At 39.8% G+C, this 144,179-nt stretch overlaps 3 protein-coding genes across 15 annotated transcripts; 1 reads left to right on the top strand and 2 right to left on the bottom strand.

Moving 5' to 3' along the window:
• Window positions 1–39,584: 39,584 nt before the first annotated feature.
• Window positions 39,585–73,766, bottom strand: LTN1 (listerin E3 ubiquitin protein ligase 1). 3 transcript variants are annotated; one of them, XM_036378631.2, is made up of 30 exons: window positions 73,714–73,766; window positions 71,897–72,100; window positions 71,512–71,610; window positions 70,299–70,529; window positions 69,270–69,322; window positions 68,117–68,297; window positions 67,186–67,359; window positions 65,940–66,130; window positions 64,611–64,749; window positions 63,117–63,902; window positions 62,593–62,634; window positions 61,219–61,411; window positions 58,525–58,764; window positions 57,387–57,534; window positions 56,986–57,136; window positions 56,120–56,321; window positions 55,066–55,225; window positions 54,796–54,900; window positions 54,396–54,538; window positions 51,947–52,082; window positions 50,708–50,852; window positions 49,378–49,591; window positions 48,866–49,103; window positions 47,999–48,073; window positions 46,977–47,163; window positions 46,369–46,540; window positions 44,864–45,084; window positions 44,184–44,378; window positions 43,377–43,544; window positions 39,585–42,535 (listed from the first exon to the last, which is right to left on the bottom strand). In XM_036378631.2, exons 1-30 carry the CDS (start codon window positions 73,753–73,755, stop codon window positions 42,473–42,475), a joined length of 5,298 nt encoding a protein of 1,765 aa, XP_036234524.1. In that variant the 5' UTR covers window positions 73,756–73,766; the 3' UTR covers window positions 39,585–42,472. The 3 variants fall into 3 exon arrangements, with proteins under 3 accessions (XP_036234524.1, XP_036234532.1, XP_054374514.1); XM_036378639.2 differs by having other exon boundaries at window positions 71,942–72,100; XM_054518539.1 differs by lacking the exons at window positions 39,585–42,535; window positions 43,377–43,544; window positions 44,184–44,378; window positions 46,369–46,540 and having other exon boundaries at window positions 44,923–45,084.
• Window positions 73,767–74,060: 294 nt separating this feature from the next.
• RWDD2B (RWD domain containing 2B) lies at window positions 74,061–78,839 on the bottom strand. 2 transcript variants are annotated; one of them, XM_054518399.1, is made up of 6 exons: window positions 78,729–78,839; window position 78,106; window positions 77,585–77,802; window positions 77,426–77,493; window positions 75,939–76,304; window positions 74,061–75,236 (listed from the first exon to the last, which is right to left on the bottom strand). In XM_054518399.1, the coding sequence occupies exons 1-6, from the start codon at window positions 78,837–78,839 to the stop codon at window positions 74,990–74,992; spliced, it is 1,011 nt and encodes a 336-aa protein (XP_054374374.1). In that variant the 3' UTR covers window positions 74,061–74,989. The 2 variants fall into 2 exon arrangements, with proteins under 2 accessions (XP_054374374.1, XP_054374368.1); XM_054518393.1 differs by lacking the exon at window positions 78,729–78,839 and having other exon boundaries at window positions 77,925–78,555.
• Window positions 78,531–97,843, top strand: USP16 (ubiquitin specific peptidase 16). 10 transcript variants are annotated; one of them, XM_036394926.1, is made up of 18 exons: window positions 78,531–78,614; window positions 80,892–80,990; window positions 82,564–82,745; window positions 83,379–83,482; window positions 85,795–85,898; window positions 87,604–87,782; window positions 88,765–88,857; window positions 89,703–89,833; window positions 90,199–90,286; window positions 90,779–90,857; window positions 91,718–91,809; window positions 92,541–92,597; window positions 93,447–93,614; window positions 94,196–94,865; window positions 95,113–95,207; window positions 96,395–96,481; window positions 96,738–96,891; window positions 97,518–97,843. In XM_036394926.1, exons 2-18 carry the CDS (start codon window positions 80,930–80,932, stop codon window positions 97,640–97,642), a joined length of 2,469 nt encoding a protein of 822 aa, XP_036250819.1. In that variant the 5' UTR covers window positions 78,531–78,614; window positions 80,892–80,929; the 3' UTR covers window positions 97,643–97,843. The 10 variants fall into 10 exon arrangements, with proteins under 10 accessions (XP_036250819.1, XP_036251382.1, XP_036250898.1 ...); XM_036395005.1 differs by having other exon boundaries at window positions 78,593–78,686; XM_036395087.1 differs by lacking the exon at window positions 78,531–78,614 and adding an exon at window positions 78,983–79,060.
• Window positions 97,844–144,179: the final 46,336 nt, after the last annotated feature.

Here is a 144,179-nt window from a genome sequence, read left to right as displayed (position 1 = left end):
TGGAGTAAAAGGAAAGCATACTCTCACGACTGTTGCATGCATTAAATTCGATTTCTCTTAAGCAACCAGTTATTTCAGCTGACTGATCCTGTCTAGGGATGATAAATATTGGCATTCTCTGGTGTCCTTTATCATGTCACAGCCTGGGATAAGATGTCTCAGTTAGAGCATGGTGCTAGTGAAGCCAAGGTGGAGGGCTAGATACCAATATGGGCCATTCATTTGAGAGTTGGATTTGATGATCCTTGTGGGGTGCCTTCCCACAACTCAGCATATTTTGTGATTCTGTGATAACTCTGGAATTCACTTAGTCAGTGAATTTCCTTTCTGGATGACTAATTAACCTAGGAGTGAGAAATCTGTGATGATGATAGCAACGACTAGGCTTTGATGAAAACACAAGAGAATACTTTCTTGGACAGCATGGAAGGCATAATGTTTGGAATGAGAGATTAGAAGACTTGGGGTGAGAGAAAGCTGGCTTGTTTCCCTGACAGCTCTGGGTGTCCCAGCATAGAGTAGTTGCACTGGAGAGATGAGAGAGCTGGTGTGTCCTGCTCTGTCTCCAAGTGATGTGCCTGGAGTCAAGTAGCTATTTGTGCTGTTGTCTCTGTGGAAGAAAAGGATTGGAGTTGAGTCAAACAAAGGTGAATGTATTCTGTTTGACCTGAATTGGTAGTAAGATCTCAGATGAATTATTCAGGAATATTTTTACTCAGGTATATATAGGAATATATACTTAGGAATATAGTGCTTCTTGGGTTTGATATTTTAGAATTTTAGAATTTTCAGAGTTTGTCACAATGTTATTTATCATCAATAGGGTAAGAGTGCTGTTGGCCAGGGTTCTTCTGTTGTGAGGAGTTCCCTCTCCCACTGCCCTCAGCACTCCCATCTCTTCCTAATTTGCAGCTGAGAGTTCTATCTTCTATGTAGCAGACTCTGTAGAGCTTGGGAAAGCTCTGTGGACGATTGAGACTTAACAGTAGGAACTGCTGAGTCAGGATGAGACAGCAAAATAAACTCCTGTCTCCGACCCCCCACCCCTTAGCCTTATCTTTGTAACCTCATAGATCATTCTCCGTAACCCTTACTACTGGACAAGTTTGGATCCCTCTATACCCTATAAAAAGGGGCTGTTTTAGCCCATTTGAAAGAAGAAGAGCTGTCACTGGACCCTTCACAGTCTCCCCAATAAACCATCGCTGTGGAACACCAGGACTTCTCCTCTCTCGCGTCTGCTTCAGCTTCAGTCAAGAGTAACCTAGCACGCAAACAAAGAGCTGATATCCTAAGAGAGCTGATGATCTCTAAAGAGCTGACAATCGCCAAGCTTGCTAAAGGGTAGCCTGCAGCGATGGCCACGAGCTAACTGGGCATTCGGGCACTCTGTCTCCCAGAGGGACTGGGCTCCCAGACCATCCTTGCATCGCTCAATAATAAGGCCAAGATCAAGGCTTTATTATACTTCTAGACTGATTTCAGCACCAGAGGAGATAAATTTTATTGCAACTTTTAGTAGTAATCATGAGCTGAGATCCTTTTCCCATTCGCTTCACTGGAAAGAGGATTTGTTGCTCTGCCTGCACTCCCCAGCCATGCTTTGGTTTGGCTGCCCATCAGAACTGCAGTGTTTATACAGTGGCTGTCTGGCCACATGAGCAACTGAAAAATTGGAATTGGATAAGTTTAGTTCCTTGAGTAGGTTGGCTGCTTCTTAGGCAAAAGCTGAGTTTTCCCTGGAAGAGCAGAAATCCCAGTGTCAAGGAAGAGAAAAGACACAAGTTCACAAGGTTTACATAGGAGTTATTTGGTGGTCTACCAAGAATGAGAAGCATTGAGGGGAAATCCTTCCAGTGTGGTCCTAGTCGGGGCTTCTAGCTGGTCAGAGTGACTCTGAAAAAAGTTGGAAAGTCTCTTTTTTCAGCCCAGCACTTGAAGAAAGAGTCAGGGCTCATAATTTCTCGGTCTCAAGGTTGTTTATTGTATCTTATCTATAAAATTCTTTTTCTTGTCCTGCTGAGGTCCACTCAGCAAGACAGACAGAGGCATTTTGCCTGCCTCCAGGGCGGTGTTATGTCTTTATACTAAAAACTATGTATACAATGTTTACAATTACTTTCCAATACTTATCACTTATGTTAGACAGTGAGCTTCTACTCTAAACTAATCTAAAAGTGCCAACATCACAGCAGAAGATGGAGGCTAAGAAGAAGAAGAAAGGCTGGATACACCCAGATCTTTCCATCTTGCTCTTCTGAATTCTTATTCTAAAAACTCCAAAATCTATTTTTTCACCTTGTGATAAATTCACTATCATTCTACTTAATTTGTCGTGGCTTGCAGATCTTCATCTAAGGTTGGTAACTTGCTCCATGGGTCATAATCAAAACTACAGGCATTTTTGGGCTCTGTGCCAGGGTCTCTGAGACCCCTGGCAGGGGGTCTTGGCTGGGGTCTCTGAGACCCCTGGCAGGGGTCTTGGCTGCTCAGGACAGCCAGAGGGATGTCCTGGTTCCTGACAGTCCTGTCCCCTACAAAGCAGTAAGGAAGCAGAGGTGGCGTGAAGCCCTGTGATGGACATACAGCATCAGGCTATAGAGGTTACTCAGCATGGCCTTGTCTAACTATCAAGGCTGAGGTTTTTGCCACAGTCTCCCAATTGGATTCCTCTGAAGTGCTTTTTGGGACTGTTCAGGATCACGTGAGATCTGGACTCTGAGTCTTCTGACGCATTTGTATTTGTGCTGTGCAGAACAAATTTCTGTGAGAAATGTTAATCTAATATTAAATTTTGGAAATACTAAATTCTCTGCTGTGGGATAAATGTTGTGCCTAACAGTCCATATAAAGGGCTTATTATGCCTTTATTTTTTGTCATGTAAGTAGCACTTCCATCTATGGGAATAATCTCATTCCCATTAGGAATTTGGAACTGTGTCTCTGCTGGCAACCCAGATATTTTCCCTCTCCCTTCTACACAGCTTTCCATGTTAATCTAGCCAAGAGAAAGAACCTAGGGGTAAAAATGAACCCTAGTAAACTGTATGGGCACCCTGAAAATTTTTTATGCTAAAACTAGGGAAGGCAGAGCCATTGAGAAAGATCAGATTTGGAAATCACAAGTGGTTTATGTAAGCAGTTGACTGAATCAACTGGAAGAGATTTCTGGTTTCCTGGAAATAATTCTCAGGATGTTTCCCCTTGTGTTTAAAATGAGGTGTCTGCTTCAAGATCTTCCCTGCTCAAACTTTTCTGTATTGGTTGAAAGGTTGGTGCTTTAATATAAGAGGGAAGACCTTCCTGGAAACTGCACAATTGCTTCTTCTGCTTGTTATGACCTTTTCAAAGTCTGAAAATTTGAGGGGTTAATTCTAAAAAATAGGCATAAACTTACTTCCTATCAGCCTAATTTGTATTATGTGGATATTATGACAAATTATTTAACATTAGCTGTAAATCCTCTGCTCTGTGGTTTAACTTCATTCTTGGGGTTGCACAAGAAGGCTCAGTTTAATATCCTTGCTTTGTTTGCTTGCACTGTGTAGAGTGGCTGTTTGGATGGTGTGTGCATAGTCCATGCCATTATGGAGTGGGTTTGGGCAGACACAGCTTTCATATAGTTAGAATTTTGTATTTCTAACTGGTTATATTGGTAGACATTTGTTAGCCTTTTCTGACAAAATATTTGGGAGAGTTTTAGAATTAAAAGCATTTACATCCTTTTGAGAAAGTAATTGTCTTGGAGCTGTTTCTCAGAGTAAATTCCACTGAACATTTGGAGAAGTGGGTCTATTTTTATAACTCTGTCCCAAAACACTGTCTGTTTTAGTTCAGATTTGGTATTATTTAGCTGCTTCAAAAGCATTTTTGTTTGCTGGCATTCATATATATGGTGCATTCTATTTTTGAAATTAAGAGTTTATTCAATATTTATAATTACAGTGTAAATAATGTTGACTCAAGAAAAGAAAGTATTACTTCACCATCTTCACTGCCAGAACTTTTGCTTCTAAAAATAGGGTAAGTATAAATAATTGTGGGATTTTGCTTTTTCCACTGAAATGGTGGAAAGTTCCTTCTGTGGACTAAGCAAATATCTTACAAGAGAAGTATTTCAAGGTTTAATAAATCTTTCAGTTAAACTGTTCCTTAAGTTTGATTTTAACTTTATAAATTGCTGTGAACTGTTTTATGCTGAGGGTTAGATAGCTTGTGAACAACCCTAAATAATGCAAAATTCTACATATTCAGACTCTAAATTGCTGCTCTGGTTAAAGATAAGAGACTACAGTCAAGGGAAAATAGAGAGCAATGATTAGGATGTACAACAAACAGAGTAAGCTTTTCTGAGACACTAGGTAGAGGTTTTAGAATGCCACTTTAGAGACTTTAGGTAGAGGTTTGACAAAGCCACTGGGAAAGGAGATTCATCAAAATATGGAATAAAAAATGGATTTATAAATATATGAAAGAGTCATAAATATTAATGAGGTTCATTAAAATATAAAATAAAAATACAAATTCATAAAAATATTAATCTATTTTCCCAGTAGCATTCTCAAACCAGTAACTATGTGAAAATGGAATTGCTTCTTACCTGACTTGAAGAGGAATTGTCTTAAAGGAAGAGCCAAGAGCAATCTCCACATGACTCCGTGTCCTTGTCTTCAGAGCAACTGACAGACACATGATGGTGGAGCCAAGCCCCCTGGTTAGATGAGAGACTCTGAGCCTGCCCTGTGTGATATGGGGTGCCATCAGCACTGGGCTATAGAGCAGGAGAGGAACTACAGCAGGTAGCAGACATGATTATGGGAATTACAGAGGATTATGGGGAGAGTTTACTCTTGTGAAGAGGAATTGAAGGAGGCCACTTCCTTCACTCATGGGGAACATTTTGATGGGAGTGCAAGTCAGAGATCAGCTGCAATTTGAAGTACAGGAGGAGAGCCCCTCTGGAAAATCTATGCCTGTAGAAACCTGGTACAGGATTTCTGATTTTTGCTGCCTGTGTGAACTCACTGTTTCCAGGTTGTTTTGCTAATGGCTTCTGTGCTAAAACACCCCAAACCAGACCCACACAAATTCTCATGTGTACAGGATAATTTCTGTTTATATGACTTTAGTTCTAGATATGTCATTAGTTCTAGCTAATAGAATCAAATAGAAATATGTGGAAATATAGATGTTTGGGGTTTTTTCTTGCAGAAAAAAGAATACTCCAGATTCCTTCTTGGGGTACATGTAGCCCTCTCTTTTAAGATGAACACACATACATACGTATGTACATGCAACTAGTACTTTACTATGCCGCTTGCCAACTTCTGTGATAAAATCCTGAGATGACTCCAGCTTTGACTTCAGGTAGCCCTATTCCCTAGACAAGAGCTTCCACTGATAAACAGAATGACTTGTATTTAAAAAAAAAATAGTAGGGTTTAGTTAGTATTTAAGCTAGGAGGCTTCACATTCTAGAAAGAGAAAACTGAGGTGACAGAAATAAAGGGCCTGTGTGTATCCTTTTCCCAGCTTGTTGTGTCCCTGTAGGCAGGTCCTTGCTTCTAACAGTGCTCTCTCTAGGTGCATTGAGTCCAGATTGTCCATGATATCTTGTCTTCCAGAAGGAAAATATCTGATTTTGCTATGTATCAGAGATTTTCATCTTTCCTAGTAGGCATTAGAGAAAACCTCAGACCACTGAGTCTTCTGGGAGAAAAACATATGAAAATAGAAAATGCAATACTAAAAGAAAGAGATGTGATGTAACCCAGTTGCATAAATCCGGTGAGTTCAGGCTGGACAAAAAAATCTTTTGGTATTCATGTGGAGACTTAGATTTTTTTTCTCATGTTATTTGTTCTCCATATGATGAAGCAGTGTAATGTAGAAAAGTACTAAGAATGACACTTTTCTGCCCTTACTTAGAAGAAAAAATGTTTTGTCCTGTGGGGGTAGTACTTAAAATTTTTCACTAAATCCTAATTTTGAGGTTGTGTTTTCTTTCTCATTCATAATCTCTGGAGAGTTAGCTTCCAGCAACACCTTGGCTTTTCCACATCTTGAGAAAGTTTTGATTGCTTTCTTCACAGCATTTCTTTTTCCCTTCCCAAGCAGTTGTGAAGGAAAGGGCACAACCACAAGTTTGCCTTCTTCCCTGTGAGCAATGCTCTTGATACAGTGAATCCAGTCAAGAGAGAGAACAGGAAGGGGGGAAATGTCTCAGCCTTGCAGCAAAACTTTTGAAATGGTTATCCTTTGTTTTTCCTAGAGGTTTCTGGTGGCTATCACTAATTTCCTACAAGTAGAGTGCTGAGGAAGGGCAGATGACAGATGTACATGTGGGTGTGGATTGCTTACTGAGCTATTTTCTTATTTTGTAGCCTTCACTACTTCAATCCATGAAAGGTATCTGAAAATTGCCAGGGGGAAGAGAATGTGGATGTGTGAGTTTCAGGTTGCAAGAAGTGATTAGGAGGGAAGGGGGAGTGAGAGCCAGAGCAGGTTATTGATGTGGGTAGGAAAGGAACTCATATGGTGGCTTTAGTGATTCAAATTCACAGACAGGTTTTCTCTGTCCCCATCTTGCATATTCTCTGTTCTTGTGCCTTAACTTTTTTCACTACCCACATTCTCTATTTTTTTTTTTTTTTACTTCATAATTTGTGGCCCTTTTGACTGTTCACTTGCTATTGTTTTTGTTGTTCCCTAGGGCCACACATAGTGCAGTGAAAATAAGCCAGCAATGCATATTTTGGCTGCCAGTGGATTGCGTACGTTTTGGAGGTGTTGCTTGGATGCTTGCAGATCTTTATTAGTGGCTTCAAGCTGGTGTGGTTGTAATGGAAACATTTGTTTTGAGCTGAAGAAGGGTGTGGAGACATGGGTCAAAGGAAGACTTAATGCCCTTTATTTTCAGCCAGGACAAATGTGCTGTGAGTGTTGTGGTCAGTCCAGTGCCACCAACCCTTTAGATGAGGATTTATAAAAAAAATTATAATATTTGTACAATATTAAATATTTAAAATATCAAATGTTTTAATATTGATTTTAACAATAAAAGGCAAAAAAGTGGGAGGGAGCCCCATTTTTTCCAGAACCTGTTACTGTCAACATGCTGAAAAGATAATTATAAAGGAAACTAGTACAGCTTGAATTGCTGCTAGTAAAGTCCAGGGTAAAGAAGCCAAAAAGGCTTTTGCATAATATCCATAGATGTTTAATTCAGCTGCACAGTGAGATGTTCTCCTCTCAGACACACACTCTCCCCCAAGGTCCCACTCTCTCCCCCAGGGGCCTCCCGTCTGACCTTGGTCTCCAGGCAGTATCAAGGTGAGGCTCAATCAGGGAAAAGGGAGGGACAGCCTCAGGAGCACCTATGTTCAGGCATAGGAACAGGGGAAGGAGCCAGTGGGGTGTAACTTAGGAGAAGCCCCTCCAGGGCCTCCACAGTCTGTACACCCTAGAATTCACAAGTGACTTTTATCTGAATGACTCAGTCCACATGAGAGAAAACAACATGGCATTAAAGTGCTTCACTTCCAGAACTGAGAAGCTCTGATTAAATGTCAGAAACTGTAACCTCCCTTGTTATTTTTTCCAGTTTGGTTTTGGTTTGGCTTTGGGGTTTTTTTGGTGGGTTGGTTTTTTTTTTTTGTTGTTTGTTTGGGTTTTTTTTTGGTTGTTGTTTTTTTGTTTTGTTTTGGTTTGGTTTGGTTTGGTTTGGTTTGGTTTGGTTTTTTTTTTTTTCCTGACATGTAGATGTTTTCCCATTTTCTTTTTTAAGTGAGAACAATTGAAAAGCTGTGAAGATTAAAAAGGAAATGTTTTGTGCCAGTACTCATGAGGTTCATTCTGGGAAATAATAATTATAAACCAATTTTTAGGAAGATAGGGGAAATGTTTTCAGACACGTAGTACAGTACCACATTCTGCTTTCACTTACATAAGTACAGCTGTACTGAAATCCTGGAGCATCAAGAATACCATGTGTATTCTGTTATCTCATTTTACCTATGCCTGGGGATGCCTCTGAACAGTGACTATATGTTAGAAACCAGTGGAAAATCCCTCTTTCCAGGGATAATGAATCTGACTAGGTCTAGTCCCTTCTTTCATATGAAGCTCCTGCACAGCGCTGAGCTATTCTCAGACTTTTGGAAAATTTTTTGCAGGATATGCCAGATGGCACCTTGATAGGTCTCTTGAGCGAGGCAGAGATGCAAGAAGGGGGAGTTAGGGTGGTGTGGTAACTGTGTCATAGCAACCCTCAGTTGCCAGTCAAGGCAAAATTATCCTCCACCTCAGGCAGTGGTACCCTCCTCCTGAGTTTTTGACTAGAGGTAGCACTGAACTAAGCACACTGCTCACCTTTACTCATTGATACAAAATAAGAGGTGTTTTATGCATGTACATAAAATGCTTATATGATTCAGGGTCACATTGTGAGGTTTGAATCCTGCCCTGCCGTCCTGTGGGAAGTGATTAAAGCATAAGTCCTTAGGTTTTATGCTCCTGTTCACCAAAACAATTTATTCATCTGAAATGCTTGTACACCAATGCACACAGTATAAGAAACAAATAGGATGATCTTGAAGCACCAGTCTGTTCCCAATCCTGTGACGGCATTGGTGCTATTTAGATGTGGTGGGATGAGTCCCACAGACTGCTCAGGAGGGACAGGCAGGGCAGGTGAGGTGGATGAGTTGCACTGTGTGTGAGGGAGAGGTGTGGCTGTACAGTCCTTACAGTTAGAAATTACATGTTTGGGAGCTTCTGGGTGAGGAATAGTGGGATTGGAAAACAAAGTAAATGTTGTAGTGGGTGTCTGCCTGGGTTGCCCAGGCAGAATGATAGGACTGATTAGTTATTCTATAGTCAAGATAAATATCTGGATCCACGGCCTTTGTCCTTATGGGAGATTTCAACTTCCCAGACATCAGCTAGGAATACCATACTCATGTGACAAGCAAGTCTGGGAAATTCCAGTAGTTCATTGAAGATAACTCTTTCACAAAAGTACTCAGTGAGTCAGCTAGGAGAGATGCCCTCCTTCCTGGACTTACTTGTGACTAAAGAAGGACTCAAGGGGCATGTGGCAGTAGGTGACTGTCTTGATCACAGAATGGTTTAAAATTGTCACAGAAAGTGTTTAAAATTGTCCCTGTAATGAGAGAAAAGGACATTAGAGTTTCTACCCTGGACTTCAGGTGAGCAAACTTTAAGCTGTTCAGGGAGCCATTTAGCAGAGTCCTCTGGGAATCTGCTTTTGTGGGCTTGGGGGTCCACAAGTGCTTGTCAGTTTTCAGCAACTGCCTTTTAGCGGCACAGGAGTGTTTTGAGCAGACAAATCCCCTGTGTTGTAAGTCAAATAAGCAGGGAAGGAGACCAGCTTGGCTGAACATGGAGCTCAGGAGGAAAAAGAAATAGCACAATCTCTGGAAGCAAGGTCAGGCTTCACAGGAAGATTACAGAGCTCTAGTTTGCACATGCAGGGAGAAGACATGTAAGGCCTGTCTCTACAACTGGTAACTATCTTGCTGTTACTGTACACTGTCATCAATTATTTATTTAAACAAAATGTAAACTTATTTCTATTTACATAGCTGTCAAACCAGCAGCCTTCTGTTTCCAGGAATAATATTTAGTAAAAAGAGGGATTGGTCCATGTTTGGAGTACCTTGTGCCCTCTACACACTCTGCTAGAGGGCTGGAGAAACAGGATTTTAATTGGAGAGAGATCTGCCAGTGCAAATGTAAACACTGGTATCTTTGGCTTGCAGCAGGTTAGCAATAGAGTGCCAGGGCCCCCAGACTGACTCCAGATTTTTTACTGTCTCTTCCATCAGCTACAGCAGAGAGGAAGAGGCAGAGGGTGTTGCTTCTCTTGCTGAAAGTCGTTATCCTACTCTCTAGGCCAACCTGTGGATGCATCCATAGCTCCTGTGCTATGTGCACAACATATATCACCAATTAACGTCTTAACTCAAGGGATAAAGGCTTTTGGTGAGTATTCAAGCTTCAGCCTTCTTGATAGCCTATTTCACGTGGAGCCTGTGGTTGCACGGCACAGTCTCCTTTTCTTATTCAGTAATAATTCTGATACCTTTGATGTGGAGTAAATTTTTCTTCTATGAATTATACTCATTAATTACGGGCATGTGAAACAGCTACATTTTGTGGTTTTACATTACCTGGATCTATTGTTCAGCTCATACAAAGATGGGTGGCACGCACTGATGGATGTTACACTGTAGTACTGCAGAATAGGTGTGTGGTGTGTGGTTTGCACCAGGCTTCAAAGGTGCTAAGCTCACCCTAAAAGACTGTATTCATTAATATCCCCAGTATAAATAATTTTAGAAAACTTTGGCTGTTAGCTGCAATCCTAGAGGAACTCCAACTGAAGATTTAATCCCTCATAAGCAAATAAATAGTGCAAAACCTGGAACAGCTTGCAGCAAACGTTGTAATAGCAGTTCTTCCACCTGGAGGCTGACGTTCTAACATACCATGAAGATAAGTGAATTCCATTTTAAATTATGGGATTTGTATATAATCTTGGATTACATATATAGTATATATTTATACACACACACATATGCATTTATGTATAATATATCTATATATAGTGTATATATATGTGTGTATAGTCTTGAATGTAAAATTGAACACCCATCTACTTGGAGGTCCCAAGCAACACGTAACACTTATAGAGCCATTGCACACTCTTTTGGCAAACTCTGGAAATTTTTAGGAATCTTGCATGGAAAAAATGCATATGTGCTAGCTGAGATGGAGCAATAGCTCTTTCTTACTTAAATGAAAAGATGTAAGATAGAACTATGTGAGTCTGCCATCCAGAGGGGCCTGGACAAGCTTGAGAAGTGGCCCATGAGAACCTCATAAGGTTTAACAAGACCAAGTTCAAGGTGCTGCACCTGTGTTGGGGCAACCCCTGGTATCAAAGCAGGGGATAAACAGATAGAGAGTAGCCCTGCCGAGAAGGACGTGGGGATGCCGGTGGATGACAGTCTGGATATGAGCTGGCAAGGTGCACTTGGCTGCCCAGAAAGCCAAACATGTCCTGAGCTGCATCCAAAGCAGCATGGCCATCAGGGCGAGGGAGGGGATTCTGCCCCTCTGCCCCCCTCTGGTGACACCCCACCTGGATCTCTGAATCCCGCTCTGGGGTCCCAGCACAGGGAAAACCTGTGTCTGTTGGAGTGAGTCCAGAGAAGGGACACCAATATGATTAAAGGGATGGAGCACTTCTCCTATGAGGAGGGGCTGAGAGAATTGGGGTTGTTCAGCCTGGAGAAGAGATGGCTCCAGGAGAAGCTTATTGTACCTGAATACCTCAGTACTTGAATATGAGACTGCAAGAAAGATGGAGAGGACCCTTTTACAATGGCAGGTAGTATCCCTAACACAAGGGATATAGGCTCCAAACTGTAAGAGGGTAGGTTTAGATTAGATATTAGGAAGAAATTCTTTACTGTGAGGGCAGTAAATTCTTTAAGTTAATTAAGTAAAATTAATTAAGTAAAATTAATTAAGTAAAATTCTTTACCGTGAGTGCAGTAAGGTTCTGGAACAGGTTGTGGATGCCTCATCCCTGGAAGTGTTTAAGGCCAGTTTGGATATGAACCTGGTCTGGTGGAAGGCATCTGTGCCCATGGCAGAGGGGTTGGAACAAGATTATCTATAGGGTGTCTTCCAACCCAAGGTGTTCTATGATTTCTTTGTCCCTGCTTCTACTCGGCTACCCAGGAGAATTTTCTTGCCTATTAGCTAGAAATATGTTATTAAAATACTGTGTGATGTTCAGATGAGATTGGTGATATGTTCCATCTTGAAGAGCCACAAAAAATATCCTTCTTTTTATGGGAATGCATACTTGGGCTGCCCCATGTGTAACCTGCCATTCTGACATAGTAAGAGGCCATCCAGTCTCACAGATGTCAGTGCAAGTAAAGATAACCAACAAAGTATGTGGAACTGAGATGCAATGCTCTGCGTGAAAGTAGAAAAGCCTCACTAAAACTAAACAAAATTTATGTATCAAAACTTTCTGAAATGTTCTGCAAACATTTATATTCTTTTCTTTGCTGAATAAGTAGAGTCCAGGATAAAGTCTTCATTTCTATTTACTTTAACATATTTAGCAAAATCCCTGCTAGTTCTCCCCAGATCCTAGTTTGCCAGCTGGCATCAATTTAAGGCCAAAAATAATTAATTATATGGGTAGCAGTTCTTGGCTGACCTAGTCTGAAGCTGAGCGAAATTAGCAAAGAGATCCCCTGATCTACACCCTATCTAAAGCAGTCAGTGTTTTAAAGGCAAAACTCCCTTGTATTCCCAAAAATGTATAAGTAGCAAAATTGCCTGGGAAGTGGGGACTTTCCTCAAAATTGTGCTCAAAATATCCAAGCCTGGGTGTTAGGTAGCAAGCAAATGCCTTTACTTTTGTCTGCAACTTACTTAGTTTCCTGGATTTGCTTGGACCAGAATTTGTCCAGTGATGCCGCAAAATACTCTGTGAGGCCCAAAATATATTTTGGGTTATAGCGGAAGAGGAAGACTGCTGCCCTCAGGGTGCTGTTACAAAGTAGTTCATGGAGGGCATCAGAAAAGGCAATGTTTTTTCTAAGTGATTTCTTAAACTATGATTTTATTTACTTTATTGGCAAGCCTAATGGGAGTTGGCAACAAGGATCCTGCTGAGGAATGGGCAGCAAGCAAAACACAGGAAAAGGGTGTAGGAATTCCTCTTCTGCATTGACTGTTTGAAGCATGAAGAATGGAAAAGACATGACCAAAGGAAGCACCATCTGCCCCTGAATTAAAAAGAGGAAAGGAGATCCTAAAAGAAATGTGTTGCCCAGGTAATAGGATGAATAACAGGGAAACCAGCATTGTCCTCTTGTGTAAATGGAAAGTATGAAATTGTAAAATGAAAAGTTTATGCATGTAGTTTGAACTTTGCCTCTTTGGGTGGACTGAATGAGCATAGTCTCAACCTACATTTTTCCATGGGGGTCTCCCACATGTGGTGGCAGGACAGCATTCATCTGTTTTGATGTTCAAGATGTAGTTTTCAGTGACTTTCACTGCTCTGAGTGTTCTATGTCAGTGTTTCACAGACCCATCTCTTCCTGTGTCCTTCTCGTCTCTCCTGAAGAAGAGGAGGTCATGGATATGTAGAGTGCTCTGGAGTTACATGGGACCCAGGGCGCGGTGGGTGTTGGGCCTTGGCAGAGGGTCAGAAAATGAGTAACCTGCAAACAGGTCCTTTGTCTTATCTTTCTTTAAGGAATATGAATCATCATGGAGATAGACAATAGTTTTACAGTGGTGGCAGCATAAACATGGCAGATTTCTGTGCCTGTCAGAAAAGGACTATTTAACTCATCCTGTAATTTCCTAACCAAGACAACCACTTCTAAAGCAACAGCTGATATGGTAACGGGCTAACTAGTAGGTCTCAAAGCAAGCCACATATGAATTAAACCTGCATTTTCAACTGAAGAGAATATACCACCTCTTCAGACATAGAGGAAATGACATTTTACAGTCTTGCAGAAATGTGTTTTATTTTCGTTGGGTATTTTTTTTTCTGAACATTTCTATCAACATTCTAGGGGAACTTAGGAGGAGACAAACTTTGTAAAGCTTTCCTATGGAAAAAAGTAAAGGAATCATTTAAGATGACTGCATTAAACATTACAGGCATTACAGGTACCACTGACCTGAGCTGCAGTGTAAACTATTGAACAGCGCTGTCAAACACCTTTTGTGTTTCTTTAGATAAAATAGCTGTTTTCTGTCACGGTGAGGGAAACTTGGACGCTCAGTATGAGTGTTTAGCAAGCTTCGTTTATTGAAGAGAGCATCAGACTTTTATGCACAACAAGTAATAAGCTCATACATATTCTGCAAGCTAAGCAATCTATTGGCTATACTACAATATCAGCTCTTCCTCATACCCTAGGGGTTACATCTTTCTTTTCTCATGTGTCTCTCACTACTTGTTATTGTACCACAGCTATGCTCAAGGGCACAGTGTTTTGCAGGTGCAGGGACCAGATTAGCTGCATCCTCCCAATTCTTGGTCCAGAACATGGCCCCTGTCATGTAGCCATTCTTCCACAATTCCCCTGTTTTCTTTTTGCAGAAGCAATGTTTTGATTAAATGCAGCAGATATCATCCTTTGCACCATATTTTGTAAGCATATGCAAAAGCAAGGCAAAACTAATACTACCAACAAAGCTATAATGCCTACTATAATGCCAGCCTTAACAATAGAGCGTAGCCATGATCCCAGGCCTAAAGATTTGAGCCATCCATCAATACCAAAGCCCAATTCTACCTGTAGGTTGCCAGTTAACCTCCGCAACTCAGAGAACTGGGAGTGGATGGACTGCGAATGGTCAGAAAGGTTCATGCAACACATGCCTTCAAATTCTTCACAACCATGGCCTTGTGCAAGCAAAAGAAAATCAATTGCAGCTCTATTTTGAAGTGTTGCATGGCGAATAGAATCAACATCAAGCAAAAGGCTAGAAAGTGCCATAGAAGTGGCATTGGTTTGCTTCGCAAGCCAGCATCCCAACTTATTTAGGGTGGCATGGGTGCCTGCTGCTGCCACCCCTGGAGCCAGAAAAGATGCCGCAATTATGGCCCCTGGGGACCAAAATTTTACATCATCTTTGCAGTCAGCAGTAAATGCATGGGCCATTCTTTTACTTCGATGATGGCGGCGGCTCATGTTTAGTATCATGGAAGTGTTGGGTGTAAGTAGAGACAGCCGTCCAATTGTACATGGCCTCCCTTGCAGCATAGATGGGATACCAGGCCAGGCACAGGCTCCACATATTAAAAAGTAACCTGCCAGCAATTGAATAGGGTCATTTGAAGAGATTGATACTTTCTTTGTGGTATAATTGCATTTGGCTGTTGCATTTCGGTAGACAGCCATGCTGGAGGTTAAAACAGTGGAATGGTTCTTGGCTGGTATCCGGCTTATACGGTTAAAATTGAGGCATGCATCTGCCATCACTGAGCCTAACAGTTCCAATTCTTAGGGTTCCTGCGATGCTATGGAAAAATGGGAAACACATTGGTCCCAGTTATCTACACTTGCCCTAGCATCATCGGTCCTGCAGGTGGGTGTACTTGAAGGGCATGGCCAAGGATCCGCTGGTAGCCCAACCAAGCAGGTTGTAGATGGATTACCTGGGGAAGACAAGGACAAACAAATGGCCTCCTGATTTGTCAGGTTTGCAAGAGTGACCCAAATATTGGTCTTAGGTTGAGTTGGGGCCATGCGGGGAATTCCTAGCCCTCCTCCTCCTGTTGCGCCTTCTACGTGTCTTGTTGTCTCTACTAGGAGGAGGGGGAATACTAAGGAGATGACATAACTCCTCCATCTGCCTTGGTTGAACCGTCCAATGTCCTGGCAGGTCAACATGTTTACCACAGATTTCCTGCAGGATGCTTGTCTTTGTTTGGCTCTTAATTCTGCTAACTTGCCACTGTACTTCCCACTTTAACCTAGCAATCTCTCTTTGCTCCCAACTCTCATATAGGGATAACCCCTGGATTCCAGGTAATCTGGTTTCCTCCTGTAATGCAGCAAGTACTGTTTTCCTTCTCCACTCACGACCACACTCAACACACCACACCACAATCCTGTCAGCACACTCTGACGCACTCAGAGATCTCTTTCACAGCCACCACAGAAAATCTTTATCCAAGGGCAGCAACGCTTGTCCCCACAGTTTCTACAAATAGCGTACACAAGGCCACGAGGCGCTATAATAGGCAAGGTAGCTATCAGCTATGCCAGCTGGTCAAGAGTCCTCCAGTTGAGTAATCGAGGGTCAATCAGCTGTCTCGCTGGCCGGAGAAGCGGGTCGATCGCCAGGTGGAGCCGGAGCAACCGCCTCTTCTCCTCATTGGCTGCTGGAACCAGCATGGCTGACGGCAAGTTTGGTCCACCGGCTCAGTAAGCACACAAAGGTAACCCCTGCCCACAAAGACCACTTCTGCAGGCCCATTCCACTGTCCTGTCTTGGGGTCTCTGTAAAACACCCACCTGGATGGCTGTTTGTGCTTTTCTGTAGGGCCAACTTGATGCCTAATTACAGGAGGTTCTTGGTGGTAGCCAAACACACACAAATGATTCATTACAAACAGGCTCTTATTAACCCTTTCACGTGGGTCCACTATGCTCTGGAATTTCTCAAGATACCTCTTCACAGTTCCATTAGCTCGGTCTACTATTGCCTGACCTGTAGGGGAACGAGCTATGCCAGTTACGTGCTTTATGTCCCATGTTTGCATGAATTGCACAACTGTCTTGCTTTTGTAGGCAGGCCCATTGTCAGTTTTGATAAAACGAGGCACCCCCAAAACAGTGAAGCAACTTGTAAGGTGCCGTTTTACGTCCCTTGACTTTTCACCAGGCTGAGGGGTAGCCCAAATCATGTGGCTGTAAGCCACATGGTAACAATGGTAACATGCAGGTATTTTAACCGACCTAATGCAGGCACATGCGTGACATCCATCTGCTACACTTCATTGGCCTTCAACTCCCTTGGATTTACTCCTGCTCCAAGCCCTAAACCTCGATTATGATGGCTGCATATAGGACAGGCCTTTACAATGGCCCTAGCCTCTTCCAGGGAAAGACCATATGCTCGGTGGAGACCCCGAGCATTCTGGTGGAATACTGCATGAGTCTCTCTAGCTCGGCAATGAGGCGACAATGGGGCTTCTTTCATCACAGTCACTAGACGATCTGCCCTCGCATTGCCCTCTCCAAGTCCTTGGTCCCGTTGATGACTGCGAATGTGCAAAATAGCATAGCCAGCAGTCCTTTGCCGTGTGGCCTGCTGGAGCTGCATCAGGAGCTCTCCTAACCGTTTGTTGTTTGCATCCCTAATACTTGCATCCTCAATGCAATTTGCTACCCCTGCCACATATAGTGAATCTGTGACAATATTCAAGGGTTTGTGCAACCAATGTGACAGGGCCCATACTACTGCAAACAGCTCAAGGGTCTGCAGGGAATCGTTTTTCTCTGCCTGCAGGATTTGATGATGCCATCCGTCAACATCTCTCCAAGTGGCAACGGCTGTTCAAGACCGCTTCCCAGCATCTGTAAAAACCGTAACAGCATTCGGCAGTGGTTGATCAGCCCGTTTCAGAATAGTTATCCAGCCCTGATTTGCCATCCATGCTAATACAGGTGATTTTAAAGGCTCAATGCAAATTGCAGCTCCATCTTCTAGCAATGCAGTCTGGAGGGCTGTGGAGTTGAGCAAATACCACTTTAGGTCTTCTTCATGCATAGGAATGTGAATTTCACCCAGTCGCTCTCCTGTAATTTGCAGAATTTGGAGTCTGCCCTTCTTAATCAGCTCCATCAATATCCGTACTTTTTCCTGCACCGTTCTTCAGGGCTGTAGGGGAGGGGCAATCCAATCTAACACGATCTGTTGGGCTGCCTGCTTCTCCCCCGTTTTCTTTTTGTGCTGCGTGATGGCTCCTAATAGGTGCCTGTCTCCTGCCAGGATGGTAAGATTCAATGGAACGCCCTCCTGGCGGCAATGAGTAACGTGATGGCCAGCCATGGAGGTAATGTCCTGCAGTACTCTTCTTTGTCATGAAGTTAAGGATACTTTAGCCGCAGGGTCTGTACCCTTTAGAAGAGGTCACAGCTCCTCAAGATATTCGTTGGGAATGCCAATCACCAGACGAAGCCATTGCAGATCTTCTAATAGTCACTGAGCATCATGGAGTGTTTGAAGATCAATCATAATAGTGAGTTTTTGAGGCTGAATATGTTGGTGAGTGATTTTCCACCCTAGGTATTTCCAAGGGCTCATTTCCTGCACCTTTTCTGTAGCAATCACCAGGCCTTGCTGTTGGAGCTGTTGAGCCAATTGTTGTTTTTGCTCTGGAGAGAACAGTGATGATTGAGCAAAAAGAATGTCATCCATATAATGGTAAATTATAACTTTGGGCCACGCCTTTCGAATTGGCTGCAAGGCTGCATCAACATACAGTTGACAAAGAGTGGGCGAGCAACGCATGCCCTGTGGGAGTACCGTCCATCATATCACTGGGCAGGCCCTTCTCGATTCAACGCAGGCAGGGTAAAAACAAAGCGCTGCTTATCTGCCTCATGCAAGGCGATGGTGAAGAAACAGTCTTTTAGATCAATAATGAGGAGGGACCGTCCTTCAGGAAGCATTGCAGGATTAGGCAGTCCAGGCTGCAGGGCTCCCATACTATGCATCTGATCATGCAGGAGCCGATATTTGCCAGATTTCTTTTTGATCACAAAAATAGGAGTATTCCAAGGACTAACAGATAACTGGAGATGTCCTTGGTCAAACTGCTCCTGTACCAGCTTGTGTGCCTGAATGAGACTTTCCCCTTTTAAAGGCCATTGCTCAACCCACACCGGGTCCTCTGTTTTCTATTGGAGTGGGATTGGGAAAGTCCATGCAATGGCCGTCCCTATAAAGGGAGATCTGTGGTAAGGACCATTCCCAACTGTGCCAACATATTGCGGCCCAGCAAGACGTGGACATCCTCAGGGAGCGGTATTACAGAAACTGTACAGGTGACTGACTTTTCCTCTATAATAATTTTCAGCAGAGGGGATTTTCGTGCAAGCGTGAGTCCTCCTACTCCTGCGACTGTGGCACTTGCTGCATGGGTGGGCCACTGGGGTGGCCATTTCTGCGTCCCTATGATGCTGACATCTGCACCAGTGTCTAGGAGCGCAACCAGGGTGATGGTTTGACCCTGATACTGGACGTCAAAATGTTTTTTAGGACAATGCTTTAAGTCCACTGTTAACAATGCCATTGTTCCTGTGGAACCAAAACTACCTTCACCATGTCACTGCTTGCCAAGTGGTACAGTCCTTCCAGTTAATTGAGGCAAGGGGATTAATTGAGCAATTCATGATCCGGCTGGAATAAACAATGGTGGGAATAGTGTTTGTACCATTATTTGTATTTCACCTGTACAATCAGCATCAATTAGTCCAACAAGAATAGTAAGTCCCGACATGCTGGCAGACGAGCCTCCAATCAACAAAGCTCCCACGGTTTGTCCGCCGGCTGTAACAGGGCCCCTAATCCCCATTGGGATACGCTGCGGTTTGCAGTCTATTAAGGTGCAGTCTATTGAGGTTGCCAGGTCCAAACTGAGGCTTCCGCTGGTTGCGGGGCGGAAGGAGGAGGTGCTTGTGCTGGGAAGGCGCTTGGGCTCTGGGCCGCCACTTGTGTCGGAGCGGGGCGATCCCTCCCGCTGGGCTTCCCATTTCCCAAGACATGCCGGCAGGCTGACTCATTGTGTGCGTCAGACTTGCAGTGCTGGCACCACACAGCTCCCATTGTACAATCCCGTCGCATATGGCCAGCAGTTCCGCAGCAGAAGCATCAGAATTGTGATGGTCCTTTTCTTTGAAGCCGATTTACTGACGCTTGCATGGGGGCAAGGGCAGCCAACACCTGACTCTGCATCGCCTGCGCCTACTCCCTGAAACTACTTCCCAAATCTCTTACTGCTTCCACTAACATAGCCTGCGGCCCCACCAGCACCTGAGCCACTCGTTCTAAAGCCTCCTCAATAGTCCAAGTACCAGGGAGTGTGACAAGTATACCCCTAGTGGTGGGATTGCAATTTTGTACGACACATTGCTTTAGTAGTGGTCCGTGCATATATTCGGGGACCCCTGCTGTCTGAATAGCATTCGCCACTCTGTCAATAAACAACTCAAATGGCTCTTCTCTTCCTTGTTTAATTCCCATGTATGAGGGAATACCCCCTGGGAATTTCACCCTATCGAGCGCCATCCAGGATAATCTCATAGCCTCCCTCAGCTTCTCAGGCCCGATTAGTGCTTGCGCCTCCGTCCTTAGGTATGCCCCTATCCCCATAAGTTCCTCTAAAGTAACTCCATATAGCGGATCTCCTGGCTGTCTCAGGGTAGCCACAGACTCTTGGCACGCAGCCTGCCAGTGAGCATTAAACAACAACTGTTGATGCTGGGTAAGCACTAGCCTCATGAGGCTTTTAATATCCGATGGCAACAGTATGTTCCCTCCCCACAAATAATTGAGCATCTGACAAGTTGGTTCTCCATGGATACCACACTCACTTACAGTGGCACGGAGCTGTGCTAGCCACTTCCAATCTAAGGTAGTGATAGTTGCTTCAAAGCGTCCAGCAGGTTTTGGTGCGTAAACCACCGGACAAGCCACCTCAAGCAAGGCATCAGCAGCCGCTCAGTTGCCTGCAACTACCACCTCTCCTGTAATCTCTCGCCATGCCTTACACCTTTCATTAGCAATTCGCACCACCTCGGGGTCAAGCATTTCCTTTGTTCTTTCCCCGCCCGTCCTCTCCAGCCGGAGAGGGGGGGCAATCCCTCACTGCCAGTGGAGGTGCAGAAGGAGCGGCTCGGGCGGTTGCTGCAGAGGCCGTCCCCCCCGGCTGATACACCGTGGTAGTTGCTGGGGACAGAGGATAAGAGGACATAGATGCTGAGGCCCCGCTATTCTCACTAGGAACAGGCATTCCCATTCGGGCGGAGGCTGCCTGAGCAGCCTTCTGCTCTGCCTGGTACTGTTTTAGTGCATTAACAACTATCTGCCAAGTTTTAAACAACTTTTTTGCAGTTTTACACTCATCTAACACAGCTTCCCACAACTTACCCTCAAACCTAGGCCACTCTAACTCCTCAAAGACCTGATTGGGATCTGCAAAGCGCCTTTTTGCAACTCCATATGCAAGCAATCCCGGGAGTTCTTTTCCCAGGTCAATACCCTGTAATCCCCACTTTTGTAAAAAGCATTTAAAAAGGTCATACACCGCTTGTCCCTCCATTACCTTCTAATTTAGTCATCAGCGCTGTTGCAGCCCTTGCAAGATGTCGGCGGCGCTTAGTCGGCCGAGACCCTTCTCTAAGGTCGCTCGGGGACGCAGAGCCCGCTCTTTCGCCTCCCGTGCTGTGTTGGGACTGACACGGAATACTGCACCGGACCGTGGCTTGCAGGTTCAAGCCCTCTGTAGGGTCCCCGTTCGGGGGCCATTTGTCGTGGTGAGGGAAACTTGGACGCTCAATATGAGTGTTTAGCAAGCTTCATTTATTGAAGAGAGCATCAGACTTTTATGCACAACAAGTAATAAGCTCATACATATTCTGCAAGCTAAGCAATCTATTGGCTATACTACAATATCAGCTCTTCCTCATACCCTAGGGGTTACATCTTTCTTTTCTCATGTGTCTCTCACTACTTGTTATTGTACCACAGCTATGCTCAAGGGCACAGTGTTTTGCAGGTGCAGGGACCAGATTAGCTGCATTCTCCCAATTCTTGGTCCAGAACATGGCCCCTGCCACGTAGCCATTCTTCCACAGTTTTCATACACCTGATATATTTCAAACCTTTTTCCCCCCTCCTAAAGCGGCTGAAGCCAGTTTGGCACATTGGCAGTCTGAACAGTATTCCAGAGGTTGGCATGTGACTGTGGCCTGGCTATGCCAATGTTGACCCCTTCCTGCCTTGCTGGGGCCACTCGCCCTTCTGCAGTTCCCTTTTCTTTCTGTGGCTGCTGACAGAGACTGAGCCTGTGGCCTAGACATAGCAAAGAAATTATGAAGTGACACAGACATCCATGTGTCTATGAAAATTATAGGTTATTGCTCTCTGTGTGTCAAACCCTGATAATAGTCCTTCATCCACTACAAATATAACCTTCTGCCAGGAACAAACAGCATTTGCAATAAATTCAGGGAAAACAAGATGACATGGTAGGAGAATTTTTTTTTTTAAGGAAGGATGTTAAGTCCTCTGTTTGGCATCTGTGCCTGCTCATTATTCCAAAGAATCTTGCAAGCTCTGGACAGTCTCAGAAGGAACTAAGATTGTTTATTTCTCCTTATCATAGACTTTCTGCTCTGGAGAGGGCCACAACACCATCATCATTTTTAAGAAGAAAACCAGAACTTCATCATTTAGATCTGTTTTTTGGTTGGAAGACCTGCCAGGCATCAATTGCTCCCATCTGCTCTAAGAGTGCCCATTGTGTGCTGCCAATGTAGATAGCTTCACTTGTTTCTGTGGGTTTTGTGAACCCTGAATGGGTTTGGAATAAATCAAAACTTGCACCAGAGCTGTGTGCCAGATCAGATAACCTAATGAGAGCTCCCAAGTCTTCCTGTGAGCTTTACCTGTTCTTAACCTCAGGGACACTGCCTGAGGTAGCCCCATAAAACACTGCTGCCTTTGCTTCCTAACAACCAGCAGGCATAAGCTAAGGGGGCCCAAATGCAATGTGTGGATGGGGGATGAGTATTTTCAGCTTGGCTGATTGCAAAGGTCATATCTAAATGAATGTTTCTGACTGTCTGCCACCATTTTTCTTTGGGAATGTGGATATCCCAGTTTCCCTCACCAATGAATGAAGCTCTGTAAGAAAGAAAAATACTCAAAGGTCAAGATAGCCTCTCAGTATGTGCAGTTTTCTCCATGGTAACTATAATGGAATGGTTGGTGTAGTAATGGCATCCAAGTGATGCTGGGAGTACATGTGATAATAGACAATTTTTAAAACAAGTCTATCTGTATTTAAGAAACAGAATAATCTACTAGAGAGTGTATCTACTACTTCATATTGCCAAAACAAAAATTATTAAAACTTAAAGAAAATCTAACCCTGTACAACTAGTAAGCAAAGGTTTTATGGAAAAGGAGAAGCTGGCAAAAAGAAAAAAAATATTTAGAAAAAGAAATGTGAGAATTCTAGGGAGATTAATTTTATATATCTTGCTAAAAACAAATCAGAATTGATTTTGAATAATTACCCTCCCCCAGTTCTGGGCAAATTGCAGTTCTCTGGAGTCCTGTAATAGGTCATGTTTGTTTTCTGTTCTTTGGGACATAAGTGATATTTAAGTGCAATAACTGTTTTTTCTGGCTCTGGAAAGCTGTACTTGCTGGGATAGTCCTTTGGGTGAGGCATTTTATAAGGATTAGAATAGTAAATTTCCACATTGCAGTCATCTTCAGTTCAGATCCCAAGTGCACACTGCCAAACACAGGGTTGGCTGTTGTGGGGGTTTGATACTGGCTAAAAGGCGGGCACCCTCAAGAAACCATTCACTCATTTTCCTCTACTACAGGTTAGCAGAGGAGGGGAAAAGAAAAAATCTGAAAGACTTATAGGGTGAGATAACGATTAGGAGAAAACATTCTAAGGGCAATACAGGCTTAAAACTTAAAAGGCAGAAATAAAAATTTATTAATAGAATTAAAGGAGGAAAATGAGTACTAACATAAACCTTTAGAACACCTTTCCTTTCTGCCCTCCAGCCTTTCTTTCTTTCTTACCAACAGTGCAGGGAGACAAAACATGGGGTGTTCTGTTAGTTTGTCACTCTGGAAACCCTGGGGGGAGGGCACTCCCTGATTTAGGGAGACACAAGAAGCTTCCCTCAAAAAGCTGTTAAGACCCCACTGGTTCCTTCCACTGTTCCTATGTCCCTGAGCCACTCCCTCCCTATTTCCTGATTGACCCTTATCTTTGTACTGCCCCGAGACCAGGTTGATCCCCAGGTCCCTCGGCAGGAAAAAACCTCATGTCCCCCCATGAATGTGCCTGGGACCCTGAACATCTTACCACATGGCTGAATTAAACATCTGTGGATATTATGAAAAGGCTCTTTTTTGCTTCCTTACCCTGGACTTTACTAGCAGCTATTCTGTCTGCAACAGTCACTTCTGAAAGTCTTTCTTCTGTTCACTTAGGGAGGGGAGTCTCTTCTGCTATGTTGTGGTCACAGGCTACAGGTAGACATCTACATCTCCCCATGCACTTCATGAATTACAGTGAAACAGTTTGTTGTACTTTAGTTCTCACCACAGCTTGCAGAAGAATCTCAGCTCTGACACTTGGAGCACCTCCTCCTCCCCCTCCCTCCTTTTCACTGCCCTTAGCATTGCCATGTTGTTCTCCTCACATGTCTTCACCTTTTTCTTTTCTCTGACTTGGGAGAAAATTGGTGTCCATAGGTTCATTTGTTCTCAAGTTCTATCAGTTGAAAAGTTTTTATAGAGTTTTGCAGTGTTGAAATGTTGATCCCGTCTGGGTTCTAAATTGGGGAATTGCTCGCCATGCCCTTCACTGCTGATCATGTGGTCCCTGCTGACATGTCCACACAGGCCACACCAGCTGCCCTTGCCTTTCTGGTTAAAAGCAACTAAATAAATAAAGTTCATTGCAAGTCATGCCAAGATGGCAGTGGCCGCACAATCCTGGCTGAGCTGCCCTGGCTGTGCCACCCTGGCCACATGGCCACTATTGGCGCTGGGATGAGCTGGGATGGGCTCCTCCCGGCCATGCCAGAAGACCTCCTGGAGGCCTCCTCCCTACCCCTTGGAGGAAAAAAGAGGGCTTGCATGCGTTTTTTCATTCTTAAATATGTGCTCACTGAGGCATTGCTAACTTCTCTGATTGGGCTAGCCAATACGTCCGTCATCAGAGCCTTCAGGGATTGGCTCTGCCAGACACAGTAGAAGTTTTGAGGAGCTTCTCTTTCAGAAGCAGCCTCTGTGGCTTTTTCTACACCCCCACTAAAAGCCAGGTTGTGTTAAACTAACACAGCTGCTCTTTCCATGCTTGCGCTGATCTCCTGGGTGGAACTTGTGTAAAATTCCCTTCCTTCCTTGTCTACCTTCCTTCATTTCTGCAATTAATGAAAGAGAGATTATCCTAAATGGCTGACCTGGTATTCTCGTGACTTCACAGACATCTCTCTTTGCTGGTTCTTCCAGCAGCCCTGTCTTTAGCTAGGGAAGAAGGGAAGAAGTAGCAGTTCACGATTTAGTCTTGAGTTTTCCTTTACTCTCTACAGTGATGGATGAGGGTTTCTAATTGTTGTCTTTCAGCAATTTTAACAGACTTGATCTCACAGTAAATCATGCCATGGAATTTAACATTCTTGCCCTCACATATTTTAAGGAAGTTCCATGATGGAAAGAGGTTAATTCTAGATGCAACAGCTTGCATGGTATGTCTGCTACCCTCAAAGGCTCTCTGCTTAGACAAATATGAAACTATGAAAATACTCTTTTCTATTATTATTAATTTTCTTCCTTTTGGTTCATTTACCAAGAACCTCAGAAGGTGCTTATGCCAGAAAATGGTCAGGACAAAGAGAATAATTTTTTTCTGTGCAGCAGAAAACTGGGACTCAACCTCTTTGCCACCTTTATATTCATTTCAATTGGTATGGAAACTAATGTTAGACCACGTAATGACCTATCCTGAAGGGGAAGGCAGCACTTTTCCATGTTTACCTAGAAATCTGGTATCTTGCTTCAGATGCCACAGGGATTAAAGGACACTTATGATCTGGCCTGAAATTTTTTGTGCACACAAATGTTGGATTTCCTTTTGCTGCCACCTTGATGTTAGGGAAGAAGGCAGCAGCTCTGTTCACCTGCACTGCAGAGCAGTGGGTGCCAGCTCTTGCACTGAGACCTTCCTTGTATTACCTGCTCACAGCTTTGAGCTCCTGAGATCAGCCCTGTAGCTTCAGTTGCTTCCAATCCTCTATGTTTGAAGGGCTGACAGGTACTTTCTGCTGTGGTTCATGGTTGCTTTGCTTCCTGCTCAGTTTTTGTCCATAGCTGTAGCAGGACACTCACACAGGTTGAGGATCTCCAGTCCTGGATCTAGACCCAAAGGATGTCAGACCCAGCAGACAGATCAGGCGAGCAGATCTCAGTGTTAGACCTGCCTTAATTGGTCCTTGTGGATGTTTTTTACAGCAGTTGGAAAGGAGGCTTGAAGAAGACAGAAAATAAATGTATGACAGCAGATGAAAGGAATTTGTGTTCTTGGTGAAGCTCATAGCAAGGTCACTGGGTCCGTACTCTGTGGATGGGAAGGCTTCCTTCCCAATCTAGGACCAAATCAGCCAATGATGATGATGTGGTGATTTATCTAATGCCCACGTAACTATGATGTGCACAGATTCTGAGATATGATTCATCTTTCTCCCATGAGTCTCAGTGGAGCCTTTTGGTGCCTGGCTCAGATACAATATGCCACTGTAGTTGTCTGCAATGGGTGGAATGAATCCCACACCAGAGCTGGGCTCCGGGGAGAAGATAACAAGGTCAGGTTTAAGAGGCTTGGTTACATCCCATACGACAAACAATACTTTCTTTAGCATTGAATTAGTTGCTTCCTGAAGGAAGAAGGAACTCTGGGAAAAGACAACATGTTTTGAAATACTGTATCTGTCAGAAACAAACCTGGTTGGGAGTAGAAAATGCAGAGAAATTAAATTTAAAAGAAACATATTATTTTGAGAAAGTCTAAAGAAGTCAATTAGTTTAACAATTTGTTTGGGACAGCCAAGTAGAAGCAAGCCTTGCAGATAAGGCATTGTATTTGCAGGTTGCTAGGAGGAATTGTGACTTGTGGCAATTGGAGAGTCACCAAAACAAAAGATGTTCAGCTCCCTGACTTGGCTTTATGTAGCCAGGCATATCCAGGACTCAAGGCAGGGATGGGGCAGGGGACAGCTTTCATCCTTGTAAGGAATTCTTCTGGGTCCATAAAGACAGGAGGTAACAAAGACATTGATAATAACAATATTGTTCTGTTTGGCATATAACTTTTTGGATCATAAGGGTTTTGACTGACACAGAGTAATGAAAAAGCCTAAGCTTGGAGAAAAGACTTGAAAATGGATAATTACAGTAAAATTATTTTGGTGTTCTTTAGTTTAACAAAGGAGAGTTGTTCTGGATAAAAATGCAACTAAAAAATCATACCTCAGCTGGTAGTGCTGTAAACTGCTCAGAGTAAAGACATTTAACCCTGAAATTTCAACAGTTCTGTGGGATTTTCTCTCTGGACACATAACACTGCAGCAAAAAGAGCAAAAGGTTGAGCAATTAAGGATATAATATACGTTTCTGTGAGGACTTTGGCTTGTTTTTAATCAATGAAAATCATGTTCAGCTGGTGGCACGTCAACCTGTCTTACAGAGAAGCACCTGCTCTTCCCTAAAGTGAACAGGCTTTGTTCACGAATCACCACAGTTCAGTGGCATCTCAAAACAGGTGCCATGACTTCTTCTAGCACAGCAAGACAATTAAGCAATACCAAAAAACACCCAAAATATCACCTAAAAATAAAAAAGAGGAAAGTAATCCGAGGGCCGTTGAGTGTAGAGGGGTTGTGCCTGTGCTCTGATGCACTCAGATGAAGTTAGGAGGAACGTTCTACAAGCTTGACTCCAGCCAGGGGCTGAGGGATCCCTTTTGCAGGGAAGAAAGGCTGGTGCTCAATCCTTGCCGTTTCTTGCCATCTAGTGGCTTGCCAAAGAACCAGTCCTAGGCCACACAGGTCACATCTTTAAAACCCTCATCAGAAGGGAGGGATGCATGCCCAGGGAAAAGAACACGGAGAAGCAGGTTCTGCCCCTGCATAGCCAAGTCACCTTCATCCTCCCCACCTGCTCTCCTCTGCCCATTCTTCTTTCTTCCCTTCAGAGGATGGCCAGGTTGCAGAGGATTTGGTCACTCATTGTGACCTTTTCTGGGATGGAGAGGGCTTTAAAGTTTACCTTTGGTGTTTCCTGAATAACTAAGTTGGGCTTTGGCCAGCACTGAAGTGGAGGATGTTTTTTTTTGGTCCTTGGTGCTCGTGGGCTGGGTGGAATAACACCTCTACACCTTCTTAATGCGGTCAGCCTGACTTATGGGTGTGCTACCCACCATTCACCCGCAGAAACAGACAGATAAAATTCTGGCATATGCTGGGCAAAAATTTCCTGGTGTAGGCAACCTCTCCATGTGGCCTTCTTTGGTATTTGACATCTCTCTCTTCTGTAGCATCCACTCTTTTAGTGAGATTTTTGCCATTGCTTAACTATTTGGGAATAACTGTTAGATTAGGAAGGTGAACTCAGATGTTGACATCTGTTACAAGAGCAAATGCAGATGAGTGCATTGGTCTGACAATTCACTAAATTCCCCATCTGTGGGAACTGTACATGTTGTTTTATCTGTACATTTTTGGTACATTGAAAATATTTCAAGTGTAAATTACAGAGTATTTTTTTTTCTGCAAGCAGATTCAGGTTATCAGGGTATTTTTTTAGTTAAAACATTTCCCAGAGGAAGTTGGGGGCTTTGACACATTCGTCAAAAAAAATCCTGCAAGTAGAAAATGAAAGTATGCTTTGGAAGTCTGGTACTTTCCACCTTAACTTCCACAGTAATCAGATAAAGTAAAAACAGGAGATTACTTGGTCTTTTTTATTTAGATCCTTTCCCATCCCCCACACAGTGAAAATTGAGTGTATCTAACAGGAATGGAGTGGGATTACAGATGATTTCTCTGCCTGTGTCAGAGTGCAGTAGGGCGAGGGTTGGTTCAGAGCAGCAGAGTGAGTCCAGCAGCCAAGATTTGTCCTACCTCCCAGCCAGGAGCAGGGCAGACAGCAGACACTGGGAGCACCTCTCTGGGGATGGGGACAAAGGATCAGCCCTCAAGTGGGGTCTGCTATCAACCTGTTCAAGCCACAAATGATTAACATGCTCTTGGGGATGTCGAGAGGATGTTCATTATTATAGACAGAATGAAGGCTTACTGGCTATGATCCCAACAGCAGGCAGTCTTGATGGGTTAGCTGCTATGCTCCTCACCCATTTTTTGCAAAGAAATGCTCTGTCTACTGACAGTGGTGCTTTTGGACCAAGGGGACAAGAGCCATCTCCCTCTCACCGCCAAGTGGCTGAGGTGGCTGTGGGTGCTGTAGTGCCCAGTCAGGCAGTGTAGACTCCTCAGCATTCATGAGCCTCTCCTATACTTCTGTACCCTGTATATCTAGGAACATGTTTGCAGGTGGCTTTTACAGATTTTAGATAAGTTTTCAAAATTCTAAGCTAAATTTCTCTGAGGTCTGTCTTCAGGATCCATGTCAAAGCATGTGACTCAATCACCTTTGTTGGGATGGGGTTTGCAAAGAATTCTTATGATCCCAAACCACAGAGCTTGTAGCAGATGTATTTGTGAGCCAAGTCACCACTGAAGGAGCTCAGTTATATATTTGTCTTAATCTGTATGCATTTCTCTGAATTTAAGGTAAAAGTATATTTTGTTGGGAAGGGAAGGGAAGGGAAGGGAAGGGAAGGGAAGGGAAGGGAAGGGAAGGGAAGGGAAGGGAAGGGAAGGGAAGGGAAGGGAAGGGAAGGGAAGGGAAGGGAAGGGGAGTTATCTTTCTGGCTCCTTTTTCCACAGTCTTTGAAGTAGGTGTTGGCAGGCCCAGGATTGTCACAACTCCTGGTAAAATAAATGGATACAATTTGAAAAATAATTTTTAGTTGTAGAAAGTATTTTCCCAGTCCATGTTCCCCTTGACATTATGGCCTTAAAAAAGCCTTATGGCTTTTATATTATTAGGGTGAACATCTACCACTTACATAGCACCTGTACATTTTCTGAAACAATCATGGTGTTTCCAGAATTATGACTGCACAATCTTTTGCCTAGCACAGAGCACCACTAGATTTTCTTTTTCCCTATAAAGAAACAAAGGAATTATTTGAGAATTGTATTTGCTGATTCAGAGAAATAGGATCTTAGAAGGTAGTGGATCCAATTTTTCAGGCATTGTGCTTCAAGAAAAGATGTCAACCAATTTGGAAGAGTAGAGGGAACAGCAAATAAGACTGCTAGTCAGAGGAAGGACTGAAAGACTTGAGGTCATGAGGCTACTATGAGATGTGAGGTCTTCAAATATAAATGCAAACCTCATTTGAGAGGTTTGCATTTATATTTGAAGAGGAGGAGGAGAGTAAAAATTCTCCGCCTCTGCTTCAAACAGTAAGAAGTAATGGCTTTAAGTTTGTAAGAAGATTCTCAGGATAAACATATAGGAGAAGTCCCTGTTGGTAGTGATTATAAGATTCTGGCATGTATGGTTTTGAATGACCAAAACCATCACTAAAGATCTTTAGAAATAATTTAGTGAAAGCCGAAGGTGACTTCAGTCTTGTCTCAAATGATCTTGTCCTGGATCATTTTCCTGGACCATTTTGTCCTTCACAGTATTCATTCTCTTGCCTTTTACTCTGCAGTCATAATGTCACTCCATTCATTGTGCAAACAGGAAGGCTGGAATGATAAAAAGTATCCAGCCCTAATCAACCCAGTGTATCTTCAAAGCTGACCCTAGTTAAAGTGCCAGCTAGACAAAGGGGTCACCAGAGTGTTCCATCCCAGTAATAACTCCTGTGATGTTAAACATAACCCTAGTTGAGCTGGTCTTTACCAAGAGCAAATGCATATTTAGTCAAAAATACATGCATAAGGCTTTTGGGAAGGCAGTGCCCTTTCATTGTGGAAACTGTTAGCCAGGAATTGTCTGATTTCCAAGCAGTTAGCATTCACATTTCCTAGTTGTGAAATGCAGACTTTTTCTGCAAAACATGCTGAGAAATGTGTTGCAAAGGCTACTTCTGAAATGTCTTAGGTTTTTTTACATTTTTGCTATAGGGAAAAAAATTTCCAGAGCTTGCTCTGCTGGTAACAGACGCTGCAGTGCTAATTCTGATCCCAGATATCCTTTTGGCAACAGGCAGGTGCTGCAAACCTTCAGAAGATGAGGAAAGGAAGCCTTGAATATCCACCTGGTCTAATTAACATCTCTCTCTGAGTACTGGTCAGCTTGCACTCATCAGTGGAAATCTGAACTTCAGCAAGGGCTATGCCCTTGGAAGACAGTTGCAAAAAAGCATTAAGTTTTTCAGGATCTTGGGGAGAGTTTTTCTCTTGTTTTTTCAATTCTGTTCTGTGCTTGCTTCCTGGCAACATTTCTGTAATTTGAGGTCAGACAGAATACTTTAACTCTTCTGATTTATCTCTGGTTTGCGTTTCATTTCTCTTTTTTAGGCTTAGAGCTCTGTAGCCCCTCTAAAAAAGAAAAAAAAACCACACTGGAGGAGCAGAGCCTTGCATGGATGTTGGAAACCATTTATGCTCAACCATTTGTTTCATCATGACAAGTCAGTGTCCAAAATCAAAGCATGCTTATAACTTCCCATCTCTTGCATATAATGCAGGACCACTGTTTTAGTAAAGTTTCTTCTCAGACTGCAGAGAAGAGGAAGCTGGTAGGTCACAGGGGTCTTCAGCCTCTGACCAAGGTAGTTGGCCATCATGTGCAAATGTTATGTCCTCAGCTGGGGAGCTGGTAGTCATATGTTAACCAAAAATTATATTAATTTGAGTTTTTGTACCTCGCTTTCCCATTGTGAAGTCAGCTTTTTAAATGTGACTTTCTTGAGAAAATGGAGGGTCTATAAGGCTATCACTTCTACAGAAAACTGGGATTGCTGATGAATAAGGTATGGACAAAGGAAGCTGCAAGCTACTCAAATTTCTTTTACATTATTAAATGCATTTGAAATGGCATTTTCCAAAAGTTCTCAGCCTTTGTAGAATTTGTAGAATTTCTAAATTCCTGATGTGAAATTAACTAGTAGACTTCTGTGTATTAACAACTTAAATAGCTTTACAATGCTTCCTGTAACCCAGAAACACTAGAATGTAGGCAAGTTTCTTATTACACATCAAATTTCAAAAATCCTATCTCTTGTACTGAGAGAGGTGTTGTTGTTTTGGAGAAGATTGCATAAGAGAAAATTATTGTAGCCTCTCAGACTTCAACCAGAAATCTATTATATGTTTTACTGTCTAGGGGCACATTCATTTCATCTAATCTTTTAAGAGGCTTGTATACTGTGTGGGTTGCTTTGGTGGTAGTGACCAGTCTCTCCCTTGCAAGAGTTTGCAATGAAGAGCAGTAATGCGCTTTGCTGGCATTAACAGACCTTTAGGTCCACAGATTTCACTATTTTCCTTTTACGTTGGTTAGTGGTTTGAGAGCTGTACAGCTTTGTTTCTGTTCTTTAGGCTTCCTCTGTGGCTATACCTGTACAGAATATCTGATGCAAAAATAGTAGAAGAAAGACAAGTCATAGGAAATACTGTATTATGAATTGGAGGCCCTTGGACCATCTCTTAGGGAGGCTGTGCAAGTGCTGTACATCTCCCACAGAAGAGGTCCTGAGCCTATTTGTTTTCTTTTGGGCACTGTTGTGATTGTGTGGTTTCACTGTGTGATTTAACCTAGTAGTGGCTCTTTTCAGTCATATATTGACTGGACAAGGTGAATCAGGAGGCTTCTCTCCTCCCACTGGTGTTCTGCTCCTTAGTAGGATGCTGCAATGTGAATATAAAAAATCTGGAGACCATCCACTGAGCCTTAACACAACTGTTGTTGGCTGTGATGTCAGATGTGACAGTGTTATCAAGAGGCACATGAGATGGTGGGGATGAATATGTAGCACCTAAAGTGACACAGTACAGTCCTTCCATTCACTGGCCAGTTCTAAAGCTAGTGGACAGTTGTGAAAGACTGCAAAGATTAATGTCTTGAGACATTTTGAGATGCCTGTGCGGGGGAAAGGGCAGCTCAGGCCCTGCCCTGCTGAGGCAGTGACCTGTCCCACACCTCCCACCCCTAGAGCCTGTGTCCCATCCCACAGTGGTGCCAATCACGGGCACAGCACAGGTGATGGTCCCCACCAGCCTCTGGAGCCTCTAACCCAGATGCTGAGTGGCCAGATAACTATAAGTCCTACCTGGGGGAGGGGCCCAGGAAGGCCAAGGGGTATTGAAGGCTGAACATGAGGTAATCACAGTGTCTGGACCCTACCTCTTGGAGTTTCTACCATCGTTGGAACCCAGGAACTGGTAGCTATATGTGTGCTTTTCTATATCTTTTCTGTCTTTCTCTCTCCTTCTTCTAATTCCCTCTACTAGGAATTTTGAGTAACTTGAAATCGAATGCATTTAAAATTTGCTAAGTTGAGTGGGACAAGCTAATGTTTTGAGAAGTGTTTCATGTTGATAGAATGTTGCACTAAATCTTTTGACAAAGTTCCTTGATTTTTCTAAAGTTGCCAGTAAAATCTTTTGTGTTGCTTTGACCTCTTGAGAATATCTTGTCAGTAGTTCTCCTGTGTATACAACTCAGAGTACATGGACAATTGTGAGTCCTTTTAAAATTCTCAAGTGAACTGCTTCGGGCCTGACAGTGGTGAAAATAACGTTTTAATTTCTTCCAAAAAGTTGTGAAAACTGAGAAATGCTGATCTTTGTGGGAAGAGATTATCTGCACATTAAAAGGCACATGCTTTCAGTCACCACCTTTTGTTTCCCTGCTTCAAAAGGCAGTCTTTGTTTTCTTACCAAAACGAAACTACCATAGGCTCCTGTGCTTTGCTTCTCTAGGTTCACATGTTGGTAACGTGCTGAGGTACTTCCTGTTTATCTACAAAAATCTCATCTTGCAAAACAAATTTGGCTCTCTGGGGATCTGATTAAGTCAAGGCTTAGCCTTGCTGTACAACTGAAACAAACTATGTTTAGATTTCACTAACCTTCACACCTCTTGATGATAAGACATTTCTTCCTAGGCCCCAGGTGTTAATTGTGGTTCTGGGGCTGCTCTGAACAGACCTGGCAGTGCTTTTCAGCTGCCTGACAGAGTAAAGGCTCTACAGGCCCAGACAAACACACCCACTGTTGGAAACTCAAACAAGTAACCCGAAACCATTCTCAGCCTCCTGAATGTCTTTGGACTCTTCCCTACATGTATGTATGGCATGGGTGGAGTACTGCAAAGTATCTTCAAGAACAATATTTTTTCACGTGTATGTATCCTCTGTAAGGATGGCCTTTCCCTCTTTCCTGCAAGGCCTGTACCCAGGTCATGCAAAGCCATTAGAGAAAGTTCATGCTTTTTGTTCTAGTACATTTAGGCTCTTCATTAAATGGCTGTTCTTGTTGTTCAGTTTATGATGTACAGTCTGGACCAGAGAAACAAAGTGAAGTGAAAAGAAAGAAAAAGAAATATAATGAAGTGAAATGAAGGGAAATTAAGTGGAACACAATGAAATTAAATGGAATGAAATGCTGTGAAATTAATTGAAACTTAATGAAATTATATTAATTGAAAATGAAAGATTTAATTTCCTTTCATAAAATGAACTTATATTTCATGAAAGGAAATGAAATGAGAAATCAAGGAATGAAATAAAGTTAAAAGAAAGAAAGGAAATATAATTGTTTTATAATGCTGTCTTGACTAATTCTGTGTCTGTTTTGATGCTCTTGTAAGTATAACAGCACTTGGATATCTATAAGCAAGTAGAACTGTTGCATGCAATAATAAATAATGCTTAGCCCTCAGATATATATTTCTCATTTTCATGTTTTAAAAACTATTCTTTTCACAAAGGAATATTAGCTCAATTCTATAGATACAGAAATGAAAGCAAAGAGAGCCTGTTGAGCATTTCTGAGATAATTATAGTGCAGCCTGAGGCAGAACAGGGATGCACCATCACACAGCCTGAACTATTTACTTCACTTTCTGTAACAATTAAGTAGTGCTGTGACTAAAAATCCATTTTCCCATTTCTCAGAGAAATTGCCAAGCCTACACTTGGGTTTGCTGGGTTGAATTCTAAATTTTAGCCACTGACTAGTGGTCTGGTAAGATTAGTGACCTGAGTAGTGGCAGGAACTGTATTTTATTAGAGACTTGTATAAATATATATACAAGATTGTCACGATCCGTCCTTACGAATGGGTTTCGTGATGGTTTGTGGATTGATCTCAGGGTGCAAAAAAACTGACATGGCACAGGGGATTTGCAGTAATAATCAAAACAAATGCACTTTTATTGAATGACTACAGCAAAATGTGATAGAGGGATTAAGGGAGAGAAAACGATAGAGAAAGAGAGAGAAAAAAGGGAGAGAGAGAGAGAAAAAGAAGGGGATATAGCTACCAAACGTAGAGACGAAGTCCTTTGGTCCAGTCCAACCAAGGATCTGCCTGTTACATTGGGGAGATCTCAAAATCTCTAGCTAACTCAAAGGTTTTTATTATGATAACTCTATTGCAAGTTGTGAGGGGGGAGGGGGAAACAGATATGATAAGGAATAGATGTAACAGGTAGTCCATGTTCTCAGCAGTAAAGGAGAGCCATTGTCTTCTTGGTCCAGTGGTCACATCTGCAACATCCATCTTGCTTTGGTCATCTTGCCTCCCCCTGCACACCTCCCCCGGGTTGGGGGTTTCAGTCCCAGTCCTTGGAAAGTATGAGAGGGGGTCTTCTCACATAGGGATTTCATGTCTCGGTTTTTCTCTGGTGAAGAGGCTTCTTACGTCTCAGTTTGTCTGTCATGGCAGTTGTAGACAAGTGAGGAGTCTTCTGTGGGGGGACCACCCAGAATGCAGGAGAAGTCCAGCCAAGCAGATGGGACAGCTTCCAAAGCTATTGTTGCAAAAAGGGCGTGGCGTCCCCTTCTTCTTTCATTGGGCTCAGCATAGTGTACAGCAAACACAACCTGTGAACAATAGCTTAGCACTATGCTCAGGTCTTGGGGCCCTTGGCATGTGTAACTTTCTCCTACAGAACCAGAGATTTAAGACGGGGGGGGGGGGGGGGTGTCTCTTCTTCAGTGGTCCCCAAATGACGATCATGAGGCAGATGAGGGATATTTCAGACAGACTCTCACAAAGATGTACTATGTAGAACTGGCACTGAAGTAGAAATCCTGTACTTCAGCTTTCAGACAACCATTAAAACTTCCAGTCTGTAATTTCTCCTCTCTGTAGCTATGCTGGGTTTAAATGCTCTGAATCAGTAGTGCTCCTTTTGATGTAGTTATCAGGCACTTTTACAGGTCCAAGGCACAATTAGAAAGTTTGTTTCTGTCAGAAGGAAATGGTGTCCTTCTGAATAGAAAGGTGAAGCAAGGGTCTTTCTGTGCCGAGTGATGTGCTTGGGTCCTCACAACCCCGAGCAGAGCTTGAGGCTGGGGCAGAGGGGCTGGAGAGCTGCCAGTCAGGAAAGGCCCAGGGGGTGCTGGTCAAGAGCAGCTGCACATGAGCCAAGTGTGCAAGGTAAGCAAGAAGGTCAAAGGTGTTGCCTTCTTGTGAAGGCCACGATGACCTGGTTTCGGAGTCCAGCACGGCGATCCCCTCCTTGGGATCCCTCGGGGCCAATAACGGACGCTGACACCAATGTGGTGGACGGTTAAAGGCGTTTATTGAGGGGTCTCGAGGGTATTTATGGACTAAGGGGTTTCTCTACGTCAGACAGGGGTTTGGCTATACTTTCTAGGGTTAGTATGGAGTGGAAAGTTACTGGCATGCATAGGTTAGGGGGGCTACACGTTTGGCTACATTCCAAGGGTGATCCTTATCTATGGGGAGGGGGGCAGAAGGATTCCTGTAATTTTCCGTCACAGCCCGAAATCTTCCGAACGTCTGTCCCTATGCCTACCACACTTCCCCCCCCCTCTTTCACAAATGAACAAGGTAGTCTTATACATAGGCACTGAAATGAGGTAGGAGGTTGAGATCTGACTAGGGAAAAGGGTCTTGGGAAACCTGAGTAAGTTTCTGCCAGGCAAGTCTCTCGTGACTGGCAGTGTTCCCTGTTGAATTCACAGTAATTGTTGCTGTCCCACGAACAGGATGCTAGCCCGTTCTAGGCGGGCCTGAACGAATGAGACTAGCTTGTTCAGCAGGCATGGCCCGAAGGTAATAGCTAAAAGCAGCATTGCCAATGGACCTATTAGGGTAGAAATTAGGGTGGTTAGCCATGGTGATCGATTGAACCAGGATTCGAACCAGCCCTGTTGGGCTTCCCTGTCTTTCTGTCTCTGAGCCAGTCTGTTTCGGAGTTCTGCCATGGAGTCTCTAACGACTCCTGTGTGGTCAGCGTAGAAACAACATTCCTCTTTCAAGGCAGCGCACAGGCCTCCTTGTTGCATGAACAGGAGATCCAGTCCTCGCCTGTTCTGCAGGACCACTTCTGAGAGCGAGGAGACTGACTTTTCTAGAAAGGAAATGGACTTCTCGATCCTCTGCAGGTCCTCATCGATGGTCATCTGCAGCTGGGACAGTCCTTGGTGTTGAGTTGCTAGGGCTGAGACACCTGTTGCCGTTCCAGCCGCTCCTAGGCCGAGCAGCATTGCGATAGTTCTACCTGTTAGTATTTCTCTCTTGTGGAGCCGGCTGTTTTCTTCGAAAAGGTGGTACACCTCTTCGTCTGAGTGGTACAGGATCCTAGGGATGATCAGAACTTGAACACGAAAGTCGTTAGAGTTATCGAATTTGGCAAGAAACACGCAGGGACTCACTCCAGATCTCTGGCAAACCCACATCCCAGATGCGGATGGGACTACCCACTTATTATTCTTCCTGTCAGGCTCAACTACTTCGGTGCAGACGTCGCCTTTCCGCTTAGCTAAGGTTGCATTGCCAAAGCATCTGCCCTGACCTGTGACTTGACTCAGGGTAATTCCTTTACGGGATGTGTCCCATCTGCACTGGCGAGGGGCATCGGCTGTGGAATAGCTGAAGGGGGTATCTAAAGCGACTCCTTCGTAAAAGGGGGGTTTAACATCGTAGCAAAGCCAGCAGGAGTCGGTTAGGTTAGGGTTAGATTCATTTAGGGATAGAAAGGTAGCTTCTAACATGCGAAGGATTGGGTCCGAGTCTGACCTGGCTGAGCGGCCTATCTGGAAGGCTTCTTCATTGCCAGTCGGGACGTCGGTGACCCTTGTGGGCAGGGCTTTGGGGTAGGTCATACTTCTCCCTTTCTGTGTGCTTTTATCTGTGGGAGCATAGGGTATGAAGATCCCCTGCCCCACTATGGGTTGGCATAGATGGGCCGTCTCGCATCCATAGCGGGAGGGGGCTGAATCCCACACGTCCCCTCCCTCTCAAAAAGCATACGGCTTATTTGCACTATATCAAAAGGGAGTAAATCATCATTGCTAAAAAGACCGTCCACGAGAGTGGAGACCACCCCTGAGTTAATTCCTCTTTCTGAAATAGCTTTTACTATTGTCTGAATGTCTTTGGAATTAACGGGAGTATATGTTCTTTGCTGGTTCCCCTGGGGTCCTGTAATTCTCACCGGGAAGGCATGCACTGATGCTGCGGGCGCCCATCCCGCGCATTCGATTTTAATTTTACCCCAATCGGTGAGTTCGTATTGGGGCTGGTTCTCGACTGCGTTGAAAGTTTTATTTGGTTTCGTCCGAAACTGCATTGATTCTGTTTTCTCTGCTTCCGAGTCACTGCTGGACTTGGTGGGCTCCTCAGAGCGATTTGGGGAGCTGTGGCTCCCTTCAGAGTCGGAAGTCGGCTGCCAATGAACTTCTGGTCTCTGCTGCCGTTTTGTTTGGCTTCGGCCCTGCTCCTCCCCTCGGGGGCAGTGCCGCTCCCGCCCCCTGGGTTCGCCCTGCCTCCCGCAGGGAGGGATCTCTCCCATATATGGTGGCATCAGTGGGCGCGGCTCCCGAGCGAGTGCCTGCCCTCTGTCGCGCCCCCACGCATGCGCGTCTGCTGGGATCCACGGCTCCCGGCTGGGCATGGGCTCAGCGCTGGTTTCCCACACATGCGCGTCTGCGGCTGGCCATGTTTCCGGGTTCTTCCCGCCGCGGGCCGACGGGCTCCGCCCCTCTTCCCGGCCACCCGCGCCATATTCAAACGGGTAGGGCGGCGGATCCCCTCCGCCACCCGCCCGCGCGCCTGCCCTCTCGATATTTCGGGCTTCTGCCGCCAATCCCTCCCAAAAGGACCGCGCATGTCCCTCCGCTTCTTGCGCTAAGTCGGCTATCGGCGGGGAAGGGATGGGCGAGGGGCCCGCGGGTACCCCGGGGGGCTCCGGAGGTGGTCTGGGTCCCGGCGGGTCCCCCGAAGGGGTCAGGGGGTCCCCCGGGGGCTCCGGGGGCTCCGGAGGCTCCGGGCTCGGGGAGGGATGGGATGCGCCCGGCCCCCGCGTTTCCCCGTTTTCAATCGGGTCGCAACCGGGGGGGGTTCGCGTTATTGCCCCTTCCTCCAGCTGTGGCGTAATTAACATACGGGAACGCGCAGCGTTCCACGTCTCCCGTTCTTCTAATGCTTTGTGTAGGGCTGCTTCTGCCTTCCCCCACGCTTTCAGGCTTTTGCTGCTGCCTGTGGCTTTTGTGTCCTCTGCTAGCGCGACAGTACATTTCTGCCACACCTCAGAGTGCAATATATCTATGGGTCGACTAACGACCCCAAGCTCAAGGAGTCTCGTTAAAGCGAGATTAAAATTCCTGAGCTCACATTTGATTCCCCATTGCATATGTATCGAACTTACGACCTTCGCTATTGCTTCCATACAAATCGCGATTCTTTGGGGCGTCCCCCTGTTTCGCCACAGTCGTTCCCGCGCTGTGGACGCTGTCCCCTGGCCAGGAGTATCCCCGTCGCCCGGACTCGTCGGTCCCGGGTTTCGGCACCACTATGTTGCCTTCTTGTGAAGGCCGCGATGACCTGTTTTCGGAGTCCAGCATGGCGATCCCCTCCTTGGGATCCCTCGGGGCCAATAACGGATGCTGACACCAATGTGGTGGACGGTTAAAGGCGTTTATTGAGGGGTCTCGAGGGTATTTATGGACTAAGGGGTTTCTCTACGTCAGACAGGGGTTTGGCTATACTTTCTAGGGTTAGTATGGAATGGAAAGTTACTGGCATGCATAGGTTAGGGGGGCTACATGTTTGGCTACATTCCAAGGGTGATCCTTATCTATGGGGAGGGGGGCAGAAGGATTCCTGTAATTTTCCGTCACAGCCCGAAATCTTCCGAACGCCTGTCCCTATGCCTACCACACAAAGGCACCTGGCCTGTATCAGCAATGGTGTGTCCAGCAGGACCAGCACAGTGACTGTCCCTCTGTGCTGGGCACTGCTGAAGTGTTATAGATGGATAATGAGATGATTTGCTCTCACAATTAAAAGATAACTATTGTGTTGTGAATATTAATAAAAGCTTTAGTGATGTATAGTTATGTTATTGTAGTTTAGATGTCCTCTGCTGTTCCCACAGTTCCCTTTCCCCCCTGTATTGTGACCATCAGACAGCCAGGGTTGTCTAGGGCAGGTACAAAGAAGGCATGCACATGTGCCCCTCGTATGGGGCAGTTAGGAATGGATAAGCTTGTTGCTTAGGGGGTGGGGCATGGCGACACCTGACCTCCAATCAGGTTACAAGAAAGCAGTCTCCACTGCAGGGCAAAGAAGAGCTGACTGAAAGACTTTGGGAGGGGCCAGGGCTGGCTGATGCAACCCCCAGGGGTATAAAAGACTGAGCATCCATCTTGAAGATGAACTGGCCCTATGGTATGCACGAGGGGCAGTTCCCAGCACTGCAGCTTTTTCCTTATGTAGTCCTTTGTTGTATTTTTGTTAAGGTTTAATAAACCTTTTTAAATTTTCAAAGTGAGCAGTTGTCTCTCACATGAAGCACATCCAATCCTGGGGTCTCTCACTATAAGGACACTGAAGTGCTGGAGCGTATCCAAAGAAGGGAACAGAGCTGGAGAAGGGTCTGGAGCACCAGGAGTAGCTGAGGGAGGTGGGAGAAAAGAAGGCTCAGGGGGGACTTCCTCACTCCCCACAACTCCTTGACAGGAGAGTGGAGCCAGGTGGGGATCAGGCTCTGCTCACAGGGAACAAGGGACAGGACAAAATAGAACAGCCTCAGGTTTTCAGTGGCACTGGGGGAGGTTTAGATTAGATATTAGGAAAAAAGGGTTGTCAAGCTTTGGAACAGGCTTCTCAGGGAAGTGGCCGAGTCACTATACCTGGAAGTGTTCAAAACCCATGTGGATACAGCACCTGAGGACACTGTTTAATAGTGAACATGGAGGCGGTGCTAGGTTCATGATTGGACTTGAGGATCTTAAATGTCTTTTCCAACCTTAACGATTCCATGATTCAAGGCAGGCTATTACTGCCCTGAAATCTCTGGGCAGCACTGTGGTTATGATTGTACTCCCTTTTATCCCATTTTACAAGGAGAATACTACCATGGAGTAATCTAGATGAAGAGTACTCATCCATGAAAAGGTATTAAGGCATCTGCCTTCAGATCAGTAAATGACCTTGCAAAGAAGTAATTTAGAATAACCAAAGTGATGAAACAGAGGCAATGATGGAGTTTTAGCATCAGTAACTATGAAACAATACAGCTTGTTCCCTACTCTGTCTTTTCAGTTAGACCTTCTCAATACCAGCTTTAAATCCTTTCCATTCTCACCTACTCAAAACAAAAGGTCAAGGAATTTCTCCTCTAGCAGCCCAGTTAAAAATACAGATTTCAGTTATCAACAGCTAAAAATCTAAAATAATAGTTGTTGAGGTACAGCCAATTGACCATGCTACAAACTCAGCATCTGAAAATCTATACGATTAATTTCTAAAAGTTTATCACATACAGGAAGAGATAGCAAACCAGAGACTACAGATATTGACAAAATTTATTTATTTATTTATTCCCCACTTTTATTGACTTTTGAAAGAAACCCACCACAAATACCATTCAAGTTGGAATATACTAGTATGCTACCACTGTTAAAAAAAAAAGGCATGAAAAAATGTATAGTTGAAGGCTATTAAATTCTGATACATCTGGATGCTCACTTAAGAGTCCTTATTATTCTAGGACAGTGGAAGTACAGTAGACATTCGGTGATAGCTAATTTGCCAGCTCATGAAGAAGAAGATACACAAGAACTGATCAGTGCATCTGCCTTCTCTTTAAAAGCCAATCAGCAATAAATAGATGGTGTCACTGTGATGCAGGAACGATTATGGTCTCTCTCCTTAGTTGGGTTTCTGGGTTTTCATGATTTTAGGCTACTGGACGGTTGGGGAGTTTTGGCAAAAAGAAACCTTGAAAGGTGAAAGTTCACTTTATTAGAAGAGGCTATGTTTAAATTTTACGCTTTAACAGATTATCACCATAATCAGTTTCATGCCTTAATGTCTAACAGCAACAGCATTCTTTTTTCCCCAAAAAAAGGGACTATTATGAATGCATTATAATCAAAAATCAAATCTTTAGGTGGTAACCTATGTTATATTCAGCTGTTATATTAAGAGGTATCACCTGGGTTAATTACATAACACCATGTTAGAATATGCCTAAAATAAGAGTTTTTAATTAACTACGCTGTGGCTTAAACACCACTTTTCAGACATAACTCCACATTATTTCTGAAATTTTTAATATATCTTAAAAATATACCAATTAAAATAAATTATTGTTATATATTTCTTTGTATCAAAGAAGAATCTTCAAATTTACAAAAAGCCAGTCCAGAGGTAAGTGTGTCATATTCCACTAGTGAAGAATTTAAAGTAACTGACATTATTTCCAAATAGTTAACTTCTACAGTTTATTGCCTGCTCTTTATTTCTTATTTGGCTCACAGAAAGAAGAACATTTTGTTTCACAAGAATGTCTCTCGACAGAGTGGACATGTGGATTTGTTGCTGGATGAGAACCATTTGTACTGAAAAAGAGAAATACGTCTGTTTAATATATGAAGGCAAGCTGAGTACAGAAACACTAGTGCATTTTCAATAACCATTATTGCCAAGGATCTGTGTTAAGCTGCACCAGGGCAGGTTTAGACTGGACAATAGGAAGAAGTTCTTCACAGAAGTAGTGACTGGGCATTGGATTGGGCTGTCCAGGGAGGTGGTGGAGTCACTGTCCCTATGACTAAACTATGACACTAAGTGCCACATCCAGTCTTTTCTTAAACATCTCCAGAGATGTTTAAGAAAACACTGGATGTGGCACTTAGTGTCATAGTCCAGCTGACAAGGTGGTGTTAGGTCATAGGCTGGACTTGATCTCAAATGTCTTTTCTAACATAGTTAATTTTGTGATTCTGTGAAAGTAACTATCAAAACATTACCTATACTTTAAAAAAAACCAAGAAACAGTAAAAAAACCCTTTTCACTCACACATATATGCATGTGTATATGTACATATGTATTTGTATATACACCTATTAGACATACACTGTGTAGCAGCTCTTCTTTCATTACCTGCCCTTACATCTTAGTACAAAATTCACAGAAATAACTTATGAGTGCTGTTAATCCCTGTGTTAATCCCAGATACTCCAATGACAAAGTGGAAAATTGTTGGTAATACAGTAGAAGTTTCTGGTTTAAACTATATGGATAGCCAGGCTGGATGGGGCTTGGACAACCTAGTCTAGCAGAATGTGTCCCTGCCCATGGCAGGAGGATGGAACAGATGAGCTTTAAGCTCCTTCTGACCCTGCTCTATGATTCTAGGGTATTTTGCCTATTTAAAAAGATTTACTCCAGGTACTTACCAAGCAAGCTGAATGAAACTTCTTCTTGCACGTTCTGCAAGCTTTTTTGGGAAGAGAATAGTTTGAACCATGAATGACTGAAAAACAGATCATGCAATCTTCAACGCCTTCAAAACGTTTATCCACATTATTTTTCCACAAAGATAAGCCTTCCATAATACTTCCATTCTAAAAGAGGGAAAAGAGCTATTAATACTGTAGAACTCCTTTGAACTATTCCTGTTGTAGTCATAAAAACATAAAGGAAACAAGGCCTGAAGGATTTATAATCTGAAACTACATGCAATACATACAGTGCATAATTTATAATACTCTGATCTACAGAAAAGTGAGTATTCAACAGTGCAGGAAGAGCGTATTCAGGAGCACTTAAAAACAGATTTTGAAATTTTCAATCACTGCTTTGTTTTGGTCTAACCACAGATTATGCCATTTCAGCAACCATCAGTCTTTCAGAGAATTCCATGGATGGGGTTTTTGGTTTTGATTTTTGTTGTAGTCATTTGGTTGTTTGTGGTTTTTTTCAAATTATAGTTGAGATGGTACTGACACACAGGACAAACACTGGGCCATATCTTAAGAGATCTAAATTTTCATCTTGGGCTCTGGATTTAACAATAGGCTGATCATTTTACCTCTGTTTATGTATCTGGAGAAAAGCAGATGGTAAGAATGACCCAATTCTACAAAGGTTTGCAATCTAATGAGATCTATTACACAGATCTATACAATACTGCATTACTAGGAATGTTTTTCTGCTGTAAGGACTTTTAAATTTTCAAAACTAAGAACTATATTGAAATTCACCTGATGTGTAAGATATGTGCTTAACTGTAGCATCCAATTGCGCCACTGCTGTACAGCTACACCAACCCTCTTTCCACTCTCAACTGTTATGGATCCCAGTGGATAATTTGATGGAAGCTGTATTATTAGTTCAATAAAGATATCATCAACAGAATAGGTTGCAATGACTTCTCGTGCTGCAGACCGAGCTTTTACCTTTGAAAAAAATACACGTATTAAAAAATGCCATTCAGCATCTCTAGTCTTTGTATATATATATATATAAACACATTCCTATGCATATTAAATGATTTTCTTAGATCAGGTAAACACTTTTTTCAAAGAAAACAAAAATCTACTCATATCTCAGTAAACTAAAAAGGAATTACCAGCCAGTTTTCATTCTACTGATTGATTACATCTTTTAATAAATAAAAAGTAGTATATTGATAGCAGTACCTTCCACTTCCTCAAATTCTTCAACATCCTAAAATCCAGTCTTTCATGTTTTTTCCAAGCAGAATATTAATAAACATCAATTTAATTTATTGATACCAAGCAAAATTATGTTTAATCAGTCATTTAGAACAACAAAATTGCAATCATATAAAACAGAACCACAGTCTGGTCTGAGAAGTAAAATTTCCTGAAATGTTTGCAAAAAACTCAAGTAAATAAAAAGAAAGGACAAAAAGTCTTACTGTCATGCCATTAAATAACTGTGTGCTAGTCTGAACAGAAGCTATTTCCTGGGAGGAGAGCACACTGCTGACATATTTGCTTGTGAATTTATCCACAACATTGAAGACACGCTTCTCACAGCTATTCCACCACAGCCTCACCATGGCTGGCAGATCTTTCAGAGTTATAAGGTACACAGAGCAGGCCAAGTGTGGGATCTGGGATGACAGCATCCCTGTCCCTGGGAGGGAAAGAAAAGGTGTTGAAATACTCTTAATACATTAGTCATGGAAGTTGGTGCCTCCACACCACATACAAAGTTCTGATTCAAATATAATTGTGGTACTTGGAATTTCATGTACATGTTCCTATTATTGCTATTCTAAGGGCCTGTTTGACTCAGCCCTTCTTCACCAGGCTGGTTTTTTGTTCCTTAGCCTGATACTCCACACCTCAGAATTCACCTTTTCATTTAGAAACTGAACTCCAAGTGGACACCAGGAATCAAAAATAATTTTATATTGTAGAAATCACAAAACACTCACTTTGGAGCGAACAAACAATAAGGTGTTTGGAGGACAGCTGAGCTTTGCAAGCATGGCAAGTTCCACCAACAGAGGTTCAGGTTGGATATTAGGAAATAATTCTTTGCTGAAGGAGTGGATAAACATTGGAACAGGCTGCCCAAGGAAGTGGTGGAGTCACCATCCCTGGAGGTGTTCAAAAAACACACAGACAGAGCACTTTGTGATATGGTTTAGGGGACATGGTGGTGTTCAAAGGGTGAACTTGGATGATCCCAGAGGTCTTAATGATTCTATGATGAGTTAAGGGAAGACTTTCCCTTGGGATGTCATGTTAGTAGTTCTTTCTTACTGTCATCCAGATAAATTGTTCTGCAGCATACAGTGATGTCCAAGAGAAAAATTAGAAATGGAAACTCCATTTCCTTGCTTATATCTATGTAGGTACATTAAAAAAATTAAATTAAGGGACTTAAAAATCTAATTCCCTTTTTCATGTTTCTCAGCTCAAAAAGCAGCACATCTTCTCTCATCATCACTGATTAACTGGGTCTTTTGAACAACATGATTAAAACAACACACAATTTAACATCTCAAACATTAAAAAATATATATTAAAATGGTTTTTAATATTTTGAATTTATATATTAAAATACAAGAAAATATGGAAATTTTATTTAATATTAAAAATTTTCTCTAGAAGCAATGGTTCCAGAATAGATCACACATTTCTAGTGTTTTGGAATTGTTACGTTCATGATTCAAAAGTAGCAATGTATTATTCCTGACTTATGTTTTTCTTGGTTTCTCTGATAAACATGTCAACTTTGTTTAAGTTTCAAATGGGGAAGAGTTAACAAAAGATTATTAAACATATGTATGTATTTGTCTCTCTGTGTATTTGTTTTATAGGTAAGACTTTCTAAATAAGTATTTTTGAGAAAAAAAGCTTATTCAAATATAACAACTCTCTCGAATGCACAAATACAGTTTTTACTAACCTTTGACATCTAAACGAAGCTCTTCAGTAAAGAAGGTTTTTGTGTCCTTATTTGGAACTTCTGAAGTTGGCCCAGAAAAGACAGGGTTTTCAGGCATAAGCCTGAACAAGTGATAAAGCAGTTTATTCAAGCTTTTAGTTCTTCTAAGGTATTGTGAGTAGAGAACACGTAGCTGGTAGCATTAAAAAAATTCACAAAAAAACCAAAACATGGTAAATACAGCTTACACTGTAAATAATACAAATACGTCCTTGCAGGGAGGAACAGCAACATTGTGATTCAGAAGTAGTGTTTAGAAGACAAGTTTAGTTCTCTGCACCATTGCGAATGATTAGAAGATTATATATGTAATATGTACCAAGCTTGTTTGAAAATGCAAGAAAGAGTCATCTTTTCATGAATCTTAGTTCTTCATTGCTCTAATTTTGCCATCCTCAAATACAGCGGTGCAGAAATCTAAGTCTGTTGCTGCTTTCAGAATTTTCACTAATTTCACAGAAACAAGGGATAAGAAGTTACATAATTAAAAGAAAATGGCTGGATGAAATCGAGACTGAAACTAAAAAAGTAGGTTAAGAAATTCAGTTAAAAAGACTCTGAAAATATACCTGAGAAGAAGCTGCTTTAAAGAAAGCTAATGTCAACTTCCAAGTGAGAAGATATCCTAGAACAAGGCAGAACTCATCACTCAGGGGTTGAATAACTGCAAATTCTCCAACCGGAATGCATTCCAGGATGTTTTCTAGCAAGAGTTCTTGAGTGGCCAGGATGGACATAAGAGCTGCTGGAGGTGATCTGTGGAAAAATATTATCTGGAATAGTAAACTCAAATCTTGAGCACAGCATGAACTGAATTTAAGTTCATAGCCTTCCTAGAAAGTCATGAAAGTAAAGCCATGCACGCACAACATAAAATAAGCCTTTTATTACAGGAAAATTTACTCTTTTAAAATTTTCTTCTTTTTCCCTGAATGGGAGAGTTGGTGCTTTTACCTTCTTAGAAGACAAATTTAAACTGAATGCTGATCACTTCATCTGGGAGTGGTCTATGGCTGATCTGATTTAACCTACATCATGGATAGCCACTTTGCTTGCTTTCTCTGGAGTCACATCAACAAATGAGCAACTGAACAATGATCTCCTAATCACTGCTGGCTCTGGGTTGAAAAGCCTTTTGCATCTCTGCAGTTAGGAAAGGTATTAATCATTGGGCTGAGGTTAAAAAGGAGTTTTAACCAGTTACCGCATTCCCTCTTCAAACCAGAGAATTCATGGGATTCAAGCTGTATAAAACACAGAGTTAATTTTGTTCTGTTTCAGGTAACTGAAATTATCTGTGCAGATACATCCTGAATACAAGTAAAAATTTGCCAAGATTTCTTAATATAAAGCATATATACAGCATTTAGTCCAGTAACTGCACCTAAAAACAACTGCAAATACTGTCTCCAGTTTTAGTGCAAAGGACCAAAATATTTAATATTCTAAATATTTATAACCTTATTGTCATAGCTATGCATTTTTTTAACATCTCCTAGCTGACAGCTACTCTGCTGCAAATTTCAATCTTTTAGCACATTTTAAAAATATGGAAGACAGTCCTATAAAAAGTGAGGGAAATAATACACACAATGCCAATTCCTCCTCTTCATCACCATAGGACTTGAGATCTTCATCATCAAATTTAGGCAATTCAGGCATTAATCTATATAAATATGGAAAGGAAATCAGGTTTAATTTTAAAATAATTTTAATAAACTATTTTAATATATGTGATGCATAGTTCTTTGCTTATCAACATCAACATTCTGACAGACAATAAAATAATGGCAGTTATTCCTTAACAACAACACAGAATCTTTCAGAAACATGCCACCATCTTTGGTCAAGAGCAACAGCCAACAAGCATGTATCCTTGCTCACTTCTCTTTCCAGACCTGTTACTTTTCCTGAGCCATGCTAAAATAAAATTCTCTATCAGAATAAAGCTATTGCCTCAGTATAAGTGAAAGATAATGGTGGCTGGCTTAAGCCATCTGCCTTGCAATCTGCATTTTGGGGAGCCAAATGCACATATTTTACAAATTCTGTATTGTCTCTCTGAGAATTAGAAATATCCAAGGAGTTCACAGCAGTACTACCTATCTGTATTTACTTTCTTACCTAAATTAATGAAAATAAAAATGTCATACTATTTAATGGTAGTGTCAGGCCCAGATAAAACCTGGAATATTTCAGTTTGCATTTTAGGATTCCATGAGTGCTAAAATAAGGGCTAAAAATAAATACCTTTCTTAAGTCTGCTAATACAATTAACTTTAGCATTCACAGTTTTATATAGTATCCTTCAAAAAAGAACATGAATTGCCCAGTTGAGGATTTTCTCCCATAATGGAATATGATTTTGCTACAAGTGCATATCCTATAGCACATTTATTTTAAAAAAGGGGCAGGAGGGTTGAGAGGCAATGAGAGTGAAAAATTTGTTGCTTCTTACTTATGCAGCATATGGTAGACAGAAACCTGTACAGGTCGAGCCCGGAAAAGCAATAACGGACAGAGTGTGTTCAGTAGAGTCTGGAGTTTATCTGGAAGATTTGTCTTCTGGCCTGCAACAAACTTCGGTGGCAGCTTATGGTTTAAGAACCGGTCCTTTGAGATGTAAGTTAGAGCTTCACCCAAAGATGATAATACAGAGTTCTGAAAAGAGCCTTCTGATGCATTTTTGGTTTCTCCTGTTTAAAAGAAGACAAGCTGTGATGCAGAATGTATGGATGATACCATAAATAAGTTCTGCTGGAAACAACTCAAGATTGCACTTGACAGGTTCCATCTAATCTTAACAATCTCTATGTTATATGCAATCACTTTACTAATTAACATGTCAGTGTTAAAAAAACTGAGTTGTTATAAACTCTATTTACATTATATTCCTGTAAATTCAAAAATGTGGCCTGTTCAGTTCTATTTCAAAACAGCCTGGCTGTTATCCCCTTGTCATATACTTGCCTGTGATTTTCACCAACAAGGGTAACAGCAAATTGTGAATTCCCTCAGAAAAGAATTCCTTCCATTCACTGACCAAGTTCTTAGGAAGATTTGCAGTGCTGTAAGGAGCTGCAGCCTCAAAGTAAGTGCTAAGGGCAGATGCCAAGTCACAACTGACACAAGCAAAAATCTGCACAAGCGGGATATGGTAAAGCAAACGGCTTTCACTTGTTGTCTAGGAGGAAATAAACACAGAGGAAGATTCCTTAACCATAAATTTGCTTTAAAATTTGTTTCACATTTCCTGTCTACAACAAAAAGTGTAATTTCAAAGACAATTAAATTGCAAGAACCATTGGAAAATTCTGTGGGTCGGGGAGGTTGGTTTAAAAATAGAAATTGTACTTCAATAGGACTACCTGAAATTAATTCCCAAGTCTCACCAACATTAGAAACATGGATTGTTTCCATTATATAACCTTCCTTATAATGACAAAAAGAAATTTCAATGGACAACATACTACTAAAAACTGGAAATTATTGAAGTGGCTATCAGGTGAATATTTCCTCTCCCCTAACACAGATGCTTTCTTTTTATCTTTGTTCTTACTCGTTCTGTCAGAAAGGAGTATCATTATCAATTAAAAATATTCCCTACTTAGTCTACACAACAAGATTTTCTTTTAAGTTTGTTGTTTGTTTTTAAACAAAATACATAGTTTTGAGGCACATACCATTAGGTAAGATTAATCCTGAGACCAAGAAAGGTCACATGAAATTTCCAGCCTGCCCTTCTGAATGTACAGGTGACAGAGAGTGACAGGTTCTGTATATTTATTTGATTTATCAGTAAGTAGTCATCTGACTACTAACATTACTGTCCTCTTTCCTAATAGCATTAGAATATAACTTTGATACTTCATGAGATCAGTAGATATTGAAATGCAGACATTGCTTTTCATTCAGCTGATTTTGATGTATCATGTTAAACTATGTTTTAAAGAAATGTAATTTTTCAATTAATCAATAATTAATTTTCAATTAATCAATAATTTTTCAATAGAGACCTACAGCAGATATATTTCAAAATTATTCTCCAATTACCAATGCCATTATTAAAGATCGTATTACTTGAAGAGTGAGCTGATTTTATCTCCATACACAAAAAGAAAAAGGACAGTATAACTGCTTGTGCTTTTAAATCTTTGTCCAAAGTCCAACATAAAGTGGATTTTGTGCAATTCTTCTTGTCATTGTGTCAAGAATTCGGCTGAGATTACAGTGTCATTGCCATATTCAGGGAATAATCAAAAAGGTAAGTACATTAAAAGTGAAGATGGTTCCATATTACCTCTAACCAAGCCAGCATGGAGCACATCAAGAAGTCCCACTCATTATCAGCCAAAGGAGCTGCAGAATATTTCAGCAACAAGGGAAGGTAACGCATCAACTCAATGTTGAAACCAAGCAATTGAGCACTTGCTTCTTTCAGACTGCTGTAATAAAAATACAACCAAAGCTTATATAGATTCATGTTGTAGACCTGAGTATTTATATTCTTGCCTTCACTCCTCCTCACAGGACAAATTTGTCTGGCACTACCATGCTGTGTCCTGTGTGCTTTTGATATTCTGTATTTCAAAGGTAGAGTGCTACATTAGCTGCCAAGTCTAAAGAAGATTCCTAAATTACAGATTCATACATTTCTACAATTTAAACATTTGCTCAATCGTAGTTTATGTAAGTATATTTACTTACATAAACTACGAATGTCAGCAATTTTAATTAAATCAATGCAAGAAAAATAATCATTTTAAGTTACCAATTTAGGAAAAGTTATTAACCCTTTAAGTGTCCAAATACTATATATTATATATTATAGGTTTCGATTAGTAGGAAGAAATTCTTCCCTGTGAGGGAGACCTTGGCAGAGGTTGCCAGAGGAGCTGTGGCTGCCCCATTCCTGGAAGTTCAAGCCCAAGTTGGACAGATCTTGGAGCAACTTGGTCTTATGGAAGGTGTCCCTGCCCATGGCAGGGGTTGGAACTGGATGAGCTTTAAGGTCTCTTCCAACCCAGAAAACTCAATGGTTTTATAATTATTTTGGAACTTTGTTGCCTGGATTTTTCTCACTATAGTCAAAAAAGATAATCTCAGTATATTTCCACTCCTCGCTGGAAGCTTTTCAAGTTACATTTTTGTGTCCAGAACTTTAAAAGATAGCTAAGTCTGGTATGCAAGATTTTTCCTGCTACCAAAATAAGCAAACAGAACTTGAAACTGAACATCCAGCAACACCTGCAAAAGCTGGTCAGTTCTGAATGCATTTGAAAACAGTTGACATCTTTCAAAAGCATTTACAAAGCTCCTCAGTCTCCCAGCCTTCCAGGTACTTTTGTGCACTATGAGTTAGTGATACACTAAGCCAAAGTTTCTACAAAAGCTTAAATATGTAATATTAGAGCAGTAGATGGCAGTTGTACAGATTGATTTTATTTGAATTAATTAATTTATTTGAATTAGTCTGTACTTTTAAACTCTTGCCTTAGAAATAAGAAAAAAAGTCAAATTATCTCAAAGTTGCACCTACCAGCTAAAGAGAAAGCTGTCCTCATTATCATTTTTCCAAGATATTATGATTTTCAGTACTGCAGGTAATAGATGATCACAATCAATACTTCTATCCTTCAAGCAGGAGTTCAAAATGGAAAGACACCCAAATGCTCCTATGACATAATAAAATGTAAACTCAATAGTCTTAACTATCAAGACAAAACAAACATTAGAATGTGTGTCAATAGAACTTCATTTTAATATTGTAAGACAGTTTGGATAATACCTAAGCTTTCTTCTTTGAACACTTAATCCACAAATAATAAAGCCTCTTATTTGGCCTTATCATAATGCAGAGCACTAGGGCTCAGGAGCTCAGTCCCTGGGTAGGGACCGGGTGCCCGAAGCTCGCTCGCTCATGCCAAGACCGCAGGGCTACCATCTAGCAAGCATGGTGATTATCAGCTCTATAGTGATTGCAAGCTCTCAGGATTTCAGCTCTGCTTGCTAGGTAGTGGTGCCCTGGGCTTGAGGCTGCAGCAGACGGAGAGAGAGGAGAAGGAGAAGGCGCAGGCTGTTCCACGAAGATGGCTTTATTTGGGGAGGTCCGTGAAGGGTCTCTGCTCTTCTTCTTTCTCTACTAATGGGGTACAGTATGCTTCTTTTATAGGGTTGGAAAGGATCCAAGCTTGACCAATGGGTAAGGGGTTAACATGACATTGCCTTATAGGGTTACAGAGGTAGGTTAAGGGGTGGAGGACAAGAAAACAGGAATTTTCTTTTGCTGTTTCAGCATTCCTATTGTTCATATCCTCCATGGTGCTTTTCCTAAATCTATGGGGTTTACTACACACAAATGTCATTGTTAAATCAAAATACAATATCTTATCCAAACTTTTAAAAATAAACAGCTCCTATAAGATAAGGTGATAGATTATAAAATCTAAAAAAGGAAAATACCTCCTAAGATTGAAATTTCTTTGTGCTACTAAAAATACAGTAAGCTAAGCAATACTTTGGGCAGATAATGAAGACAATGCAACTGAAAGTTTGGAATTTTAGTATTATTGGAATGTTAATTGGAGTTCTAGTCAGAATGTTAATTTTTACTTTTAGAGTGAAGTACAACTGTTGCATTAGTACTGTTTTCCATTTTTAAGAAGAACTGTATTTATCTAGATTTCCTGGACAAAATGAACATTTCCAACAAGCACAATGACAAAAAAATAAGGTAAAGTATCACATATGCATAGCAAAACCAACCAAACAAACCCCTGCTTCACTTAAACAAGTTCAGCAGCAATTTTTTTCAGCTGCTGAAAAGAAAAGACACCACTGGAATGGTAAGCCTACAACCTACATCCCACTTAATGTGAATTTGGACATATACGTTCTGCTCAGGAATCCCTAGAAAACTGAGAAGTAGTAGAAGGGAAGCACCAATTACAAATAAAAGGCCTCCACAACAGAGGAGAAGTGAGGATTCTTCCATTTTCTTCTGTTCAAAGTTTCACAGACACATTCGTTTGCCTCACTGGTTCACTTAGAAAGCCAGAAAGCCTCACCTAAGTTGAAAGAGTAGAAAACTACCATGGTAAAGATATTTAATATTTCTCTCAATTTCTGCATGTCACTAACACTGATCATTTTCACACCTGAAGAACATCCATTTGAAGAACTCATCTGAAATCCTAAGAACACTGCCAAGGGACAGATGTCCACAGTTTAAAGTAACCAAAGATAAGTTTTTCCAATTTAAGTAAGCACAGTTCTGTTACAAAATAAAAACCATGCATTTCAGTTTTCATATAGACTGATCAATAAGAGTACACACAAGTACACACAAAAGCAGTAAGGGCCAAAACACAAAGGACTTTCCTCTTAAATTACATGTAATCCATACAGATAGAAGGACTGTATGTGATCATTTCCAGTTTTCTTGAAAAGCAGCAAGTTTGTGAAAGCTTACACCCAAATAGAGTGGCTGTAGACCCAAAATAAGTGGCTATATTCAAAGCAGTATCATAATACATCTCAACCATATCTTAGGTAATTTTCCACAGCTGCAGACATTTAATGTAGTGCAGTTTCAGTTGGAGGAGCTACTAAAAAATTACTAAATATGTGTGTAAACTGTGAAAGAGTTCTTGGCAAACTATCTAAAGACTATCATGACCAGCTGACAATAGTAGTATTTTTGCATGCTGTGTAAAGCCTGAATGGTTCACTGAAGTACAGCAACATTTTAATAATAACAGCCTAAGTCTTTTCATTCTAATTTTGTATCTGGCAGTAAGGCTTGTACTTCCTGAATGAGGCAGAAAATTATTATGCCAAACAGTCTAGAAGAAATAGGCAAACTGAGAAAGCATTTCTTTATAGGAAAAACGATATTATAGTAAATATGTTTTATCTAAAAGCAAACTTTATTACAAAATAATGTTCTTAAATTCTGATGAACTACACTGAGGTAAGAACATACTCACCGTCAGTGCTGGAAAGCTCTGTCTGTGTACATGTCATAAGTTTGGCCACACAATGGAAGACAAGTTCCCTCTTTTCTTCCTCAGTTAAGAAAGATGATAAACACTGAAGTGTATGCAATCTGCCCTCTGTTAATGGAAGGAACCTATTCATACAAGCAAAACACCAAGAATGAAAGGAATGCAAAAGCTGAACTAGGAAACAAAGTATCAGTAAGTTCATAATGAGGCAATATCCTCTGACATAACTAATCCCACATACTAAACCAAGTCTGACTTTCACAAGCCATACACAGGTATCTTCATTTTCAGCCTTCAGCTGTCAATGGTCAGAATCAGGATCATTTCACACTATCAACATTCGCAACAAACTGCAAGTTTATAGGCAGCAGTATTAAGATACCCTTCTGTTGTCTTGAAAAGTTCTTTCCTCTCCCAGGATACAGCATTCTCAGCGCGGATCACTTTGGCCATGGTTAAGGACCAGAGTCTTCCATGTTCCTCTGATCTTCAAAGAAGAAATACCCTGGTTAATATATACAGATGCTCAGGACTCACCACAAAAGCATTTGGATGCATTCTGAATCAACACACATGTGGAAATATAAAGGCACTCTATACAATACAAACTGTGAAAACAGAGCTAAGAGTTGTTTCACTTGTTCTCACATACCTGACAAATATAGTTTGCTGCAGGTTAGCTGTACTACTCAGAGTACTAAACTCCTCATATGTGATGTCCATCTCTTCTAACATATGAAGATATTCCAGAAGCAGATAAGGAGGATTCTCCAATTCTTCAATCCATTGTAGCGAATATAACAGTTCCGCAACTAATTAAATAACAGGTGTTGTTTATAAATGACTACTGACTTGCATAAGCAAGAAGTTTCAGGTCAAGATTTTGTTGGTTTTTTAAAATATGTTTTTAATGCAATAAAGATATTATTTTTACATGCAATCTTAGGTGGTTCAGAGCATGCACTGGATATTTGCCATTTTATCATAACATACAAGAGAAAAAAAGCTACAGTAATCTGTTCTAGATAGTCAAGAAATTTTAAAGCAAATTAAGCATGACATGACTCCTCTCTGTTCTCCCCCTTTTCTTTAACATATATTTCTTGCAGACAAGGCAGTCGATACCTAAGTCCAGAAGAAAACCAAGTAAATGTCATAAGAGCTAGCATGTGGTTCCTTCATCAGCTTACAAGACCCACACTACACAATTACACTTCTCATCATGGCGAGAATTCTGGAGATAGAATTGTTAATTTGATAATGCTGCATTTAATTTGAGCATTCTTGAAAATAAAAGGAAACTAGATTCCACCTCATGGAATTAAGATAAGTTGTTGTCTCAAACTATCTTTACATTATGGTTAAATTCTCAAGGGAGGGATACAGTTCTTGTTTCCCACTCATGCCAATGCACAGTGTGTTTTGGCAATGAACATATCTGAAGTTTTAAAAAATTCATACTTCTCCCAGTTCAAAGTTCTATTGAGACAGGATGTATATAACCAAAAGAGGTCCCAGGAATATAAAAACTACTTTTAAAGAAGACCTGAACATTAAAAAAAAAAGAAAGGAAAAAAGGAAACAAAAGATGAAAGGATAATTTCTCATACCTGTATGCCAAACTTTAACTATGCATTTCTAATTTTCAATACAGGTTACAACTACTACAAAATAAAATTCCTTTAAGTTTTACCATTGTAACTTACTTATATTATCAATTTTCTTTCTTTCAGAATCATGATCTCCATGGACTACATGATTTTTCAGCTGAAGTAGTACTATTTTACTTAATAAGGCTGAAGTACACAGATGGCCTGGAAGTTTAGTTGTGCCACACAGCTTGACACTTGATCCCAGAGGTTCACAATTCATACTAAGCCTTCCTTCCAAAAGAGGCTTGTGCATCCACTGTAATATGTGCATAAAAAGAGTATGAAAAAATATTTTGATCTGTTTAACCTTGAAAATTCAGAATTATTAAGAAACAAACATGAAACATACACATTCATATCAAAAGCACAATGGTGAGGATGACCCACTCCAGTATATTAAAAACCTAATTGCAGTAATTTGGTACTGTACTGCTGCTCAGAAACAAATACATTTCTTTAGAACTCTATGTATTTTACAAGAAATTATAGGGTTACTGGTGGCTGCACGGGAAATTTATGTCCTTCCCCACTCTCTACTCTATGTATGTCAGCATTTTGTTAAAAGATAGCAAACCACATTCTTCTGCAGATATTGGTGTCTTTCACAAAATTAATCTTTATGAAGAATTAACTTAGAGATAAAAACATCTTCACAATGTATACTCTGTCAGATAAAATTCCTGAACTGTAAAGCAAGTTGCTGGTGTTCTGCGCAGAAAAGTGTTATTTCATGGATTTTGATTTTTCTCCAGTAGTACTGGATGGGTCCATAAACAGAGATGGCTGACAAGAACCTCTGCACAAACATATGGTACTCACAAGTGCAGTGCCATGTCATAGGAAATAAAGCTTACCACCCTAGGGGACAGAGGCTTGAGGAAAGACTGACCACCCTGTACAATCCATTAACATTTCCATACCTCAGAGCACAGAGATTCGTGCAATTTCCCCCACTCAATTTTGTTTGGTGTCACATGCTCAACATAAGCTCTCACAAGACATCCAGACTGTCCATCAGCTTCCATGAGCTTCAACAGCAAATCACTGACTGCAGAGATCAAAACCTGAAGCCTGAGAAAAGGAGAAGACACTGCAAACAAGTTTGGCACTATTCATTAAGAGCCACCTGCATATTTTCCATTGATACAATGCTCCATACATGCTGTACCAGGAGTGGTATAAGTTTTGCTCTACCCACTGCCTCCAATAGGCTGAAAAATCTCAGTAATACAGATGTCAATTAAATAATGGCTATTATAGCACTGATCCTGGTTTGTTTTGGAGAACAACACATTATGGAACAGATGTGAATCCCAATTACCTTTTAACATCCAAAGAGGAAGACTGAACTTGGTTCTTGACCCACAGTGCAGCTTTAAACAAAAAGTTGCTCTGAGTGCCCTGAAGCTGATGCACAAGTGAATTTACACCAGACATCCAAGTGTGTTTTAACTTGCATACAAGTACATCTATTATAGGGAAAAGGAAAAAAGAAAACAAAACAACAAGTAGACAAGCAAAACTATCACAAACAGGTAAACTCTAATTACAAACTACAGCATATAGCAACAATCACATGTCTAAAGGTCCTACAGTAGGAAAATAATTCTCTTTTCTGTGGTTACATGCAAAAACTATCAAAGGCACATACATAGCTTTCTTGTTGAAGAGCAATTTTAAATTAACTGTGACTCACAGGTAAGATTTAATTCACTTGAGAATTAAAGTGATGTTCTTGTTGTCTGCTACCATATGTCCATACAGTCTTCAAAACTACAGATCGTTCTACCAAAATATTGAACATTCACAGCATCAACAGGCATTTATAAAGCAGCAGTGTTTTTCAAGCTAGTACTGTCCTACTTCACTTCTATGACAACACTGAAACATTGTATTTACTTGTATTAACTTCAGTAAATGCATGTATCAATTTACACCCTCAAATTCTGCATTCAGAGAATATTAATCAGCATCTCAGATAAACATGAACAGGAGACTGGTAGAGAGAGGCATGGATCACAATTTGTCTGGGCAACTTGGCCAATATAAATGGTTTCAGAATGTTGTCTGTAAAGAAGCGATTGTACACATTTTTTCATAGACCGCCCAGATTGCAAAATGAACAAAAAAAGTTCATTTGTTATATTTCGTAGACTTTAAACAACTTCTGTAACAGTCCAAAAAGTGTGCAGTATCATAGCTTCCAAGTTAGCTGATACTAACATTAAAAAAATCTTAAAAATCCTTGTAAACATGTTCAGGACTTGATGCTTAGTAGTAACTATGGGCACTGTAAATTAAAGCACAGATTTTCATGTCAGTTACAGCTGCAGTTGCTCAATGTATGTGAACCCAGTATTCTATCACATACTTTCATGATTCTATTTCACAAAAAGGAAGAATTTATATGTAATCATCACATATGAAAAAGCTCGGCTGAAGTTCTTTTTCCAGATTACCTGACAAGTGTGTTGCATCCTGCCTCTGAGCACACAGCTGGAAGATGGTAAGGAGCAAGTCTTCTGAGGATGGCATCAGCAAACAGCCTTTCACAGAGCTGAAAAAGCTTGAGGCCACATCGCAGATCAAAGATACTGATGGTTCAGTATCTCCAGCTTCAGAAAGATCCTTCGCTTTAGACAGAGCTGCTTGAAGTTTATCAATAATCCTTTCAACAAAGGTTTCACCAATCAATGATTCTGTTGGGCAGAGGAAAAAGACAATATGCTTTGATTGCTTGATAAACATGACCATGCAAAGATGTCTTATTAATATAGACTAATTTGATTTTTATTAACTAATTTTGAATGCAAAATAAAGTGCAAAACAGTTTCAGTCTAATGGATACCTAAACTCTTCTATTTCACAGACACCAGCCAACATTTCACACTACTAAGTATCTGTTCTCTAAACCAGCTGAAGCAGCTTTGAAAAAGGTAATAAAGATAGAGCAAGTGCAAAGTGAACCTTCCCCCTTTTATGCCCTCCTAGCTTCTGGCAACCAACTGTGAGACAAAGATTTCACTGTACTATTGCATATAGCCACAAACATGCTTAGATCCTTTTTCATGGGATACAAGCAAGCCAATCCCATTTATCCTCAAACTCCACAGTATCCTGTGGCAATGAGTTCCATTATTTAATTATAAACTGTATGAAGAAGTATACTTTTCTTGGCCCTCAAGACTGCTATCTAAGCATGTGTTAGAAATTCAAGTTCTTCCACTGAAAGAAACAACGATACATTTCTCACTATTTGCATTTTCTATACAAATTGTGATTTTACAACTTTTAAGCACAACCCCATCCTTAATCACTTCCACTAGAAGCTGACAAATTCTAGTCTGTTTTCTTGCCTCTACAAGCAGAAGCCACTGCTTGTCTAACCGTCCCTGCCAGATTTCTTTGGGCATATTCTATTACATGTTTTTCAAAAGCATATAGAATATTGCAAGTGACCAAACTTGAACAAGAATATTGCAGTGACCAAAACTACGTGTAGTATTCCAGATATTAACTACATATTCAGTATATTGACTACATGCTATAATAATTTTCATTTGTCCTCTGTTCTTTTCAGAGCAGCTCCTAATAAACTGTGTTCCTCTTTTACTACTTTTTTACAACCTGTCCCTTACAGGGAAACACCACAATGACTGAAGATCTCTTTTTGAGTTTTAACAGGTCAGAGTCTGTCATTGAATTGATACAGTTACAATTGTGTTCTTCCCATGTATACTTGTAGTGTTTACTACTTTGGATTTCTTTTGTAATCTTCTGTATCAGTATTCAGTATTCAGTATCACAACACACTGCTATGGATCTGTGAAGTTTCAGCAACAATTATCTTCCTTTCACTGTTTATTCTTTTTCCCCTTTAATTCCTTTCATCCTAGGCTACTGATCCATGAAAGGCTCTCCTATTCTCTCCAAGACAATTTGCTTAAGAAACTTAGGTAGGAGATCTCATTAAAAAAATCCTTTTGAAAGTCGACATACTCTACTTTGGTTTTAATGACTAAGTCAAGAACCATCATAGCTCATCAAAATCTCTCAGGCTTCAATCAATATGATTTAAAAACAGGTCACCCACCACCCAGCAGAAAATGAGCTCAGGAGTGCCTCTGGCTCTAGAGTCAAAAAGCAAAGTGACTGGACAATTAGCCCTAGAACATCACACACTCACAAGCACATTTGTTGAACTCTCTCTGGAGAAAGAGGTTTTCCGGATGGTCCTTTACATCAGAAGTTCCAGTAACAGAAAAAACAAGGTCCTTTACATCAGAAGTTCCAGTAACAGAAAAAACAATCTTAGGACACCTTCAGGATGCCTTGTCTAAGAACATGCACCACAGTGAGCTGCCTGTGTGTATCTTTGAAACTTGGAAGCACTATGAATGTGCACAGCATCCACTGACACTGAACTATGTCACCACAGGGATCAAAGCAAATGTTGAGTTTACATGGAAAACATGAAGAAAAATGAACTCCCCTGGAAGTCTATATAAGATACTAAAATTGCAAACAAATTAAACAGGATGATATTAACAAATTAAATAGGATGCTATGAATAATAGCTATTAATAAAAAAAGCAGAATACATATACAGCATAAGAGCACATACAGAGTTTTTAAGACATAAAAATAAATGGAAATGGCTGAAAAAAATTCAAAGATCCTGTAACAAAGCATTACTAAAACACACATAGGTCCATAACAATTGATTTGGTATTCCAGTTTTGAAGGTAAATTTCACATGGTATGATTTAAAAAATCATATTATTTTACAGCACACCAGCTGATAGATCAAGCTTACTTAAATTTTCCTCAAGTTTTCAAAACTTGCAAATCTGAATCTTCTCTTTGAACATTGCCCTTGTTTAGCAATGTGGACCAAAAAAATGGCAGCTACTGCTGCAAGTTAGTGTTTACAAAATTAAATAGTATGTAGTAAACTGGCTTAAGTATAAAAAAAGCCCAAAACTAAGAAACAAAAACCCCAACGAAAACCAACCAATCAACAATAAACTACCAGGAGAAAGCCTACATGTTCTAGATGAAGTATTCTGGAAGATCCAAAATTCTTTCAATCTTATGCAAAGGGTAAGTGCAGCATTTACACTTCATGAACTCCAAGGATTATATATGCTCACCACTTTTAACGTGCTGTGACAACACCAAGCTCAGAAGGGTCCACCTTTCTGAAGAGGCTGATCCTGATGAGGCTGCTCTAGGTTTTAAGCCCAGGTGACACAGATCATCCGCCAGCATTACCAGTCTTTCTCCAAGCGTGTCTCCTTTCAGCCAGTCAGAGACTAAGGAAAGTTTCGTTGTGCCTGAGCATGCCTGGATCACAAGAAAAACATTCCAGGAATCTTTTGAGGGTATAGAATAATAGAATGGTTTGGGTTGGAAGGGACCATAAAGATCATCTTCCAAGTTCCAATTTAAGTACCAACCCCCTGCCATGGGCAGGGATACCTCCCAGCAAACCAGGCTGCTCCAAAACCCATCCAACCTGGCCTTGAATACTTCCAGGACTGGGGCAGCCACAGCTTCTCTGTGTAACCCGTTATTAACTATTAACTTTTATTACTAAGCATAAGATTAGTATGTCAAACTTGCACATACAGTGAGAATTACATCATCTGCCATAAAAAGCCTTCAGATTTTACATCTGCAACAACACCCCCCAACTTTCTTTTTGTCAGAGACCGCAACTTATAGCTGGGTCAGATCTCTATTGCAGAGTGAAACAAGTCACCTTCTGAAAATGCTTCCTTATGTTTCTCCTCCAACTATAGAGCCCTGGAAATTCCTACACTGGAGTTAGAAAAATAACTTCTGGATGACCAAGTTGGCTGAAATAAAATCTATTTACAACATAAAAACCGTTTACAGCACCTGAATTTCTTTAAGAAGAAAGAGAAGGTCACAAAAACTTTATTTTGCTGATGAGCCACTGTAAGTTAAAAAAATCACAAAAACTCAGTATTCCTAATATACACAGCATATGTGAGGGAAGATCCTGTGGTCTATGTACCAGACCGTAAGTCAAGTGTTATGAGTTCTTGTCCAAAAATTCATCATACACTTCCTATTTCATCCCATGCAATTACTTAAATGTCAGTTTGTCGATATTCAGTGGAAAAAATTGAATACTACCTTTCCCTTATAAGCACCTTGTAAGGATGATGATATAAATAATAATTTTAATTATTGGTCTAATCCCCAGCTCCATTCTGTCTAGCTTAGAATAGATGATCCACAAATCAGGAATCCCTCTGGCTCACAAAGCAAACTGACCGAAAACAGACAGGACAAAGATTTTTTTGTTTTGGCATCATAATTTCATTTTTAAGACTGTCCCCAGATTTAAGTGCATTTAAATCAAACACAACTCTAAGACTGTAAGATTTTCAAACTATGGAAATTACCACTACAAACACATATGAGTCTCAAAGCTAACATCAGAGAATTATTAAAAATTACGCATAACAAGAACAAAAAAAAATCTTAATCTTTACCTTTTGAATTATCTGGAGAAAAATAACCCACTTAAGATCCATCTGAAAAGAAAAACAGAATTCCCCAATATTTAATAAAAAATCTTTGCTGAATAGGAAGAATTAATGCCATTTTATCTGTTCTGTAGGCATAAGTAGAAGCTGATAAAATTCAGTAACAAAGTTATTGATTGTATCATTTTTGTCTTGCAAATCTTTCTTTCCCACAAAATTCAGTAAGGGACTGTATTTATACAAAAGGCTACCAATGACTACTATTAAAGTACACTGTATAAAGAACCAAGAGGAGAGAAATTCTGATGATACTTTTTTAAAATGATTTAGACCATACAGAAAAAGACAGAACTTTTCACCCCAACACTATCATGTCCAGCTTTCCAAAAACTATCTTCCTTATGCTGAACTTAACCCAAATTCATGTAGAATTATCATCCATGCAACAGTGCCAAAATAAGATTATTAGTGAACCACAGCCCACAATAAAGACTCTGATAAAAATTAACAATATCATGTACAAGTCATACCTTTACTAAATCATCCAGAATGACTTTCCTTTCATCATTATTGTTGCAACAATGAAGTACACTGTATAAAATATCAACCAGGAAATGGGTGTCTTTTCTCCAGTCTTCTTTCAGCCAGGTTATTAAATTCAGATACAGAAATTGTACAGATGGACTTCGGTTATGAGCTTTTACTTCATTTTGGGATTCAGCTTGAGCAGGACTTACATTATTTCCCTGCTCTAAAAGTACTTGGAAAACTCTGTTTGAGGAAAAAGTGTTGAGAAGGGCAGAGAGAAAGTTCAAATGCTGTTCTGACTTCTGTTCATTGACATACACAATGCTCAGCTCAGCCAGGTTGCAGACTAAGTTCTCTAGAGGTTCTTTCCTTAGATGTGACGTTTGCTGCAAGTCAGCCTGAATTTCAGAGTCACCATTTCTAATTTCCATGAACTTTCGACTCTCAGTGTTCCTTTCAAATTCATCCTCATCTGTAAATCTGATTTTTAGAGATTTTCTATTGCTTGGTTTCATAGCACTCTTCGGATTATGAAGAATTTCTAGCATACCAGATATGGCAAACAGTAATTTCCTGTCAGCATCCAACCTATCAACATGAAGTATACACATTTTTAAAAGATGGCCCCAAAAATCTGACAACAGTTTCTGGAAAACTTCATCTGTGCCATCATCATTGGAGAGTTCTGCTTTAGCTTCCCAGGAACTCAGCATTTCAGCTGTTTGATAAAACAATGGTCCACTTTGTAACTTGGGGTCTTTAAGTACAGCACTGACAAAAGGAATCAACTATAAAGACAAAAAAGATGTATTAAAGAACAGTGATCCAATTTACAAAATAATTTTATTCTTTATAATGCCAAGAAATTATATAATCCTGAAAAACATTCTGGAAACAACTCTGCAAATATCAGAATTATTTATGTTTGAACATTTTATAAAAACATACAGGATGGGAGGCACTTTTTCCCCCCTTAAATATAACTTTAATTGCACAGTAAGAAGGATGATTTCATAGGAAGAAAAAAAAACCTAAATTCAGTACCTTTACTTTTGTTACACCTTGCTCTCTACAACTCCCTGAAAGGAGGTGGAGGTGGGTCTCTTCTGCCGTGTCTCAAGTGAAAGGAATGGCCTTAAATTGCAGCAGGGAAAATTCAGACCAGGTATTGAAAAAAAAAATCAATGGAAATGTGGTCAGATATTGGAATAAGTTGCCCAGGGAGTTGGTGGAGTCACCAGCTCTGGAAGTGCTTAAGAGACATCTCAATGAGGGTCTTGGGGACATGGTCTGGACGTGAATTTAGTGGTGGCTGCGCTACAGCAAGACTGGATGATCTTGTCTTTTCCAGCCTTGACAATTCTGTGTGGTTTTTTTCCATAAAATCTAGGGAAACTCTCAACAGAGAAGTAAATCCTCACCTAAAATTCCCATTCCTCTTTAATTTTGACTTATTAAATGTACACACAACAATATTCAGTATTTCTGATTAATACCTGGTCACATATAAGCATTTGATGAATTTGGCTTTGGTCTTCTCCTTTCTGTAGTACAGCAAAGCACAGACACTCCATAAATGCAGTTATAATTGCTGAACTTTCTGAAGGACTGGCTATTGTCCTCTCATTTGACAACCTGTGAGAAGACACAGAAGAAACCAAGTAACCCAGTTTTCAAGAAACCCAGTATGAATGTTATCAATGTACCCTGAATTAGCTTGTTCTGATCCAGACACCAGTATGAGAATACAGGATCACAGATTCATTTACAAGAATCAGATCAAAATAAAGTCAATTTAGAAAGTTGATAAACCCAAGAATTTAACAGAATCTATATCAATGAAATTCTTCATTCAGTCTTAGCTTCAGAAAAAACAGATCTATATAAACAGAGAAACCATATACAGCCTAGCACACTGTCTCCTGTTCCAGTTGGCTGTCAAAACTCTTTTGCAATTTTCCACACATACCACAGAAGTTCAGAGAGTGTGACTTTTTGTCATTACAGGAAAAAAAAATAAGAGGAAGAAAAAAAAAAAGAGGAAAAAAAAGAAAGCCACTTAAAGACAGTCTCCCCAGTTCTGAGCCAGAAAACCTGCAATTTCTTTGCTTTTTAATGAATATTATATCACACGAATGATCACAGAAATATTACAATCATTCCTACGTGTAATAAAATTCTATACACTTTTCAAACAAACCCCTACATAACTCTCTTCTCCAAGAGCTCTGCTAATTTTCACACCAGCATCAGTAGAGAACTGGTTTTTTTATTTATTTTTTAAATAAATTAAATTTCAGTATTTCATAAAATAATTTCTATATGCTTTTGAGTATGCAATGCACAGGTGCACATTTAAATTACATTTCATAGAAAGGTAGTTTTGAGGTATTTTAAAGGCACAAAGTACAAGCAGTTTCTTTAAAAATGAGTATAACAATAATTACAGTTTGTGCATAAAGGAAATATCACTCTCACAAGGCTAATCCCCCTATGTAAGAATTACACACTGGTGAGAAGAGCGTGATTCCTAAGAGTCACTCTTAATTATAATAATTTTCCATATTCAAATTTGTCATGGAATAAATACAAAGCTTTGACAAGGAAAGATAAGAATGCTTCATGTAAGGAAGATATAGTAAAATAAAAAGGAAAGCTGAAGGTTTAAAATGACAGAACAGCCACAAAGAACTGATTCCAGTTTTGGATTTTGAAAATAATTTTAAAAATATAATCTCATTTATCTTCAAATGCTTAAAGATTAGTTTCTTTGTTTCCAAACGTGAAAAAGACTGATTCCAAATAAATAAATTTGTGGTCCATACCCTTGAATTATAGAGCTGAAAAAAACTCTGAAGTATTCCAGCTTTGGTTCCACAACGTCAGGAGGCACCTTGCTAATGAAGGGCAGGAGGTTTGGGTAGATAACAGTAGCTAATCCTCGCCCACCTTCTCGAAGCACTGTCCAGAGCTTTGGCAGAACTCCTTTTCTGGCATTTACATGACTCCAACAGTCCTACAGAAAGAAATTCACTTACTATAAATTAAACAATATGTTGCCTCAGAAGAATCCCCAAGGTAGCCATTTAACCCACATCCCCATATTATAGCTGAAACATGTCATGGTGAAATTTAAATTCTGTTAAGTTACCCACTTGCCAGTATCTTTAAAATCACTTTCTCCCTATTTTGGCTTGTGAAGTTAACATGATAAAACTATTTCTGCACTGTTTAAAATCAATTGACCTTTCTTAACAGCAACTGCAATTAAAGGTTTCTCTTTAATCATACATTCATGATGCTTCATAGGAATCACTACTGTAATTAATACTGTATTTAATTTTAAGTTCTCATTATCAAGGCAAGCCAATGAGTTTGGAAGTATCACTAACTTCAAAACTCTCTTCAAAAATTTTCTGATGGTTAGAAACTGCTTTGGCACTTCCCCTTCCCTAATTTTTTTTGTCATCTGATCTATTTTATTTATTATCATATCTATTATAGTTCAAGATACCTATATTTATAACAAGCTGAACAAAGACCGTTTAGGGGTTTTTCTTCAAGAAAACTTGTTCCAGTTCATTCCAGCAGTTGCAAATGGGAGCTGCAGCGTTAAACCCTCAAAGCATCCCAGTCTATGGCAACAACTCATCCTGCTAATAAATTCAAAGCCAGTGTTTCACTTAAAATTAAGGGGAAAAAAAAAAAAAAGCAAAAAAAAAAAGCAAAAAAAAAAAGCTACAGAACCCTTACATTTGAAGGGGAAACAAACTAACCAAAAATGCACTGCAGGTCTTTTTTGTAACTGTCTTTAACAAAGAAAAAGGTTTTAAGCATTATTTGACTAACTACTAACTACATTGGATGAAAGGGTTTCAGATTAATTAAATTAAATCTATAAAACAACTCTAATTTTCAGATTTGAAAGTTACACTGAAAGAAGGAGGATGTACCCTTATGGAGTTCCTGTTATTAACCATAAAGAAAACCCAGTCAAGCCTGTCTTCCTAATTCTACACAGAGAACAACACTTGGTGAAAAGTTAAATTTGATGAAAATATCTCACATTACCTCAATAGTGGTGATAGTATAAAGCACTGCTTCCCAAAGAGCAGGACACACCACTGCATCACTGTCATCAATGCTGAGAAGAACAGCAGGACAAACTCTTGGTGCTTCAGCTTTCACCACCTCAGGCAAGTGCTGGCAAAAAGCAGAAATCAGCTCAAAGAAAGCTGAGCGAACCTGACAGAGGCCACAGAAGGAAAAGCAGAATTTGTCACTACATGTAGTTAATAAGATTCCTTTTAAAGTCAACAAAAGTTTACAAGACACCATGCCTGTATTTTATCACATTAACAAAGGCTAAAATATTATTAAAAACCAAGAAAAACAAAGTAGTTATTAAACAGTCTTATCAAATATTTTAATGCAATTTGTTTACTAATGAAATGCCTGTCAAAAGTTGTATTTTTATATACTTCTCAAAAGGCATTTTTTCCCAAAAGCAACTTAAAGCTTTTAAACAAAATACTATTGCATTAATTCATTACTCTATGTACAGATTAAAGACCAGTAAAACTGTTTAAAAAATGAAAACCCCAAAGCACCAAGAATACATGCTCTAAGTTGACAGAGTTTGTATCTTCTACATGAATTTTAATGATGGCAGATTGCCAAAAAGTAGATCATGATGATATGGAAATAAAAATTTAGCCTACTTAATAAATTTTCAAGTAATATTGTCTATATTGAGTTTGGCGGGTTTTTTAACATTAAGTCCAGTCAGATATTAGTCCCAGATCAAAAAGATTTATAATTATGTTAACTGAACAGTTTCTTTAGCCTTTCTGGAATCTACCTAGAAACCTGAAGGCTGTTTCAAACCTAAGCGAAGTACCAAGTGCATCCTTGTAGAATACAAGTAATTAATACTTCCTTAGGTTAAGGGTATTACCTGTAACGAAAACCAAGCAAAATAAAGAAGAAATTTAAAAGTCACCTGTGATACATTGTTTTTGCTATATTTCCAAAATTTGTTTTGGGACAGAAGTGACATTAACTTTTCCTCCAATGAATGCATCTCTTTCTTTGGCAACGTGCTGAGCAACTTTTTTAAAGCTAACAAGGAACACGTCAGAATCCGGAAAAATTTGGCTTCCCTTTCTTCTTCTGGTACAGTTCTCAGAAAGCAAAACAAACAAAAAAGTTAAAAGTGGACCACAAATAAACCAGCAGTCATCCCAAATTTGTCTAAACTAAACTGCCTTCATTTTTTTTGTGTTCGTTTTTTAATTTCAGGTGCCAGGAATGTAAATACATAAACTTTCCAGAGGTTTTAAATTACACTATGAAGTGTTAGAAAAAAAGTTAAAAGTCATCTCATCTTCCAGCTACTCACAAATGATATTCTTAAAAGAGCTGAAACAAAATTAGATAACTGATAACACTTTCAAAAACATTTATTTAAGTGTTGTAGTAATAAGCAGCTGGGACTCAATTTTATCATGCAGAAAAAGCCAATTCTTTATTCACAAAGCTCATATTAATAGGAAATATTAGAAGGTACTGTGTTAGACCAAATTGGCTAACAATACACTGACACTCAGTTTAATTGTCAGTAAATGGCTAGGGTGTCCATCTGTCAAATATCTTCATTTTGGTTAGTTTACATATTTTGTTCACTGATCCTTAGAGACAGATTTTTTGTTTATTGTAGGTGCAAACAGTTCTCTTAACATAACAGTCTGTTGCATTAACTGCCTTCATTTTTTATGATTTTTCACATGGGAATTTAGCTACCTGCACTTAGAATAAGTAACGGGCTAGCTGGTAATTTAGCAGAACAAGGCCTGATTTTATATAATAAATTATATAATAAATAATATAATATTAATATTTTATATAATTATATATATATATATATATATATATATATATATATATATATATATATATATATAAATTTGGCCTTTCTTTTATAGTATCTCTACTTGTATGCAACACTTAAGTCCCAATCAAAGTTGCTGGGATCTGGATTCAAATAATTATTCTGTCTCCTGAAACAAAACTAAATTCACTACTTCCAGGTACAGAGAACCCAATAAAGACCAAGATTTAAAGAATTAAATATCCATTTAAGCAGGCAAACATACTGAGGGTCACTAAGTGTATCAGCTGTTTCCTTCAGAAGGTGATCTTGAAGTACCTATGGGGGAAAAAGCCATGCATATAAACACAAAGAAATCTAATACTTATATGTGAACAATATAGTCCACACATTATTCAGAGAAGCCCTACAATAAAGTTTCACAACCTCTGAGCTGTCTTTCTAACATTTTTAGACATGCTAGTAAACATGCTGGAAGAGAATTTGACTCATGGGTGAACACAGCACCTGTGGTACTGTCTGAATTGAGTCTCCCTAACACTTAGTAAATTGCAGCCCCATGCCAATGTGCTCCTGCTAAAAAGAAGCCAAAATGAGGCAAATCAAATCAGTTAGGTTTGCACATGATGGACTGGCAATGCAATCTTTGAACTTTTTTTAATTCGGTCCATTGAGTATCATATCTGACAGAAAAGCATAATGGCCAGAATTAAACTTGTAGATGCTGAAACACTGCTCAGCATTCTGCATTCTTCTTCACTATAGCTAAACTACTCCAGCATCATTATTCCATCTGTCAGCAACATTATGTGTTGACTGAACATCATTACATAGGAATGCACACAAGGAAATTCACAATTCATTCCTTCCAATGGTTCCAGTCATTCTCATCTCAAGTCCAAAAAAAATATGTATTTTTTTCTCTGCATTCCTTATTGTTTTTCTTTTTTATATTTCCTTACAGAAGAAATTCTTCCCTGTGAGGGTGATGAGGCACTGGCATAAGTTGCCCACAGAAGCTGGGACTGTCCCATCCCTGGAAGTGCTCAAGGCCGGGTTGGACAGGGCTTGGAGAAACCAGGTCTAGTGGAACGTGTCCCAGCCTATGGCAGGGGGTGGAACACAAAGACCTTTTAAAAGTCCCTTCCAACCCAAACAATTCTCTTCACAGGGGCAAAGTTTCAGGCAAGAAAGAAATTTAACCATGAAGCACAGATGGGGTAAGGATGATTTTTAAACTTGTAACAGAAGTTGACATATACAAAGCCTTAAAGAAATACAAAAGTAAACTCACATTAAGAATTTCATCCTTACAGAATACTAAGGCTTCAGGTTGTTTGCTCAAAGGAAAAGCTTTTTCAAAAGCTACTTTTGCAGCAGAAGCAGCAGGGGAGTAAGTGTCACACTGAGCAATCAGCCAGTAACCCATGATACTTTTTAAGTAAGGAGCTAAGTGTTTTTTGACTTTAAGAATCAGTTGCTCAAAAGATTGCTGAGTTGCTTCTCGAACACGGCGATCATGATCCTGTTAAAGAAAAGAAGGAAAAAAAGAGAAAGGTTTATTGGTTTTAGAAATGTACCTTTGATTTCAGGTACTTCAAAGCAAAAGTGGTGATTAAAAAGCCATGTTTGCAATTAATTGGATTTGAAACATAGATTTGAAAATACACACCAATGACAAAAAAGTTTTGGTATCCCAAGGTATGGGGAGCGTCCTAATTTAGTAGCATCATATTCCCAACTGTTGTACACTCAGATTGTAACTTTCTCCTGATATCCCAAACAGCAGGTTTTTTTTCCAATTTATACAAACATTTTACAGACAGACAAGAGGCATGAGAAACAGGAAGCCTTGAAGACATCTTCTGAGTTAGAACTGCCATAAGCTGTGCATTGCAATCCTTTATTTGCAAATGAGTTTACAACATCATGATTTTTTACACTCTTGACTCAAGAAAGAAACAGTAGGAATTCCTCTAATAGTTAAGAATAGTGATTCATTTTGTTCCATACCATGTTTTCAACAGTAGCCATTCTAGACAGCTTGGAAATACAATAAATAGATGAAGAAACTTATTGCTAATCTAGCTACACGTGGTCTTTTCATATTTGGGTTTGGGGTATTTTTTTAATGTTAAGTCTGGTCAGCCCTAGATCAAGAAAGTTTATAATTATGTTAACTGAACAGACTCTCTAGCCTTTTTGGAATCCACATAAAAGAACTTTTCCTAAGAAATATAGTACCATCTTTTAAACATAAAGGTCTAATAGACCTATCAAGGAAGTACATCCCAGACATCAACAGTTCAAGATTCCACCCACTGCCAATACTGAAATTTGTCCACAAAACGAACAGTATTTTCCTTCAACTTGATGTTTCTCCTAAAACAAGTCAGTAATTTCAACAAAGGTAGATAGGTCAAACAAACAAACAAACAAAGACCACCTTAGAAGTAGTCACAGGAAGTAGATAGGTAAGTTTCTAATTTAAATACTTCAATACTTACCAGTGAAATTTTACAATAAATTCTTGGCCAATAAGGAAGAACACCTTTAACAACTTCCGCTTCTCTTTCCTTGCACATTGTCCCAAACTCTTGCATAGCCTAAAATTAAAATATCAAGGGCATGACTTAAGAAGTCAGGCAGATATATTCTGTAATTTACCAGTTTGTATCTGAAACTGCAACTTCCTTTTCCAAAAATCAAATAATTTCTTGCAAATGAGCATCTATAGAGATAATTGCATGATGGACCTTGCTATGTGTTATCCAGGATGTAATCTGTATTGCAGTTCTAGCAAATCCACCAAAGTGAAATTAGTTATTTCCTCTTCCTCCCTTAAGAAAATGGTATCATTCTCAAATTACAGGGGGCAAAGGATACACCTACTTTTAACTTGGTTGTGACATCCCTTTTAGAAAGTTTTCGCAATACCATTCGGAAATCAGCATCCACAAGGCTGTCTACTTCTTCTGCTCCTTGAATTGCAGGAACATATCCTAGATCACTCTGAGATGTCCCAAAGCCGATAAACCCAGGCACTGTTCCACGTTCTTTGGCAAGGAGCTCTGCAGCTCGGCCACTGCTAGAAGGCTAAAGAAAAGGGACAGGAGTCAATTATCCATTTAATTTTATTTTGCACACATTACGCATTTAAAAATATGATCCTAATTTTATTTTATAATGGACCTTCTAATTAACATAAAGTCTCTCAAAGAAGAGTCCACCTGTGCTTTAAACATAGAAACCTAGAAAATTATTCTTCACTTTAGGATCAGGCTGAGAGACTTGGGGCTGTTCAACCTGGAAAAGAAAAGGCTCAAGGGAGCCCTCAGAACATCCTTCCAGTATCAGCAGAGAGCCTACAAGGAAGCTGGAGAGAAGTCTTCATCAGGAACTGTAGTGATACAACGAGGAATGACTTCAAACTGAAACAAAATAGGTTTAGATTACACATGAAATTCTTGCCTATAAGGGTGGTGAAACCCTAGCACAGGTTGCCCAGAAAAGCAGGGGCTGCCCCATCCCTGGAAGTGTTCAAGGCCAGGTTGGACAGGGCTTGGAATAACCTGGTCCAGTAGAAGGTGTCCCTTCCCCTGGCAGGAGGTGGGACTGGATGAGCTTTAAGGTCCCTTCCAACCTAAATCACTCTGTGGGTCTATTAGATGATTCTGTGAATCAAAATTCTCTTTTCACATAATGCATGAATACTTATGGAAAATGATTGCTTTTATTGCATTTTTGCTAGCAGAAAATTCCTTCTGCAAGCAAACAATTTACTAAGAATCTATAAACAATTTATTAAGAAACTATTTATCCTCCTTCACTATTTCTGGCTTTCCTAGTTTTTATACAGCTTCCTAGCTCTTATACAGGCCAATACAGCTCTCAGGGAATTCTCCTTAATTCTCTGAACATCAAAAACACTCAGCCAAAATAAAGGATTCTCCCAGCAACCAAGCGGCCAAAAATGATTTAGAGAATTGTAGCAAAAGCATGCATATGTAACAAATATAATAAATACCATCAGACAGTGTGTGTTTTGGAGCTCAGCACCACTTCTAGTTTACCCCATTTGCCCACTGTATTATTGGCTCAGGTTTGTTTACACACTCTTTTCGAAAGACTACCCCAAAACTAACTGAGGCTTAAATGTCCTCTGGGACACCTCATCATGCAAATACCTTTTACTTCCTTATGGAAGCAGCAGTTTTGTGAGCTTGTGGGGTTTAAATAATCTTTTCTGCATGTGAGCTGTTAAAGATATGCTGCTTTGCATTCCCTAGTCTTCCCTAAATCCACAGAGGAATTAGGGAACCTGAACACCAGACTTCTCCCACAATTCTGAGTGATAGGGCAGATGTCACGTCATCTCTGGCCTTTTGGCAAGAGTGTATTCTAAAACTCTGCACAGAAAACCACACCGAATGTACCACCGACACCTTGCTAAATCTACACCCGCGGTGATTTTGCTCTCCGTCTCCGTACAAATACCACAGCAGCAGCAGTCACGCTCCCCTAAAGCACGACTCAGGCCAAGAGGCGGCTTCAGGCCCAGCCCCAGCTACCACAACCGGCCCCGAAGATCGCGCTGCCCCGCCGAGGGAGCCGGGCTCCGGCGGTCCGCGACCCTCCGCCCAGGGCACCCGGAGTGCCGGAACCGCGAGCCCCCGAGCCCTGGGCCCGGCCCCGCGGGCCGCGCTCACCCGCAGGTTGCCCTTGGTTCGCTGCTTGTTCTTGCCCCCCATGGCGGCGACGGCACCGGAACCGGGGCCCGACCGGAGCCACCGCGGGTACCCCGACACTTCCGGGGCGGGGCCGCGCGGCGCGGGAGGGTACCTGCGTCAGTGGCCTTAAACTCAGCAATATCCTTTAAAGAAATAAAAATGAAATCAATCGATCTTAAACTTCGAGCGTCCCGTGAGGCCTTTACGGAGCCGCAGCGTTCTTGTACACAAAGACTTTGGATTTGGGAAAGTTTCACCCACCCTTGTGGAATGACATCGCTGTAAAGTATCCCTACAAGAGGTGTTCCAAGTCCACACGAGAGAGCTGAATGTTAGCGATTTTACTGGATGTGTACAGAAACATTTAGTCAATATTTAATAAAAATATTTAATCAAAAGAAACGAATGTCTGCTTTTTTCTACAGGGATTTAGATGCAGTATCTGCAAAATTAGCATTCAGTGATACAACTTTGTTGAAATCCCACTCAAAAATATATGCAACATAATGCACTTCATATTACAGCATTGGAAACCTGGGAACTCAGAAGGCTGAGGATTGTTTCAGAGTTTTTGAGCATGCTATAAGGGAACCTGATCCTTGGTACCCTTATGCTTTTACACAAACCAAAATAACAGATGTAGTGGAGACACCATGGTATCTATCTTACTTGCACACACACTTTGACCTACAGAAAATTCTTATGCCTTAGAGTAGGAATCCTAGCTCATCTTGGTAGCATGAGTAAGACTCTTGTAAACTTGCTCCCTCCCTTTGTTCTTTTTTAAAATAAAATAATGATCTCAGGGCTTACTAAACTTTCAGGTTGAAAGTAGAAGATTGTTTAGAAAAGTTTTCATGAAGTGTATGTAAACAGTAACGATTAATGTAAACATCATGTTCTCACTCCTGAGATACCCACACTGCAATTTTGTCTTTTCTTATTTGTAGATTCATTCACCACATTCATCCATCTACAATTCTGTAACTGTCCAGTAGGTTATCAAACACATTTTCTTTCATTTTAAATAGGTATGTACCCTAAATCTCTTCAACACCAGAAAGTGCACAAAGCAGTCATAGAGTCATTTCCATTATTCAGGATTTCACTGGATATTTTTTTTATATTGAAAACTGAATTCATCACATGAATCATGAATTATTAATTCCCTCTCTGATCAACTGTTGCAGAAAAGCTAAGGAATCTGTTAAGAGGATTAAATTAAAAATGTAGCTGCTGGGGCCTCTGCTGATCTTCAACCCCTTGAATGCCCTTCAACCCCAAAGTACATTTGAAATATATCAGCACATCCTTTTTCTTCTAAAAAATTATATAGTTGCCCCAAGTCCATATGATTTCCCCGGGCACCATGTGCATCAAAACATTTTTCTTCCAAAGTGGAGAACTTTCGTTGCTTCTGGATCTCAGCATGTCCTCCACCTTCCAAAGAAACATCTTCTCTGTGCCGAATAAGGATTCTTTTCCATGTTAATCTTCTTATCCTGAAAGCAATTGAGGAAATATTAATCTACTTATAAAATAAAGACTGTTTTGGGAAATACTATGGAATAACTACTATCACAAAAGTCAATAAATTCTATTTGTGTATATATATTGACAGAGATAATGGTTCACGAGCTGGTCACAGAAATACTACTCACATGCAAACACTCTCATAAGCAGAAGCTTGGGGCTTTTTTAACTCCTCAGGACTGGAAACCTTTAATGCTATTGCTCACAAAATAATTAATGAGGATGTGGTTTCCATTTCAGGACTCCTGTCTTCCCTGTGCTAAGAATTCTCAGAGACTCTTAGCTGATACAATCAAATTACAATGCTTATTTAGTCTGCACCACCCAGAAAGATAAATGATGGGAGCAAAATTAAACACAAATGTGAAGTGATATAAAAGCACACAAATCTAACACAACTGGGGTACTGCAATCCATCTCTATAAAAGTGAAACACAGAGAATTATAAAACAGAAATAAATGTGCATCCTGCAGTACCAGTTTCTTTGAGTGTTGCAACCAACAGTACAGTGGATATTCAGAGTTGTAAATACATTATTATAAACACAAATACTTTACAGATCTTCACAGCTTGGCAGGTGGTTGAATTTCCACCTTCTGGCCACATGTAGAGCATGACAAAATGCAATATTCTAACTACTAATGGCATTTAAGCATAAAGAAGAACTAACCTTGACCAGAACTCTTCACAACTACTTTGTAAACCTTCTACACAAACAACACCTGGCTTCCCTGGCATGCAAAACCCTGACAGAGAGAGCTCCTTGGCCCATTCAATAATATTCTTTCTTTTTTGCTTGTTGTAAATGTGATGACTGTAGATCCACAATCGAGTGAACATGGTGACTTCTGACTTTGTGGCATCTGCGGCTGTCATTGAGAAGGATGAAAGATCTTTGTCAATGTAAGCAGCTGCATGGTCTTTAACCCATTCCCTTGCACTCAGTATGCAGGGCTCGCCATTGAAGTTTTGCATCAAGTATGTTTTTAGATCAGAGTTCAGGAGAATCTGCTGAGAGCGGCTTAATAATGATGACCTAAAAAAAATGCATATAGATATATATATATATGTGTTTACAATTTAGCATGTTTTTTAAAAACACAGAATAATGGAATCCTTACGTTTGGAAAAGACATCCCAGATCAAGCCCAAACTTTGACTGATGATCACCTTGTCAACCAAACCAGCGCACTGAGTGCCACATCCAATCATGTACTGACCACCTCCAGGGAAGTGACACCAGCACCTCCCTGGGCAGCTCCTTTCAATGACTGACCAACTTTTCCATGAAGAAATTCTTCCTTATGTCCAAACCTGAACCTCCCTTGGTACAGCTTGAGGCCATTTCCTCTTGACCTGTCACTGGTTCCCTGGGAGAAGAGGCCAATCTCCACCTGCCTACAGTCTCCTTTCAAGTAACTCTAGAAAGTGATAAGGTCCCCCGAGTCTCCTTTTCTCCAAGCTAAACCACCCTAGCTCCCTCAGCTGCTTCTGATTAGGACTTTTGTTCCAGACCCTTCATAACTTTTCAAAGGTTTTGCTTCAAGTTGCCAAGAAAATCAGGCATAGCTAGATAATATGCACTTGCTATTGATATTTAACTCATATTAGCTATGAAAACATCTTAATTATTATTTAATTGGTGTGCTAGCTCTTGAATTCACAAACAGCACTACCAATCTGTAAAATAAAATCAAGAAAAAGGTACTTGAAAAGTAAGTATGGTGGCTGAACTAATTTCCTGTAATACACAAGTCTACGTCTTTAAACAGAAATAAAAAGATCAGAAGGCTGGAAGAAACAGCATTGTGACAAGGGAAGAGTAATACCTTTGATTATCTTTTCACCCCTTTACTAAGTCTTAAGCTTTATCAAAATAGACACATCTTTCTTCCTGAGCATCAGACCTATGAACAGTATCTACATGTAACCCTTCTGTACAGGTGATGGCTCCTTCTCACTTTTTCCCTTTCCCTCACTTATTTGCTGAGCACAACAGAGAAATCATAAGCTTGTATATTTGTTTTTTCTTCAGCACTGTTGTCAATCTGGCTTAATTCAGCAGTAAACCATCAAAAAAAAAGGACTGCTTTCTCTGATCATAACCGTATTTGTGCAGTACACTGTAACTTATAAATGTTTTATTAGCAGTTGTACCTCACAGTAATTTCTGGGAGAACAGATGGATATTTAAATGGTAAAGCACAGGACATAGAGAATTCCACCTAAAAATAAATGAGGAAATGTTTACTTCACATAAGCCATAAAATCCCACAAAGTAATACGATAATTTTTTTAAAAAAGGGTTTACAATACCGTAGAGGCATTAGGCACCTCTGTCTTTACATTCAGTATAAACTGAACTTTTGAAGATGGCACCTCGGCAGACTCATTTTCAACACAGTGTTTCAGTTCAGCTAGAGCCAGTTGGTCTGTGACAGCAAACTCTTCCTCATAAGGAAACATGCTAGACAGTAAATCTAACTCTGAAATTTGTATCTCTGCTGCTTCTTGGTTGGCCATTTTTGTTGTTCCTTGAGCAAAGAAAAATACAGGGAAGAAAGACACAGCTTGAATATGGGACAAAATTCATTAACTACTCATATGAAAATCATGTTAAAGAATCACAGAATATGCTGAGTTAGAAGGAACTCACAAGGATCATCGAGTCTGACTTCTGGCCCTCCACACGACAATCATAAGTCACACCCTGTGCCTGAAAAGCATTGTCAAACACTTCTTGAGCTCGGTCAGGCCGGTGCAGTGACCACTTTCCCGGGAAGACTGTTCCAGTTCCCAACCACTCTCTGAGGGAAAAAACTTTTTAAGTATCCAACCCTAAACCTCCCCTGACACAGCTTCATGTCCTGCCACTGGTCGCCAGAGAGTGCCTCCCTCTCCACTTCCCCTCCCGATGAAGCCGTAGACTTAATGGATATTAATAGTTATGAACAAGCCCATCATAACCGGCTCGTGTCTCCCGGGCAGTCTGGGTAACACACACAGACAGCCCACGCAGTTTCCACTGCCCTGAGGTGGGACAGGACGCGCTGGTGTCTCACCAAACCAACGCCTTCCACACAGGGCTGCTACTCGGGTGTCCTGAGCACTGGGGAGCCTCCCGTGCCCCTCGAACACACCACCACCGCCCCGCTCCACACCGCCCACCGCACACCGCAGCCCCCAGAGAACAGAGGAGGGGAAAGTGAGCCGGCGTCGCACCCGCGCATGCGCGTACGCGTCCCGCACCACCTCACGACACCCCCCGCCATCACGGCCCCACAATGCAGCGCGCCAGAAGCACGCATGGCAGCCGGTGACCGCCGCCCCTCCACTGGTGATTGAGGTAAGAGGTTGCCGTCTGCCTCGTCTGGCGGAGTCATGCTCCACCAAGTTGTTCGTCCCGCCGCACCGGCAGGTGAGGGACGGGAATCCCCCGAGGCTGCCGCCGCGCTCCTACCGCCGCAGCTACTCTCCTCCCAAGTCCGGACTCGCTCCGCCGGCACGCTGCGGCCGTCTCCTCTGCCGGAATGCGCGGGGCTCCTGATTGGCTACGACAGCTGTCGCTCATTGCGCGGGCCAATCGGAAGCAGGCGGGGCCGGGTCATGGGGGCAGCCCGGCCTCGGGCCGGGCCGGGGGGCTGCGGGCTCGGGGATTACGGCTCACCTGCTACTCGCCGGACGGGAAGTCCGGCCTGACGACAGGGTCCGGCCTGCTGCCCGCCGCAACCTGAGGGTTCCCCAAGTAAAAAAGCTCTCAGGGCTTTTTTCCAGGGTGTTAGTCAAAGGCAGGTGCGCGTTTGGTCGTTTACAGACCGTTCGATCTTATTTAAAAAATATATAAAATGCTTCAGTCGTTTAGGCTGTGCATTCATCGTGAGGGCTTTGCCGTGGTGCAAAGCCTGTCGGACAAGTCTTCCCAGGCATAGCTGGGGTTAAATTAACAGCCCCACCTGTTGATGCTGTCCTGCATTCCCGGCAGGAGCAAGGACAACTTGGAAAGGATTTTATTAATTAAAATTGTTTATACAAGACCAAGTGTTGTAGCTTTTTGCAGAAAAATATGCTGTAGAGGAAGGTTGTTGGGTGAACAGTTACTTCTTTTTCTGAACAAGGTGAATGCTAAGTTGCAAAAGTTGGCAATTCTGCTCTCGATGAAGTGGCTGCCGAGCAGCCATCAATAATTGGGTCATCTGCCCTAAGAGTATGCTCATGCAAACATGCTCATGTTTGTAAATGGCTTTTCATACAAAACGTCCTCTGTGAGTATCATGCCTAAACTCTCCCCAGCTTAATTTTTCTCTTTGATTCTCTTGATCTGACTTAATTATTTTGCCTCCAAGCAGACAGTTGTGCTCTGGGGCTGGTGTACTGCCATGTACCAGCATAGAAATTAACTTGGAAAGGTGGACTGATACAGATTTAGTGCTGGTTGTGTTTACGTGAAGGGTGAACAGCAGGGTTAAGCTAGCCTGCAAAGATTGCAGATTCTTGATTTTGAGCCCTTTTAGCTTTTTTGTTTTCATTGTACAACGTGAGTTTTAAGTTTTCCTGAGATTTTTGGATGATCTTTTGTCAGGTAAGGTACAGGGGCTACAGACTTTTGGAGACCCTGGGGGGCATTCCCTGGTTTAGGGAGACACAAGAAACTTACCTCAAAAAGCTATTAAGACCCCATTGGCTCGTTCCCCTGTTCCTATGTCCCTGAGCTACTCCCTCCCTATTCCCTGATTTGCCCTTATCTTTGTACTGCCTCGAGACCAGGTTCACCCCCAGGCCCTTCAGAGACTGGTACGCTTGGACCCTCCATGTGTGTGTGCCTGTGACCTGAACATCTTACTGGGCCGCTGAATAATATATATCTGTGGATATTATGCAAAGGCCCTCTTTGCTTCTTTACCTGGGACTCTACTAGCAGCAATGTAGGCTGCCACACAGACTAGAAACTAAACATGGTCTATCACATGTGCAGTAGCCGCCTATCTGAAGCCAAGCACTTGGGTTAGGACTCTGAAGTGGTAGATCACTCTTGTGTAGATCACTCTTGTCGAGAAGGGTCCACAGGTATAGTAGATAACAGACCTGTCTGAATTATTTGCTTGATATGTGGGGAAGGTAATGATAGATCTTCCCCTGCAAAGAAATTGAAAAATCAGTATTCCCGTGGTCTGTGTATCTTCAAATATGTCAAGAGTATTTTACTTCTGTCAGATTTCATCAAAGAAACAGGAAATTTGCAGTAAACAAAATAAAAAGGTTGCAAAGTCTTCAAGATAGAATTGGGACAAAACCAATTCTTTTTCATAAAATTCCTGTGGTATTATTTCAAGTCCTTAAGGTTTATAGGATTTTTGATAACAAAGTTTCCAGTCTTGTTATTTTGTGCAATGCTTTTGATTTAACATTTTAAATCATTTGGGTTTTGTAATTCACACTATGATCTTGCCTATACAACAGTTACAATTGTTTCATGTTAAGCTATAATTAATATTTTTTGTTTTGAAAATGTCAAATTAAAACAAGTTAATTCACCTCAAGGGAGCTTGGCCATAGAAATAACTTGTGTAGCAATGAACAAGGACAACTAAAACTACTTTCTAATCTTACTGTTTTTTCTTTTTAGGTCACTCTTCCTTTTAAGAACAATTACAGATAACAAATATGGGCAAGAAACGCATCAAAGGCAGAACTGCACAGTCTGATGAGTCTCCAGATATACTGAGTATGTTTCCTTGGAGAAGTTTGTGGACCTAATGTTTATCTTAACCTCAGAGAAGGCTTGAAAGCTCATTAACATTAGAAGGCCTTCACACTAGTCACTGGCTTTGAAGTCACATATACAAAATCTGGATTTTTAATTGAAACTCAAGTCTAGCAAGAAATATTGTTGTTGTGACTTTTCTAAGCATGCTAGAAAATAATAATCCTGTCTTGAAAACTGAGATTAGTTTCTGGTTTTTTTAGGAAACTCAAACACACAGTTCTTTACTGATACAGATTGTGTAAAATTACTCAGAATATAAAGGGTTTGTGGAGTCAGCTGCCAAGCTTAAGTTGCATTTTCCTAGTGAAAAGTTTGTTGCAGAAGATTCTTGCTTTAACAGTAAAAGCTGTGACTAAAATACTTTTTATGAAGCAGTTTTCCTTTATTCTAGCAGCTAATTTGATACTGACTCTGGACACTTCAGCTCTCATAGTGTATTTTGGTTAAAACTTCTTCTTTCTGTTCTTCTGTTCCAAATAGTTCCTAGTCACAGATACTAAATTTTATTCTCCTAGCTCCACTCGATCTCACCTGTGAATTTTTTTGGACTTGTTTACCTTGGTTGTTGTAGTTTTTTTTTTACTTATGTTGTGTAGCATTCTCTTCTACTACCTTATCTTCCAGGTTACAGATTGTGTCTTTCTCATCTTTTTTGGGGAAGTGATTTGAACCAGATTAATTTAGTTGGGGGAGAGAGCATTTAAGAGTTTGAGGAGACTTGGTGGGATGGCCTGTTTAAGTCCACTGTGCTTTGATTTCCTGGTTGTCCTGGTCTTCTTGTGTTAGCTTCTGTCTCTAATGGATGCCTTTTTTATCTACTTTTGTCTGGTTTGGTTGTTGGGGGCTTGTTTCCTGGAGTCAGGGTCAATGTCTGCTGTAACTGTTCCTCTTTTTTCTCCTGCAAAAGAGACCAGTTATGTTCTAGCTGCTGCTGGCATCTGAATTTTTTGCCTATGAATAGGTTACCTTAAGACGACAAAGACCTTTAAAGCTACAAATGAAACTAAGACTAATCATGGTGAATAATTCCACTATAACAGTAGTTGCCAATATACAAAAATTTTTTTGTTTGTTTTTTAAATGACAATTTTGTAGATGAAGCTTATGTTTTTCAGAAAGGCTAAAAGAATGCTGAATATCTATGTTTGTCTCTTGTTGGCTAGCATTTGCACTTTGATAAAATCCTGTAATCTTTGACAGAAACAAAACTGGAGGTACAAAAGTTTGCACCAATTTCAGTTTAAGCCAATAGAAGATTGCAATCTTGAGGCTGTAGTCTTGCCTCAACAATGATAGTTTATGAGCTGTCACACTATCTGAGCAATAAAAACAGCTCTAAGTTTAGGATGCAGCAACAGTATACCCATATTGTCAATGGTGGTAACAAAAAGTTTCTTTCTGATACTCTGATAAATTGTTCGTGTTTCCTTGGCTCTAGAAAGACTATCCTAGCTTCTGTATTACTGCCAGTATATTAAAAGCTTGCATTTTTTATGCTACCTACATCCTTCTTGTGCTTTTTAATTTGTAGAACCTGTGTGCAAGCATATTCGTAAAGGACTGGACCAAGGCCATGTGAGAAGGGCACTGCAGAATGTGGAATGGCATGTTTGTCAGGACTGCAAGGCAGGCAGTAAGACACAAGAGAAGGCTGAGGAGGAGGAGACTGATGAAGGCACTTCGATATGGTTATGCCTAAAATGTGGCCATAGGGTATCTCTTTTGTTGTTAATTTGTCTTTAATACCTTTCAGTATCTCATAATGCAGCGGAACAAGAGAGTTTCTATATAAATTCTTATATTCTCTTTTTTTATTGTAAAGATGGTGCTACCTAGATGACTTTATATACTGTAGAGTGTGATTTAAAAATGTCTGCTCTGAATGTCAAATGAAGTACTTGGAAGATGGCTCAAAGACATTTAGTAGGCTTAAGGCTAAAACACCATCTTGAGGACTGGTTTTCCTAGAAAGTGAATTATTTTGCAGAGAAAATAAAAATACTTCTAATCTGTGGGGTTTTTTTGCAAGATCTTAATGCTCATGATAGTTCATGAAAATTAGAACTCTGCATGCTGAAGAGGTTTTGGTTCTGTCTCGTTCTTTCAGGTGTTTAGACTGGAATTTGTTCATTAAATGTTCAGTCCCATAGCAGCTTTATTCTGCACCCAGTAATTTATCCATCTGCAGAAATAAATATTTTGAAATAGATATCCATCTGTTGATTCCAATTAGTTGAACGTAATTGAACAGTTTTGATTGTAATACTTTGTTTTTACTCTGAATTTATGTATGTTTCATTGGCAGTCAAATGGATTTTGTGACACTTGTGGTTATCAATATTGTAGGGCTGTGGCAGAAATTCTCCTGGCCAGCATGCTTTAAAACATTATGAAACACCAAGATCAGATCCCCACTGTTTGGTTCTCAATTTGGACAACTGGAGTGTGTGGTGAGTTTGTCAGGCAGCACAAGACAGAGCTGGAGGGCAGCAGAGGCTGGAATATAATTTGTCCTTTCTTTGTGAATTCTGAGATTTCTCTCTAGGCATATATTAAAATATTTCCAAACATGTAATTTCTAGCAGTCTTTGCTGAGATTTGCAGAATAAATGTTATTTTAATGTAAAATTTATGATTTGGAAATCTTCATAATTAAGGTTGAACTTGACCAACTAGTAAATGTGTTTGACTTAATATTTAACTGTTTTTACTTGGTCAGAATACTGACACATGGACACAAATGTTGATCAGTAGATCTAAATCTTAAGTTTCGACCTTGGGAAGAAAGTTCTTTCTGATGTGCACTTAGTGACAACATTACTTTTATCTCTTCTGTAAATATGATTTTTAATACTACATATAGACAGGAAGCATAGCCAGAATTACAAGATGCTACTGGATCAAGCAATACAAAATCAACGTCCCTGGTAGTTTTTGCTTCTCTCAAAAGTACTTATACACTTGTGTATATGAGGGGAACCCCAATTTTCTAAACTGTGCTATATAGAAATACTGTACTTGACATAAAGAGTTTTTGTTTTGCTTAGTAATGTGGTTTTGCAACTTAGTATCTGTCATTTTGTTCATTTTATATAACATTATCTATTTACTTGATCATACTTAGTACTTACATGTAACGATCACTACTTTTAATGAATTCTAATGGAAATGGACATTGTCAGTAACATTATAACTAATGAACTAGTGAGCTTGTCTTTGTGAATTTTAATTAGTGTTAAAATTGTAGGTTTGAAGTGCCCTATTTTCCCTGTTTTTTAATCAAAATACTTGCAAGTAAGGGGAAGTTGTGGAAGTAAGATGTTTTGGCTTCCTTCTAGAATTTCTTGGTTGTACAAACTTGCCCAAGAAATGATTCAAAGATTGATATATTGGCTATAACCTAGTTGTAGATCAAACCCACTGTCAAGAACTGTATTTCAGAGTGGGCCTAGTACAGAAATTCTGATCAAAATTTTAACCAAAATCATAATTCTAATAAAAATTCTTTTATTCATTATATGAATGTGTGACCAAACCTCTCTGTGGTGTGCATGCACATGTGGTTCAAATTGGATATAAATAATAACTGTAAAGAGTTTAAAGACATGCGGAGAAGAAAGGGAGAGTTCTAGGTATTCACTAAGTTCTGTGCTTTTGGGTTTACAACTGCTGTTGTACTTATTTTCAGTGCTGGTCAAACAGCCATCACTAACAAGACCTTTTCCAATACCTTGATTCTTTCAAGATTGTCTACAATTTTTTTTGACAGGTAGAAGGTTATGGTGTTAAAACACACCATGGAAGTAACTGTCCTTTGTTATTCCAGGAGTGAGAATGTCTATTTTTATTATTAACCAGATAGACAATAGACAAGCAATCAGGGATCCAAAAGCTGAGTCAAATTTTTAAATGAAATATGAGAAAATGTGATGACTATAGCTAATGCCAGGGAGGCTGGAGATTTGGGGAAACACTTTGCTGCAGACTTCTGCTTTTAATATCAGAAAATTGAGTCTGACTTATGGTAATCTGAAATCTCCCTAAGAACTGTAATTGGTGTTTTCCAAAATGCAGAAGTATCAGTACTTCTTTAAAGAGTTGATTGGGTGGAACTACAAAATTGGTATGTGTAAAACTTCTTCAGATGTTTGTGTCCTGTCATGGTTTTAGCCTTCTTGAGCCTTTATGACTGCAGCTTCTCCTACAATTTTCTCTAAAGCACATTACTGGCATAACCTGAGCTTCTTTGTTTATAAAGAGACAAATGGAGTTTGTATCAGCAGTAGAAGACCAAATACAAGTCTGCAGGTTTAAGGGTGGACACTTGAATTATTTCTTAACTGATTTAAGTACAATTAAATATTTACTTGACTAGAATATTCAAAATATTTTTCCATACCATAATATTCATAAGTAATTTCCTTTAGGGCTTGATAGCTTACCTTCTTGATTTTGGCAAAGTTATCCAAGCTTTTCTTTTTCTTGCTGCAGGGTTTCTAAGCACATCTTTTAAAAGTCTAATTTATATTTGTAAATTGCAACTGCCAGTCACCAAAATAATTTACTAAAGATAATTTTTAAGTCTTTTATTTTTGTGACAAGTAGATTGAATTCTTCTCTAAGACTTATAACTTTTACACTAAAACTTGTGATTTTATAACTTTGTGTAATAAATTGCATCAAAAAAGTAAATAGCTTAGGATTTTTAAATAATAGAAAAAAAATAGGATTAATTGTTTTCTTTTGGGGGCGGCGGAGACAGGTGCTACCCATGTGATAATGAAGTTCCATATAAAACTTCAACCCTTTTGGGCCAGACTGTGGATTTTGTTAGAAAACAAGTTGGTATTGACTCATCACATGCAGGTAAGTAATTATAGTATAGGTACAGTAAATCAGGTCTCCTAAGTTTTGGAGACAGTATTATAAATCCAGAATTTACACTCCTTATGGTAAAGGGAAAAACTAATTTCTCCCCTTTTTTAATATTCTTTGTCACAATTCTGATAGCATAAGTAATGTCCTAGCCCATAGGCCTAATTAGATCAGGATTTTGCTCAGCATCCCCTAAACATTTACAGACAAAACATACAAGAATAGGCAGAAAAAAGGACAGTTTTACTGTGACTTTTTCTAAAATGCGATGTTCAGTTTTTCTGCAAATAGACATTTGACTTTCAGTACTTAGGGTGCTGTGTTTACTCATCAGTGTTGCTCAGTCTGTCTTGAGATCTAAAGAAAAATTGTCCTTGTTTAAGGATAATTTGATTTGATTTTTCTAAAGTCTTTTAGTGAGTATTTTTGAATGTATTAGGAATGACTAAGTCTCCAGCTGTTGCAGCACATATCCTAATGGAAGGAATAGTATACAGAGATTTTATCACTGGATCTGTATGTTTAGTTTAGGCAGCTGCAGTGCTTTTAGAACTCTAAAATATTGTGTTCAGCCTGCAGTCTATCTGTAAAATATGATTGTTTAAAAGAAAACAAACCCAGCAAAAACCCCATGGTTTCCATAATGGCAAAACTAGTTTTGTACAAGGCATTTCCACTAGAAAAATTGGATGAATTTGCATTTGAAAATAAGTGCTATAACAAATGACTGTAAGAAATTCCAACACTTGGGTGAAATCACAGGCCTTGTGGGAAATGGAACACAAACATCCAGCAGTGCTACGTGGCTGTCTCTGAATTCAATTTTTTCAGGAAGCAGGTGAGGTTTTCCTATAGGGAGCAGAGTTTTTTGAGTGGTCAGTCTTTCCCAGAGAGACAGTTGAACTTCATATGAGTTGACAAAATCTTCTTCTTGGGTTTGAACTGGAAAACCAATGAATACTTGCATGCAGTTGTTGCCTGTTTCATGTGTTCTGTGTGTTGTTGTTCATCTATCTGTTTCTTGTTCTAAGATTGTATTGTTTGTTTTTCTTGTTTTTTCTGAACTTGTTTTACTTGATTTTACAGATAGTATTAGCTCTCAGCCCTATTTACCAGAAACCTAATAACAGCTGACAGCCAAACGGGTAGAACCAGTGTGGATGTTATTTTAAAAACTGCCTGGAACTCCCTTACAGCTTTATTAAACAGGCTGTTGAAATTCTTGGCAATACACCAAAATAATTTGGGGGAAAATATTTTTAACTTGTCTTGAAGACTATAAACCTTTCAGTATCATTTGATTAGGTACATGAAATGAATATGAGAATGCCTCAACAGTGGGAGCCATTTGGATGTTGTGGGAGAAAGCCCTCACATAGGTGATTTTGAAAGGAACATTCTGAGGAATTTCAGAGTATGTTGGCATAAATGGCTTGTGTGCCAAGAGATGTTTAATTTGCTTGCTGATTCAAAATGGCATTTCAGGGGGTTCGCAATTTGTTGTTTTGTTTGTTTTTTAACTTCTATTACCTAGACAGTTTAAGAACCTAAACCAGTAGTTTCGTATTTAAAAATGAAAGAATTAAATATCATGTGTATGAGCTCTAAACATCATAGATTGCTGCCTGCTGTAATAATCTTTTCTAGCCTACACCCTGTAACTGTGTTAACCTGTGATATGTTTTTATTATTTCAGTCGAAAAACAAGAGAACAAAGAAGTTGAAAATAAAAAAATAGAAAAAGACAGCAAAAATAAACAAGGAAAAGAAGTTTCACTTAAAGAAGAAAATTCTCATTCAACTGCAAATGGAGAAGTCACTGTGAAAGGACTTAGTAACTTGGGGAATACATGTTTCTTTAATGCAGTGATGCAGGTACAGAACTTGCTGTTTTTAGAAAAACTTTGAATGGAAAAAAAGCCACAAACAAAACAAAAAACAACAACCTTGCCTCCAGCATTTTACAGTGACACAATTAGAATGGGATTTTTTTATCTGCCAGGAATGATGGCTTCTTTCTAAAAATAGTGTGTTGGCCCAGAGAAATATGAAGAAATGGAGCCACAGGTTCAGACTTGCTCTGAGGGTAAATACAATAAACAGCATTGTCCTTGAGGGACAGCGTTTTTCACTGAAATAAAATAAGCTTGACAACTTCTAGTTATTTTTTAAAAATATGAAATATTTCACCCTTGTGACCTCTTAGACTATAAGAGATTAGTACTCAAAAACCATGGGTGTTCATTGTAATAAAAATGTCTCTCTCAGCAAAAGGAAATCAAAAGTAAATATTGGATGAAAAAAACAGGATGAGCAAGTTGCAGGCATTGCCATCTTGTGTGACTTGTTCAGCTCAGAAATGTAGAATATACTTGTTCTTTCACGTGTATTGAAACTGACATTATCTTGTGCTCTTTGGCTTTTGATACTGAAGCTTTACTCAAAACAAAATTCCCACTGTACTTGCAGATTTTACTTTGATTTTGCTTTTGATTTACTTTTAAACACTTTAAACCAAGCAAATACATACATTGCATTTTATCCTTTGAATTTTTGGAAATAGACACTAGTAAATACATTTGTCAAAAGATCAGTCTGTATAAGGAAAATACATTTAGGGTTTCTGCAATATGAAGTAATGCTTATAGAGGGCATTGGAGGTCTTATTAGCTATACAGAATGTACCTTTAAATCTTAAACACAGATGGGGATTCTAGAGTGGTAATTAACCACTTTAGTTCTATGTTTGGGAAAATGCTGCTGAACTGGTTGCTACAAATTCCATGACTAAGGAAGTTCAACTGCCCTTCCCATTGTCCCTGTTTTCCAATCTCTTTCTGTCTTTTGTGTTCTACAGAATTTATCACAAACTCCAGTCCTGAGGGAGCTACTTAAGGAAGCTAAAATACCTGGCACAACGATTAAAATTGAGTCACCTGAGCTATGCATGGTAATATGCTTTGACCTCCGTAGTGTTTGTCCTCACCTTCCAGTCTGTTAAGGAAACCAGCGATACTTATCTGTCAATTTTAAAGCTGTTCCTATTGCCAGCTTCCTATTCACAGCCCATAAACTCCAGCTCCATCCCCAGCAGACTGCCCTTGGCTAGCTAACCCACTCTCTTATAACACCCATCTTCATTGGATGGGCGAGGCTGTTTCCACTCTTTGATAATTAGCACAGCCGTGATTCATCAGGGGCAGGGTTGCTTACAGTCCCTTCTCCTACATGGTCCAGCTAAATACTAACAAGATTAGGGTGTAAAATCAGCAGGAGCTTCACCACTGCTTTCTATAAAACTGCTTCTGAAGTCAGTGGAGGTATTTTGTTCAGAGTGTAAGAGCAGTGATTTAATACTCTGTTGTAGAAGGAGTGCTTGTATTATGATGATGTTATTTAAAGGATGAAAATGTGTAACTCTTGCTATAGTGCCACTTGTCTAAATGCAAAATAGGAAATTAGAGGATGTCTGTAGCACTAACTTAAATAGCACACCTGTCATTATAGTTAGAGATTTAGATGACAGAAAATGCACAATCTTTTTTAAGAAACTGGGTTTTTTCCTAGTAAAGGTGAGAAATCCAGACTTTGAACTAAGCAATAAATGAGTGAGTTGTGATATCATTTCATGATAAACTACACATCGTTTTTGTCAGGTTAACTGATTACCATTTTGGAATTTTGGGTATTCTATTTGACAATAACATTTTCAGGAACTGAAAAGGAAGAACTTACTGCAAAACAATCTGCCACTGAATTAAGGCAAAACAGCTCTGTTGCTTTTCTTTCAAACAGGAACCTCAGCTAATAAAACTAGATCAGCCGGGTCCTTTAACACTAGCCATGCATCAGTTTGTGACAGAAATGCAAGAGACAAAAAAAGGAGTAGTGACTCCTAAGGAACTTTTTGCTCAGGTTTGTAAAAGGTAAGTATCTGTACAATTGCACGTCATAGTGGGTATGAAAAAGTTTGTTGTTTAAGACTGTCAGTTTTTCCTCTTTTTTTATCTCTAGCTCAGAACAGAGCATACAAAATTTGTAGAATAATTTTTAATTATTGAAAGAAATCTTAATTTTTGAAAGAAGAGCAAAATAAAAATTAATAGCAGTAAAATGAAAGCTAGTCAGTGACATACTGTGTAGCTGGCATCATATTTTTAGAAAATACTGTATGTAGACACTTGTTGCTTTTATATACTTACATTCTGGAGATTTTGTCCATGTATATTTGCTGTGAATAATTTTTGCTTTATTTCTGAATTCAGTTATACTTTAAAATTTCATTTAACAGAGCAATACGATTCAAAGGTTATCAGCAGCAAGACAGTCATGAACTGCTTCGTTACTTACTTGATGGAATGAGAGCAGAAGAAATCCAGGTGAGTGCTAAAGTCATAGTTGTGCGTACCTTTCTCTTCGTACTCTGGACCCAGACTCTTTCTTCTGCTGAAGGGAGAAAGAACATATTTCCTGAGATATGTCAGCTTCTGAAGTGTGGTTGTGCTGTCCATAGCACTCACTTGAACCATATTAGCAACGAGAACCCACAGAAAAAGTGGGTTGGGAGTATGTGTAGGCACCCTAAAGAATATCCTTAGATTTTAATTTCTGAAACACACTTGCAGAAATCCCTGGGTTTTATGTCAGTTTTCATTTGCAACTTCTCTGGTGATTTCTTTTTTTCTTTTTTTTTTTTGATATCTACAGGAACTATTGTGTGGTTCTACAGGTATTTGTTGTTTGTATTGATTCTCTTAGTTGGTGAAGATTATACTTTTTCCTCCATCTGAAACACATCATAAAATGAAGTAGCTAACTGAATTATTTTTTTTAGGAAATTTTACAGAGTATATTTGTTTTGAAAATTTCAGCAAATAAGCATTGGAATGCTAAAGGCACTGAGTGACTCTAACAAACAAAATGAAGAAGAACTTAAAAAGAAAATTAAAGGTAAATTATGACAGCATCAGTAACTTGTAAAATCTCCTTTGTTGAAGTATATAAAGCAACATTAATTGTATCAACTAAAAGATACATGTTTATTTGTACAGCTTTATGACCTCTTGAGTATATGTGTATCTAGAATAAAAGCCTCAATAATTTCAGTATATATTTAAATGTCTTGCTGAACTTTGTTGGCATTTTCTTCTTAACAGGATAAGAGAGAGTTGATTCTGTAGACATCATACATTAAAATATGTTTAGGCAATGATTAATAATTCAAACATAAGAAATTAAAATACTAGTATGTGAATATAATTTATGCAGCTGCTAATAGTCCATTGTTACCTAACAGTAGTATAGAAAAACTCCAAACAGTGAACAGAAGAATTTTTTAACTTTTCAACATGACTTAGGAGATAATCTGACAATATAAATTCAGACTCTGTTACTCTGAAATTACAACTTGAGGAAAATGGTTTTGTTTGTCTAACAAAAGTTGGTGCTTATTTTTTAAGTTCAGATAGTTGTTTCAGTCTAGAGAGAAAACAGGAATTCTTACTGAGATGCAGTATTTCTTAGAAAATAGGGAAATGCATTTGAGCAGAGAAAGTGGTAGAGGTATGGTTTAACCAAGCTGTGTTCTAGGAATGTATTTTCATCGCCATTCTTTTGATCCACAAAAGATTCTTAATTTAAGAATCTCGCTGTATTTGCTATCCTGAGGAAACCAGAACAGGCCAACATGTTCTGTCATACATCTTGCATGTTATAGTCTCCTTTTTTATTCGGTATGTCGTAATGAGATTGGTTGCCAGTATATTGTGTGTAATATTTTTAACTTTACTATATACTTTTTGAATTCTCAGAATATGAAAAGAAAAAGGGAATACAAAGTTTTGTAGATCGAATCTTTGGTGGAGAATTAACCAGCACAATTATGTGTGAGGAATGCAGAACTGTGAGTAAACTGCCTGCTCTGAATAACCTGGAGTGTCATGTGCTGTAATCTGCAGGAGAACCCCAAAGTGACTGTCTGTAGAAATAAGACTTGACTAGCTGCATGCTTTTCAAAAAGGAGGATGATTTGGCTGGAATCTTTCTTCCACTGTGCTTTAAAGTTAATCTTGCAGTACCTTTCAAAAGCCTTCCAGAAAGAGAAGTCAGAAACAGCAAGCTGCCTCAGCCAGAATTCTCTCCTAGATTCCCAGTGAACACTTTCCAGTGGTACAGATCATAGAGCAAATTAATTGTTATGGGGCCCTTTCCTTTTTCATTCAGGGGATTATGTTTTCCCCTTTACCACAAGGAAAAATCCGTGGGAGTGCCAGGAGAACAGTTAAGAAGATGCTATTGGGATAATATATCCTGAGAATGAAGTAATTGAGTGTATTAGCAAATGGGCTAGTTGAATATCATGATGGATTACAGCTATGGGTCTCTTAGGACCTAAGGTGCAATCTCACTAGATAACTGACATTCATAAAAGTATTTCCTGCTTATTTCTGTGGTAATGTGACTTCTGGATTTTTGGTCATTGGAAGCTATTTGTGGAGGTAAATGAACCGTGTTTTACAGTTGAGTGTACAAGTAAAAGAGGGCCTTGAATGCACACGTGCAAATACACCTGTTGACAGCAAGCCAGCTGTTTCCAAACAAAATTAAATTGGACTCTTGATTATTCATTTAAAGGTGTCCTTGGTCCATGAGTCTTTCCTTGATTTGTCACTTCCCATACTAGATGTTCAGGTAAGAAACAGTCATAGGTACTTTTCAGCTTTTATTTTTTTTTAATTCATATGAAAACACTTATTATACAGTCATTAGGAAGAGTATTTAAGCTTCTTTGTAGAAGTCGCTCTTTTGCAAGTCAAAATTGCACAGAAAGACAGAGAATAAGATTTTTAATGAGAGTCATTCCTGTAAGTTGTGGCTTATAAATTGTCTCTGGAAAATCACACAGATTGTTTGAGTTCTTTGGGGGTTTGTTTTCACATTTTTCATCCATTTTCCTGCACCAAGTCCAAGAACACCTCTCCTAATATTCAGGTTATGGAATAAAGATAAGAAATGTTGATAGGATAGTATGTGAAAATTTATTTGAATAATCTTCAGACACTCAAAGTACTTGATTTGCTTTATGTTTTGTATTGATAATCTCTGTGTGTAATAATTCAGATTTTTTGTGTAGCACTGTTTACTCATAAACATTGGAATGGAACCCCCAGAGCCAAAGGGGCTTGACTTTGGCGTCAAACAAGTTTCCTTTTAGCAGAAGCAAACAAATTCTGTGGCAGAGAGTTCAACAGAAAATGTCTCTGCTTGTGTAAAACATTACTCTTCAATGTATTTAATGAGATCTGTTAGAGGCAAAGGTGATGTTGCCCCTTTACAGGTTTAGGTTTTGGCCCTCAATAGCCTTACTTTTCATACTGTTTCATTCTGTTTCATATGGACTCTCTGAAGTGAGACACTCCTTCCATTAACACCAGGGTGTGAGTTAGTTGAACGTTACATCATTAAAATGTTACCTTAAGTTGAAAACTCAGATAACATCTCTATTTCTGTGGCTGTTCTGTGGCTTTTTGGGTTTTGTAGAAAGGGAAAATTACAAAGAGAGACAACGTTAAAAAAAACAAAGAAAAGGAATCTGAAGATGAAGAGGATAAAATCAATGACCATTACCTTAAGGAGAAATATGAGCCCCGTGGTACAAGTAAGCACCTTCAGAAAAAAATGAAGAAACAGGCCAAAAAAAAAGCCAAGGTTGGTTTGGATAGGTGTTTCACTTTGTGCTTGCTGTTTCTGTTCAAGAAATTCTTTTTTGTTTCCTTAGTTTACATGAAGGAAGAGATAGCTTAGAACTTCTCCTCTTTTCAAAATACACAACTGAAAAGACCAATTATACCCATGTCTTTGGTGTTAAGATGTTCTGTTCAGCGTTGCTGGGTAGGTATAATATAATAATATCCAGTAGAATTTGTTGCCTGTCTGAAGAAGCCTTAATTTGTATCATACTGTTTTCCAGTCATTGATTGCAAGAATATTCACAACACTTTAGAATACAGACACAAGAAAGATCAGGAAGATAGCAAGGGCATCATTAGCTGTCTTTTGATGATACTATATAACAGGGAGCAGTAGGAACTATGTCTGAGTGAGGATATATTCAGTATTGGTGGAACTGATAACCTCTGATCATTAAATCATAGATTATTCTTCTCCCTCCTGCCTTGTGCATCTATGGCATGCAACAAAGATTACAAATAAGTGGTAAGAAATGCTAAATATCATTTATACTTACTTTGTTTTTTGTACTCTTGTTTATTATGTATTTAAATGAGCAGAGCCAACGCCGGCAGGAAAAACTTCAAGGAAAGGTGCTTCACTTGACAGATCTCTGCACAACTGAACAGCCAGAGATAGATGTCAAGTACAACCAAGAATCAGATACTGAAATGAGCTCCGAAACTCTTGATAAGAAGCAAGAAGAGGAATCATCACATGATTGCAAAGATCACTGCTTAACTCAGAAAGACTTGAGTATACAGGGAAATAGTACAGAAATTCAGAGCAGGCATGAAAATGGAGGAAAGCCAGAACAAGAGTGGGAAGAAAACGAGTCACTCGTGGATCTCTCTATGGAAGGCTTAGATTCTCCTATGAAGTTTGTCAATGGTCTTGACAACCTGTCTTTGAAAGAGGAGGATGATGACAATGAAGATGAGGAAGAGCTTGCTACAGACTTTTCAAAACTCCACTTGGGTGCCAGTGACACAAGTGACACAAATACCTTGGATGGCCTTCAGCCTGTTCCCAACAAGACTTGCGAAGTATCTACAGATGACCCTGAGGTGGCATTTTGTACTCTGGCAAACAGGGAAGAGCTAAACCCTGAGGAAGATTCAGTCCATCATTGTTTGTATCAATTTACCCGTAATGAAACACTTACCGAGACCAATAAACTACTGTGTGATGTGTGTACACAAAGGCATTGTGGACCAAAGAACAACTTAAGTATGACAGACTTTTTAAAAAGAAAACTTTAAACATATCCCTGTCTGCTTCTTGAGTGGGTAAAGGGTGGGGGGATTATCCCTTGTACAACTTTGGCTACTTTCATTCATTGTATTAAAGGGGAATGCTCAGCTTCTCAGGTCTTGTAATAGATGACATTGTAAATAGTAAAAATAAATTCCTGCTGTAACCTTTGTTTTGATATAAATCACTTGTTTTAATCTTTGGTGATTTTTATTTTCTGCAGATGAAAAGAAGTGTGTTTATACTAATGCCAAAAAGCAGATGCTCATCTCTCTAGCTCCTCCAATTTTAACCCTTCACTTAAAGAGGTTTCAGCAGGTAAGTAGCAGGCTGATACATGTATATAGCCTCAAGTTAATATGTATATACATGTACATATGCGTGTAGTATTAGCTTAACTTGAAAATATGCTAACATTACTTTTATTTTCTATAAAACTAGTTTGGGTTTTTTTTCCCCAAAGTTTGGAAGGCATTTGTATGCAGCATTGTGTTTTGTGGTCTTTGAGGCACTAACGTGTATTTCCCGGAAAGAATATTCCCTTAATTAACTGGAAAATACTGTTTTGTGGGTGTATTCACAACATATTCCCTCATTATTCTTACTGCTTACTGTGTTAAGCAGAATCTTAGCATTAATGGTTTCCTACTATTACAGTTGCTCATAGGCTCATATATTTCAGTAGGTATAGGTAAATAGGATTCCTTACTAGTAACAAGTAAGTATCAAGTTGGCAGAAGTGGAAAAGAGAGGATTCTGAGCCTTGTGGAGCAGAAGGATGAAAGGAAAGTAACTTCAGTTTTATTTACAGACACTGAAGTCACATATCTTTTTATTCCCAAGTTGTAGAAAAATTTTTGACTCAGGGCTTTAGCTTTTCAAGAGAGAAGGAGGAAAGGAAAGGAAAGGGAGAGACAGTACCTCTAAATTTAAAGCTGTTTGGTGTTTTTGGTCAATATACTTGAAAAATAAGGGAGGCAACTTTAATTAGATGAAAACCAATTTCATATAGAAAATGGAAATGTGTAGCCTGATCCAAGAGACTGTAATATGAAGAAAATAACATTTATCATCATCTCCCTTTTGTTTTTCCAGTTTGATACTGGACAATTGTTTGATTAAGGTGGGAGCAGTTTGCGTCAGTTCGGGTGTTCTAAGATCAGATCCTCAGGCATGTGACAGTATCTGAGAAGCCAGAGTTGGCCTCATAGTTACTGAAGTGCATTAGAGCTGATTCTTTTTCCACTTCTGCTACTATTACATTAATGTATGAATGAGCTGAAGAGCCATCTTAATTTGTGCTCCAGTGCAGCGTGTGGGGGCAAGGAAGTAATGCTGGAATACTGGACATCAGAGAAAAAAAAATTGCTTTTACTCAGTTTTGTGTAAGGTAAAACTAATTTGTGTTGTTGAAACTTTAACCTGAAACATTTAGTAACTAAGTGTGGTTTTAGTATGCTCCATTTTAACATGATGGGGTTTTCCCTCTACTTTGGTTGTTTAAGGCTGGATTTAATCTGCAGAAGGTTAACAGGCATATCAAGTTCCCAGAAGTGATAGACTTGGCTCCTTTCTGTACAGCTAAATGTAAAGTAAGTGGGAAAACAATCAGATTCTCCTTTCCCATGTTCTAATGTGCTTTCACAACAAAGCTGCATAGCAAAATCTTTGCACAATGCTTCTCAAGCCTGTTACTTTGTGTGATAACTTGCATTTCACTGCTCATAACTGTAGTGCTTGCATGAATCTCTAATGATCAGTTTCCATTTCATCAGCAAAAAAATCAAAGAGCTTATATTCTTTAAAACCCAGCACTTGGCTGACATAGCTAAACTTGTGGTTTTCTAGAATGTGGCTGAAGGGAATACAAAGGTCTTGTACTCTCTCTATGGAGTTGTTGAACACAGCGGAACAATGAGGTCTGGGCACTACACTGCCTATGTTAAAATGAGAGCTATGAACAACCACCTCTCTGATCTTGTTCTTCGAGGACAATCTCATGGTAAATCATTGGAAATATTTTTCAAATTTTTTCTTACAAAATCACAAAATGGTTTGGGTTGGAAGGGGTCTTAAAGATCATGTAGTTCCAGCCTCCTGCCACGGCTGCTAAGTTCTCTGAGAAAGGCAATGAAGCTAGTGAAATGATATAAGGAGTGGCTGAGAGAGCTGGGAGGGCTCAGCCTGGAGAAAAGGAGGCTCAGGAGAGATCTTATCACTCTCCAGAACTGCCTGAAAGGTGGACGTAAGGTGGACGTCCAGCTCTGTTCCCAGGCAACCAGTGACAGGAGGAGAGGAAATGGCCTCAAGCTCTGCCAGGGGAGGTTCAGGTTGGACATTAGGAAGAAAAGAGGACAAAATAGTGGTTAAGCATTGGAAGGGGCTGCCCAAGGATGTGGCGACATCCTCACCCCTGGAGGTGTTCAGCGGACAACCAGATATAGCATTCAGTGCTCTGGTCCTTTCAACAAGGCAATGATCAGTCACAGGTTGGATTCCATCTTGGAGGTCTTTTCCAACTCAATGATTCTGTGATTGTAGTCTATGATTCTTACTGAAGAACAGTAATAGAACTGATTGCTTCAATTCTTTGTAATAACTTTTACTCCTAAATTTTTCCTTTCACAGCTTCAGAAACTGAGCCTGTCAAAGGTCAGTGGTTCCACATCAGCGATACCCACGTACAACCTGTCTCTGTGTCCAAAGTGCTGAGCTCCCAAGCCTATCTTCTGTTCTATGAGAGGCTGCTGTAACTCATCAGAAGAGCCTTCTTGTATGTGCAGCCGCCTTGTTTGGAGTTCTGAGAAGGCTGACTTGGAAATCATGTTGTTGACATGTTGGAGCTACTGTATAGCAGGAATTCACTTTATGCGTTTTAGGCACACTGGCAAGCAGCGAACTTACACTTTTTCCAGTGTTTCCACTACTTTTCAATAAAAGATTTTTCAAAGTTACAGCTTTGGGTTTTTGTTGAGTAATTTGGTTTTGTTTAGTTTACAGACTGCAAAGGGACTGTTATGGCCAGCACTGCCTTTTTGTTGTAGGACTTTTTCTATGAGAGCAGCTGCTAGACATTTTGAAGCGGTTTGGGATCTTCAAGAGTTAGAGTGCAAGATGGTACATAGATCTTGAGGGAATGTGCATATCTCTAGAGAGCTGGATGCAGTTCAGTGGATGTGAGTTACATGTTGAGCAGCTGATGGCCCAGAAAACATTCTAAAAGGAAGATGACACCGGCAGTTTATTTACAGACATGAACAGGACAGGGCTGCTATGGAAAGTGTCTCGAGCTATTTATTTCTTCAGCATCAGTCTCATTACATGATTGTGATAATGGAAAGATGCTAACAGCTCACAAATCCAGGCAGCAGGCCAGAAAACTTAATGTTACAGCATACTTTATAACCTTCTAGACCAATCACATGAAGCAAAAGCACAGAGACAGTAGTTCTATCCAATCACCATAAGCACACGTAGCTTTGGTTAAAACAATGCTTGCGTATTTCGAATACATTACCTGTTTATAAGAGACAACACACAGAGCTCCATTCATAAGCTTAACCTTCCTAATATCTTGCTAGATAAACTTTCTGCAACTTAGAAAGCTAGACAAGCACTAATACACAGTTTTATTGTTCTATTTGCCCATATCTTTTCTACAGCTTAAATAATTTTTCTGCTGACTAATCTCATGGCTGTTGCTTTTAGCTCTACTGACAATTCTGCTGCATCTGAGGCCTGCCTTCTATAGTTTTCCTAAAACCCTCTGATTTTATGGATTCCCACAACTCCCCCTCTCTGTTCACTCAAAAAGAAACCTTCATAATCGTGTCATTTATTACTTGCATTTCATAGCCTTACTATAATATTTTTGCTTATTATCTGCTTAAAGCCTGTTCTTGTTGGCACTAAGCATTGCTATTTTACAACACAACAACTTAATACTGTGAAGGTCCAGTCAGTGAAAAGGGCATAAGTCACACCTGACAATAGTTACAAGTCATTGTTCAAAAAACTCTTGTCGATTTCAGGGTCTTAACTCAAAACTTTCTTCCATTTCTATACCTTCATCCACCATCTCCATGAGATTTCACGCACTTTCTGTGAATCCACTTCCTATTTCTCTCTCTTGTATGATAAAAACTTCTTTGACAGTTTTGTTCATCATTCGTCGCACACACTGAAGTATACAGGGTATTACTATTAATATCACTACCAAAACACCCAATACACAGAGACCTATCTTGCAAAGTTGCCTTAGCCGAGGTGCAAAGCTCCATTCTTGGAACAAATCATCTAACCAGGACCCACCATCTTCTTTAATTTGGGCTGTCAAATCTTCCAGTTTTTGTATGCTTTTGTGGATGGATTCAGAATGATCTGACAGGTTCATACAACACAATCCTTCGAATTCCTTACAACCATGTCCAGTAAAAGAAAATTGCTGCTCTATTTTGAAGGGTAGCATGTCTAACACTATCAACATCGGTCAATGTGTCACTAATTGCAGTGGATGTGGCATTAGTTTGTTTACTCAGCCAACATCCAACCCAATCTAATTGTTTCAATGCCATTGCGGAAGCCAATTGGGGTAAAAACAAACCTGCTGAAACCCTTTTCGCAGCCTTCCAAGGCATAAAATTACTTTTACAGTTCTCATCATAATGAAGAGCAGATCTTATTCGCCTTTGTTTTTTTTTCATGACCACTTTGGCAGTGGGTGCAATTACAGTGAGCATCCCAATGCTACATGGGCCACCTTCAAGGTGTGATGGAATGCCTTGCCAAGCCCTATCCCCACAAATTAACCAATATCCCTTGGGCAATTGACGTGGATATTGGTCAGCCTCAGAAAGCACATCCCAACTGTTTGAATAATTACACCAAAAACTTAAGTTTCTGTATGCAAAATAATGGGGAGTAACATTGTACTTTGGAGGATCACCTTCTCGCCAACCACTAGCTCTGAAGGTAAAGCAAAAATCCATTGTTAAAGAACCAAGGATTTCCAGTTCTTGGGGTTCAGATACTGCTTTGGGAAGTTCTTTGGCCCAAACATTCCAGTTCAATGCAGGATTGTTCCCATTGTCAATTTCACCTGGCTCACCATTGAATTGCTTTTTGATCAAAGGCAAATCTTTTACTGGCAGACCAAGCAGACAGGTTGAGAAAGGCTTTTCTGGTTCCGAATTAGACAAGTATATAGTATCGGAGCCTGCTGCCTTGGCTGAGGTCACCCAAACATTTGTTTTTGGTTGTTCCACAGGCAAATCTGCACTACAAAAAACAATGAAAACCCACCAACACCAACATACAATTTGATTTTGCTCCATCCTTTTCATGAGCTAAGTTTTGGCAAAATCCTCGCATATATATCAATTTAGGAACTTTGCTTTTGACCTTAAGATAAGATTTGACTTTGAAGATCCAATAGTGGGGATCTATAACCTAACAAAAACAAAAACCCACACTTTTGCCAAAAATCAGCTCTACGAAACAAACATTTGACATCCAATTGACACACTTATAAATAACATTGACACAAAATCAGAGTTTGCAGGTTCCACCGCTGCACAAAGAACATCAGGCGTGTCCTGGGATTCCTCTGCTCGGCTTACATCTTGTACTTGCTTCCTCGGTTCTGGACTCGTCAACATGTTCTGGGGTGCGAACATGTGTTTGACGTTCTTGGGTGGGACCCACTTAATTCCTGCACCTGTAGAGACAGAAGCATACCCTTTGCCCCAGGTGATTAATCAGAAAGGACCTTCAATTTGTCCAGTCTCAGGGTTTCTAATTAAAACAGGGGGATTTTCTTTCAGTTTTGCCTGTGTGTTATTTGAAAAATGCCTAAAAATCTGTGGATTGGGTTCTGCAACCAAATTGTTTAAAAAATTAAAAACATACAAAGCTTTGTTCAACCTCATCTGTGGTGTGACCTCTACTCTCTGCTGATCTAGAATGCGTTTTAATGTTTGATGTGCTCTGTCAATAATAGCTTGACTTGTGGGAGAGTGAGGAATACTAAAAATGTGACGAATACTCTATTTTTTTAGAAATGTGACTAATTTTTGAGATGTATACATGGGACTATTGTCGGTTTTTACTTCTTGGGGCACACTTAATGAAGCAAAAGCTTGCAAAAAATGATGACAGGCATGATTACCTGTTTCATCTGTGTGAAGGGAAGCAAAAATTGCATTAGAGAACGTGTCTACTGAAACATGAATATTTTTAAATTTACTAAAGGAAGGGTATTTAGTGATATTTGTTTGCTATAACTTCAGGCTTTGCAAATTTTATGGGTTGATTGCTCTTGTAGAAACAGGAGGCTGCACAAGCTGACAGTCAGGGCAAGTACTGATGATAGCTTTAGCTTGACTTTTGGAAATTTGAAACATTCGCACAAGTGCTTGCGCGTTTTGGTGAAAAAAGGCATGATTTAGTTTTGCTTGTTCAAAAATGTTTGGCAAAGCATTTGACATAACTATTGTTAGTTTGTTTGCTCTTGCATTTCTTTTTACTAAAAATCTAGGAAGCGAAGAATGAGCTCTGATGTGAGAAACAAAATATGGATTAGTTCTATAATGTAAAGTTCTCTAAAGACATGAAAGCTAATGGTATAAAGTGTCATAGTTAACGTTTTTTAAAACTGATCTTTTTAATTTCTTAACTACATTAGCAACATAAGCAGAATCTGTGATTAAATTAAGAGGTTGGGGAAAGAGTTGAAAAGATCGAACTACAGCAGCAAGCTCAACAATCTGAGGAGATCTTTCTACTATTTGAATGTCTGACTCTCAAGCATTAGTTTTTTGATTTAACTAAGTTACGACTGATTTGTGGCTTTTGCTAGAGCTATCAGGGAAGTGAGTTATTGCGTTTAAAGGTTTTTTTATTTAAGTTACGTTTCTCTCTAAAACTCAATTTTGCTTGCAATAATTTGTGAGCTGGGTAATGAGCAGAACAAACACTTGAGAAGTTCAACAATGCATACTGCAAATCATCAGAATTTTGCATTGCTCAATTAAGATTTTTTTTAATGGTTAATAGATAACTGCAAATTTTTGACTTGCTAAACTTAACAATTTTGTTTTGGCTTTAATTACAATTTGTGCTATCATCTTTAAAACTGTAAAAATAGTTTTTGGAAACTTGTAGGGAAGAAAAATCTATTATCAACAAAGGATTTGTCTCAGAAGGGTCTCACTGAAAACTGAGACTACAAAGTTGCATTTTTCCTCTTAAAATTGCAAAAAAGAAAGGCTTTTCTGGAATACAGCGATGAGCTTGTCGTCCTTGGAGAGCTTTTATGACTTTGTCAAGGACTGTATGAGCTTTAGGTGTTAAGGTTTTAGGAGAGCTGATGTTGCAGCTTCTTCTCAGTAAATTGAAAAGTGGACTTAGTTTATCGTCGGTGATTCTTAAAACAGGTCTGACTCAATTGATTTTTCTTAGAAGCTGTTGTAAGTCTTGCAGATTGTTGACACTGGTCTGGAGCTTGACGACAGCGATGAGCTTGTCGTCCTTGGAGAGCTTTTATGACTTTGTCAAGGACTGTATGAGCTTTAGGTGTTAAGGTTTTAGGAGAGCTGATGTTGCAGCTTCTTCTCAGTAAATTGAAAAGTGGACTTAGTTTATCGTCGGTGATTCTTAAAACAGGTCTGACTCAATTGATTTTTCTTAGAAGCTGTTGTAAGTCTTGCAGATTGTTGACACTGGTCTGGAGCTGTATCTTCTGTGGTGTTATTGTTTTCTCAGTCATCTTCTATTTTAGATACTTTTAGGGTGGAACTTCTTGGATTTTTGTTGCAGAAATTTTAAGTCTTCCATTTTGGATTTCAGTAACAACACTAGTACAGGTTTGCTCTATCTCTGTCTGCATTGGAGCTGCAATGAGCAAATCATCTATGTAGTGTAGAATTATGGATCTTGGATACTTCTGTCGAACTAGAGACAAAGCTTATGCAACAAAATACTGGCAAATTATAGGCGAATTCTTCATTTTTTGCGGCAATGATTTTTAGTGATATTTCTGCATGGGTTCTCTTCGATTGATGATAGGAACTGAAAAGGCAAATCTTGGAGCATCATCAGGATGAAGTGGAATGTGGAAAAAACAGTCTTTTAAATCAATGACAATGAGAGGCTGGTGTTTTGGGATCATTGATAAAGAAGGGAGTTTAGGTTGAAGAGGTTTTATGTCTTTAATCACTTCATTGATCTTCTTCAATGAAGAAGTAACTTCTAGGAGTCTGATGTCTTCTTGTGGATGACAAATACTGGTGAGTTCTAGGGACTATTTGTGGGGGTGATGTGACTTTGCTGTAATTGTTCTTTTACTAATTTTTTAAGTATATTTAATTTTTTCTCTGTTAAAGGCTATTAATCAATCTATATAGGATGATCAGTTTTCTAGGTCAGCATTAAAGTGGCAGGTTTTGATGTGGTTTCTATCACAGTCTTACTTCTAGTTTTCCTTTCTTTTGGGACAGGACGTCTCTTTTCTAGACAGTGAGAGGCTTCTGAACAACAAAAGGACGCACCGTTGCTGTCTTTCTTTCAGGACTTGTAATGTTAATCATGGATGCACTTTGCAAACACACAGTAGCACTTCTAATCTCTGTGAGGGAACTTGAAGGAGCTACTAAATCTCAATCACTGGGCTAGAACATGTGAGAAATTACAGTGACATCTGCACCAGTGTCTGGCATGTTTGTAACATAAATTATTTTACTACAGTGAGTCAGGCTACAAGTCAATTTTGGTCAGTTGCAGTCTAAACATTGCACTTAAAAGACTTTTGGACCTGAGGTATTAGATGGCACAGACACAACTGAATTCTTTGGAAAGTTGTTTTGCTTGGGTGTATTCATGGGTGAAAGAAATGCAATAGCTATAGGTGTTTTTGGTGGAATTACTATAGGAACATCAAGTGCAAGAGCTAAAATTACTAGCTCTTCATTAGAATTTACTGAAACAACAGAAGGAAGATTGAAAGTCTAAAAATTTTGTTGTTGGCTTTGCTTAGAATCAAAAAATCTTGTCTTTGTTGAAAAAGATTGACAATTCTAATAGGAATGTTTTCACAACACAAATTATTTAATAGATGAATTAATTTTGAGGATGCTAATTTGAACTTTGCACTTGAGGGTATTGAGTTGGAGCTATTTGAGGATTGGTTGATTGAGGAATAAATGACTGAGGTACTAATACTACTTGACTGGGTAACTGGCTGCAAGGAGGTACTACTACTTGTGTCGGGGCGCAGTGGTAATCCGCACTCTTTTTTGAGTTTAACAACAAAGGTCTGCTATCGATGGCAAACTGAGAGTGACAGTACTTAGCAAGATGCTTTTTTTTGACATCGACAGTAAATAGAAAGTTGTTTAGGTTGGATTGTTTTCGTAGGACAATCTTTTTTAATGTGACTTGGTTTACTGCAAGCAAAGCAACAAACTTTTTTATCAGAATCTAACTGTACAGTACTAACAGATTTTTCTTAATTTTTTTCTTGTTTGTTTAGGAGCTTTTCAAATTTATCTATTTGTTGTGTCATATTATCTCTTAATGTTTTTCTTAATGTATTGACTTGCATGTTAGCAAGATGTTGTGGAGAAGTGAGCTTACTGCAAGCTGTTAGCATCTGCCTAACAGCTGGAGGCTGATTAGGTAAAGTTAAAATAATTTTTCTACATTCTTCATTAGCATTTACAAAAGCAAGGTTTTGAACAATATAGGAGCGTGCTTGTTCATCTGAACATTGCTTGGGTAATCTGTCTAGAAAAGAATTATAGGATTCTGTTTCACTTTGTCTGATGGTATAAGCATTTACATGTGTACTAGTTGGCTCAACTGAAAACAAAGCTTTTCTAGCAGCATCTTTAATATCTGTTAATACAGTCTGAGGTAATTCTACTGCTTGATTTTCTGGTCTATGGAAAGGTGGATCACTTGCTAGTTGGGTAGCATCTATAGTCTTATAAGGAGTATTTTCATATCTTTCAACTAATTTATTAAGAAGTTTTTCTGTTGTAATTCTTATAAAAGATATTGTGAATTGGTTAAAATCAGGGAAGCTACATTTTGACAATCAGCAGGGACTGAGTCATAAGAATTAAATATACTTTTCAACACATTATTAAAATAAGGAGAAGAGAATTCTCTTTCAAAGCTTGACGTAGTTCTTTTATATCATGGTGAGAAAGACTTTTAAATCGTGGTTTTACATCATTACGACTATATCTTAGAGGTAATGCAAGGAGTTGTTTCTTTGAATCTAAATATTTTTCTAAATTTTGATTAATATTAGACTAATTAGGTAATTGCAATGGAGGGTTTACTTCTGATTTAGATTGTGTTTTATTTTTCTCTCACATCACTATTGTTTCTGATACAGAACAGGTAGTATTGTCACTGTCATCATCTGTTCTAGGAACTCTGCTAAGCTCTAAGTTCTTGGCAGAGGTGTTGCTGCAGCAACAAATATTTTCAGGAGCTTTGCCAGGAAGGGCGGAGGATTAGAATACTGAAATCTTGGCAGCAGTGCTGCCTGAGTTATACGCCTCTCCGGGAGCCCTGCCAGGAAGGGCAGAGGAGGAGGAGGCGAGCTTCACATTCTCAACACTTCTTCCACAATGGAGGTAGCGGCTGAGGAATGTGTTGTATTGGTGCTAGGAAAAAAGTTAGAGCTTGATAAATTTCCTCTCATTTTACTGAATTGGGTTTTATTAGAATTATACAAATTGGGCTACTTTCGAGCTGCAAATCTCGAATTTGTATTTGTGACACTTTCTAATGAACTGTTACAGGTTTCACACTGTATCTTTGTCTGCGGGGACTCAGCTGGAAAACTTTCAGCTTTAAGTTGTGATTTTGACATGCTATTTTCTCTCTTAGCAGCGAATGAGAGGGGCTTTAAAGCTTCTGTTTGTGGTTCTCCAGAAACTTTTCTGAGCTGTCTTGCTTCTACTTCATGCATTTGTCTGGGCAGAGCCATCTTGGCTTCGCTCAGCCCTTGGCTGCTGCCTGCCACCTTTGTCTTCTTTTTTGCTCGCTCCTCTGCAGGCAGAGCCAAATCTAAAGCTCTCTTACTACCTATATCTGGAGGCTGGGGAACTAAAAACAGCAAAAACTCTGGGAGAGACTTGGGAGAAGAATTTGCAAGAAAAGAATTTTCAGAACTGCAAAGCAATCTGCTTGCTTGAGCTAGATCTGAGGGGGTATCTTCCTGAGAAGGGGAAGTAGTGGCAGGAGTGACCTCCGCAGCTTTTTGACTAGGCAGAGCAGACCTAGAGCTTCTTTCGGCAGTCTTCACTTGCACAACTTCAGAACAAACAGCTATTGTATTGCAAAGCTTCTCCTAACTCTTATCTCTCAGACCTGTGCGACTCTCATCTTCTCTAGAACACAACTTCCGACTTCTTACATTCTTGGAAAGCAATGAAAATCTTGAATGCTTTCTCAGGCATTGCAGGGGTGGGTGCTTCTGCAGAGGAATGTGAGGGTGGCTTGTCACAGCATCAGTGACGCAGGGAATTTCGGAAGAAACAGAGGACACAACAGAAGCTGAAAGTGGATTTGATTCTCACTTCTTGGGGATCCGGGTGCTGTCTACATTGCTTGGAGAAACTCTGGACGTGCTAGAAGGGAAGGAACTTCGAACAGAACTCGAGATCTTCCTAGAAGAGGACAACGGCTCAGCACTACTTGGAATTAAAATCTCAGAACCAGATGTTCTGTTTTGGCATTCAAAAAAGTCTTTATTATGATTATTTTGTTTAAAGCTCTCTATTAAAGCTCTGGAGACAGGCATTAGTTTGCTCACAGTCTTTTCTTTTTTGAGAGAGAATAGATTATAAATTTTCCAGTTTATCTGGTTTCAAAAATCAAAGGTGAAAGTAGACTGCAAGTCTATATTTTGAGTATTTGCTTTTACTCAGATTAATAAGTCTTTCAGTTCATGCTTTGAGATGTTTGAACATCTTTTATCTTGTAAAATTTTCTCAAGCCAGTAAAAAATGTCTCCTTCTGTTTTAGATAAATGATTTCTTATCGTGTAGCTCAGGAGCTTTTAAAATGCTACTTATTACTTACAAGGACATTAGGTGCAGATGACGAACGGGATGATTTATTCTTCTGTTTAACAGCTTGGCCTTCCAGTGACTGAACTGTCTACAATATTTCTTTTTATTCTTCTAGTTTAACAAAGTTCCTCACATGGAGCACCATTTATCTCCAGCCAGAAGCTATGTACGAATCACGAACAAGACAAGACTGCTGTAGAACGTGTCTTGAGCTGTTTTATTTTTCAGCATCAGTCTCATTACATGATTGTGACAATGAAAAGATGCCAGCAGCTCACATCCCAAGCAGCAAACAAAGAACTTAATGTTACAACTTACTTTATAAGTTTTTGCCCAATCACACAAAGCAAAAGCACATTGACAGTAGTTATATCCAACCACTATAAGCACACGTACCTTTAGTTAAAACAATGCTTGCTTATTTTGAATACAATACCTACTTATAAGCCTTAAAACACAACGCACAGAGCTCCATTATTAAGTTCAACTTTCCTAATGTCTTGCTAGATAAACTTTTCTGTAGCTTAGAGAGTTATTCTAGACAAGCGCCAATACACAAACTGTTGTTCTATTTGTCCTTGCCTTTCTACTTTTTAAATAATTTTTCTGCTCACCTATCTCATGGCTGATGCTTAGCTCTAATCACAGTTTTACTGTCTCTGAGGCCTGCCTTTTGGAGCTTTCCCAAAACCGTCTAATTTTGTAAATTCCCATAAAGATGCCAAGTGGATTTTACTGAGATGTCCCAAGTGGGAAGGCTTAAATATCTTCTGGTAATAGTATATCAGCTAACAAGGTGGCCAGAAGCATTCCCAACTGCTTCAGCAGCTACAGCATCACCTATGAAGGTATTTTTGGAACAAATTATTTCAAGATACAGGACTGTAGAAGCAACAGACTCAAGGGAGCCAATTTTAAAAGAAAGATCCTTCAAGGGGTTATGGCTACTTTAGGAAAACAATGGATCCTCCATACCCCCTAGCACCACCAGAACTTGTGCCAGGTATAAAACAAATGAAGAGAGAAATAAAGAAACACCCTTTGAAGCTGTTAATAGGTACCAAGATGCCATGGGTAGGGCTTTTTCCATTGGCTTTGGCAAGAATGAAGGCCAGACCTAGAAGAGAGAATCAGTTCTCTTCCTTTGAATTATTGTTTGGGATTCCTCACCTGGCTAATTCTCAACCTAGTGGGGTGTAGAGGTAAGTGATGTATATTTAAAAGAATAGGTGGCCAGGATACTGTCTCTCGTGAAATCCCTTCAACCGGAAGCTCAGCTGGCATAGCCCCTGCCTTTGGACTTTGGCTGTTCATAACATCCAACCAGGGGATTTAGTCCTGCTTAAGGAGTGGAAAGATGCACCACTGGTGACAAAGTGGAGTAGGACTTTCCAATGCTACTGACCACAGAAACAGCCATCAAGACAGCTGAACACAGGTGGACCCATCACACTCTAGTCAAGGTCTCTAAGGCCCCAGAGATTAGGACATCTCAGCAGAGGAGGAATAGTCTGGAGCAACAGCCAGTGCGCTGACATTGGGGCAAGCCGTGTGTACCTACCACAGACTGTCTGCTGAAATAGTCTGGATGGGCATCAGCATCCCTCTTTTAGAATCTCCACTCACTGGGGGGCTACTACTTGCTGTCACTGTTTTCTTTATCTTAAGTGATTTCTGTGCATTCACTGGCCACAGGTGGTATGGAAGACAAGGCGAAAATTAGACTAAGTCATTAGAAGACACTATTAGAATATTTTCCTTACTAATTCTACTTTTATATTGTCAGCTAAGTTTAGGCCAGGAATGGAAGAATCCATTTCCAGCCTTAGGAGAAGAAGCAGCCAAAGTTTTTAACCTTAGCTGTTGTTGGGTCTGCAGAGGGCCAGAAGAATCTGAAGCGTGGCTATGGGTGACTAGCTCAGTGGAATCTAAATGGTGGATCAATACCCTAAATGAGGTCCATAATGGGACAGGATTTGGGTAAAAGAAGGAAGCCCATGGTGACTTCATTCTTCTGAATCAGGCACTTATTGCCTAAATAGGACAGGGGGTGTCTATGTAGGAAAAGCGTTTGTGATTTGACTTTACCTTTGGGTTTAAACATCTGGGTCTGGACTCCCAATTGCCCTCCTTGCAGTTGTTCCAAACATCAAGCAAATGCAATCAAATGCCTGTGAAGCTCACTAATGGTAGCTGGTTGAGGTGTTCCTACAATCATTACCAAAAAGATTTTGAAGGCTGTAAAGCAGTGGGGAGGGACAAGGGATTTTTTGACCACCTGTTTTTAAGCTGCCTCCAAGAAAGTTCCACGAGTAGAACACGTTGTTTGTGATTATCAGTGCAAATGTCAACACCAAAACGAAACTTGAGCCCTTTGTTAGTGAGTTCTTCTCCAAATCCAAGCAAACAGATTGCAGATGTAAATGTAGCTGGGAATCCTGCAGGGGAGCTTGGAAATAAAAACATTGTAACTCTTAGGGTGGGGTAGCTACTGTTGGAGGACCGCTAAGGCCAGGAAATGATCCAACTTTTGACCCACCAATTGATGACACAGAGTAGGAAGGCCCCTTTGCTAACGGAACATCGGCTTTGGAAAGATGCCATTGACTGGCATTGCAGTCACCATGAGTATTGCAGCTTACCTCCAAGCTGCTCAAGGATGTTATATGGGGCATATTAGACCTACCACAAGTTCAGGGAACTCACTTAGGAATCAAAATCTATGGTGATTTAATTAGTGAAAGCAATCAATTGATGCAGCCCTGGCTGGAGGGAGAACCCTAAAATGGGGAAAAGATAAATGGTCACCAGAAAAAATTGTATCACACTATAGACCAGCCACTTGGAATCCTTATGAATTAATATGAAGTGCCAGAGAACCCATTTATAATTTGAATGGGATATTTAGGTTACAACCTGCTTTGAAATTATAAGCAACCGGACAGCTATGGCTCTTGACCTTCTTGACGACCAAGCCACTCAAATGAAGAATGCAATATTTCAGCATTGGATGGTATAAGATTATCTATTAGCAGAAGGAGGACGAGTTATTAAATTCTTCAAACTGCTGTTTGCAAAGAGATGGCAACAGAAAAGTGGTCAAACAAATAATAAAGAAAATCAAGTTAGTTTGTGTACCAGTCCAAAGGTGGAAAGGATGGGAATGGGACACGTTGTCATGGATACCTGGCAAGCTATGGGTTAAATGAATAGCGTTTGTCCTCTTCTGTGCTATAGCAACTCTAATCTTTTTACCATGCATGACACCTTGCTAAGTGCAACTCTTTCAGCAGGTGATCAAGGGGATGCAGGTAGTAGCCACGCCTAATACTGCAGAAATGGCTACAAAAGAGTCGAAAATTATGTCACTGCAAATAATTGCAAAACCAAGGAAGACCCAGGGAGAAAGACTTAAATCAATGGTAATTAATATCTGTAAAGACAGTTATGGAGAAAATAAAAAGAGGTGGGATTGAAAGGAGTAAGATGAAAGATGTCAACAAATTAACAGTGGTTTTAAGGCCCTTGTATTTCTGGGAGGGTGAAATCTGTCTGTTAAACCCTCTGGGATCATCACTTGAGCTTCCAGTGTTTCTCAAGCTCTCAAGGTAAAATTGACCCACCAAACTCATATTTGTCTCAATCCTAATCCCAGCATCATGCTTCAGGTATATTTTCTCACTATGAAATTGGAGTAGAAAATGCTTTAGGAAATGCTTTGCAGCCCATTCTTTCCCAAAGGCCCAATCTGCTTTAATTAGGAATGTTCTTCAAGCAAAAGGTTTGGATGCAGCCAGTGAGACTCACATTTCAGAAGGACCATCAAAGGTCTGATAAAGACATAGCACTTTCAAGCAAGACACAGGGACTTAGGAAGATATTTGAAATCTGTTGACACACAGTTCTAGTAGTGGAAAATGAAATGCTGTTAGAACAAGCCTGCTCCCCAAATCAGCTTTGCCTGGATCCACCTGCCCTGCAGCGCAGCCTTCTCCCTTTGTCCTTACTGTTTTCTGCTCAGGATCAAGCCAAACCTGGGGTATTTAAATTCCTGTAAGACACAGTGCAGCTGATGGGCAGCAAATGCAGTCTTCCCAAAGTGGCTGCTGGCTTTCAGGGAAGACTTCAGGGAGGAGATGGCAGTTTCCTTAGTGGCTTTTCATGTCCTCTCTTTGCCATGCAGATGATGGCATGCATGGCACAGCTCTGTTTGGCAGTCAGTCCCAAGGCAGGGCTGTGGTGAGCACAGAGTGAGCTCTCTCCTCCTTGCTCTGACACCTGCGCTGGCAGCAATGACACAGTGACTCCGCGAGCTGATGCTGCCTGTGCCATCACCGGCTTGAGTTGGTTTGGGCAGCACCATGGGGAGATCTTGCTCTGCTGGTGGCCTCAGTGATGACCCTGAGACTGACTCAGCTGGTTGGAACATGGTGCTAAGGATACCAGGTTTGTGGGTTTGATCCTCTGTGGGCCATTTGATGATCCCTGCGAGTCCCTTCCAACTCACAATATTCTGATTCTGTGATAGGATACTTCATACACAGCAGGAAGCTTTGGCTAAGAAGTCAGTGCTACCAAGGCCTGGAGGTACAGGTTCCTGCTGACAGATACCCAGGGTAAGCTTTCCTCTCTAACAGGATTAACACACAGACGTCTGTTTCCCTGGCCCAATTCAAAACCCCAGGGATGGGGGGTTAAGAGCTGTCAGAGAACTTCAGTCACTGCCAAAGAGCCACCACCCTTTAGGTCTCACTTTGTACCACCTCCCATAATGGTTAAATGCAAAACTTCACAAATAAAAATCTCTCCTTGCCTCTCTCCAGTCAGTTGTCCTGAAGGAGACAGAGAGGAGAAACACTCTGACCTCAAGAAGTTTTGCAGAATATTTGTACACTAACAAAGTCCCTTCCTTTCTATTTCTGAAATTGGAGCTATCAAAATCACACCAGATGTTGATTTTTGTTTGTCTTTTCTCCATTTTGAATAATTTTTAACATTAATGAGTTCTTAAAATTGGTATGGTTGGAGAAGTCAATGGATATGTCCCACTAGTAGACCATTCCCAGAAATTGCTAGTGAGCCCTTCTCAGCCAATTGTCAGGGTGCCAGCCACCCATGGATCCTGTGATGAGGGTTTCAGATCTTTGGGGTTTTTTTATGTATTCCTTTCCAAAGGCTTTTCCCAAGACTTGCTCCTTCCAGTAGGCACTATCTCCTGCCTTTCCTATTTAAAACTAAATGACATAACACTCATGGATGTAATTATTGCTTCCAGCAAGAGTGGTTAACACTTGGCAAAGGATGCCGGAGTTTTTAAGGAGAATCTGATAAAAAAGAAAGGCAGAACAACCTTAAATAAAGAGACAATTCTTTTCTTTCAAGGAATAAGACTAAAAAATGTGGGTTTTTTTTCTGTGCTAATGATGTCAAAGTCCATACTTCACTGCCCTGAATGCTGGGGCTTAGGGAAAAAGTAATTGAAAGTGTTTTGTTTTGTTTCTTTTAATGTAAAGAATATGGGTAGACAAAAAGGATTTTCTAAATCTGACTCCTGGTGTAGGTACACAGATATATAACAAAATGAGTGACAGATTTGCCCAGAACATTTCAAGCAGCAATATGGATATTTTCCCTGCTAATTGAATCATTAGCTAGTCTGCCCTCAAAGTTACAAGACTTGTGATAAAATTACTGCTTTGATAATCAGCGATGTGATCTGTTTCTACAGAACAGTTCTCTTGCCCTCTTTCTGCCTCTGCTTTCCCATCTACAGAGGTGATAGTTTCCTTTTTCTTTTTTCTTTTCCTCTGAAAACAGGAGATTAACCTCCAGAAAATGACATTTTTTCTTTTTTTTTGATGGAAGATAGTGCATCAGGCAAACTATCTGTGGGGGTTAAATAAGGGGAACTTCAAGACATATGTGCTGTTTGTCTTTTTTTTTCATCCAAAGGATAACAAATCCTCAGGTCCTTTTTTTCAAGTTTATAAATAAGGTTTGGAAGTTCATTGAGCATGATGAGTGTTATCATTCTAATGTTGTTCTGCAGTGCCAAGACCATGCTGGTAAATTTAAGCCCCTTTTATCAGTCCAGGGGAGGGATCTGCCACTGAGTTATCTCCCATGCTCTTTGTGGGACAGATTGCAGGGAGAAAAAGGCAGCCTGCCAGGGAGGGATGGCTCTTGCTCTTTAAAATTGTGAGTGACATGTCACTAGAGTTTCTTTTTTCCCATTTGCTCTAAATTTCACAGTAGCTTCTTGATCTCAGTAGAAGACTGGAGGCCTGTCTTGGGACTGAAGTTGGTGGAAAATTGAACCAGACCCAAGGAATATTCAATTAAAACAAATGGATCACAGAAAAGCCCACAATACAGTTAAACCTGAAGATAACTCAGTGGCAAGTGTTGCAATGATGGTGCCATTGCTTCAGGATGGATTTGGGAACACTGAGAGAGCAGGAATTAATTTTTCCCCTTTTTGTCAGCATGAATTCTTCTCCTGGGTAACACCGGCCATTGTCCTGATGCAAGGACCTGTGAGCCATCCAGCAATGTTAGCTGTCCCTCCCTCCCAAGGGCCTGAGGGAAGGAGCAGCAAGGAGCCCACACAGCAGGAGTAGGCCAGGGAGAGCAGGACAGCCAAAGCTCTCAGTGCTGATGTGGCAGCTGAGCCAGTTGTGACTTTTTTGGACATCTTATCTGCTTACTCTGCCCATGAAATAGTCCAGCAACAGGCAAGCTGGCATCAACCCTGCTTGCTCTGGAGCTGACTCCAGGAGGAGCTCCAAAGCCAAACCTCACCTACACTCAGGGTTTAGGTTTTTTTCCTTCCTGAAAATTCAGAGAGCAACAAGGCCATGAGATTTTTCCTGTGGGTGGTTGAAAGAGACAGTCTGAAGTCTGAAGTCTGACTGAAGTTTCCCTTATTTGCCTCACAACTGTCGCAAGAACTGAATGGTACCACTGAAGACTCTAATTGGAGTTCTGGCCTGGTTGAGGTGGATGCTCATCAAGTGATTTTTCACAGCTGTGTCAACAGTGCTTCCAGCAAGGACTGCCAAGGGGCAACTCGCCCAATATGCTTGCACCTGCTTCATGACAATGGCTCATGAATTTCCCCACCTCTTGGCCAAATGAACTTTCAGGGGTAACTTTGGTGGTCCCCCACAAAAAACCCTTCATCTGCTTCACTACCACCATGACGGATGGAGATTGAAGCCGCCTCTGAAGGACTGAGACTGAGACCTCTGTAATCCTAACACGTGGTGTGGGGGGGGAGGGGGATGGCCTGATCGAAGTGAGATGTTTGCCCAGATGGGTTTCCTGGACCAAGAAAACAATGGGTCTTGCTCACTGCTGAGAACATGGACTGTCTGTACCTGTTTTCAATACCTGTTCCTCTGTGATTTCAAGAGACTTATTCTCTATTGTATTTGTTTCCCCCTGGCTATTTCAAGGTCTGTTCCCCCCTCAGCAAAGGACTATAATAGATCCCTGAGTTAACCAGGATTTTGAGATTCTCCCTGACATGACTAGGCGAATTTCCCATTGACTGGACCACGAGGATTTCGTCTCTACATTTGGTAGCTATATCCCCTTTATCTCTCTCTCTCTCTCTCTCTTTTTATATCTTTTATCTTTTTTCTAATCCCTCTATCACATTTGCTGTGGTCATTCAATAAAAGGTGTATTTGTTTTGATCAATACTGAAATCCCCTCCACGTTGTTTTTGCACTCTGAGACAAGTTAATGAACCGTCACAACCCCCACTAGCAACTAGCGGATTGTGACAGTGGTCATGGAAACTTGGCCATGACCAACCGGCCCTTCTCACACTGCACACGGATAGAGGAATTTGCAGCACACAGCTCCCCACAGCCCAGTGTGATCTTCAGAAACATGGTTGTGCTGAATATGCCCAGGGGCTGAGCCCTGTCTGGGGGTCACCTAGTTACCCAGGTGCTGTGCCAAGTGCACTCACTCCCTGGCTTGGATTTGGCCTGTCACAACTTGCCCTCAGATTGTGGTCAGACATGAGTGAGACTGTTCTGGTGGAGGGATGAAGAGGTCTCAGCTGTAGGACACTGGCTGGGTCACACTGCTTTCCCTCAGTACTGGCCTGTTGTACTTACTGGAGTTGTACTCTCAGGTCAAGACAAAGGTTGTTTAAAATGTCAAACAGGCTAATTAATGCAGGTTTTCAGAGGTATTGAGTGCTCATAAAATGCAGAGAATCACAGAATGGGGAAGGTTGGAAGGGACTGTGGTGGGTCATCTCCCAAGTGCACCCTGGAGTCACAGAACTGGTTCAAAGGTTGCTTTCACCTGGTCAGTCCTTTTTTGTGATGAAGCAAAGGCAGGGAGCAGGATGAGCTCAGCATGGGTGGGTGCTTGGCAGCCCCAGAACCAGCTCTGTCAGCAGTGACCATCTCCTCAGAGCAAAATACATCCACAAAAAACCCACGGCAATGTGCAGGGTGGCTAGGAAAGCAGAGACAGCTTGTTGTCAAAAGCCTTTTTTGGTATCATTCAGGTGTGCTTAAATGGATAGAAAGCAGTGAGGGGATAAAAACAGAACAAGCCATTGAGACCACGAAGTCTGCAGCAGCTCCTGCTCCTCAGCTCTCACCAGCTGAAGTGTAGCTGTCCTCAGCTACTCTGAAGTGTCGACTCACTTCTGGGAATTTTTCCAGAATTATCTTGTATTTGCCCTCCACCACCAGTAGCAACAGGCACAGATAAACCAGCAGAGACCATGCCCTTGTTAACTACCTCATCCCAATGGGAAGTTTCCAGTTCCAACATTCTCTTTTTGGGTTCTTAGACAGCTTTGGTTTTACAAACCAAGGTCCTGCAACCTATAGGCACTTACTTCTTGAAAAATGCCTCCCAGCTTCACTTCTTAACTCCCAGTCACTTACTTGTTGGAGGTCACACATTTGCCTCAGGTGTGCTTAGGCCATTTGAAGCATCCCAGGTCAATCCCTCCCCAGGAGCCATGGCTGGGATGGGTGTGGGGCTCAGAGGTGCTGGCACCTCTGCAGCAGGAGCTGGATCTGGCTGCCTGTGCCATGCTGCTCCCAAAGCAGTGACATGTTTCTATGCAATGCTGCTCCAAAGTTAAAAGCTTGTCATAACATGTCATGTGGCAAGGCTGAAAAGTGAGTCTGATGAGACGACTTTCAATCCAGAGCAGACAGCCTGCTCCGGGTGTCACAAAGAGGGAGAGTTGGCATCTGAGCTACTGGGAATAGGGCTTCGTTTGCTTATGGCTGGTCTCTCCCCCTCCTGTTGCTGGAGGAATGCACCAGAGAAAGGAACCAAGGAACCAGTTGGGAATTTGGAGAAATGGTAGTTTTAAAAATTATAACCATTCATTTTCTTGGAGCTGTAACATATTTCCATGAGCTTCAGAGTTGGGTGAGCACCAGGATATGATTTCCATCCATCTCCATAAAAAAAAATTTAAAAAATAGAAAAAGCAAAGAACACTTGAATTCCTCAGTACAGGGCAAGAATTCATTTTTCAAGTGCTAGGCTGGAACACAGAAAAATTTGGGCACTTTTTACTCCCAAAATAATGTGGCCCAAGCCCACATCCCTTAGTATTTGGGACAGGTGGTCACAAATTATTAGCTCACAGATTACAGAAATAACTCTGGCACAGAAAAGCTTGCCCAGAAAAGCTGTGGCTGCCCCATGCCTGGAAGTGTTCAAGACCAGGCTGAACAGGGCTCTGAGCAGCGTGATCGAGTGGAAGGTGTTTCTGTCCATGGCAGAGGATCAGAATGTGAGATGCAAAGCTGTGTTTCGTGTCAGGTACAAACAGGCAAAGTGTGTACTTGTAAATGCGAAATGTGTGGACATCGACAATGGGATAGTTGCAAATTCTGATAATAACTGATGAAAATAAAGCATGGAAAAAGGCCTTTGAACCTATCTTTTGTTTGCAATTAACCCTGGTTGATTTAGGAGCATTGGAATTAAGGTGTTAAGGATGTTGCTTTTTGCTTGCATTTAATCCATAAAAAAGCTCTGCAATAATAACCTTTTGAAGTATAATTTTAGAATATTACTTGTATCCTTTAAACTATAGCTTTAGAATATTTGTAGCAAATATGCTTATCTCACACCTTATTGAAGCAGGGAAAAACAGTTTGAGAAAGGGAGATGAACATCACCTCAAGGATTTATGGTTTTGACCAAAGGGAAGCTGGACATCACTGTTATGAGGTTTGTAGCCTCTGCAATTAAAAGGTGGACACATCTGGGGAGCTGGACTCCACCAGATGGGATTCATCTTTCTTCTTTCGGAAACTGGACCATCACCATCTGGGGATACTCCTTTTGAGATACATCCTGAGAAACTAAGATCACAATAGTGTATAGAATTGTGATGTAATAATTTGGAAATAGAAACTGTTGAAAAAACTGATGAGTACCCCTATAAATACCTGTAACCATCAATTATCGGTGTGCAGTTGGAGGGAAAACTTCCCCCACTGTACCCAGCGCTGTATTGCTCATACTTTACCATATTAAATAATAAATTGATTGCTGCTTGAATATTGGCCTAGTCAAGCTTCTTATTCATAACAAGAACAAGATGATTTTTAAGGTCCCTTCCAGATGAAACCATTCCACAATTCAATGATTTAATGAATACTGGGTTTGAAGTTTTTAGGGTCTGTCATGGAATGGCCAAGTCCATGAAAGAGGGCAAGGCAACTAGCTATGGACATTGCAAAAGAAAAAGGTGAAAGATAAATGAAGAATAATCCAGGTTGAAGCACCTTTGCTGACACTTTCCTCTTCACAGCCACAGGCACATTACAACCTCGCAAAAGGAAAAGATCCCGAGAGATGTCACAGTGCACACATGTAGCACAGATGCTGAAAACAAGAAAAGATAAATAGCCTCACTCAGCTTCAGTCCTGTGCAGATCACACAAGGCAAAGAATGAAGCAGCAGAGCACCGGGCTTTTGTGCGCACTGAAGGGAATTGCAAAAATCCAGCAGCTGCTCATCCACAAGCACAATCAGCTGCATATGCTTTTGCTTCTTGAAAAACTCACTGCTGCCCTTGATCTTGATCTTGATCCAGATCTTGATCACCAGATCTAGGTACTTTTGCCAGGTGTTCTGATTTGTGTTTTTCTACTTTCATATGTGACAGTCAGGAACTTTTGGTCCATACTAGAACTTGTCGTTTTCTGAGAATCATTTTCTGACTACAAATGATACATATCTGCAGTTTACCAGACTGTCTATATCTGCTCTTTTACAGTATAAAAAGGGTTCTTTGGATAATTCACCTGAGTTTCAATGATTGAAAAAGTCTTCTTACTCAGTTCTATAATTCTCTATATTTCCTTCTCTTTGTCATGTTACTTTGGCAATTATGCACATGCACAATGTCTAGTGTGCTCCCGTGGTTAGACATCAAATGTGCAGATTCTTCTAACTTTGTCACTGATTAAATAACACATAATCCCGTCAGGAAACTTGCTGGATGTCTCTCATTGTCACTGCTTCTGTTTAGTTTCCTTACTCTTTTGAATGGTTCCCTGTCTTCCTACTCACACTCTGAGTAACCAATTTCTAATTTCTTTCCTATCTGGCTTTACCAATCTTTCTCTTAATTGGATGCTTTTTAATTAAGGCGTGCAAAGTTAAATAATTGTAAGAAGGAGAGCACTAAATTAAAAAAATGAATATATATTGGGGGTTTTATTCACTGAAGAGTTAAAAGATGTATCTTCAAATCTTCCTAGTAAAGAAGACACATATATCACATATATATCTTATGAATATCTTGAAAACAATCTCTTTGCAGGTATTTTGCACACAGTTAATGCTCTAGTCATTGCTTTGGCAAATTTTACGGAACTGCAACATTGTGTGTTTTGCAGCTTATAGGGAGAGGTTTCTAGGCCTTGAGGGTTGGCTTTGTTTCACGTAACTTTGGACATCTGAAATTCATCTAGGTATCCTAAATAGTCAATAGAAATACAAATACCTGCACAGAACAGGAGGGGAGATTCATCTTACCATGTGTCTTGAAAAGGAGTATCTATGTGTGAAAGAGATTCTAGCCAGAATTCTGCTCAGTACAGTCAATAAAATCTAGAGAGTTGATAATTTTATTACGCGGTATATATCCACAGAGGCTGAAGATCTCTCCATGCTCCAGGGCCTTGCGGTCTTCTCAATTGTTCCAATCCTTGAGTTGAATCCTAGCAGAAAAAAAGTTTTCTCAAGGTGACCTTTACCAAATTACTCAGTGTTAGGTTAGGTGCAATCAATCAATTCCTTTTCTGTCAATTTAATAGAAAGGGATCCTTAAGATTAAATCCATTTGCTTCGGTGAGCGATATCATACTCTTTGTAGATGGCATGTATTGCCCAGTATTGACAGCAGAAAGAAGCAAAAAAGCATGCAAATAAATGCACAATGCAGTCAGCAGAACTTCAAGCAAACCAGTGAAAAAATATTTGCTTTATATGTAAGATGAATCTGAGAGATACATATGGAGTACTTAATGATGTTTTTCATTCACATTTAAAAGATGAAAGATACTAAAATTATGATAGAAGGAATTCATGGCTTTTAGTTAGAGTATTTCTTTAGAGACATGTACCCTGTGAATACATGTTTAGCCACCTATTAGCTTCCCATCAGCAATTGTTGCATTTTTAACTGCCTTTACAATCTATAATTTAATACTTTTTGGATCCATTTTTTCCCTAATATTTGCATAAGCTTTTTTTTTTTTTTTGGAACACTGGGAAAAATTTCCAGAAATAGTTCAATTGGCTGCTCTGTCATTTAATATTATAAAGCATTTATGGTGTCATTTTGAGAAGACAAACCCACTAAAGAAAAGAGTATTCCCATTATACTTCTCCACTCTTTTTCCCACCATTGATCAAAGACACTTTTATATTATGTCCAGAATCCCAAAACACACTCATAATTTATCGAACAGAGCTTCTCATCAGACTTTTAAGAACAACATGCTCATATGTTTATTTTTACCATGTTGCTTGAAGGACAGGACCCCCACTATTAGAATCTAGACTTGGGGAAAAAAACAACCAAAGCATCTCCTTGTCTACCATCTAGCTCTTTTCCCTGGCGAAATAATTTGTAATATGCTGATACTGGTTGTTACAGATTTTGGTTTCCAGTATTCTTCAGAAAAGTCAAAATATTGAGAAAAAAAATTTGCCGCATTCACAAAGCAATGTAGAGTTCTGCTGTAAATTGTTAGTCTCAAGTATCTAGGGGGAAAAGTGTACAATTACTTGGTTACATCTGAAGAGTTGTTTCATGTTGCATTCTAGGCATTAACTTCTATAAAAACTGTTGTAATTTTGATGTACTAGCCAAATCAGAACCTAAATATCTCCAGATAGGGTTAATGAACACTAGAAGTAATAACTGTATCTTGTGTTAGAAACAATATAAAAACAAGGAAAAAAACCCAAAACCACAACCCCCAAAAACAAAACCTAAAAGCTCAAACACACCAAGAAACTAACTAATGAAACAGTTTATTCCGTTGTCACTTTTTCACTTCTCTTCCACAATGTAAAGTTAGCTCTTGGCAGTTTAAGGAGTTGAAAAATCCAAGTCTATTTGAAACCATATTGCTTCTTAAACTATTTTGGCCTAAATATTGTTTCTAATACGATTTTTTGTTCTAAGTAAGTAGCAGAGCTTTCTTCTATCTGTTATAATTGAAAATATTACTCATAATTATTTCTATGGTTTTAAGCAACTTAAATTGTGCAAGATATTTTGGTTACAGAAAAAAAATACTCCTATTTATTGATGGACATATATAGCTGTGTCTGTACGTGATTGTACAAATCAGGTCAGTTTCTTTTAATTGGTTTAATTTGTTTAATAGACTTTTCCTATGCTCCAAACTTCACTGGCATGTTTTGGCAATAACTTTCAAAAGATATTGCTGAAGAAGGAATCCTCACAATCAATTCCTAACAATTTCCTTTTGAAAAGAGGATTTTCACTGAGTCTAAATACCCAAGATTAAATAACCAAATTTTCCCACTGAAAGTCAAATTTTAAAAGGGTAAAATAAAGACATTATGGAGAACAATATTTATTCTACATCATTCATAGAATGTATAGTGAAAGACAATTTTACTGTTTCTGATGAAAATGTTTTAGATTTTCCAAAGAAGAAAGGAAGGATAGTGGGAAAACCACTTACCTTTAAAGAATTGATTGGCAAGTCCCTTTAGTCACTACTTAGTGCCTCTGCAGTTTGTAGCATAAGTTCTCCATATTCAAAAAGAAAATAGAAGGAATAGAAAGATCTGGAGAAGGCAATTTAAATATGTGTGCTCTTAGTCACTGCTTACATTAAGGTTCAAATGAGCTTCCAGCTCAATAGATTTCTGCCAGATGAGGACAAAGAATTGCAGTGATGTGCAGTAGCCCAGCCTCTGCTTTGTTCTCTTCAGTGATTAGCCTTTTAATAAATTGTTATTTCTACCTGAATTTATAGTGCACACTTTGCATAGATGTTGCATATGCTGTATTTGCATCTTTATAAGAATGGCTGTTTTCTTATTTTACAAGCTAGAAATTATGGACAGGGCACCGTATAGGCTCAACTTATTTTTTCACACCTCATTCCTTGAAATGATACTATGGTTCCTACATTTTAGAAACTTGCAAGTACTAATCCAAAAGGCTCGATAGGAACTTTGATAAAATAAAAAATGTATGCCGTAGGTGTGTGCTAAACATGCCATGGATGTCTTCCTGCAAAATATCAATGTAATTATACTTCAGTTGCCATAATACTTTGAAAAACAATTGTATATAAGTGGGTTTTTCTTCTCAAAACCCAAGTTAGACTAAATGGTTCACATGAAGACGTAGTTAGGACAGTTTTTACCAAATATCTAATTAATTTTATTACCTTCTAGGTGATAAATCCAGGTAATAGATCCAGGAAGAATACCCCTTGACTTTGAGAATCTAAACCTAGTGAACAGAAAAAAGATAGTCCCTTCTTTGAGACCCAATATCACACATCAGTGTGCAGGGGGAAGAGGTGTATCTGTGTGTGTGGACGGGAGGTGTACTCACCCACAAAACAGAGCCCATATTAAGTAACCAACATATAGTAAATGTGGATACATATAATTTCCTGATCTTTATTGATCTTTTTTTCAAAGGTTAATTTGCTTTTAAAGATTTTCTAGTCAGTTGAAAAACTCTTCTGTGTTTGTGTAAGAATAGAAATCTCCATAAAGCTTTCTGTGTAAGGGCAATCCTGTGATAGGAAAGGGACAGGCGTTCGGAAGATTTTGGGCTGTGATGGAAAATTACAGGAATCCTTCAACCCCTCTCCCCATAGATAAGGATCACCCTTGGAATGTAGCCAAACGTGTAGCCCCCCTAACCTGTGGATGCCAGTAACTTTCCACTCCATACTAACCCTAGAAAGAATAGCCAAACACCTTTCTGACGTAGAGAAACCCCTTAGTCCATACATACCCTTGAGACCCCTCAATAAACGCCTTTAACCGTCCACCACATTGGTGTTAGTGTCCATTATTGGCCCCGAAGGATCCCAAGGAGGAGATCACCGTGCTGGACTCTGAAACCAGGTCACCGCAGCCTTCCCAAGAAGGCAACACAATCCTTTGGACTAGATGAAGAAGATTTAGAATATTATATTTTCATCTGCATAAATCAATTTCCTTGTTTTGGAAATATTTTTGTTATCCAAAGTAGTAACTTTCAAGATGTATTTTTAGAAGGTGTAAAAATGGAGATCATAATTTGTATCACAGAAATACAAAGCAAATCCCTTAAAACCATCCATTCCATAATTTCAATTTTTATTTTTGAATTTTCAATATCTAGCTCTAATTCTCACTTTAAAATCACTTTTAAGTGCTCTGTCTTCACACAATGTTGTTATTTATCCATTTCTAAGTGTCAAAATAATATTTAGGGAAGAGTCATTTACTGTAACTACTTCACAATTTGCAAATTAACATCAAAGTTGGAAGGAAGGAAGGAAGGAAGGAAGGAAGGAAGGAAGGAAGGAAGGAAGGAAGGAAGGAAGGAAGGAAGGAAGGAAGGAAGGAAGGAAGGAAGGAAGGAAGGAAGGAAGGAAGGAAGGAAGGAAGGAAGGAAGGAAAAAAAAATTCCCAAATGTCAGAAATCTTAAAAATTATAAAATATTTGTGTGTATGATATTTAAGTGCCAGGACTGTTGCTAGATATAGTAATGCTAAATTGAGCATATATGTGAAACCAAAACAGTTAAACTCATTGGATGGCAGTTTCTCACAATCAATAATCTGTTATTTCTATCTTAAACAACTTACTGCTACTGCACAGAATGAATATAATCATAGAATAATAGAATAGTTTGGGTTGGAAGGGACCTAAATGTTCATCTAAATTCACCCCCCATGTCATTGGCAGGGACACCTTCCACTAGACTGCATTAAGCTCAAAGACCCATTCAACCTGGCCTTGAACACTTCCAAGAATGGGTCGCCCACAACATGTTCCAGTGTCTCACAACCCTCCTGGCAAGGAATTCCTTCCCAATATCCAAAGGAAACACATACTGTTCAGGTTTTAAAGCCATCCACACTTTTCCTATTGCTACGTGCCCTTGTGTAGCTCATCTGCCTCCTTCTGGTAGGCTGCCTTCAGATACTGGAGGGCTGCTCTAACATTTGCCCAGAGTCTGCTCTTCTCCAGGCTGACAAGATGCCTAGAAGACTCTGGTTTGATGACAGACTCCCTGTGCTACACTGGAGGCTCAGATGATTCTTCTTCTTAGAATTGTTGTGGGATGCTCAGCCACTGTTGAGTGTTCTTCATTGTGGGACAGATAATAAATAAGTTGATTGTTTTAATAAAGACACACTTGAAATGGCAAAAGCTAAATTTTAAAGCAAAATTAATTTGAGAAAGATTCCTAGACCTGTGGCCCATTACCCCAGCTCATCTATTGATTGTAAATAACATTCCTTGCCAGATGTTATGATCCATGAATCAAAGCCAAGTGATGTATACTACATAAGACAGATGTTCTACCTGCTTAGTGGAATATGTTCTAATGATTCTAAAACAATCCCCTGAACATTAAGAACAACAGATTACATCGTGAAGTAATGAAGTGCTTTGGTTTAAAGTAAAATGCATTTTAAGGAAACGGGTTTAGGGTTTAGCACAGCAAGATCTCAGAAATGGAATGCCAGCTCAGTTCTTTGGTTCAGAGACAAGTGAAGCAATTCAGGAGTGTCCTCCTGTGAAAACAATTGACAGATCTTTCTGCAAAACAGTTAACAACCGGCATCAGAAATGTGTGCAAATAAAATACTAGCCACTACAAGTTTGCCATCCAGGAGTGGAAGGGCAACTCAGACTCATAGCAGAGGTTTTGCTGTTGTGCCTGTTAGAATAATCAGAAAATAATGAAGAAAAGTCTTTTCCATTTAGTTTGTTTCGGTATTGGTACAAAGACTTATTTTCTTGCCCTCAGGAGACAGCAAAAACTGTCAACAACTGAAATGCCTCAGAATTGTAAATTATCTGAATCACAAATATTTCTTTTCAAATAAAATTTAAAACATAAGTCATAACTATAAAACAGATAGAACTATTTAAAGATGAATGCATTATACATACTAAAATATTCCCAGAGATAACTATTGTGTGCTAAGTCTGTTTAAAAGTCTAGAGTTCCTGGTAAAATACTTGTACACAACTGATGTAGCTAAATGATATTCTCTTTTCAGATTAATTATACAATGCAGTCTCACCACCTCTAACAATTGATTTCCATAAGTCCTTAGAAAAGAGTAATTTAACTTTTTTAGTTCTATTAAAAAAATGACAGTGACAAGAGTTATTAGCACTCCCTATTTTCTGAAAAGCCCAAACATCAAGCCTTAAGAACTTGATCTTGAATTTTATTTCATATCAAACTAAATTTTAAGGGAGTGGCAGAGACAATGGGAGCCTCAAGCCAAAGATGTAGGCTTCTAATTCTTATATTGTCTTCTTACTTACTTATGTCAAGAACTGGAAAGATAATAGATTAGAGTTAACAGCTGTTTGACATTTGCACATACTCTTCCACTAAAGGTGGAGGTCAAGGATGGCTTTCTGGCCCTCCCTCCACAAGCTGCAGCTTCCTTCAAGGCACATTCACCTGCTGTGGCATGGAGCCCTCCACAGGCTGTAGTGTAGGTATATGTTCCTCCATGGTTCTCCAGGGACTGCTGGGAGACAACCTGCCTCACTATGATGTCCTCCAGGGACTGTGGGGGATTCTCTGCTCTGTCAACTGGAGCACCTCCTCCTCCTTCTTGTCTCACTTTAGTATCACAGAGCTGCTTCTCATACTCTTTTTTCCCCCTCACTTGTCACTGTCTATTCATATGTTTTGTGCTTTTGACAATATATTTTCACAGAGACTGATGGGCTAAGTTGAAAAAGTGTGTCTTGCTAGAAAATTACATGCTACACAAAACCATCGTTTTATAGAAAAGAATAGTGGAAGTACAAATATACTGCTAAAGAATTGAAAAATAGACAATGCTTCATTGTAATAGGTCCCCTCATTTTGCCTTCTTTCTCCTTAAGATCTGGAAAGAATACTGGGCATAGGACAGTGTTGTTTCAAGGAAAAGACTTTTTTAGGATTGTAGGGTGCATGTTCAAATTTCTTGAGAAATAGAGAAAAGGCACTTTGTCTTTTGTGATAAATATCATTTGCCAGTAGTGACCAATTCTGCCCAACAAGAGCAGATCAAAATCTGGTGAGAGCAAGCAATATATATATCACCATATAATGAGACTGATGCTTGAGGGGCCAGGACAGAACCATAGAGTTGTAGAATCAGTTGAATTGGAAGGGGCCCATCAGGATCCTCATGTCCAACTCCTGGCCTTGCATGGGACCATCCTTGAGAATCACACATTATGCCTGAGATCAATGTCCAAAAGCCTCTTGAACTCATACAGGTGTGATGCTGTGACCACTCCCTGGAGAGACTCTTCCAGTGCCCAGCCATCCTCGGGTTAAAATACATTTTCCTGTTACCCGACCTAAACCTCTCCTGACTCAGCTGCATGCCATTTCCTTGAGTCCTGTCCTTGTAGACCTCATTTTAGAACTTTCTAATACCTTCATGTCTTTTTTCATTGTGGCACCCAAAACTGCCCCCAAGCACTCAAGGTGAGGCCGCCCCAGAGCAGAGCAATGCAGAGCAGAGCAGAGCAGGACAATCCCCTCCCTTACCCAGCTGGTGAGGCTGTGCATGATGCACCCCAGGACAGGCTTGGCCCTCCTGGCTGCCAGGGCACTGCTGATGCACATTCAGCTTGCCATTGGCCAGGAGCTTGTGTCCCTTTCTGCAGTGCTTCTCTCTAGCCTCTCGCTCCCTAGTCTATACACACACCAGGATTGCCCTGTCCTAGGTGCTGAATCCAGCACTTGCCCTTGTTCAACTCCATCTGGTTGTTGATTGCCTGTGGGAATCTTTAAAAAGAGAAGATTTTGGGAAAGCTGCAAAAGGCAGGCCTCAGAGACAGCAGAACTGTGATTGGAGCTAAGCAGTAGTCATAAGGTTTGTCTTTGCTGCCTAAGCTACAGCAAAGTATATCTAGCCAGATGTTCGAAGTTCTAAGCTTAATAATGGAGCTCTGTGCATAGTATCTCAAGGCTTGTTACAAGCAGGTATTGTATTCGAAATAAACAAGCACTGTTTTAACCAAAGGTACGTGTACTTATAGTGATTGGATAGAAGTTCTGTCAGTATGCTTTTGCTTTGTGTGATTGGTCAAAAACCTTTTAAAGTAAGTTGTAGCACTAAGTTCTTTGTCTGCTGCCGGGGATGTGAGCTGCTGGCATCTTCCCATTGTCATGACCATATAATGAGACTGATGCTGGAAAATACAACAGCTTGAGACGCCTTCCCCAGCAGTCCCGCCCCTTTTGTGATTTGTGCATAGAGTCCCGGCCGTCAATAATTGTTCATCTCTCTTATTTGTCAAGATCTCTCTGCAGGGTCTCTCTGCCCTCAAGGGAGTTAGTTCACAGCTCCTCCCAATTTAGTGTCTTTGGCAAACTTTCTTAATATTCCTTCAAGTCCCATGTCCAGGTTGTTCAAAAGATGTTAAAGAGAACTGGCGCAAGGATGATACTGTCTTAGCCACTGAAATTAACGCTTCATACTTCTTCTTGTTCCTTAGTGCAGAAATCACAACAAATGTCTTCTTCATTTCTTCTATATCCATGCAGATATCTTTGCTTATGCTCATGCTTTTTATCCCAACAGTAGCTGACATGACATTTACACACACAGCAACAGCACACTTTTCTTAGTTACTAGACTTAACAATTTTGCAATCTGTGAATCAGTGACCTTTGCAACTAAATTGAGACCTTCAGCATTTGTCATAAAAAGAGTAAAATGTCCTCAGAAGAAGAGAAAACTTTGCTGCATACTCTGTAAGACTGCAGAATTTATGATAATGAGTTAGCATCACAGTCATCACCCTATACTTTAGCAGGGAAAAAATTAAAAGAGCTATTTTATGCAGCAACATATCTGAGAAGCAAAACAACTAGGATCTTCCAAACTGTTCCAACTGCAGTAGAAATGTACTTGTATGAATACAGAAGATAAAAAATGTGGTTTTGAAAGGCTATATCCTTGCAAAGCTAAATTGGATCTCATCCTGTAGATGAAAGATCAAGGAGCTCAAAGTGGAGATAGAGAGACACGTCTAGATAATGGGATATAACAAAGCATTTTTCAAGATAATTAAGCATTCTGGTGGACTGGGCAGTTAGGTTAAATCTGCCACACTCCTTCATTCTTGGGGTCTGAGTACTAAACCATATCAGCTGCTGTATAAAGTAAAAGAGATCCATCCAAATTGTAGGGTTAGAGTGAACACTCTCACTCTCGATTGTAAAATACTTAATAGGATATAAACCAGTCTTAGGAACAAAATGAAATAAAACAGTTATACTATATTGGAATGGGAAAACATGTTCAAAATATTTTTTCCCTTATGTTTTCTTCTTCTTCTTTTTTTTTTTTTTATCCCACAACATGTGAATCATAATTTTGACCATTGTGGAATGCTTTCAACAGATGGGCTCAACAAAGTATTTTTATTACAGGCTATTGCCCCTTACATGCTTCCTTACAGTTTTGGAATGTACTCCACAGTCATTAGTGGTTTTTTATCTCTTTTGCCAGAGACAACTTTTAAAGGACTGCTTAACACCTAAAAATCATAACTTCTCTGGTTTCTCAAAGTTTTTTGAGAAAGTTGTTTTGGTAGTTTCGTTTGGGTTTTTTTTCAATATTACAACATTCCTAATGTCTTCAGACCTACTACAAGAAGAAGTTAAAAATAAATCTTATCTTAAAGAGACTGTTAAAGCTAATGAACTACCACTCTTGGTATTTGTATGTTTCTAAATCCTTTCAAGAAATCCAAATTTCAAGTTTGCCTTCCTGAATCCTCAGTTTAATTAGAAAACATTGTGTTTATAAAACAGACCCAGTTCAACTGCTTCTGCAAATTCACCTTCATTTTATTGGATTGTACTTCAAGAAATCTTGTTTCATTCAAACATTAAAAGTATCAATTTGACATCATATGTGACCCTTCCATCTGTCTGAACTGTATTTCATTGTGTGAGTTTCTCAGTTGCTTCAAATAAGGACAGATTCTTTTCAATTCACATAGCATGTTATCTGAAGATCTCCTGTCTGCTTTCTTCACTTGCTTTAATGGGAAGACAAGGGAAATACATTCTGAATGTTATCTTTTATAGTCTACTTTTACCTACCAGTGTGCTTATATTGACTAGAACCAATTTCAGCTTGAAAGAACATATTGTCACGATCCGCTCATGCGAACGGGAGTCATGATGGTTTGTTAACTGATCTCGGAGTGCAAATACAACACGGAAAGGGGATTGCAGTATCAAACAAAACAAATGCACCTTTACAGAATGACCACAGCAAACGAGTGAAAGGAATTAGGGAGAGGAAAAAAATAGAAAAGAGAAGGAGAAAGAGAGAGGGAGTATAGCTACCAAACATAGACAGACAAAATCCTTGAAGTCCAGCTGATGGAGTTCGCCTAAGTCACACCAGAGAGACCTCAATGTCCTGGTTAACTTTAAGGTTCTATTATAGTCTATTGCTGAGGGGAGAACAGATCTTGAAATGACTGAGGAGGAATAGATACAATCAAAAAGAAGTCTATTGAAATGGCTGAGGGGGAAAAAAGGTATTGAACAGATAGGTATGGACAGACAGTCCATGTTCTCAGCAGGATAAGTCAATATCAGCAGTGAGTGGGACCCATTGTTTCAGGATTTGTTTCTATGGGAAACCAGTCTAGGTCCAGTGAACACATCTGCAGGCAACACTCAGCAGGCATCCTGCTTCAGTCAGGCCAGCACCCCTGGATCAGAATTACGGGGGTCTCAGTCTCAGTCCTTGGGAGGGGGGCTTCCATCTCCGTCCCTCATGGTGGTAGTGAAGCAGATGAAGGATTTTCCATGGGGGGGCTACCGAAGTTGTCCCAGCAAGTTCATCTGGCCAAGAGGTGGGAAAATTCCTGTGCTATTGTCGGAAAGCAGGTGCAAGCATATAGGGCATGTTGCCCTTGGCAGGCCCTGCTAGGAGCAGTCACTGTAGACACAGCTGCGAACAATCACTTGGCAGGCCAGAATTCTGCTCAGGGGCCATAGCATCCTGATGTCCGTCCTGGGGAGGGTCCTGAGGCAAATGAGGGGAATTTCAGATTGTCTTTCATACGTATCAGAAAATCTATTCACTAAAATGGCCAAAAAGAATGCGTAGCATTTAGAATTGAGTAAAAAAAACCCAAAACCAGCACCAAAACTTTGGAGCAATGTCATTCTAGAGAATGCCATGTATCTATGAAAAGTACAAAAAAAATTTCTATTTTCAAATGCACTTACAAATCATCACTTTGCATCTGTTTTTTTGATTGAAAGGTCTGGCACTTATCTGATTCCTTTTTGAGCTAGTTCAGCTCATTAATCTGGTAAGAAAGCAGCTAAAAATAAGCAGGAAAAACTAATGGGGGAATGGGGGACAGGATGCCACTTCAGCCATGTTATAGTAAAGCATTAGGTCAGCCTTCTGTGTTGTAGAAATACGTATGTCATATATGAAAATCAATGCATAGCCCTATCTTATTTTGAACTCTCTCATTGCTACTGGCAACCTGAATGATGGATTGGTTTCAAACCAAACAACACACAGCCCTCTAAGATACTCCCCAAACTATTCCAATGGAACAACTTTATCAGGTGAAGAGCTCGCTATGCAAAACACAAACATGATGTCAAGAATGCTTTGTTGTGGATTACCATTGTTTGGGATCGTTTATCCCTTACCCTACCATGTAGGTATAGGAAAAAATCAGGTAGCCTCAAGGTATTTACAGCTGTTCTTGTATTTTGGGATACTAAGGATTTAGGGTGGTAAACAAAACTGTGGTGAGTTTTACTATTGACTTGATTGCTTTTTCACTTCGAATTAACTGCTTTGCATTTCAGCTTACCCATCAGTACAATGAGAAGAATAATATCTTCCTTCCTGTCCAAAAGATGTTGAATTATGCCTGTGATGTCAGGGACTTAAAAACGAAAAACATTGTGATCAAAAGGAAGTATTGGCATGCCACAAAGTAACTGCAGTGAGCTGTGTTTCCTCCTCAGCTTCACTGTGATAGTAGAATTTTAATCAGCAGTTCCAACACTCTGTCTTAGCATAGTCTGGTGACATATCTCAATAGAGCTGTGTCCTAGGGTGACTTTATGATGCTCGTATCCCCAGTCCTCTGTTCTGTTAATGCTGGATATTAAATTCTCTGCCTTCAAGACTGGTTCTGAGAGCAAAGGTGGGGAGAAGAAGAAGCACTGAGATTGTTATCAGAGACTGCACTCACTCCTCTGAAAGCAACACTCCACATTCTGCGCTGGACTGTGTTGTCTGGGCACTGACAGAGCAGAACAGAGCACTCCTTTGCTTTTTAGTTAGTTTAGCTAGCTGAGGCAGAGTTTTCCCTGGACTGTTTTTTTTTTTTTTTCTCCTTTTTCTTGGAACTGTTCCAACCTGCTCTGGACTGGGGACCTGGGGAGCACCGAGAGCTTACATTTTGTGGCCTACCAAGGTCTACTCCTGGCAGCAGCCTTTCCCAGTGCTGGAGGAGCTGACAACAGAGCGAGCACCCACAGGAGAGACTTTCTGAATTTGTCATCTCTTCAGAGTGGTGAATGAGTTTTGTCATCTGCTATTGTTCATTTTTTGTGCTAGGGAGTGCTTTGCCTGTTAAATAAGCAGGGTTTTTCCACTTCTTTCTGAGGAAATTTTTCCCAAACTAGCTGGGGGAGGGGCCGTGTGGGTGGGCTTTCTGGGGGGGGGGGGCCTTTTCAAGGTTTTCTGCCAAATATGCCATAAACCAGGATAAGCAGGATATGCAACTTAGAGAATGATGGAATCACTTGGGTTGGAAAAGACCTTTAAGAACCTTGAGTCTAAATGTAATTAGCAAACACAACCATCAAGCAATGTTTTGCTGTCTGAAGAGAACATGGTTTATCTGGTAAACTTTGCAAGTATTTGTGTCCTCACAAGCACGCATGTCCGATGCATTAGATGGGAATATAATAAGAAACCTGTGCAAATCAACAGAATGATTCTCAGGGTAGGATATTGGCATGTTTCATCCTTCTTCCCGACTTCTTCCAATGAATTATTTTTATAAAGTAATGATTGGAATTGTTACTCTTTTGACAGTTCTAAGGGTACTACTGACATTTTTGGCATAGGAATGCCGAATGGGTTAATTCACCTAGTTTTTCAGATAAAGACCAAGATTTAGTGTTGCTTAAGCTGGAGGCAGAAATATTTAAATCCTCCAACCTCCTTCTTAGTACCTAATTTCTATTACAAAATGAGTGCACAATCTTGTCCCTTACCAACAGGGTGACATTAGTACAGCTCACGTGATGCTGCACACAGAAGCCCTCAGTGTGCAGCTATAGCATAGAGTAATTACATGCAGTTGGATAATCCCAGTGCTGACTTTGGATCACCAGAAGAGTAGAACAAGAGAGATTTAATTGAGAGTTCTCTGGAGGAAGTGGCCTGAAGAAGACAGCAGAAATCCCATCTGTGTGTTTGTACAAATAATTTAAATGATATTTACAGAAAAAGATCTTCAAATCTATCTATTTCTCTGCAGATTTGTCAACTATATGCATTACATGGACAATTTCACTCAGCATCTGAAATACAGCTGCATTTAAGTGGATTGAATCAGGGTTGGGAAGCAGAGAAATAAAGCTTTTCAGGAATACCTGATATCCAAGTCCCACAGAAATTTACCTATTTTTTATGTCCAGATGCTTTTTAAATAATGGGTGACCATCTATCTACCTAATATTTTTAATAGGAAATACAAAGAAAATTTTAAACTCACATCTTTTATAGCTTGAATATTTTTCTTCGTTTATTTCCTGGTTTCCAATTCAGGTCTACAAATCATATGATTAGATAATGAGAGCTCATGCTGTATAGAAGTATTTAATGCTATGCTTCCTGGTTAAGGCTATTTTTTTCCCAGAACTCTTAAAAAGAAAAAAAAGTCTATCTGGATTCTCCCTTCTCCACACTCATTATCATATGAAAATAATTTAAATATTATATCTTGACTTTACATGGTGCAATTATATTCAGAAATTCATGGCTCTATTGTTAGATTGTTTATATAGTTTTCTGGCAATTCTAACTTCCCACAACCACTCTTTGCAGCTATATATTTTTGCAGTAAGGGACCACAGGGGTCTGTGAGAAGTTTTAATGTGAAGCAGAACTAACATGCAAAATACACATGACATCCTCAACATATTTCACTTCAGAAAGTTACAGTTTGCTTAGATGGAATGAAATATGAAATAAATAAACTTGACATTTCTAAATCTTGGAAATCTATTACCTGAACTTTGAGTCAGTTTGCAGGACAGGACTCTGTAGAAATGCAAACCTGAAGTCCAAGGAATAGAGCAGAAGGTGTATTGGGCAGGGGTACAGAAGATTGCTCTGAAGGGTGATGTAAGCAAGATTGCATCCTATAAAGATAGCGGCTGCTTTTGCTGGTGCCAACATAGAGAACTTCTGCCACCAGCCTCGTTTTCTAGGGACATTTGACCTGTACACTCTTGGGGGCTTGCAGATGTGAATGAATTTGTCCTTTAATCTTTTTCTTTTGAATGTGTATGACCTGATTTGGTATTGTGTACTGTACCGTATTGTTTTATAAACAGACATGTTTCAACTGTTTGAAAGGAGTAGTTGAAAGTTAGGTGGTAATTATGAGTTGGCTGTCAAAAGAATTAATTTTCTGGTTTAAGCAAAATATCAATAGAAAACATTCAACCCACTCCTATGATACAGATTCCTTTTGAATTTACAGGGTAATTTGCATTAGTGGTTGTACTGCATGTGCAATAAATATGACTTGCTTGGTTTCTAATGATGATGATAGTCCTCTTTGTATTACTACACGAATTTAATCTACCATCATTATTTTCCTATTATTATTGTGCTGTAAAGAAAAATAGTTTTGCATTAACCGAGGAGTAAAATGCATGTATTTAACATCATTCTTGCAGGTAGTCCTCAATTCTGAAAATACCTCTCAGAAGCTGCATCAAACAGGAAAGCTAGACAGATGGCAGAATGCAGAACCTGCCATTTAGGATCAAGTACAAAATAACACCCAAGAAATTCTTCATGGATGCTGCATAAGTACAAAGACACCATTATTAAAAGGTGAAAAATAGTCAATGTGAAACTTGTTTGATGAATAAAAAACTATGCTAATCAAGAGACTACAGTGCCAAGTGTGCTACAAGGCATTTTTGTAATTAACATCATTCCCAGCATGAAAAATTACTATTTTTATTGTAGATTGTTTAAGAGTGCACAACTGTTTGGAAAAAAGTGCTTTTCTTTTTCTATTAATAAGAACTATGTACCATTCTAAGGGATACTGTAAATAGGTTTTTGAAAACAATATTAAAGGTTCATTCAATTCATAAATACTTCACATGAAAAAATTTGATCTGCTGTACATCCTGAAGACTCTTAAAGGAAAATGTCTTTGTTGCATTCTCTTCTCAGTAGTACAGGAGCTCAGTCTTACCTGTATTTTAATGCTTTTTTATGTTCCTGATGGCACGGCTTAGACATCCTTGTCTCCATTACCATCATGATTTCCAGATCAAGTGATGAGAATTTTTCTTCAGGATTGGTGAAGTTAACTGTCATAACATTTATGTCAAATCAATTTGATTTTTTTTTTCCAAAGGAATCTCTTCCTTCTTAATGAAAACAATTGGCAATAGCAAACCTACTCAGTTTTTCAGGAAGCGAAATAATACATCTCCACTGCGCAATTTCCTCAGGTTTTTTTCACCAGAAGAAGAAAACTGCTGTTTTCTTTTTCTTCTATCACCTTAGACTTACTTTATTCAAAATCTTTTTAAACCTTTGAATTTCTATTTATAGCTAATTACTTTCACAGTGTGCTATGGCATATGTATTTTAAAAGGCCATTTGTGCATATTCAAATGGCTTCCTTCTATTCTATTAAGAAATGACTGCACTAATATAAAGAAAACATAAAGGTGCAGTAATATTTTATCTTATACAAAATTTAAAAAACCCAACTATTAAAAATGATACCAGCAAAGGATGTCTGTAAGATTGTGGCAGGAGGTTTTTTTCCAGAAAAATGTGCAGTTCTTCCCAATTCTATTTTTCCCTGACAACTTGATTATAGTTGTGTTCAAGTTTGCTGATGGGACAAGGTTTTTTGCTGAACACACTTTAGCAAGCAAGAGAGCTTCTTAGTTTTTAGATGCTATGAGTCCCAGAAGAAGATGAATGAGGTGATGACATGCCTTGTGTTCTGAAGAGAGATCAAAAACTTATTTCTGGGGTCACCCCCCTCTTGGCACAGAAAGTGCACAGAGGGTTTTGAAGCAGCACTTTCACCCTCTTTGCATTCACTAGTAAATCTGAGATAGAGCTTGCCCCAAAGTTTGTGCAAAAATACTCTTTTGATGCAACTCTTAACCAGACAATATCTCTGGGAAAATTTGCAGGGGCAAAAAGCAAGCCCTTACTGGGAAATCTACTGAAATGGTTCAGAAGTTATTCCCATTCACTGTTGCTAACCACTGCTGTCTAGCTGTCAGATATGTTTGGGACCATGTTGAAATAATTCTAAACAATTTACTGATGCTGCACTATTGAGTAAACATGGGTATTTTCCATAGGTGTCAGGGAAAAATATTTCTATTGGTAAAAATGAGTTTAATAGAAAACAATAATAGCATGGTAGAAAAAAATTACATCAATAGAATGAAGATGCCCAGAATTCTTATTTTGAAGTTACACAGAGTCAATATTTTCTAAAGAAGGTTGTGGAACTTATTAAGAAGTAGGAGTACATTCCACATGGCTGGTGCACAAGTTCACATTTCCAACTTAAAAAAACATATTATTAAAAGAAAAATGTTCTGCCTTGTGGAGAAGTAGCACATTAGTAATTTTATCAAAAGTATGGTTTATATCAAGTATTCCTACAAGACAGTAGCAGTACTACAAAAAGCCTTTTGGCGTCTATTTAACTACAGGAAACTTGAGAAAGCAGAAGAGTGTCTTTCCCTGCTGCGAGCTGTACTTCCTATGTGCTAGTGCTGCTTAAACATTGTCTAAAGAAAACTTATCAAAATAAGACTATTGTAAACAAGCAACTGTAACTACCCATTCCATTCCAGCCAATTTTAACTAGAAAGTATGAGACACACTCTAGTTGAATACTCTAATGCATAGATGGAGTATGCCATCACTAATAAATGGGGACTCTGGACAAAGGAACAAATGCAGATGAGTTTCAGGGAAGGAAATTATTGGAGAGCTAACTGCAGTCCCTCGACTTTACAAGGAATGATGTCCAGTAATCCCAACCAGAAACATATAGAACTCCATTTTGAAATGGGTTGCATTTATGGTCCTCTGTTCTTCCTATATGAAGGAACTGTGTTTTGAACCAATCTTCAAAATGGTATGGCTAAAGACCATAGATGTCTCCAACTCTTTTTTTTTTTTTTTTCCAGAAGCAACTGTCTCAAAACCTCTTTAAAGCTGACTTTTTCCCTTAAGATGCCATATTTTGAAATAGCATCTTGTCATTTAACAGGATATTCCAAACATCATTTACAAATTTAGACTAAAAGTAACACTTTTCCTAGTAATCTTTCTTTTTTTGCAGCTCAGTGCTAACATAGGCAGCAAAGAGAACAGACTGCAACTCCTTCTGGAGCGTCTTGAACAAATGCCCTTGCTTATGTTCTAATCATTCACTTCACCAAAAGACCTAACAATGAAGAAAAAGTTGTGAAGGCTTTACTAGTAGTATTATATGGCAAGGTATGGTTGTGATTTATCAAGTAGAATTTGCATCACTTAGATGATACGTGGCAAACAGCAAATTAAGGGTTTTTTTTCCAGCTCTCAGACTGATGTTACATGTCAGTAATTTAATAAAAAGATAACAAGAAGGATATTTTTAAACAGTGAACATGCAACTTAATTACACCCCTACCATGGACATCTGAATCTTATGAATAGACAGTGTCTGATTTAGAAAAAAATAAAGAATGATCACAGTTTAAAGAAACATATGACCATAAACACTTTGCTGATGGAACATAGCCTATTCATTGACTGAAATGAAGCAGGTAGACAGGACATATGAAATATTTTTTGTGGATCAAACATTTATTTTCTAAAGTGATACTGACAGATGGTGAACTCACCAACTTAGATATTTCACAGTAGATAAGGGTACATAACTTGCTCCATCAAGTTATCCCTTGGAATCATCATCCAAGGGGATCTTCCCCTGCATCTGTGAAAATGTACCTACCTTTTTCACAAAGCTTTTGCAGCAGCATTGTTAGGCCTGATCAGCTGGTATGGAGGGTGAATTATCAGCAGCAAGGTGACTGGCCATGGGAATTTCCTTCAATGGATTTTGATGTCCCGGATATTTTGAAGACCTGCTTCAGCCCTGTTTGTCAAACACAGCCTTTAAAGGGTGCTAAACAATTGTTCAGGCTGTGGATCACATGAAAAAGTACTTTCTGGTGTCTGTACTGGGCCATATGCTCTTTTATTCTCTCCCTCAACTTCTCCATCACCTCTCATCTGTTTCACATGAGCTATGTTCCAGGTCCACAGGATACTTTTCACAGAATCTTGTGGCCTGATGCAGTAGGAATGATGAATAGAACACAGCTGGGATCAATTTTCCAGTTTGGATAAAATGCATTGTGCACACAAATCCAATGAGAAGGTGTTCCCGCTATGCCCAGAGAAACCTTCACTAGTATTAGTGTTCTACATAAACGACAATGTAGTCTGAAACAAAAACTTTTTTCTGAGAGTGTCTGAGAGATTTGTATGAAGCACAGATATTTGACATATGCAATTTTGAATACCAGAGGAAAAAGAAATGGCAAGAAGTTTTTAATTTTATTGGTTTTATTTTAAATTCTATGCACTTTTTCAAAAAGTGTCAAGCTCAAATGCACATCAACATATTTTAGTCCTCTGTAAGTTAGTATTCATATAAAATGTGTTTCAAATCAAAAGAATTTCAAACCTTTCCTCAAAGTTTATATGCCTAGATTTATTATTTCTGACATATATTAGATTAAAGTGAAATAAACACAGGCAGGAAAATTTTCTCCTTTTTAATGTCTTTATTAAAAGTGATCAGCTGGGGTGGGGAGAATCTATGGGTCTGCGCTCATGCTACTGTTGCTCTGAGGAGTGACTCAGAGGAGGAGAAAGTGTGCAACTTTGTCCACTGGTCTGTAAGCAGAGCTGGGGGTTCCATCCTCACAAGAGCATTGGGGAATTCCCTTGATTTTCTGGTTTAACATTTGAGGTCCTCTGTCTAGCCAACATCTTTTTTGGTTAGGGTGAGGGGTAAAAAGGTCTTGGTGCATACTAGATTCTGTTCTTCACGTCTAGACATTGCTTCGATTCATCAGTTTTGTGTTGGCTCATTCTTTTTAGGGGTTTTTGGCTAGGTTTGTTGCCCTAGGATTCCCTCCCATTGCATGCTGGATCCGATATCCCTTCCCCATCACCGTCTGGGTGTCATCCTCCAGGAAGCAGCAGGGTGTCACTCAAAAAGGGGAATTCTTAACCATCAACCAAAGGTAGTTAACGAAAACGACAGGTGATTACAATAACAAACACTTAGAACTCCACCCTGGCAGCAACTGGCCCAACCTGTTAACTCTGCAACCTTTAAAAAAAATGGGCAGCTGTTGTACTCATAACAGTCCCCCCTCTTTTTCTTTATCAGGCTTAAATTTAAGCTTGCATCAACTTGCAATTTCTGACTCATGAGCATAGAACTTCCTTAATTTTTTGTATTGGCTATAAATTTCTTGAGCACTCTGGTAATCATGGTTACTTAACTTTGTTACCTTTCCTGGTTTCTTCAGGTCAACTTTTTTAGAGATCCCTAGGTTGGTCTGCACAGCAGATATTACCATTTTAATGAATCAGGGAAGTAAGCATAATAAAAAGACCAAACCTGCAAATGTACACACAGTGAAGAAAGCTACTTTTTTCCACCAATCTCCTTTGAAAGTCCATAGGTTATCCTACCAACTGGAATCAAGTGTAGGAGTCCGTTCTTGGTTACTTATATATGCTAGTTTTTTTATTTCATTCAAGAGGTTTTTAATGATTGCTCTCTTCATCTCTAATACTGCCTGAAGCCAGATAATTCTGTTTAACATAGATATTGGGGTCCAATAACCCCAGGACCCATCTTGAGCCCAGGTGGCTGGGCCATAAGTCTTAATAATTTTTCTCGGGGTCCAAACCTGACTCTTACAATTTTGGATTCTCCCAATTTCTATTGCACTTTGCCTCTTCAGTTTGGTTTCTCTTAAATCATTGTATATAGAAACTCCTAAACTTGATTCAGTTTCTTTGGGAAATACGAAGAAAGCTGGTTTTATCATTTTAGTGGTGCAGCTGCCAGACCAGTCTCTCAGCAATTTAGTGTATGCTATAGTACTATAGATCCAAAACAGGTGTTTAGGGGCCCCAAAAATGTGTTCTTAGGTTCTGTTGGACATTCCCAATATTTAGAAATGTCTTTCATTCCCCAAAAGGGGTTTATCCCTTCTTCAGTACACTCATAAAATTCATATGCTTCATGGTAGATACACTTGTTCTTTTCTTTCCTTTCAACAGACCAAAATCTATTTGGATCTCTTGGGATCCCGGGTAGCAGAGTTCTTTACTCCTAAATACCTTTTACAGACTATCCTTTTTACCGGTGTACTGTACCCCTTAATACTAAATTCTGACTTATTCTGTATCCAATTTAAAATTTCTAATTGCCTTAGATTAATCTTTTCCCAGGGCCAAATTTCAGTCATCTGGGTACGTACTCAACAATCAGTTAAATTTAGTTTATGGCTAACTTTTTTCACCGAATCTATGAATAGGTTCTTAACTCGGGGTATCTCTAAATGGTCTTGTTTTCTTATTGCTTTTACTATCTCTTTCTCTTTGACCAGATCTACCAGGCTTGCTTCAGCAGCATCACATTCAAAGCACAACCAGGCTTCTCCTACAGGGCACTCTCCCAGGAGTCGCTGCCTAAAAGTGGCAGTATTCCAGGCCATCCAATACATTTTCTCATCCTCTTGACAAAGAACCAATTGGGAGAGGTTAACACAATGAGGGTTAGAATTGGTGTGCACTCTCAACAAGGAACTTACTTCTTCCTCCTCATAAAGGGGTTGGTAGCACTTACTGCATGGCTCTTTTGGGCTCCCCAGAGCACCACCAGCAATGAAAGCCGTCATTACTACCCTTTCCAAGAGTCCGGTATGGGTCATCTTGCACGACCTGCCCACCCAGCCTTGCCTCTTGGGGACTTTACGAAGAAGCTTCCAAGCTCTTTAGAGTCCCTTCTACCCACTTCTCTGGTTAAACCTCTCTTGGTCTGTCTTTACTAATTTTGGTTTCTCCTAGGGGGGGTGCTCTGTAGAGGATTAATCTGGAGTCTTTGGTACTAAATTGGGGGAACTTAACCAGAATTACTTATTAACAGTCTTAACTTTTTTACAAACTGATTTTAAACACAGAACCATCTTATAACACTTTAAGATATGGTATGGTTCTGATTCCAAACTCTTTTCTTATTCAGTTCATCAGTCTTTTTTGCTCTTCCTTTTGAGAGTCAACTTTAAGTCTTTCGGTCCTTTTATAATGGTATACTCAGGTGAATTAACTTGTGATGTGGTTGAATCTTGTCCTGAGTTAGGGGGTGAGAGTGGTGTGGACTCTGGCCCAATGCCAGAGAGACAAACAGATGTTGAATCCTGTCCAGTGCCCGGAGGTGAGACTGGTCCTTTTATTCCCGTTATGTGAGTCCAACTCTTTTCTCTGGTCCACACAGCTGAATTAGCAATGAGAAATACCTGAAAGGGGCCTTCAAATTTAGGCATCAATGGTCCACTATTCCAGGATTTTATCAAAACCCAATCTCTTGGGTTAATGTTATGTACTTTCGTGTCCAGAGGGGATGTTTGGGGGAGGTATCCTCTTTTTCTAAGTCCTTCCAGGGTTCTTCCAATGACTTCTAAATATTTTCTGGTAGCTTCTTCTCCTTCCAAATAGTGTCCTGTGCTATAGGGTGTTAACAAGAATGGCAGTCCAAACATCATTTCATAGGGTGAAATCCCTATATCAGACTGGGGTCTTGTTCTGATGTGCAAAAGCACTAGGGGCAAACACTTTAGCCAATTCATTTTTGTTCCTTTGATCAATTTAGACAATACATTTTTGAGAGTTTTGTTCATCCTCTCCATCCTCCCAGAACTCTGGGGGTGCCACAGAGCATGTAATTTCCATTCCTAAAATTTCGATTATATTTTGCAATGTTCGGGCTGCAAAATGTGGATCTCGGTCTGAGTCTATGGTGTTCACCATTCCATATCTGGGGATAGTGTTCTCCAGGATTACTCTTGCCACAATTTGGGGTGTTTCCCTTTTAGTCAGGAAGGCTTCCACTCAATGGGTGAGATGATCTACTCTAACCAGTAAATATTTGTATCCCTGCACTGGAGGCATCTCAGTGAATTCTATCTGTATGCTCTGGAAAGCTCTTAGAGCTAATTCTCTCCCTCCAGGTGCTACCTTTCTCATAACCTTCTGGTTTACTTTTTGACAAATTAAACACCCTTTTGTAATTGCCTTTGCCAGGCTATATACACCTATGCACGGGTTATTTCTTAGGAAATGATCACATAGTCTTTGGACCCCCCAGTTCGTTAATTTATGTAGTTTTGTTAGCACTATCTGAGCAAGTGCTTTGTTTAGAAACACCTGTCCATCCGAGGTTAACCACTCCCCTCATTGCCCTTGGTGTAACTTTAAATCCTTTATAACCTCCAATTCTTTTTCACTAAATATGGGTTCCTCTCTTCTTTCTCCCCCCTCAGGTGTGGTTTCTGCTTTAAAAACTTTCACTGGATCCCTGGTTCTAAAGCTACTTCCTTTGCTAACTGATCAGCCAGTCGGTTTCCTCTAACTTCAAGACTGTCTCCTTTTTTTGTGCCACTTTATATGGACCACCCCTGTTTCTGTTGGTTTCTGTAAAGATTGTAATATGGACCTGATCAGGTTCTCATGGGCTAAGCTTTTTCCTTTTGAGCTTAGATATCCATGCTCCTCCCATATTTTCCCAAATATGTGTACTATCGCAAATGTTGGGAATCTGTATAAATAGTTCCCCAGTCTCCCTCCAGTAAGTCTAATCCTCTTTTCAGGGCATATATTTCACAACTTTGGGCTGACCAGTTTGGGGTAATTTCCCTTTTTCTTTAATTTGTAAAGTTTCTCCATCTATGATGGCATAACCAGAAGCTCTTTTTTCACTACTACCCTCGAAGAGCCATCTATGAACAAGATTCTTCCAGTTGCTAGAGGCTGACTTTCTAAATCTTCTCTTACTTTTGTTCGAAGGCTAATCAATTCAAGACAATTATGTTCTAAATTTTCTATAGACTCTCCCCTAAGAAATTGTGCTGGATTGAGGGTATTTGATGTGATGAATTCTAAATCATCTGTATTCATTAGTATTATTTCATATTTTAATATTCTTGCATCAGTTAGCCACTGCTGAGCTCTCTGGTTCAGCACTGTTTTAAGATCGTGAGGAGTGTGTACTTTAATTTTTCCTTGTAAGGTCAATTTTTGGGTGTCTATCAGGATAGCAGTCACTGCTACTGCTTGTATACAAACTGGCCAGCCTCTAGCCACTGGATCTAACAATTAGGAGATATAAGCCATGGGTTTCCTGCAGCCTCCCCACTCTTCAGTTAGTACACCATAGGCTATACCCCCTTCAGCACTCACAAACAGATCAAAGCCCTTCCTGAGGTGGGCTTCGATCTGTTTGTGAGTGCTGAAGGGGGTAAACTTAGGACCAGGGCAGAAGACAACTTGTCTTTTAAGCTCTCCAGTTGTTGATCGTCTTCTGCTGTCCATATTATGGGATCTGGAGCTACACATTTATTGTATAAAAATTTTACACTTTGTGTGTATTGATCCAACCATAACTTGCAATATCTGAACAGGCCCAGGAGTTTCCTCACATTCTTTTTTGGTTTTGGAGCTGGGAGAGATAAAATACCTGAAATTCTTTCAGGGCTTAACTTCTTATATCCCTCTCCTATTATGTGCCCCAGGTATGTTACTTCTGATTGTACAAACAGTAGGTTCTCTTGGGAAACCTTCAGTTCCTTTTCCCCCCAAAAAATTAAAAGCTTAATACTAGTTGTTCTGACTTGATCTTTTCTATTCCCTGACATCATCAGGTCATCAACATATTGCAGAATCTGTACTTCCTCTTCAGGAACAAACTGTTTTCGCAAACCTTCCAGGGCTTGTTCAAAGAGGTTGGGGGACTCAGTGAACCCTTGTGGTAATCGGGTCCATCTTAGCTGTTGTCTCCGTTTTGTACTTGGGTCCTCCCATTCAAAGGCAAACCATTCTCTACATTCTGTTGCCAGAGGACATGCCCAGAAAGCGTCCTTCAAATCCATAACAGTGAACCAAGCATGTTCTCTTGGAATTCAGCTTAGGAGACTATACAGGTTGGGCACAACTGGATGTCTAGCAATGGCTCTTTTGTTGACGTCTCTCAGATCTTGCACCAGCCTATATTTCCCTTCAGCTTTCTTAACTGCCAGTATAGGGGTATTGTGCGGTGACATATAGGGTTCCAAAATTCCCTCTTGCAACAGTTGTTCAATAACTATGGCAAGCCCCTTCTTTCCTTCTAGGGAAATCAGATACTGTTTAACCCGTATGGGTGATGTGTCATCTTGCATTTTTATTGTTATTGGCGGGATGTCTAATAGTCCCTGCTTTCCTCCTTCAGCCCATAACTCGGGGTTTATCTCTGTGACGTCTCCTTGGGGTAAATTCATTATTTGTACTACCATCCTCCCTTCTCTTGGGACAATCCCAATCCCCAAATGGACCTGTAAATCTCTTCCTAACAAACTTTTTTCTAGTTTAGGTAGGTAAATAAAATTAGCTTTACGCTGTCTTGAGTTTCAAATTATTTTTACATCATCTTCAATCACTGAGGCTCTAAATGGTTTCCCTTCAGCCCCTAATACCTCACAAAATTTTCTACCAATTACCATGCCTTCTGGTACTTTGTTGAGACAGGACTTATTTGCTCCTATATCAACCAAAAATTCAAATTCTTCATTTAGGGGTCCCACTTCAAAGTTTACCAAGGCTCCTCTATATGTTACATTCCCTAAAGTGTAAAGCCCCTGACACCCCTAATTGTCACCTCTAAGAACACTCTCTAAGGCTTCTTGTTCCCTGGCTATTGCCTCATCGAGACTGAGCTTTTTACAAACCCTCCTAACATGTCCAATTTCCACACAATAATAGCAGCGCCTTTCACTCAAAGGGACTTGAGGT

This window comes from Molothrus ater, chromosome 2 (genome assembly GCF_012460135.2).
Source record: "Molothrus ater isolate BHLD 08-10-18 breed brown headed cowbird chromosome 2, BPBGC_Mater_1.1, whole genome shotgun sequence".
Taxonomy (NCBI): domain Eukaryota; kingdom Metazoa; phylum Chordata; class Aves; order Passeriformes; family Icteridae; genus Molothrus; species Molothrus ater.
Note: the sequence above shows the minus strand (reverse complement) of the source record. Positions and strands in the feature narration are given on the sequence as shown.

What these genes read in the sequence shown, in the direction of transcription:
- RWDD2B (XM_054518399.1), bottom strand. Translation starts at nt 78,839, where the DNA reads ATGAGCGACAGCTGTCGTAGCCAATCAGGAGCCCCGCGCATTCCGGCA. An exon ending in CTCCCAGAAATTACTGTGAG is followed by an intron (nt 76,305 to 77,425) that starts GTACAACTGCTA and finishes CATTTTTTTTAG; the next exon opens with GTCATCATTATTAAGCCGCT. An exon ending in TGTGAAGAGTTCTGGTCAAG is followed by an intron (nt 75,237 to 75,938) that starts GTTAGTTCTTCT and finishes AATTGCTTTCAG; the next exon opens with GATAAGAAGATTAACATGGA.
- USP16 (XM_036394926.1), top strand. Translation starts at nt 80,930, where the DNA reads ATGGGCAAGAAACGCATCAAAGGCAGAACTGCACAGTCTGATGAGTCT. An exon ending in TATTGACTCATCACATGCAG is followed by an intron (nt 85,899 to 87,603) that starts GTAAGTAATTAT and finishes TTATTATTTCAG; the next exon opens with TCGAAAAACAAGAGAACAAA. An exon ending in TTCCCATACTAGATGTTCAG is followed by an intron (nt 92,598 to 93,446) that starts GTAAGAAACAGT and finishes TGGGTTTTGTAG; the next exon opens with AAAGGGAAAATTACAAAGAG.
- LTN1 (XM_036378631.2), bottom strand. Translation starts at nt 73,755, where the DNA reads ATGGGGGGCAAGAACAAGCAGCGAACCAAGGGCAACCTGCGG. An exon ending in TTCAGCTCTATAATTCAAGG is followed by an intron (nt 64,750 to 65,939) that starts GTATGGACCACA and finishes GTCTTCTCACAG; the next exon opens with GTTGTCAAATGAGAGGACAA. An exon ending in GCTTCGTTTAGATGTCAAAG is followed by an intron (nt 45,085 to 46,368) that starts GTTAGTAAAAAC and finishes TTTCCCTCCCAG; the next exon opens with GGACAGGGATGCTGTCATCC.